We start from the raw sequence: 121,896 nt of genomic DNA, 5'->3' as shown, positions 1-121,896 counted from the left end.
CTATAATATTTATAACTATTTGAACTCGAATTATAATTCAGTCTGATGATGAAAGAAAGGAAGGAAGAAAGACAGAAAGAAAGAAAGAAAGAAAGAAAGGAAGAAAGAAAGAAAGAAAGAAAGGAAGAAAGAAAGAAAGAAAGAAAGAAAGAAAGAAAGAAAGAAAGAAAGAAAGAAAGAAAGAAAGAAAGAAAGAAAGAAAGAAAGAAAGAAGGGGAGAAAGAAAGAAAGAAAGAGAGAGAGATCTAGAAAGAAAGAGAGAAAGAAAGAAAGAAAGACATTTTAAAATATTATTAAAATAAAATTTTTGTCGTCCAAAGAGGTATTGTATCAAAACGGTATTAACTAAAAAGAAATTAAAACAACTAAAAATAGTAACGTTTTTACCTGTATGTCTGTATATCCTGCTGTTATTAGAGCGGAACACGAATATCAATAAAGGAAATGAGGAATAGTGATGCAGAGGGGATGTCTCGACATTATATTTTTAGGTTTTGCATTTTACATTCAAAGATACAATTCCTTAATTTTCCGGGTTCGCCGGGCTTAATTTTTTCCCCTTGTTGCTTTCTCTAATCAACACGCTTCATTAACCGGAAAAAATATTTTGTTGGAAAAAAGAATTCCTAGAGCGGATCAAGCGAAGCGCGAAAGTTTTGGACAATTTTAATAAGTGTAATATACCCTCTCCTCTGATTGGCCCATCCTTACACTGCTAGCTATAACGAGCTCCCTGATTGGCTGTAAGATTATAATATTTTGGTTGCTCAAGTTGACGTTGGTTTTGGTGCAGTCGCTAATAACTTGAACAAACTAAGGTCTTTTATCAAACTAAAATGGCTCAAAAATGCCATAAAACTTGCTTTTAAATTTGTACATATTGGACTGGCTATCTCTTTCCAATTGAACCGCGAAGTACCGATGTAATACCGTCAACAAAGTAAGTATAAATTGCCACAAAACCTCGAAAACAATCCATCTCTAAGTAACTGGACAAGAGTTTTGTTTGGATAATATGAGATGGAGTGTTTTCGTAATCACAAAAACCCTTGGAAAAATACTTTTTTTATAAGTCACTAATGCTTTTACCTAAGCCTTCATCAATCTATTCTTCCTTGTCTTTATCCTAATAATTCTGGCAAATATTACGTCTTTTATTCGTCGCTTGACGTTTTTCCAGCAGCAAAGTGATTTGAAGAGTTCGTGCAGCACAGAATATTTTATAACACACAGTATTTTTACTAACGTAAAAAACAGGCTGTCTTATTCCTTACTTTGAGGATTTTGAATAAATTTTCTTTTGTATTCCAAGCAGCTGCATATAAAAATAGAACGTAAACGTTATAGAAAATTTCTTAATGTTTATAGTTCATTGCGATGAGATTTCCGTTCACCGTCTCTGGTTTACGAGACAAATTAACGCATATAAGTTCACGTCGAGTAAAAGAAATCTTACTCTGTAAAAAACGTACTAACTCTTGAAGAATACTTTTTGTCTTCGTGTCGAAGTAAAACTGGGATGTTATGAATAGATATGGGTATTTCTGTCGGTGTTTATTCAAGGAGAATAAGAGTTACGATGATTGTTTGTAAGTAAGTAGAGGTGAAGCTTATTTTGATGATCAGTTGGCGGAGATGGAAGATCCTTTTGCCTCAACCGTTTAATCTTTACACGGACGCTGCTTGCTCAAGTTATAAGCCGCTTTAACCTACTGCTTTTCTGGTTCTGTAACCGTTAATACCTATAACTTATGGTTTGGTGGCGGTTTACGTGTTGCTAGCCAACCATTTTCTGATTTAATATTCTGTTGAAATATTTCAGTGTTCCGCATATTGCGTCGACCAGATACTAGTATTATGGCTGAATAAACATTACCTTGCTTCCTTAAAAAATGCCTGCTGAAGAGAAACGGTCCAGAGGAGAGGCAGAAACCGAAATCAGGTAGTGTATATATACCACAATTTATGTAGTTAGAGCAGTAAATAAGTACCTTATGCAAGGCTGAATAGACTTTTTCATAAAATAAATAAGCTTTTTATCGAAAAAAAAACTTACTATCATCACCATTTTTTCATAAACATCCCCTATTCCTCTTGTAAACAATAATTTTAGGCATTCAAAACCTCCCATTAATGATATGTTTTAAAGTAATGTTTAAAAATATTTTTTCGCGGTTAAAATTCGGTATTTTAATATCTGCCTTCAATGACCCTCGGTCGATCACGAAAAAAAATGATTTCTTTCAATAGGGCTTCGTTCCAAAATGCGGTTAACCGAAAACCAGTTTGATTTGTTTTCCAGACGATATGTCGCTGGGGATAAATCGTTCAAAACTTGGAGATTCGCCACGAATCCGATTATTCTGTGGTCAAATTGTTCGTTCATATTTTTTATTTGCCCGCGATGTTTATATCATGTAACGTGAGATCGGAACCCTTTGAGATCAATTGAGAAGCGATTGTCCCTACTTTAGACTCTACATAATTTCATGCTTTCCTTTGATGAATTTTTGATATTATCTAGTGCAAAAAAAGAAATATATAAATCAAGGTTTTTACTGCAATTAGGATTTCTGACAATTTTTATTTTTGTTAAATATGTCGAGAATAGTCGGCCATTGTTCGATCAATCGCAAGATGTAACTATATCTACTGTGTTTAATACCAAAAACAACTTAATCGCGTGCTACTTGGCACGAGTTTTTATTAAAAAATTTGCTCAAACCGGCGGACACGATACTTCCAAATTAAATACTATATTTAGGATACAACAGAGGCGACATCAGAAATTTGATTTCTTAATTAGTATATATATAAATTCGACCACTATTATGTAGACGTTAAAATATGGTTTTGCATAAAAGTTTGGTTGGGTAAATTAATATAACATAATAGGCATAATAAATAATTGATAATGATGTCGAAAATAGCTCTTTTTCTTTGAATGAATATGAACCGGTGTAATGAAAGTTTTTAGTAGCTCACTTGTTGCCATGGAAACACAGCTTGGGGACTTTAGATTTGTTGGCATAATTTTTTCTTTTCATAACAAGATGCAACTTAAAATTTAAGAGTAAACATTTGAAATTAAGTTTTCTTTTGTGGATTACTATAGTAATTGATACTATTTGTTGAATAAATACTTTGTATTGATTTTGTTTTGTCTAAGGTAATGTATAACATTCATTGAAACCTGCTTAGCTTTTTTGTTTTACTTCTGTAGAGGGATCATGCTGAGAATACTCTTCTGTGTTTTTGAATATACTCAGCCAGACAGTAACAATTAGATCGGTAAATCACAAATAAAAGGTTAATTTTTACTTGTCTTGAAGCTTGCATTTAATTACTGGAACACTGAAAGGACTTATCAAGAGTATTTAAACTGATATTGAAAAGATTCCATTTTCAATTAGTCCTCCAAATGAAGGGTTCATTTTTACTAATGTCTTGTAACTTGTATTAGATTAAAACTGGAACATTTAAATGGCTTATCATTTAGGGGTATTGAAACTGATAAGAAGAAAATTCCATTTTAAATTACCTTCAAATAAAGGGTTCCTGTTTACTTGTCTTGTAACTTGCATTTAATTATAATTGGAAACATTTGAATGGCTTATTAATTAAGAGTATTGAAACTGATAATGAAACAGGTTCCATATTCAATAATTACTCCAAATCAAAGGTTTATTTTTACTCTTTTTGATTTGATTGCTGGAACATTCAGATGACTTAATAAGAGTATTGAAACTGATAATAGAAAGGTTCCACCCATATTGCACGCATGTCTGCTGACACCAGGAAATTGTTGAGGGCATTTTTGACTGCTAATACCTCACATTTTCGAAGCATATAAGAATTTTGTCTTTGTATTGTGAATGAACTAGTTTTAATAAAATTTTTCAATAAGTTTTTGATAAATTTTTATTGCCTTTTTGTCCTATAGCAAGGGTCAAGAAGCGAAAGATTTATCAAGGCTTCTGGACCTGGTCAACACACCTGCCAGTAAACAACAACTGCCTTCTATCTCATGGGTTTCTGATGAAAATCAGAATCTCACTCAAGCAACAGTTGGCTGGAATAACCAGGGGAGCCCCCCTAAGGGAGGATCAGGAAGTGGACCTGCCTGTCATCACCAGTCTACTGAGTCATTGGCACTAGAACAATTCAGGTAATAGATTGTCTTTATTTTTTTTTTAAAGTGCTACTACGACGAAAATCACTCAAACTTGGATTCAGCTGAAACTTCCTAAGAATACTCTTTAAAGGTCCAATAATCACTGTATGAAGTGTTTTCTCGATATTCAGGACGAAAGTATGATATTTTTACGATTATTTTTTGGAGTCTGTGACGTCATACACTCAACATCAAACATTGCTACATATATTTCTTTGTATATAAATCCTTAATTTATTTTATTCCTATGAAGCCCAAAGGGTGGCTAATGTGCTTATTTCACATTACTTGTGACTATAATTTATATTTTGGGGTGTTTGGGTATTTCTTTCTCCCTTTACTACTGATATTTTGATCATAAACTACAAAGAAATGTATGCAGCGATGTTCGATGTTGAGTGTATGACGTCACAGACTCCAAAAAATAATCGTAAAAATATCATACTTTCGTCCTGAATATCGAGAAAACACTTCATACAGTGATTATTGGACCTTTAAAGAGTATTCTTAGGAAGTTTCAGCTGAATCCAAGTTTGAGCGATTTTCGTCGTAGTAGCACTTTAAGGAATGATGGTGATAGGAATCATACTTAAGGTCCTGTTACACGTTGAAACTTTTTTTTTGTGTGTAACAGCATTGCAAGACAAGTTTCAGAAGCAATTGCACCATGTAACACCCCAGCTTTGTGAAACTTTTGTCATTCTAAAGTTTCACAAAAAGTAGAACTGCTTCATACTTCGGCAACCGAAACTTGTGTCGCGAACAAGTTTCAGGACGAAATTGTGCCTTGTAACACCCCTGTGAAACTTGTCTCGCAATGCCAATGCACACAAGTTTCACCTAAAGTTTCAACGTGTAACAGGGCCTTTAGAACCAGAAGCTGGTGAATTTTGTTTCAGCCAATCACAGAGCATTTAGATGTTTTGCTGCAGGCCCTAATTTTCAGGCTACTGCAACCCAACTTTTGCATATTTTTCTATTTTCTTTTGATTAGAATATAATATAAGTGCCTACAAAAATATGGAAAGGAAAGCGAAAAAAATTTAACTTTACTGCCATGTTAATTTGCTTCATTCTTTCAAGCTCCAAGGACTGGACATTTTGTTTAACAGCACAGCTGGAAATATACATGATAATGCCTTATTTTTAATGTAATGATATATACTGTATTTCTAATTTTTAAATTTTTGCCTTCAGCTCAAGATACCAAAGTACAAGAAATTTCACATCTCATCCACACCACAGCTATTTCTTACAGGTATTTGTCCAAGCCTAGAGTAATTATACATGTATATTATAAATTGTCTTTCTATATACTTGATGATCACTTGTTAATAAAAATTTTTGATATTAAAACATTTAAAAAAATTCATCATAGGTGTTCACGTCCTTGGTTAAGCACAGAGTCTGCTGCTTGTGAGTACAGTGTAGTATCATTAAAATTATATAGTATTATAGAGAAATAATGACCCACAGAACAAACACACAAGAGAACATTTGTGTCTTTGTGTAATGAATGTTCTGGTTGAGTGATAGCAAAGATGAGTCACTAAATAGCTACTGTTTGTCAGTATCTACTTTGTCTTTATTTCATGGTTTTACTGTGCTCTTCATTGTTGCAATGTTACAACCTGAATTTGAATCATTAAAAATCTGATTCCGTTGTTTGTTTGTTTGTTCATGTCATCAGAGAATGGACACAGCGAGCACCACCAGAAAACATCCTTCGTGTTCTAATTTGCTTGAGGATGCTCATGAGGGACAAAGCATTCCAGGTTTGCCATTAATTTTTTTTTTGCATATATGTATTCACTTTTGCTGTATGTACAGCTATTTCAAAAAGAGTTTGGTGAAGGTTTTGTTGCATTCTGCATCTTCCATGCTGCATGTTGCATACTACATGTACTGGCAAGCTAGAAACGTATTATATTAATATGTGTGTAATTAATATCAGCACTGAAGTAATTACGCCAGAAAAGACATGTACTAGACAAAGTTTAGAATATATTCTATATCGATGTGACCTTTCACTGATTAAATTCACATCACCCATGCAGTTTGGACTTGTATCCAACATGTAACATGCAACAACTCTTACCAACCTGTTTTGAAATAACGTACTTTCTTAACAAATAATTTTTCCCCCATTTCAGGCATTATTTTTTGAACTTGGAGGAGTAAAACTCTTATCTGAGGTAAAATGTTGATGATATAATTTGTATAGGTAATATTCAGTAATATTGGGTGTTATTTTTCCAGCTTACACCACTTGTTATTTCTCAGAAAATTAAATTCACCACTTACATGTACAGACACTATAGTGTAACTTATGTTTTCTCTATTTTTTATTTCAGAGGTTGCAGCTTTTGACAGAGAATTACTTGGAAAATGGGGAGGAACAATTCACAGTTGACATCCTAAAAGAAATGACAAGTAAGCATGATATTTTAGCGAGTTAAATAAGCTAATCAGAATGTAGCTAAATGAAGGGTGTTGCTTAATTAGATGCATATGGTATCCAAGTTAAAAGGGGATTGCCATCATACCACAACTCCCATGCATCCTCCTCTAGAAAGTTTCTTTCCTTTTCTCAGGATATTTTCCAAAAACCTTAAAAATTCCAAAACATCTGGGGGGGAGGTGTTCTCTGGGTATTGTCTGGAACATTATGCTGGTAATTGGTATAATTGTCTTTACTAGAAATGGATTAATGATAAAGTTTCTATTCTTTTCCATATAGATATTTGTCAAAAACTATCTTCAGATGTGAAGCAGAGGGAATGGATGGTGGCTTGTGGGACTCACAAGGTACTGAAATCTCATACTAGCAGGGTAGTTTGTTCCCACTTATAATTACAGCTAACACCAAACACCAGAAATCATTTAGATAAGTATAATTTTCAAAGATTGTGATGGTCCAAAGTCCAATTACTTTAAAGCTATAAATGAAAAGCCCATGCATGGGCAGATGTAGGTAAGGGGTGCAGGGGGGAGAGCAGTGCCCCCCCCCCCCCCCCCCCCGCATACTACTGCGTTATGCATTATTGGTGCTGGAGTTTGAAAACATCCTGATAATAAATGGTGTTAACCCATTCCTAAAAATGTTCTGCATCTGCCCCTGAAAGCAGTAAATAAACAATTAACCCTAATCCATCGTGTTTTTTTAGGCCCTGATATTACTGTTATCAGCCAATGATGTCATGGTATTGCACTGTTCACTGTATGCCCTGATTGGATTAGCACAAAGGTAAATCTAACCACTTCCTAATATGGCTTATAGTAACTGTAAGTTAATAATTAACTGTTAATTCTTGGGGCGCAATACGACCACCTGACTCAAAATCCCTTAAGATATAAATAACAATGAAACAACTGCCATGTTGGTTGATCTAACAAGAGAAGCTAATGTTTTGTTATCATCAACCCACATAGCAGCTATGTACATGTAACTTGCCCCCCCACATATGCTTGTATATTTTTGCCATCCAGTTTACAATGTAAGTTAATTCTATTGTTCTTATAAGCTTTAAAAGATGTAAGGATACATTTTAAGAAAATGAACCATTTTTAAAATCATTTTTAAAATCATAATAAAATATAATTTTAAGACACAGTACTCAGCAGAAACAGCTTATCTACCTTTGGATTTAACAAATACTTTTTTTATTTCTGACCTTTTCCCTTCTTTCCATTTTCCATTACATTAAATCTTATAGCAACAACAACAACATTTTCCAAGAATGTTCCAGAAAATAATTGAAGATCTGTGCCCAGTTGTACAAAACCTGGATAGCGCTATCTGGCGGATAAATCCTTATCCAGTGGATAAGTCAATGCTGTTATCCAATAAATTTATCCACTGGATAAGATTTATCCGTCAGATAGCACTATTCAGGTTTGGTACAACTGGGCCCTGGAATAGAAAGCAATGGATCAGGCCCTTTTTGTTTGAACATTATTTGCCATCTTTATGGTCATCATCGCCTTTCTTCTTTTTTTCTCACTAGTGAAAAGCCATGTGCTCTTATTGGTGAGCTGAACTGCACAGAAACTATACTTAGGATTCTCCAAGATTATGATATGCTATCAAAAACGTAAGTTTGAATATATATATATATATGCCTCGGAAATTCCGTTGATACAGTTATTACGTTATTTTTTAAAGAAAAAATATATTACTCGATAAAATTGCAACTTTTTGTTGATATGCCATCTGATTATGTTAAAAAAATTTTCTCTCTGCTCAAACTGTTACTTGTAGGCAGTTATTTGAGTCATGACTGACAATGTTTTTTACTTCATTTGTGTCTGCAGGCTGTCAGCAAACCTTCTAAGAATATTATGCTCTGATAGCAACATCAGAGAACAAGTGAAAGTGTATGAAGGAATTCCAATATGTCTAAGGTATATGATCAGTGGGGACTTGACTGAACCTCCTAAATAAACTCTATCTAATTGTGCATATTGCATAGATTCCAAAGAGTCTAAATTTAAAACGTTTTTGAAGAAAATGCTCGTTGACCAAACTCAGTTCTTCGCCGCCTTCATTGCCACTCAATGTATCTGCCCTAGTCATTTACTTGTCATTTGTTCTGTGCGTACAGGTCTAAGGTGGTGGAGTAAAACCTAAGTCACGTGGTCCTTGGTTCCCCTTACAGTGCGACCCCGGGGGGGGGGGGGGGGGTACTCTTGCCCGTTTAGGGTAGGGATGTGCCGATGTGCCTACTGAACCCTGACCCTGTTCCAGAGTAAAATCGCTCTAAATTCATACCCTGTTCCAGAGCAAGATCGCTGAAAATCATACCCTGTTCCGGTATTGCAAAAATGGATACCCTGCTCCAGAGAGGAGAGAGCATGATTTCACATACCCTGTCCCAGAGCGAACGCGATTTTATATACCCTGTTCCAGAGTAAAATAGCTGAAAACCATACCCTGTTTGGCGGCACGTACTCGTATAGCGAATATAGGGGAGTACCCCCACCCCCCCCCCCTCCCCGGGAGTGTGACTATTCCAACCAAGGCCACTCAGACAAATTTTTATTCAAATATAAGGCAATCACGATTGAGCATTTAAACAATAGAATCCGACAAGTTTTCGCATTTTTAAAAGCAAATTTTTACGCGTGTGTATGCTATTCAGCATCTAAAGCGTGATCTGGGAATTTGATTTAAAATGGTGTCCTTGGTTGATGTGGTTGCACTGGAACAGCTATCAAACCTCAAATAATAGACTATAACTATAACCATGTAATTAGAAAATAGCTAGTAAAGTCCTCTGAAAGTCTTTTATTTTTAGTTAGGCCAACATTTATAACTCCTTTCCAAACTCCTGTAACCACTCCTGACTCTTGCATGACCATTGAATTTTTGATTGCAGTTTACTACACGAAGAAAACCTAAAATTCTTATGGAATGTGGTAAGTGCAACTCGGAATAACTAACCGGGAGAATTATTCAACTATTCATTTTATTGGGTTTATGAACTATGGTATGTATCATGTGATAAGCGAGACTGGATGAAAATTGAGCCACCTAATCCCTGGGTGGGATTACCTCACAATTGCATTTCAAGTCCCACTATCTCCTGGCTGATCCAGACCTAACAGTCTCTATAGAGCAGTTTTCGTATGACTGTGAAAGGTTCACGGCAAGAACACGGACGTGACACGGCAAGGGATACATCAGACCAATCATATGCTCGAGAATTTACTCTCCATTCAATCAAATAACTGGAACACGGCGAGGACACGGTCACGCCAAGGTCACGGCACTGTCAGACCAATTACATTGCGCGAGGAAAAATCAGCCAATTAAAATTCTAGAAAACATCACGGTCAAGGCGCGGCACGCTCACTTTCACAGTCTTTTCACAGTCATACGAAAACTGCTCAATATAGTAGTACCTAACTATGACTGGTGTATGTCTCTGTAGGTGTGGATTATTGTACAGCTAGCAGAGGATCCTGATTCTAGTAATGACATTCGACTACTGGGAGGAATTCCTCTTCTACTGGGCTTATTACAGTAAGTCAAGATACATAGGGACGATGAGAAAATACAAAGCTTTAGTCGGCTGTTAACGTATCTGTGTAACATACTCTCATATGTGTACCCCCTCCCCCTTAGAAAAAGTCGTACTTCCTCTCAAGAAGTGCGCGCCTTATTTCTTGTTTCAACAATCATGGTTGTTGTACATGTATATGAGTACAGTACTTATTTATATATTTTTTCTAGGGATCGTAGAGGACAGTCGGGAGAGATTGGTTATACAAACGGTGATGTAGCGAGAGCGTCAACTAGTAGTGAGGTAGGATGGATCCATTGATAGTGCCTCCGTTGAAACGTGGTGCCATCTCCGTCTCTGACAATATCCTTCCACCCTTCCAGTTTTGCTTTATATTTATTATTTTATTTCATTATTTTATTATACCCCATCCTCTCAATACGCAGTCTTTCGTTATAAGGGATTCATTGAAATTGTATACCTGTGTGTTTTCCATTTAGGCTGATAGTGATCCTCTAGAAGATCAACTCTCTCTTAAATCTGGTAGGTGTCATTTCATCCATTGGTACATTTTCTTTGACTGTGCACGAAGTTTCCGTAGTCGCAGTATTATTTTTTGTGTAGGAGAATATATATGAAGTATATACATTTGTACTGCGGTTGTAATGTATCAAATTGAGCTGATCCTCGCAGTATATCAAGCAATTTAAGCAGCTGCAAATTGAAAGACTCAGAAAAAATTCCGAGTCTTGGACGGGATTTGAACCCGTGCCCTGGCGATTCCGGTGCCATGCTCTAACCACTAGTATTATCTTGACAGAGACTGATATTGATACGTCTTCGCTTGGATACTAAATGGTTTAGTCCTAGTTATATTACGGCCTGGTATTATCAGTACTAGGTGTCGGAAGATATGGAAGATGGACGCTCAAGGAAATGAGCTTGAGACCCCAACCCTTTCGTTCCATCTTAGGGGGAGGGGGGGGGGGGCATGTATACCGGCAGACTAAACAGTATTCCATACAATATATAATCACTTTTTGTGAACTCTTTTTTACTTCAGCGGTTTGTGCAGCGTTGACTGAGCTGGTTCTCAACGATACGAATGGACAGCAAATCGTACAGGCAAATGGTGTCTATCTTTTGGGTCTGTTGATATTACCGCAAGAAACATCCACGAGCGAAGAAGCTGCGGCTGTTGAGAACATACAGGTATAATAGTGAATACTCGCACAAAATGTCTCCGCGGGGGGAGGGGGTAAAAATAACAAGGCAAAACAGAAGGAAAGCAAAGGAAGAGAGGGAGAGAAAAGAGAAGACAAGAGAAAATGTGAAAAAGGGAAGAAAAAAGCAAAATTCGTGCCATTATCTGTGATGGAATAGTAAATTTTGCAAATATTATTATTTATTAAAAATTTATTAATTTATTATTTATTTTATTAAAATTTGCAATATAATATTTATATTTGTAATATATTTTTCAATTCCTATTTTTCTTTACTTATAACAGAAAAGTGCCTTCAGAGCCTTAAGGTAAGAACTAAACCACAAGTCCATAACTACAATTATCAAGCTTCTGCGCAATTCTATTCTCTACTAACCATTTGTGTTTTTGAATTTAATTTTCAGATTTCTTTTCAGCATGGAAAGGAACAGACAATTATTTAAAAGGTGACTTTTATCAAGTAATGCATCGTTTCCTCGCGAGCATCCAGCTGATCTGAAATAGTGACGTAGAAATGACTTCACTGCAAAACTGAGTTGTCATAAAGCTTGCAAAAATTGACCGGCGAAAAACAAAAATCTGTCCACCAACAATAATAATATATATAACTTATTAGCTATTGTGTTATTGTTATCAACCTCTTATAAGCAAAGTTTCTTTATTTGGTGGTCTGGAAATCCATAATTTGAAGAGGAATAGTGACACCTCAGTTTTGCAAATTTTCTAGATTCTGATTGTTTGGCTAAAAACGTTTCTCAGATCACCTGCACATGTTTGATTCTAACCTTAGAATCCGTATTGCTACCGTAGGCTATTTCCTCCAAGTCTCTTTGAGAGCTTCATCGATGTTGGCCACTACGTACGGGACTTGAATGCTTACAAGAAACTTGTTGAAGAGCTTAATAGTGTATCGGTAAGAAGAACAATGATTTTATTACCATGTAACAGTTTTTTGTACTGTTTTGTCAAATGCTTTGAGATCTTTCGTGTTTTTCGCATATCATCCTGCCTTTTAATTTCTTGGACCATTAGGAGTTTGATTGATGAATGCTAAAACACCATAAAACATGCCTTCACTGGATAATTGAATGCGAAAAACGCGAAGAATTTCCACCGCCAGAACTAATCGTTATTAAAATGCTGCAGGGCAAATCATTTGTTTGTTTTGTCTGTTCTTCTGTCCGTCATTTGTTTATGCGTGCGTTCGCGCATGCATTCTTTAGTTTGTGCGTTAGTGATTTTACCCGTCTGTAGACCCCTTGCATGTGACGTCAAAACAGCTCAATTGGGAGGACAAAACAAAAGAATTTCAATCTCATGAGAATTGGAAAACCTATTGTTATGTCCTCCAAATTGAGCTGCAGTCCGACGTGCTGCAAGGGGTCTATTCTTTCGTGTACTATCACCATTCGTTTACTCGTTCACATATCAAAGATGCCATTCAAATGTCTTGTTAACATACATTGACAGGAAGAAGATATCAGCACCATACGTAACAACATCCTAGCCATCAATCAATACAAGGCGCCTATCAAAATCATTGGTTCATATGAAGTGTTAGAACTACTCGGTTCTGGTGCGTTTGGCAGTGTATTCAAGGTAATGTATAGCTTGTACGCGCTCTCTTACTTTATATCGTACACCATGCAACAATGAAAGAGAAACGAAGGGCTAATGTCGAAGAGAAATAAAAACGAAAACGCGTGCTCAAGGTATGTTGAGTTGTATATGATACGTACACGGGAAATTGTAAGAAGCCGAGAGAAGTACTAGGAAATTAAAAGCACGTGTCGTAGTATAGAGTGATTTAGAGTTTGTTTCCACACCGACTCCAATCATTTTCTTCCTTTTTTTTTTTTTTTTTATCCACGCGCGTGCTGGCGTCATTTCCTCACGATCTAAAAAAACTGACCATTCAGAGTGCGCGTTTTATTTGAATTATCTTATAATTCTTATTAGGTGAGAAAAAGGCACGGAGGACAGTCGATGCTTGCTATGAAAGAGGTAAGGTTTTAGCTCGTACTGAAGTATTTCCCAATTGATTGAGATTGTGGGAGGCACGAACTCATCACCGTTGTATAATGATCTCTGGTTTCTTGAAGCTATTAGTGTGTCACTACTTTAACCCTTTGAAAGGGATGCTGGTCTATTGTGGGTTAATGCCCCCTCCTTCAGTTTCTTGGAAGTAACCCAAAGTTTTTTTTAACTGGGTGGAGACTCGAGAGGGACTGTTAGGCAGTGAAAAATGGAAATTACACTTAGTTTTTGAAGCAAGGGTTAACTGATCTAAGTTATCCCTCAAGCTATTAGTAACGTTGTTTGCTTTCTAGATTTCAGTACACAGCCCCACACTGGGTAAGACAGCAAAGGAACGTGGTCAGAGTGTTGGAGAAATAGTGAATGAAACTATAATCATGAAAGAACAGGTAATAAATCGCGTGTTTAGTTCAGAGTATCTTATCTTTCTTAAGTCCAGCATATCAGGGTTAAGAGTAGGGGATGGATCCAGAGAATTCCGCCTGGCCAAGGTTAAAGCCAAGTCGACAGTCTTGACAAAATGATACTGTCATTGACCTACTGATGAGTTACAGTAGAGCAAAGGCAATTTCTTGAGAAGACCGAGAATCCCTCACAAAACGGGTCAAACTAATGAGGCTTTGAACAACTGACCCTTCTGCTAAGCTTTTTAAATTAATTTCCTTCCACAGTTGAGACATCCCAATATCGTTAGATATCATAAAGCATTTGAAGACAGTAAGTAGCTTGTGAATAAACAAATTTTGTGACACATAGCTATAGGTAGTAGTTAGAAAGTATTGTGCTACAAATGTTGTATTCTTAACGTGCAACCAAGACTTGGCCGCCATATTGGATGACATCAGGACAAAAGAAATCAACCAACATGGCAGCGATGAGGTCACATGCACCCCAAAATTAGGCTACGAAAAGTTTGCTCACTGAAAATCTCACACACACACAAAAACACGGTCAAACTGTACGACAGGAATACATTTTTATTATAGTTTGTAAATTCACGTAAATTTTTGCATATTGTTTTTCCAGAGGAAAAACTTTATATCGTAATGGAGCTTATAGAGGGCGCCCCAATGGGAGAACACTTTAACTCATTGATTGAGAAGCGTAGTAGATTTACTGAAGAAAGAATATGGCATATCTTCATCCAGGTATTTTAATATTCATAGCATACGAGATAATAGTCATTCATTCTCTTTGGAGTGGGACAATTAAGGGAATCGTATTCCTAAATGGACTTCCGCTTGGTTTCAGAATGAAATGAAGGCTTGTGGAAACCCAGAGTTGGCGGGTGCTTGTCTTTGCTATATTCATAATATTCATAGATTGTGTCTTTACTCACTGCAGATCGTATTAGGATTAAGGTACATTCATAAAGAGAAACACATCGTACACCGAGATCTTACGCCCAATAACATCATGTTGGGAGAAAACGATAAAGTTACTATCAGTAAGTTGGCTTCATGCTCTACCTGTTGTTTTGCTGGTTCGTTGGTTTACTTAATTCACCTGTTCTGATATTTTTCCACGATCATTGCCCATTTTTAGTACTCGCTCCATGAGTTATAGAACCAATAGAGATTTTGCACTATCACGTGACGGCAGGCATGTTAGATGGCAGGAACAATACAATCGTTTTACACGACAAAGAACTATAATTCAATTTCCAAGAGCAAATGAATTTTATTGCTCTGCCATCTAACCACAGGCAGCCCAAGCTATATTATGGACGTGGGTACTTGATGGTGCAAAACCTCTATAGTTCCGCACTGATTTATAGATTAAAGAAATAATTTGTCATTTCATCAGCCATTCCATAAGCCATATCCAAGAAAATGAACTGACCCCCGCCTCTTCAATAACGTCATACATTCCATAAACTATGTCACCTTCAGGTTTTACTCTAGAGCAGATCATATTAAAAAGCCTTCAAATTTTATCTACATATGACGCACCATTGTGATTGGATTAGAGCTAAGCTCTCGAACTGTGATTGGTTCAAAGGTTATAATTTCCTCACAATGAAGTTTTTACCCTCGCATGAAATTTACAGCCCAAATTATTCAGCTACATCGGTTGCGTATCACCTTTATTATAACATTATAACAGATAGTTTTTCTGTCCCTTATTTTGTGAAAATGGTCATACTAATCTGGTAATCCTTTTTTTTTTTCTGCAGCTGACTTCGGTCTTGCCAAGCAAAAGAACCCGGATGCAAGCAAGATGATGTCTGTCGTTGGAACGATACTCTACTCTTGGTAAGTGTAGGACAAATATCGTTAGATCATCCCCTGGAGATACTGCTTAGAATATATATTTCTAATATATTTTTTCATTTGTGCCACAGCCCTGAGGTAGTGCAAAGCCAACCATACGGTGAGAAGGCAGATGTCTGGGCCGCAGGGTGTATACTCTACCAGATGGCAACCCTAAAACCCCCTTTCTTTTCTTCCAATATGTTAGCATTAGCCACAAAGGTATCTGTCTATGTCTTGGATTTTTTTCCTCTCTGCTATCCAAAATATAGCCTAACACTGGTTTTGTATTGATTAGATTGTTGAGGCCAAGTATGACCCAATACCTTCGGGACAATATTCTGATAAAGTTACCGAAACAGTGAGAAGGTAAGGAACTAACCACCTAACAGTCTTATCCAACCCTGAAACAATCTTTAGTCTGATTGGTTAGGGTACCGCTATAATACTTAAGATCGAATTGGGATTATAATTATAACTTAGTACAATACTACCTGAGGAAAATCGGAGAACAGGCAACCCATAGAGCAAGAGAGACTGCTAGTAATATTTTTTATACCGAAAACATTACTGTTTCTTTTTTGTCTTTCAAGGTGTTTAACGGCAGATCCAAGCGAAAGGCCTGATATTGTGGAGGTTAGTCTAAAAGTATCGTGAAACAGAGCCGCTCTGTACCACACCCTACACCACACCCTACACAACATACACCACAGACAACATATACCACACAACGTCACATAATAAATCAGTGATTTCTCACAAACCACGATTTCACTGAACAACACCTCACATTACATACCCCACGGACAACATACACCACGCTGCATATCAAATCAGTGATATCAAGAGAATATTAAGTACTTCATATTCTCTTGGTGATATCAAATGACGAACCATTATACTCCTGACTGCAGCAAAACAAACAATACAGCATTATACGACACATTATACACAATTTAAATATTTCATCAAATTAATGCATTTTTCCCCTTTAAGGTTGGTTCAATCATCAGTGATGTGATGCTGGTATACATGGATAAACTGAGGGCTAACGAAATTAATCTTGAAAAGAAACTCGAACGAGAACGCAAGAGGACACAAAGGTAATTCAGCCAGCTGTCTTTCGTATTTCTTTCCTATACCATTCGATGGCACGAGAGAGAAGTAACTGCGCATGCTCGTACTCTGGTTTGGAAATTAGGTGGGAAATGTTCCTTTATTGGCGGAAAAAGCCTTTATCTTTATGTTCCTTTATTGGCGCGAAATTTGGGAAATTTTCCTTTTTTGGCGGGAAAAACCTTTATCTTTTTTGGCACTCGGATATATTACATCCAGTGCCGAGGGCAAGTGTTTGAATATTCTACCTTTAACGTTTTTACACTGGTGTCGATCGTTTTGCCACCAGGCGTACAACGTATATATCTATAACTATCCAATATTTTGTTTCAGGCATTACTTAGAAGCCACGCGGAACATGCAGAATTATCATCGCCTATTTTGGGCCTCTCAAGAACGTTACGATAAGCTTGTCAATCTATCAAGCAGCGGTGGAGCTGCTGGCCTTAAAGGAGTAAGGGACTCTGACACCGACATGGTCTTCGACAATGGCGACCAAGGCGAGCCTGGATCTACAGATGCGGGTATATTCATAAACACCGAATCCAGCTCAAACAATTCTGGATCTTCAGGAACAAGTAGTGATATCATCAATGAATCTAACATAAAGGCATTAAGCTCGTCCTCACCTAACTTATCTAGTACAAGACGCACTTCAAGAAAAGAACTGAACCCTCTAAAGACTCCCGGAGATAAAGGAATGAAAGGAACTCCAGAGAAAACTCCAATTGGTAGCAGATCTAAATACGATAAGTCCGGTGATAATTTCGCTATACCTAAGCCCCCAGGTCAACGCAAAGGGGCACGAAGACCGCTTAACCTAGAACTATTTCCTAGTAATAAAACTACGGGAACGATAAATGGAGGGAACAGTATAGCGATTTCTACTCCTAATTCACCCGTGGTGACTACGCCCAGCAGTGTTGACATTGCTGTTACGAGGAGAACGCAAAGCAGGTACGGCTGGATGTTTTGGCGCGAAACGCAATTCAAATTCCTGCAAGGCTAAAAAAGTTGACCACTTGTGACTTTCTGTTATTAAATCGCATAGATAGGACAGTTCACTCGTTTCCTCGATGAAATATGAGTGTTGTACTTACGGCAAGTCTATTTAGCAATTAGGCCTCATGGGCTATTGACTCATATGCCATGAGGGTGAGAGGACTAATTTAACTAGTCGGTCAAATATTTAGATGCAAACAAGTCTCGAATTAAAGTTAAATTCATTTTTTGGCTTTCAAAGCCGGCACTTTTCGCTACACTAGTAACTCATCCAATCAGAAAGCAGCATTGATGATAGATATCTAGTTGGATTTGCTATATATAGTCAATGATGCTGCATCTCGTTATTGTATAGAAAAGATTTCACGACTGTAGCATCGGCACTGCATGCTATATCTTTTTTCTTTCTTTTTTTAGTTCGTCACTTGAAGCATACAGGAGACAGACTTCTGGACAACTCAAATCCAGACCACGTTAGTACCATAAACTTACTGTTATAGATCTTTTTAGCTTCGTATGCAAATCGCAAATTTTCAGTTCACATGACATTACCTTTATCACGAGTATGTTGAAATATTTACACATCAACTTTCAAGAGTGGCATCACATGGTCTGAAATGTGCACTACAAACAGCGAAGCCAAAAGGTCTTTAGGTTACCAAAGGAATAAGAAAGTATACATATTGTTGATTCAATATTAATGTGCAAACTAAGCCACTTGCACTGGTGAGACGCATTGTTTAACCCCCTGAAACAAAGCAATACTCCATTAAGATTAGTAGGGTAAAATGTACTAGACAGCAAGCCCTTGCCTTCCAGTGCATTTTCCCCTACGAATCCTATTGATTATCTATATGATTATTTTAACTTTGGTTAAAACGGTCAGTTTTTTATTTTTTCGAAGTAATAAACTTTGTCGATAAATGATGCATTTTTACTTTCAGCCACTGCAGCTGCTACTCTTAGCATTTCACCAAGAAAAGTTCGACAAATCAACGATCCAATATCACAAATCTTAAATCAACTGCATAAAATCATATTTATTACACAGGTAAACCACCACGCAGATAACGGTCGTTTTTACTGCATTTTGCTGATACAGTAGCTTTTGTCCCTGTTGTTGTCATTGTTGGCGCTGGTGATGTTGCTGTTGTCGTTGTTGCTGCCATTGTCGCTGTTGCTGTTGGCGCTGATGATACTGTTTTTGGTGCTGGGGATGTCAGTGTTGGCGGTGGTGATGCTAGTGTTTTGTATGTCGTTGCTGTTGTTGGTGTTATTGCTGTTGTCGTTGTTGCTGCTGCTGTTGTCGCTGTTGTTGCTTTTGTTGCTGTTGCTGCTGTCGGCACTGGTGATGCTGGTGTTGGGGCTGGTGATGCTGTTGTTGCTGTTGGCGCTGGTGATGCTGTTGTCGCTGTTGCTGCTGTTGTTGCTGTTGCTTCTGTTGGCGCTGGTGATGCTGGTGTTTGGGTTGGTGATGTCAGTTCGGGGCTGGTTATGCTAGTGTTTTGTTTATGGTGGTGCTGGGTTATTTGATAGGTATTCAGCCGGTTATTTTGTTGTCTTTTTTCAGCTTCCTCCAACGTTATCGCCCAATCCACAAAGAAGAATAATAGAACGGTTCAAACGTGCACTTTTCGCGCCACAGAGCAGCTCATTCAACTTGAAAAGCGAAATTAAAAAGGTACATACTAACTCTATCAAAGGATAATTAACTAATAACATTATAACAATTATTCGTTAAACGTGAAGGGTATTTGTTCGTTTATTACGGTACATAATACACTATGTACAAGGTGTGCTGTACTTATTTCCACGCTCTAATGTTTATGTGTGAAAAAGAAAATAATGTACTCTGTGACGTGATTCAGTTACGTGGCTACCGAGATCAACTTTTGTCTATCATATACACTAGAGTTAACAACTAAATATCTCGCATCTTTAAGAGGTGCTAGTGTTCAAATACCGACCACCTGCTGCTCTCAGCCAGAAACCTGACAATCCTATTGAAAACTTGCGATTCAGCTGCACGAGACAGGAGATGACGTGGAATGAAAATCAAGCAATGTATTAACTTTGAAATGCATTCCGATTATTTTCGTTTTCGACATACGTCTGGAAAAATCGGCCCAATCACGAAAGTGACTTCCAGTGCTTACACCTTACTATTGCTCCCTATCGTTATAGTACGATTCATAAAGCGTAGTCATAAAATGTGGTATAGTTATACGTACTGCAGTATGGATATGTTTCCGAATTAATTAACACAGGCCACCCGAAGCAGGTCGTTTTATGTCTTGTGTCTTTGTTGTTCGTAGGTCATCGAAGGCTCACGCGAAGTTGTTGACCTTCACAGTTGGTTTGGCGATCCTTCATTCTTGGGTCACCAACAGGACTGTCCCACCGATAAACTAGGTACCTGACTTAATAACATGACGTCTAGTACTTGAATTAATGAACTGAACTTGAGCAGGTTCCCTAAGGGTGCCAGTTGTGATAATCAACTCAAGTATTTACATATTTTTTCAGCCAGCGGCACTGGATTAGAAAGTGTTGACAAGCAAGAGATTGGGATTACCTATGAAACAATACAGGTAGCTGTTTTCACGTTGTATAAGATTTATTATAAACATACCACACTAAGTCACGACAAGTCATATGACTGTAAAGAACTCAATGTACGGAATGCGGTGCCGTGATTTTGTCGGTGCTGTGTTCAAACATGTGTCTGAATGAGCTAGACTTGGTGAGCAGTGATTGGTTTAAAAGATGTCTTAGATTGCGTACCGTGACCGTGACGTTACTGTGTTCAAACATATCTCTGGATGAGCAGTGATATGGCGATCTGTGATTGGTTTAAAGGATTTGGGAAAGCTGCTGTATGTAGTCCACGAACATTGGCAATAAATACTTTATGAAATCAGGACTTTATGATGCAACAATACTAACATTGTTTACCCAACGGAAGCAATCTTAGAATAAATATGGAAAAAGATTTTCATGCTATTAATGATATTAATGTGATTTTTAGAATACCATTGAAAATGTACTGATGGAGAGCGGATATTACGATGTGTCACCAAGTGTACGGTAAGTATTACCTGCTATATATTGGAACCTGTATTATTACCTATTATTACCTGTATTATTCTGATAGACTGTAAGCTTCATCCTCTTAAACAGCACCATTGATCCACCTACGTATATTCATATTGTTAGAAGATAGGTGCAAGAGTGATTTTTACAATAACTTACGAATTTCTCGCGCGCTGATTGGTTATCATTTTTATCATCAAGAAGACAGACAGATAAAGGTGACGTCAATGAGCGCTCGCTCTTTCCGTTGGTTGTTTTGATCGCTAAAAATGAGAAGTTTTTATCGTTTTTGTTATTATTTTTTTATGTGTCTGTCCTCTTATTGACGATAAATTGCGTCATCACATTGTCAAGGTAGTGTGGATCCACGAGGCGTGAATTGCCAATGATAAATTTAGTATGTTCAAATTTTAAAAATTCAAACTTAGTCTTGGACACTAGTTTGGACTACAAGTTTTTCAGGCGGTATTTTAGAGACATTTATTCTCTTTCTGTCGCTTCTTGGCTTCTCCGCAGACTAACAAAAGATTTGTCCTGTTTCAGGAATAGATCAGCTCCACTGGGTCCAATAGGGTCATCGTCTAGTGCTCCTTCCAAGAGAGGATGTATATCATAGCACCAGGTCAAACCAAAATACCAATATAGAAAGTAATATATAGACAAATATATGTACATCGATCATCGTCACTCTATTAAGACGATCTTCTTTGTAGAATGAAGTTTCAGATGCACGGCGCATAGATGCAAACCATCTTTGTGGGCTGACTTGTAAAGGATTCATAATCTGCCCCATCATCTGCGCTGTCAGATCAGTTTTCGTCAAAAATGCAAACTCTTAGAAATTCCGACCTTTTTAATTATAATATTGAGCAATCAGAAATCAGATGTGGTCGGATTCTTCCAAAATCTTACGCTTCTTTTAGGAGACCCAATGAACATTTGCTCAAAATGAGGATGGTTCGGTGCAACGTTCGTAGCCTGTAGTGTAAAGAAGCGCAAGGAAACTAGACCGGGGAAAGTATTACCAGAAGAGAGGCGATAGGATAGAGCGCTTCTTTTAACTCTGTTACCCCTTTTGGAGTCCTTTCCCTCTGACAACTCCCTTCGCAACGTTAAGCTAGCTACGCTGACTCAAAACGCTTTCTTTCATGTCTCGACGGCAAAAAGATATTTTTGCAATCGAGACAACAAGAATACATAAATGATATTAATAGATAGTTATTAACACTAATATATTTTTATAGAAATCGCAAAGGCTTTCTTAGCAGGCAGTTGATATAACCGTACGTGTTCATATAGACAACGAATTACCAAACATAAATTAATAGATAACTAACAAGTCTAGAACGTCAAGGAATGAGAACGACGTGAAGACTCAAATATGAGTGTCACTCGATAAAGAAACAAAAGCACAAGTCAGTGACTATTTAGCTTAGATTTAGCAGTAAAATAACAATGAATGCTCTGTGAAGAGAGAATTCTTCGATTGCACATTACGTCATTGCGTCCTCTCGGGGCAGCCTTGGTGCCATTTAACAAACGATTTCTTATTAGCATCCATTGTTAACGGCAACACAATGGCCACCATGCTTTCGTCTCGTAGCTCTCTTGGGAATGCTTGGAACCCATATAGAGGTTTTGCAGCATCACGTGACAGCAGCCATGTAAAATGGCTGGAACAATACAATCGTTTTACATGAGAAAGAATTCAATTCCCAAGAGCAGAGGGATTTTATTATTCTGCCATCTAACCACAGGCAGCCCAAGATGTATTATGGGCGTGGACTTCGTGATGGTGCACATTTTTTCAAGAAGTTTTCAATACGGTACATAGCATTCCTTTTACCTGATTACATTCTTATTTATTGTTTTCTTCGATTCGTAAATCTTAATCTATTCTTACTGTACCTATAGCTAGATTTTATTGTACCGGCGCTGGCGCACGGTGTATCGCATTGGTCCTTGGCCGTTTTTTTCGTGATTATTTCCATTCTAAGTAATGAATGTAGCTTATATTCACCTAGGGCAGTCAGACCAAGGGTTGTTAGTGACTGAATTACTGTTTCCATAGAACCATTCTGTTTGAGTCATCTTTGTAAGTATAGAATATGCGCTCGGAAAAAAATAATTGTATATTACGTAGAATGCATGTTATTTTGGCGTTATGTTTATCCCCATTACAGACCACGTACCATTGGCAACAAGACAATGTTTCAAGGTTTTCTCTCCGGTTTTCCTCTAAATTCCGATTCGATCATGGAACAAGGGTCAAATGTTTGTTAACCACTGACTATTAATTGCTACCCTCGTGAAAACTAGGACGATTTGTTCGAATCTGTAACCACCAAACAATGATAAGAACTTTCATGGGAAAGATAACGGGTCTGAAATAGGAAAAAACCCTATTAATTTGTTCTAATTTCGAGCAGGATGGTTCGAGAGGAAACAGACATTCATGGTGACAGGAAAATGGTTAAAAACTGATTGTGGAAGATTGCAGGTTAAAATAATTAGATGAGTGTTGTGTAAGAATCAATGATTGTCAAACATTCCCCAAAGAGACACGGTGGCCATGTTGGTGGTATTTAATATCTCCAACATGGCTGCGATGATGTGACTTGATGGCGAATAATATGTGTACTGCTTTTTGGGGTTGGTCAGTGGACATTATACAGTAGGGATGTAACAGCGTGTGAAAAGATATTATTTTTAATATTATGAACTACAAGTTTTAAGTGTGTGAAATATTAAAATATAGATCTATAAGAGAATGATATGGCATTTAAAATATTCTTTAATCACGCTCCCGTCCTGTTGAATGACAATGTGACAAGAAGAATCCGCTGACAATGATGACGAAATTTCCGGGCGGCGCACTTTCCGGACTTTCTAAATTACCGACCTCACATTTTAAAAAAACTGATTTTAATAAACCAAAATTACAGATTCTTTTTAAAAACTGTTTTATAACTAAGCAAATAGCCCTAAAGGTTGTGGAAACACTAGACAATTTTCTTGCCTTCTTGTCCTACAGTATTATTGCGCGATTAAAAACAACACCTTTAACAACACTTTGCAGTTACATCAACAGGGTAGACCGCATGATGGCGTATTTGAGATATCTGCTGCAGAAGACGCAGGACAAAAAGAAAGTAAAGTTTATTTAATTTTTCGATTTTCTGTTCAGATAGATCAATGGATGTACCTTTAGGCCTTTTCTTAGTTCGATAAACAGGATGCATTGTGGTTTAGCTTCGGTACAAACAACAAGGCATGAGGAACAAAGGCAATTGTACCGAAGATATGGACCACAATGCACCATGTTCTCTATTTCAGAAAAGGTCTATAAATAAGACAGCCAATCTGAATTCACGTGTACGGTGTTGTTTCAAACACACGTGCACGTTGTAACAGGCAACACGTATATGTGACGTCATTTGTCGTCACATGTGACGTGTGTTATCAACGCGACGTCATAGCCGGCATTTTGGGTAAAGTTACAATAGAAACATTAACAGTGGGGACACTAAACGTTGCGCCATGTCTTGTCTATTTCATTTTTCTGCTTAGTCCTTTCCTATTGTATAGCCCTTGTGAGTTTTCTTAACCTAGAAAGGGGATCCATAAAAATGTTTGTAAACTTTAGACTAGATGTATGACATAAAAAACCTTACGGTATGGGCCCACGCTATGACCGCTGTGTTCGTGACGGCGACGGTGCTGCGTTCAACTCTTTTAACTCTTTTATTTAAATTGGATTCCGAAATAAATCAATTAAAGACCCATTGCCACTTACCGTGATGCATCACAATTTGTTTACATTTTGAATCGTGTCACCACCGAAAAAACAATTCCAACCTTTTGAATAAACTCTTGAAAGAATGTAAAAGAATCATTATTGTGCCTTAGTGCTATGTCGGAAAAGGATTTAATATGAAGTTATTATTCAATATATGAATCTTTGAATTTCATGGACCACGAAATTCATCTGTGACTGCGGTGCATCACGGTAAGTGGCAATGGGTCTTTAATCAAGACAACAAAATGAACACCATCCGATCAAAACACTTAATATATAAAGTCCCTATACCGTACTAAGGCTTCTCCAGTCATAATTAAGTTCCTCTAAAGACCTCCTCTCCCCACTAGTCCAGTTATAATAGCTTTACATCAATCTTTATTTATTTACAATGCAGGAGGACCAAACATGTCATCAGGGGTGGTCGGGACTACTTCCTTTTCGGGCGTTGGTGGGATCCGTTCTTTAGGGGGGCTTGGGTATCGTCTTACGGTTCTGGGAATCTGATCTGTTGGCTTTAGAGCTGGCTCTCTCCGCACAGGGCAGTTGCACGCTTCGACTAAAACAACGAAAGCATTTAGTTGGATAGTAGAAGTAGAAACAGAAACATGTATGAACCACTCTGATCTCTTATATATTTTTTTAAGAAATAACTGTTATAATTATGACGTAAGAAACATATTGGATGAAACTGGGCAAAATATCGATATTGGTCAGTGACCAGCTATCCGCTATGTGCCTGTATTATTCGTATTTCCTAGTTATTCCTTCAAAAATTTAATTCAATTATTTTATCCTCAGAACGATACAGGTCGCCATGTTCATAGCCATTCCGAGATCGAGAAAAAAACTGGGTCGAGTTGTAATCGCAGTGTATTTTGGGACATTTTAGGGAGCAAAATAGATGCCTTTTTTGAAATATGTCCACTAAAACAGCGCCACAGTGCACTGCAATGCCAACTTCGCCCAGTTTTTTATTCCTCAACTTCGGAATGGTTATAATGGGGAAGATAATGAGGCTTGACAAGATTCTAGGCTCAAAACCCCTTTCCCTATCGATCTGCTTCCTTCATGCGGTGATTGTGAAACTAGAGCGCTTGTTTTTTCATATTTCAGTGATTTCAACAACTCGGCAGGTTTTTGGATGTACGCAGGCCACTTACCTCTGTCTTCGAGTTCTTTCACTCTAAAAAGCAAAGCAGAAAACTCTTCCATAAGGTCTTTCATATCCATAGTCTAAAAAATGACCGAAACAGATTACTGAATAAAATCAAAACAAATGAATAGTCAAACAAAAAATCTTGAGTTCAAGCTAGCATATTCAATTATATCAATCAGCCTTTCGTATTTGAAACTGTTGTTCTATTGGCAACTACCTTGACAGTTTTTAGCGACTCAGCGGCGAAAACACTCATTTTGGCGTCTTGAAAATATTTTGCAATTTCGGAGGCCACTTGTCAAAGTCCCAAAGAAATTAAGGTTTTAGCACCAAAGGACCCTTCTCAAAATTATCTTGAATGCGAGGCTAATACGAAAATTAAAAAGGAATCACCCTTGTCCTGGATTGAATTTGTGGCTTTTGTTTTGTATTTTAATATCCGTTCAAACCTCTCGGCCAACCTCCCGTTAGCGACCACTTGGCAATTCTCCCAGAGGATGGCCATCAGCCAGCCGGCTTAATAGCGATAAAATATGCTGGTCCAAAGCCCAACTATAGACAAAGGTGCTACCACTAATATCGATTCTCTTCCAGTTGATGGGTGAACGCGGCGAACAAAGCATGAGTGGTAAAATGATCGGCCCTAAGCATTTTTGGAGCTTGGAAGAACGTAAGTAAACACGGCGATAAAGTGAAATAGTTTTTTTCTTCCTTTCCATATTTCTGCTTCTTGTTGACACGTTAATAGAACACAGAAAAATACGGGTTGGGTTACAGTAGCCTGGGAATGAGCGCCGGCGGCAAAACAGCTTAACGCGCTGTGATTGGCGGAAATATAGTTTACCGCTCAGCTGGTTAATGCAACATGTATTGTCTCTTACGGAAGTAGGATGTTCTCCGCCAGACACAACAGTTGGGGATCTTCTTCCAGGTATACCCGGTACACCCGGGAGTCCCGGGGGTCCTGGTTTTCCCTGGATGCCAGGTAGTCCTCGAGGTCCAGCGGGGCCAACGATCGATTCACCCGGACGGCCAGGAAGCCCTAAGGATCCTTTTGGGCCAGGTATTGATAGACCTACAAAATGAACACAACAGATTTGGACGACCGTGGTATACAGTCCTTTGACTAAACGTTGTCGTTGGTTGGATCATCCCTACGGGCCTAGACCGAAAAGGATAACGGGTAAATTAACACGAATAATTAATTGTTCTCTATCAGTCGGTGACACAATGCACAATGGAGGGCAAAATGCACAAAGGAAAGCAAGAGGCGTTTCACATCATATTCCATAAGGATGTTGTCCCAAATATCGACAACGTACAGGCGCTAAAAGATTATCTGCTTGAGCGCTGTTCAGACGAGTTATCGCCGGCTACAGATAGTAGCTTCGAATTAGGTTACTTTGGGGATAAGAGCCAAAACTTTAGTATTTCCAGTCCAGTACAACTTGCTTAAGACGTGTTAGATAACATATGCGGCAGCTAGTATCTGTGAATTAATTATCCTTATGATCCTTTTCGGTCTAGGCGCGTAGGGATGAAGCCGATCAAACGACGTTTAGGCAAAGGACTGTATAGCAAGACATACCACAAAAAAGCATGGTCAACTTTTAAGATTCACCAGCCACATATTAGCCATTCTGAAGTAAAGGAAAAATTCGGGTCGAGTTGGCATTACAGTAAGTTTTAGGACTGTTCTAGGGGACGAAATATATAGACGTCATCTTGGAAATTTGTCCCCCAAAACAGGTCCACAATGCATTGTAATGCAAACTTTTTCCCCTCAACCTTGGAATGGCATATAAAGAAACATGTTCATAGAAAGAAAGCATGTTAATTGCAAATCTAAATTTAAACGGTCTAGTACGAGGGAAAATAAGGCGTGAAAAGTACCTGGTGGTCCGGCGGAACCCTTGGGTCCTGGGGGTCCTGCGGAACCCTTGCGACCAGCAGGTCCATCGGCACCCTGGGGCCCAGCAGGTCCTTGGGGACCGGGTGGCCCGGCAGGTCCGCGGGGTCCTAATTGCCCAACTCCATTAGTTAAGTGTGGTTTGGGAGGAGAAGGTGATCCTTTCAGCAGCTAAAGAATAATGAAAACATTTCGTGAGGTAAGTTTGTGGTAATAACTTAGCAATGTGCTTAGAGCATCGCATCTGGACAATTGCTGCCCCATAACTGCATAAACTGGACCCGCCACAATCCTCTGAATAGTGGGTCTATTTTTGTTGGTGGGTCCATTTTTGGACTACACAATGGCTAGATTTCAATTAGATGACAAAAGTCTGTCCATCTCAATATTGCTACAAATCGTGTGTTCGACCCGAAAGAATTCTATTGAAGACTTGCATTTCCGCTGATGAACATTCCACGCGTGACTGGTGTTATGAATTAGCCCAGTAATGTGACCTGGAATCGATTTCCGATTGAACTCGACGTCTTGTGTGCATGGGTAGAGCTTGTCGGTTGTCCTATGCTTGGCAGAGTTCTTGCGTAATCTGTCACATCATTTGGAATTCACAGATTTCAGGGGCGTACGCATAGGGGTGGTTAGAGGGTGCGTGTAAAATTAAATATTATTTTTGCGAGGGAGTAAGGAATGGATAATGAAAATTAATTAATTAATTAATTAGTATATGTAAAAAATAATTGAAATAATTGGACGAGGAAAATTCCGAGGACTGACAAAATTGGATGAGGCCGTAGGCCGAGTCCAATTTGACAGAGGAATTTTTCGAGTTTAATTATTTCTTGATTGGGGAGCATGAAATCCCATTACCTATTAATTATATAGCTGCCAAATTAATCCCATATCAACAAGACCTGTCCAATTAAGAAAATAATTGGACAGTTACCAACATAGGATTAATGAGAAGCTGTATTATTAAGATACAAAGATGAGAGTATGTGGACCGCGTGGCACTAATGAAATAGTAGAAGATAATAATTAATTTTTAAATTAATTTTTCCGAATTTAATTCCAAGGGCTTTCGCCCGGAATAACCTCGTTCCCAAGCACTACAACTTACCTATATTATCTTCTACTATTTCATTAGTGCCACGCGGTCCACATACTCTCATCTTTGCATCATAATTACCGCGACCTAACATCTATTTCACCCCGGCCTGCTCTCAGTCTGACCTCTAGCTCAGCTGGTAGAGCATCGGTAGTACAATTCCGAAGGTCGTGGGTTCGAATCCCAGCGAGGTCGGAAATTAATTTTTCCGAATTTAATTCCAAGGGCTTTCGCCCGGAATAACCTCGTTCCCAAGCACTACAACTTACCTATATTATTAAGATAAGTAATTTTCCCCTCATTAATGGCCCTTTGGTCTATATAATGGACCCATAGCATATGAACTGTTTTGTATGGGTTTTTAAGCTAGGGCAAAAAGAAAAGATTCAACAAATTGACGTGGGGGTGTCTTTAGTCTTATCTTGCACATGTTTTATATTTATAGAATCAAATTAATAATAATCGCTGTTTCAAACTTCACAATAAGAGATGACCCCAGTGAATTGAAGACAAGCGCCTTACCGCTATGACTTCACCCCACTTAAGATCCTAAAGTAAGAAGATTTCTAATTAAACTAATATTGAAAGGGTTGTGACATTTGATTATGTTGATAATGTTACCCTTTCGACAGCTTGGAGTCTCTTCTGCCAACTATCGAACACAGTGCAGTTAAAACATGCTATGGAAACAAGAATTACATCGTGAGCGTTTAACTTCACCTCTAGCTCAGTGCATAAAGAGTACAAATATCATCATCATTCTTACTGACATTATATAAGAAGTGGTTTTCATGAGTAGGAAACAAACGGTATTGACTTACAACACTAACACGAAACGACCTGCCTGGAGCGTGCATAGGAAATATAGTGCTGACTTACAGCACGTACATGGTGCGACATGCCGTAACCTTGAAATGGCTTCCCGTTGTCTTTCAGTAATTCATCCAATATAACAACGTGTAGTTATGGACAAACCAACAATTAGAAAATGACCCAAAATTACAAAAGTAAGGGTTCTTTGAAAGGAATTTGGCTTTCAAGCCCCCCACCGTGTCAACAACTTTTGGCAGGGATTGAAGATCTTCCTTGTCGACCTCATATATACCGCCATACACACTTTTCCTGAAATGGTTCTGGATCCGCCTATGAGGGGAGACGTGTACAACGTTGTTCGATGTTTTAGTTGTGCCAACATATTTTGGCAGGGATAGTAGATCCTCATAGATACCGCCTAGCTAGTTTGAGTATGAGGTATGAGTAGGCAGCAATAGGTAATGTTCTGTCTTGAACTTACTTTTATCACACCTGGGTCCAGAGAATCCTGGACAACAACCTCGTACAGTGGTATAGACGGTCTTCATCTCGATTTTGTATTCGGGCAAATATACCCATCTGTATACGTAGATTAATACCATCACATATGAGTGAGCGCCAAAAGGTATTTACTGCCTACACTTCATACTAACCATCTCTCATGTTTGTAAATTGCATAAAGCAATCTGTCATTCACAACTCATGTAAAGCGCCTTTGATTATATCCGCATATTAAAGGGCGCTATATAAATCATAAATCATAAATCATAAATCATAAATCATAAATCATAAATCATAAATCATAAATCATAAATCATAAATCATACTGCTTAAAATACTTTTAAAAGGAGATACAAACACTCTGGTAGGGAAAAAAAGAATTTTGTATTTCATCCTTACATCGGATTCTTGTTTACGGCTTCTCTGGCATGAGGTGACTAGGCATATTATATACAATACACTATATAGTATTGCCTGAGTATCAGCCAATCAGATTACTCCCAGAAATCCCCTCTACACACGGCGACCGCGCGCCAAAAAAACCTGGAAGTTCCGGCATATGCCTCGCACAACTATACGTCATAGCTTTATGCGTGATTTATATAAAGGTACATTTGACACGTGACATTCCCCTACATGAGAATCATCTTCATGATGATGGTGGTGGTGGTGGGGATTTCATTTATGATGAACATTCAAAAATATTTATATAGATATATGAAAATGATAAACCTCCAAGAGTGGCATCACATGGTTTGTAATGGTACAACAAACAACGAAAGTAAAGAGGTCTGTCTATTAAGCCAAGAGTAATTATATTGTCCTTGGCGGGAACGACCGTGAAACTGGAAATGAATTTTCTCGCAAGGGGACTGCCAAAGTTTTTGGGTACACAAGAATGTGTTGCTATTTAGGGTTAAAGGGGAAAAAACCTCAAAATGTTTGTATCTCTTAAAGTATCTTTAGAATGAGAAGAAAAGGCGAAAATGAGGATCGGTCAAAACTCTGACTATAGGTAAAAGTTCCGGGTCACCCCGCATCCAGGTACTAACCATGCTAACCAAGGCTTTACTCAGTGTGGCGTCCACGGATTATTACTACTGTAATTAACATTCCACCACAATCTATCAGTCCTTCGTTAATCTACTGAGCCGGCTTATCCTGAGGGGTTTTTTCTTACCTCTGACCGGAGCAGAATTTCTGGAACAGGTTGCCACAGTAATAACGGTAATTCTGCTTAACCTTCTTGTTGACAGCCACGGGACAAGGTACTTGACGCGCAGTTTCAAACAAGCAAAATCTTCCTGAGCCACCATGACCAGTTACAGAACCTCCGTCTACCTGGATGGTCGGGTTCTGGTCGGAAGTGCTAGTGGTCGTGTAAGATAAGGGTTCTGCTGGAGGTCTGTTAACGGGTGGCTTAGAGTTGGCGCCTTTGTAAAGAGGCAAATAACCATAACCTTGACTGAAAGGTAATAGGGATATGTCGTGATTAAACTATGAATAGAGAATAAATAGAGAAAGAAAGAGTCGGTGGTGTAGTGGTAGTGTAGTCGTCTCTTACTTCTGGGGCCTCAGGTTCGATTCCTGAACTTGACATCACATGTGAGCAGAGTTTGTTAGGCCTCTCCCTTGATTCGCCGATTTTCTCCGAGTTCTCTGTGGTTTTCCTCCCTCGACCACATCTAACACACTAATTATATTCCCATTTGATCTGTGAGTTAGCCGTGACCCGACACATATCAGCTCATGATCAGAGATTGTTTCAGGGTTTGATCTGTGAGTTAGCCATGCCCTGACTTAGATAAGCCCAGAGATTGTTTCATCTAGGATTTGATCTGTGAGTTAGCCATGCCCTGACTTAGATAAGCCCAGAGGTTGTTACAGGGTTTGATCTGTGAGTTAGCCATGCCCTGAATTAGATCAGCCCAGAGATTGTTTCATCTAGGGTTTGATCTGTAAGTTAGCCATGCCCTGAATTAGATCAGCCCAGAGATTGTTTCATCTAGGGTTTGATCTGTGAGTTAGCCATGCCCTGACATAGATCAGCCCAGAGATTATTTCATCTAGGGTTTGATCTGTAAGTTAGCCATGCCCTGACATAGATCAGCCCAGAGGTTGTTTCATCTAGGATTGGATCATGTTTTCGCATTAGTATTAGCCATTCCGAGGTTGAGGAAGAAAGTGGGTCGAGTTGGCATTACAGTGCATTGTGGGGCTGCTTAGGGGGCAAAATAGAAACCATATTGGAAATAAGGAGGGAATTAGAGGACCTTTGAAGCCATTCTCTGCATCCTTGTGTAAAGATAATAGAACGTCTGTCACTTGCATATACAGGCATATGGTTAAAGTATGTCGCATTCCTGTGGTTTTCATCGACATTGTTATCGATTTTATTACAGGTTAAAGCCTGACCACTGATTTGATAGCGATAAGGCTATTCCTCTCTTGAAATTCAATGCTGGAGTCAAAAGATGCGGCTGATAACATGCATTATAGATAGAGATAAGAACCCCTTGACTGATTCAACTAAACCCCGGGTCATCATCTTCCTGAGTAATTCATGCAATCGCAAGCGTAGTTACAGTCACAGATAAGATTCGTTACGGTTACAACATGGTGATTTGCCATTCATACGAACCTCTCTAATGATACTCTAAGTATCTAAACTACCCATACATTAATAATTCATTAGTGACCGCATTTCCTGTTGTTGAATTCCATCACTATAGGACTGGATGGCTGGAGGGCGTATAATCAACCTTTGCTTCCGGATTCTGCAACAAGATTGCCATAATTTGCTTGTTGTAAATTCACTAAGGCATTCACATGTTCACATGACATTGATGCAATTGAAAACTTATGTTGGAAAAATTACTTTGTTAACTTAATTAGTTTTGTTTGCCAGAAGATTTTCCCCGAGCTAAAATTCCGAAGAAGTTGAAGCTGTCACAATTTCTTATTTTCCCACTGAAAAAAATCAAAAATTACAAAACATTGTTCATGTCCTTGCGTTTCGATCAGAGCTTAAACCATTTTTATTAATATGTCACCGAAAGATTTTATACTACACTAGTCACTACAATTTCATTTTAAACTACATTAAAATGTCGTAACTCCTAATTTTGAAAAATTCCACATCAATTTGTCTGCATTTTTTTTTTTTATATAGATAGAATGCTTGTATGTTTTTTTCTTTCTTTTGACTAGGTTTTTTTATGCGTATCTGACGGTGTGGTTGTGGGTTGAGAGTCGTGATAAACTTCTGCTGAGCAATCAGAAGTACTGCAAGAACAACACTGGTTCGTAGCAGCTGCAAAAATCATCGATGAAGCTTTGTAAACAAAGAACAAAAACGGTGTTGTTGTTTCATGCTACAGAAATGATCTCAAGTAATTAGCCAAGCACTTAAACCGTACTACGTAGATAAACTAAAACAAATGCAAAACGAACTGAATGATTTCAATCAGGCAGACTAAGATTTGATAAAACTAATTCAAAAATTCATTTGAAAATATTGAAGTTGATATGACTATATTATTTAATCCACCAAATGTTAACTGTCTTGTTTGTTTTTTAATTATATCTTTTGAGTAAATCCCTCAAATTCTTTTGCCGTAGCCAGCCGGCGAGCGGTCGAATAATCTCAATGGCTTAGCGAAAACATAAATCGCTTAAAACTGATTTTACTCTGTGACTTCTTTCGCGTCAAGAAATCGCCTTTTAATAACGGTAACTCCTCACGTTTCCATTCGTGAAGACCCACGAGTGTGTGAGTGTGATGAATATGTGCCGCGACTTCAACCGCCACTATAAAACTCACGATTACTAAACTAGAACACTTTGGTATTATTTTGACTATTTTTAAATCTTCCCACATTGATCACTGAATGAATGAAATTCAATGATGTAACTCTACGTACGGGAAAGCTAACTGACAATGTGCCAATATCTATCTAAGTGTCCGTATATAAAATAGATAGATTTGAAATGATTAACCTACCTTTGCTCAGGTCTGTTGTTCTGGCCATCTTTATAAAGATATAGGGACGTTCCTCCGTATTGATAAACTCCTGAGGAATAACAAACTAAACATACAGCAAGCAGCACACTTAAAACACTCACACGTTCCATTGCTATACAGTAGTTCTCCGCGACAAGACTGGCTGATTCCAGTAAGTTCGTTTGTATTATAAAGTTACTTATAAATTTTACTGTCTTGTTATTGAGATTGAATGAACACTTGGGTAAAGTATTTGCCAAGTCCCTTACTGTTGGTCTCTAAATTCTTTTGCAATGACAAACGATTGTATAGTTTCTGGGGAGAGATATAAATACGAGGCTCCAGGCGCGCGAATAAAGACTTTTTTCTGTTGGTTCAGACCCACAGTGCGAACTTGATACGATAACAAAGCGACTAAGTGACGATATCTCCTCTGACGACAGAGACTTAATTGGTATCAAGTGAAAGCGAATCTGTTTTGATTGACCTGTGAGTACTTTTAAGGGGCAGGGCAGTCAATTCCTTTTGGAAAACCAATCTTGAATAGTATTTCATTGAAAGTTTGACAGTGGGGTTTGTTTTGGCAAACCTAACACCATGCCAAAACATTCCTTCTGGTTCTTGAAAGATTCTTCCTTGAACCCTTAGACGGTTTCAGTCCCAGTTTCAGCAATACCTCCTCTGTCTCCCCGCTTTATTTTTCTCCTGGACATCGCCCATTCTATCAAATGCCACCCTTGGTAATAAGGAATAGGAACAGGAAGGAAAGAAAATTGGTCCCCGACGTGGAACTAGACTCGGTGGCTGGATCTGTCGTCTGTGGTGATCCGTGGAGTCGATATCCGAACTGAAAGACAAGATGGGAAAAGATCAGTAATTTGTTGATTCTAAGAATGGTAGAAAAAGCGCTGATCTCTTAACTCATAGCATGTTGACTAGCAGGGTTCAATAGTTCCTGATCCTCAAGTCGGATTGACTGCAAATGTAGATATATATGGATTTACTATATGGATTTATATATATGAGAGAAGCTTACATACCAGTTAGGTGGCCAGATGTCAGTAAAGGTCCTAGTATATTGAATGTCTGTGGGTCATCTTCGTAGACTAACGATAACAAGTACTGGATAAACAGTAAGAGGCCTTGATGAGAAAACTTCAAAGCGCTCTACTAATGGTATATTGAGTGTTTGATGGCGGTGCTTTCAGCGCTTGATCTGTAAACATTAGTTACGCACACAGCCCTCTTACTAGCCTCCTTTGTAGCCGTTCTTAGGGTCGTCACGCAACGTTGCGTGACGACCCTAAGAACGGCTGCAAAGGAGGCTACCCTCTTACATGGTCAAGGGAAACGATAATCTTGATTACCAGTAAAATAATAGCCAAATGTGTTTAATGCGGACACTTGGTGGAATCCATTCGTCATGACAGATATCCGAATTAATAAAACGATAAATGAGGAATATTATGTTTGAAGATTTATTGGAAAGTACTCTTACATGACTTCTTGCACTTGCGCGCGTCTTTCGGATTCTTTCGCGGTCGCGCGCTATCAATAAAACTCCGAGTTTCGTTTACATTTTACGTCAAATGCCCTACCTTTACTTGGCGATTTAATATTTGACATGCCGAAGTTCAGTGGCAAAAGATTTCTTGCAGGGAGATTAAGTTGAGTTGTTGGCGCGTGAGATATCAGAAGAGAGGTCAAAATGATTTAGTTGCAAAACAAGAGAACTACGATTTTCTCATACCGGTATAAAGCTCTAATCTTTCGTCTTCAGTTTCGGTGTGCTTTGTTATTCCATGCACAAAGACTATAAGGCCATGCAGTATTTAATGAAGCAGATGCCATTATAGATTAAATGCACTAGTTTATCCATCGGAATGACAGACTGGGGTGTGGATGGTATTTGTTCTTGTACCAAACACGTATGGAAGTCAGATGTGCGTCCTGGTTAATGGTACTAAGTGTAAAGGACGGATCCCGGACCATTGAAGGGAAGCACGGGTCGGCGTGCCCTGCTAATGCGCCGCCTCTCACCAATGCGACCCGAGTTCGAGCCCCGCCGTGCTCGGTTTCGTATGTGAGTAGAGTTGTTTGTTGGCTTTCTCCTGTGCTTCGAGGGTTTTCCAGGTTCTCCGGTTTTCCTTCCTCTGCAAAAATCAACTTCTAAATTCCAATTTGATCTTGGGCTTTCACCTAGCATGGATCTGAGGGTTCCGTTCGTGATTGTCCCACTCTGTGATTACAGACAAAACTGGTAGATTTTTTTTAGATAATTGCCCTATATCATAATGACGTCACGGTTTGTTTACATCGGCTAAAATGATAAAAATTCAGGCTAAATTTAAGCTTAATTCTCTTTTTTCGAGATATTTAGCGTAATATCTAGTTGTTCTTGCCTTCACAAGCTCATAAACCAAATTTCATTGTGAATTGTTGAGATTGAGATGTGTCGTTGTCATTCCATCCCCCTCCAGCGACCATGATCCCTAGCGTTAAAACGATAGTATGTTTGATGTGACGTCATTATGAAATAGGGCCGTTGAGCAATTGGCTTTCTACGCAAGTCCCCAAAAAAATATCGAGCAAGCACTTCACCTAGGTACAAAAATGTCCGGCAACCTTTCCTTCCAGTGAAGAAATATCTATCAAACGCAAAAATCAATAACGTGCAGCATAAATTCATGCAACCCCCTGTCCCTCAATTATCTAATGGTGCATCTCTAAGAAAGATGACCAAAACCTTCCTTCAGGCTCGCCAACTTTCAGGGTGGGAAGGAGCGTCCTCAAGGCCAGTTATCACTGGATATTATTTTTTTGCCATTGGGCTATTCGCCAATGTTTTCTTAAAAAGAGAACATAAGCATGGGATATTTTTTTGAATTTTGTTTTGAATTTTTTTGAAAGTATATCGACTGTTGGCTTTTTTACGGAGGAAGGAAAACCCAGGAGAAAAAAATGGCCTAGAGAAAACCCTCGCAGCACAGGAGAGAGCCAACAAGCAACAGCGCTCGATCTCACCACTAAACCCCCTCCATATACATACTCCAATGTATCTTGAGTGAGTTGCGCTGTAATCTGAGGAGTCGAGTTGGGACAGTTAGGCGCTAGAAACTGCACAAAATATGCTGTGTCGCTATTTTCATGTTAAAAGTCAACCCTGTGATTAAAGTCCTTGTTATTGGATCCGTAATCCATGTTAGTTCGCAATCACGAGTGCAACATTAAGTATTAGCATGCGCAGCTCAGTTAAGTAAGTGAAGCGGGGTAGATAGAATGGTACCATAACATTCGTCTCTCACCTCTGGGGACGGCTGCTTTGATTCAATCCTGCAGGACTTGGCATTTCAAGCGAGTAGGGATTGTTAGCACTCTCTCTTAATTTGAGGGTTTGTCATAGGTTTCCCAGTTTTTCTCTTTCCAAAATACCTAACACGCTATATTCTAATTCGATCAGTGTGACCTAGCCGTGATCCCAGAGGTTGTTTTAGGGTTCGATCTGTAAGTTCTGCCATGCCCTGACTTCGATCAGCCCAGAGGTTGTTCAAGGGTTTGATCTGTGAGTTCTGCGTTTCGCGCAACCACGAGTTAAAAAGGTGTAAACTTGGCCAAAAACTATCAAAACCATGGGTATAGTGCTTTTTGCCCCGTCAAACTCCTCTATTTAAAAAATTCCATAAATTAATTTTTAAGAACATCGGGTGAAAAAAACCAGGCCAAAATCGATCAAAATGATGAACTACACTTTCTTTCTAGACTTTCATCCTAGAATACAAATGTATAAGGACATATATTTCTAATCATTATAGGATAATGAGTAAACGAGGGAGAAAGAGAACAAATAAATGGAGTGACATAGGGAAAAGAGGAGTGAGGATGGAGAAGGCATGGGGAGGAAGAGAGAGGGGAAGGTATAGAAGGTGGGAAGGGAGAGGAGGTGGGAATGGATGAATAGGAGAACGAGAGAGAGATTGAGGTATACGAGAAAGGAAAGAAAAGCAGAGACAATGCTTTACCCCAGCTGTACCACACCCTACAGCCCATGCTTCCCAAACAAGTGTTGTTACTTTACTACAGACTCTATGATAGTTACATAGTTATACCATATATTCTCAGTGCCTACAATGCACAAACTTCCCAAAGAAGTGTCGTTACTTTACTACAGACTCTATGTTAGTTACATAGTTATACCATATATTCTCAGTGCCTACAATGCCAGACTTCTGACCCTGAATGATTTCGAAGCAAAACTTGTATCCCGAATTAGTGACTACTTCTAATATTATTTGTTTAAAAGTGTTAACGTTTGATCAAAAATAAATGAAATGTTACGTCTTGTGTCGAAAATCAATGTAGTCACACATACGTTTTTTAGTACATAGAACTGGAGGTACCTATTGCTAATGCTGTATAGTAATATTACGTAATTTAATCATCATTTTATAATAGTATATTAATAGACGTCTTGCACTAACAGGTCACGTGACCCCATCCCCCTTCAAAATAACGAGCAAATGAGTCAAAATGATCTCCATAAGTGAAAAGAGCACCTCAACTTTAGTGAGAGGGCGAAGTTTCAGCTCGAAATGTTGACTATAGGATAAATAACATTAAATATGAAATCAAACATTTTAAAAGGATTTGTATGTGAAAAATGTTGGCTGATAAGCTTTTGCCATGCAGCGTATTTCCCCATACGAACCCTCATAAAATTGCTGTTTGCTTCGGTTCGAAGAATAGAAGCAAAATATTGTTTTCACGGTTCGCCTAATATGGAGAGTGGTTGCCATGGAGATAATGACGCAACGAACGGCAAAAGGCGGGCTTTCGCAGGCGAAGGGTTTCATTCTAGCCTGACTGCAAGGTTAAGCACGGCACACTAATTTTGTCTTGCTTTTATTTGACGTTGTTTTTCGCTTTTCTCTTTTTCTTGACACAAGCTTTCATTCTATCATCGAGGTCTTTATTTTTCCAAGCATTATTTGACTGCAAGTATGGATACAAAACTACAAGAAGAGATAGAGAGACAACAGAACACATTGATGACTAAGCTTGTCGAAGTGATGGACACTAAGATGAACCATTTGAAGAGAGAGTTAGAGACTATTTCGGGCACCGCACACGAAGCCCAGATGAATGAAATCAAACGAATAAAGTTCACTGAGCCTCGTTCATTCAAGAAGAAAGGTCACGAGCACCAATTCAAGCATAACGAACAAGTAAAGCAGACTGTCGTCGAGGCCCGAGAGGCTGTTCAAGCAAGAAAACACGAGGCTTGCCTTACGAAGCTGGAAGAAGGTATTGCTTTAATCGACCAACGACAGAAGCTAATCCTTTTAGCTGACAAGTCAGAATACGGGTGGAAGACCGTAGGCGAATACGTAGAGAATGAACTCGCCGAGGATGACGATGATGCAAAAAAGATCAAAAAAGCTGAAAAAGAAGCTCAAAGAAAAGTAGTCGAAGCCCGCGCAACCAAAGCAGGCAGGAACCGCAATGCTTGGTTCAGAAGAGCTCCTAGAACCGCCCCTACAGCTACAGTTACCAACCCAACAGCCAACAGTTTTGTTTCTCAGGCAGCTTTACCCATCGTGGGTCCAGGTCGAGGATATTCACACTACCCTGGAGCTTATAATGCAAAGAGAAGCGGGTTGTGTTTCAGTTGTGGTAAACCGGGGCATTGGCGAGGTGAATGCCCACTGATAGTAACCGAAGGGTCTACTCCTCAAGCAGGAAACAAAAAGTTAAGTATGCCTGATTTTTCCTTGTTAGTTGATTCGGAGGGAATAAAAGATGGGCAAGAGTGTTTTCGCACAGGCTGGGAGAGCGAATTTAGTGACGATATTGTTATAGAGAACGATGAGCAAGCAATGGCAGATTTCCTAGAGTTTGATCAAACTCATGAGCAGGTGAGAGGAAATCTCAAACGACATGTCGCTGAATGGGAGGCGTTAGAAGTCACTCAACCGGTGTTAGAGATTGTTAAATCGGGTTACAAACTACCTTTAATAACTCTCCCTGAGCCTACAGTGCTAAGGAATAATAAGTCGGCTTTAGACAATCAGGTTTTTGTCACAGAAGCTATAACAGATTTACTAACTTGTGGTAGCATCGATAGGGTGGATTACCAACCAAAAGTTGTAAATGCCTTGTCCGTTTCCATTCGCGATGATGGAAAGAAGCGATTAGTTCTAGATTTAAGGCATGTTAACCCACACCTCTATAAATATAAGTTTCGGTGCGAAGACGTAGAAACAGCTAAACAGCTTTTTCAAAGGGGGTTCTTTCTCTATACTTTCGATATCAAGAGTGCTTACCATCACGTTGAAATTTTTGAACCTCATCGATCCTATTTAGGTTTTCGATGGTTCTATAAGGGTAAGTTACAGTATTTTATTTTCAATGTATTACCATTCGGTTTATCGACGGCTCCGTATTTGTTTACTAAAATGCTCAAACCAGTGGTGAGTTCATGGAGGGGTTCGGGTAAGGCCGTCTGTATGTTTTTAGACGATGGAATAGGAGGCCATCGCTCTTTGGAGTCTGCAACATCTGATGCTGCATCCGTTCGCGAGCATCTATCTCGACTAGGTTTTATCCTCAGTGACACTAAGTGCGACTGGGAACCTAAGTTAGTGCAAACCTGGTTGGGACACGTTTTTAACATGTCAGAAAATCGCCTGTATGTCACAGAAAAAAGGGTAAATAAGCTCAAAGATTCAGTAGCGCGCATCCTCACAGGTCCCAACACAATACAAGCCAAGCAGCTAGCGGGGGTTGTGGGTCAGATTATTTCCATGTCAAAAGCCATTGGGCCAAAGGTTTACCTGCACACTCGACATATGTATTATGCTTTAGAGACCAGGTGGTCCTGGAATTCCGTCGTCCACCTAACTTCGCGCGTTTTGGAGGAATTGTCCTTTTGGACCAATAACGTAAGCCAACTTAATGGTACAGAATTGTTTGAAGAACCTCGGAAATTCGATTCCGTGATTTATTCCGACGCTTCTGGGCGTGGTTATGGGGGGTTCGCTATATCAGCAGGAAATAAATTAGTTTGCCACGGGCTTTGGGATGGAGCTGAGAGAAACAAAAGCTCAACTTGGCGTGAAGCCAAAGCAATTGACAACATGATACAGTCCCTTGCAAACACGTTACAGGGGCACAATATACAATGGTACACCGACAATAAAAATGTCGTAAGCCTTATCCATAGGGGAAGCATGAACCCAGAGTTACAGGCAGTTGCTGAGCAAATCGCAGATGCTTGTTCGGTCAATAGTATATCAGTAAATCCAGTTTGGGTTCCAAGGCAACAGAATCAATTGGCTGATTATGTAAGTAAGCTTAATGACGTGGACGACTGGGGCATAAGCATGCCTATATATAAGTGGCTCAATAACATGTGGGGCCCGTTCACCATTGATCGATTTGCATCTTGGTATAATACCAAATGTACCAGATTTAATTCCAGGTTTTGGAATCCTGGTTGCGAGAACGTAGACGCATTCGCGCAAAATTGGGGCTCAGAGAACAACTGGGTTGTATCACCTCCAAGCCAGACCATCAGAGCCTGGAGACATTTTTACATCTGCAAAGCTAAGGGAGCTATGATTGTCCCCCTTTGGAAGGGAGCGGTTTTTTGGCCATGCCTATGCCCAGATGGCACTCATTTGTCAAAGCATATCACAGACTGGGTGGGAATCCCGGACTATCATGTCCCAGCAACTGTTCCCGGGCGTTGTTTCAACACATTGTTTAAGGGTACGAAACTGAGCTTCAGGCTCATAGCTGTATTTATAGATTACAGTCGCCCGATAACGAGAACGAATGACAGAGGCTTTTGCATGTCTTTTAATGGTATATGCGACAACTGCGTTCTGACTGGTTAGCACTTATTTGCGCAGGCTAATGACGCCGTCATGGCTTACTACAGGAGTAGTTCTAGCCCACAAGTGGCTTATTTCAGGAGTATTTTTAGCCCGCAGGTGGCTTACTACAGTAGTATTTTTAGCCCACAGGTGGTTTCCTTGTCTAAAATGCATCCTGTTCAACTCAGAAGTTTGTACAACAGTTTTGTACATTATAAAGTGCATGCTGTCAACTCACAGGTGGCTTTTTTACATACACTTACAATAATATGAAATAACATGATGGGCTACACTAGGCTAGGCGCGTTTATAACCCACAGGTTGTTGTAAGTCAGGATCGTTATCATCCTCAAACAGACGCAAGCGAATCTGACTAAGGTTCAGTTTAGGTTTAAAGAAGTTTTTATTTCTTTATTTTATTCCACAGGTATGAACATCTTTAATTTTGGGGAGTGGAAGGAACTACAAGATCGAGTAAGAGACGACCCAAGTTTGGTCCGATTGCATGACATTCTTAAGAAGTCTGCTATTTGCGCTAAAGCAGACGGGACTGTTCGTAATTACGTTTATTCGTTAAATCGCTGGGTAGTATTTGCAAAAAGGAAAAGTTTTACAGTTTTCCCAGCTTCGGCCGTAGATGTTGCCCTGTTTTTCGGATTTTTGTCAGATAATTTCGCCTCCGCATCAGTTATTGAAACCAGTTACTGTGCTTTGAAGTGGGTACACGATTTGGCTGGGGTACCTAACCCTGTAGTTAATCCCTTTGTTAAGAATGTGATCGAGGGGTCTAAAAGGCAGCACGCCAAACCTACAGTTAAGAAAACGCCGATTTTTTGTGACGCACTTCGTTTGTGCTGTTCTAAGTATCAGCTAGATAACACCTTAACTGTTCGTAGAGATATCGCTATGGCTCTACTGCTATACGCCGGTTTCTTTAGGTTTAGTGAACTAGCCTCCCTCAGAGTTAGAGATGTCACAATTTGTGATTCACACGTGACCATCCAGGTCACACAGAGTAAAACAGATCAGTATAGAAAGGGTCAGGAAGTAGTCATTAGTAGGACAGGCAATCCCACTTGTCCAGTTTACAATTTGGAAAAATATATTCAATTGGCAGGCATCACGGGGCTCGGTTCAAACCCAGATTATGTGTTTAAACCTATAGTTAAGACTAGCAGGGGTTTTATGCTTGTTCATAAAAGCAAGCCGTTAAGTTACACTAGAGCTAAGGAATCCATTATCGGTTTGGTTAAACAGTTTGCTGGAAATGATGCAAATCTTTCGTTACATTCGTTCAGGGCAGGTGGAGCTACGTCAGCTGCTAACGCCCGAGTTTCAGACCGTTGTTGGAAGCGACACGGTCGATGGAAGTCAGAGTCCGCTAAGGATGGGTATGTGGAGGATTCTATTGAGAATCGGTTACTTGTTTCAAAGTCTTTAGGCTTATAACTACCCCTATTCATTTTCATTTTGTCCCGTTCTTTGGTCAGTTTCTAATTGCATGCCAGCAGTCAGCTTCCAATGTATCAGAATAAAGTTGTTTGAGTGTTTGATGGTCCAGGGATACAGTAGGGAATAGGGAAAACTTGCTGTTTGCTTCGGTTCGAAGAATAGAAGCAAAATATTGTTTTCACGGTTCGCCTAATATGGAGAGTGGTTGCCATGGAGATAATGACGCAACGAACGGCAAAAGGCGGGCTTTCGCAGGCGAAGGGTTTCATTCTAGCCTGACTGCAAGGTTAAGCACGGCACACTAATTTTGTCTTGCTTTTATTACTTTTAAGAATCGTTGTAAACATCTTAGGACCTTTCTCCCTCAAGGTCTTTTTTCGCCTAACACTGCATTCGGGAGGGACCAGGTTTCCTCCTAAAAAGGGGGTTTTGCCTGGCGGGCAGTAGGCGAGCTTCTACCAAAGATAATCCCTCAAACGGGTCTTGTACACAACAACAAAATGATTTAATAAACGGAGCCTGCAGTATGCCTTTGTTGGCGGGGCAATATATCGGAACAATGTGTGCCGACTGTCCAGCTTTCTAATTGCATGCCAGCAGTCAGCTTCCAATGTATCAGAATAAAGTTGTTTGAGTGTTTGATGGTCCAGGGATACAGTAGGGAATAGGGAAAACCATTCAATTTCATATCTAATGCCATTTCGTCTGTTTCACTTGTTAAGAGCTGAAACTCCGTCTCCCAACTAATGCCGAGATGCTTTTAATTTTAATTTTGACAAAACTACTCGTTTCAAGGGAGGCAGGGTCACGTGACCTTCTAGTGCAAGTCGTCAGTTAAAGTTTCAATGATGAAAATTAATCTAATTACTACTACATACTCCACAGTGCAACCCCCCTCCCCGGCACACACACACATATTTATCCTATATACAGAAATAAGTAGTGCAGTTTTCGTATGACTGTGAAAAATTCACGGCGCGGACACGGTCACGCCAAGGTCAGGGCAATGCCAGACCAATCACATTGCGCATGAAAAAATCAGCCAATTAAAATTCCAGAAAGCATCACGGTCACGGCACCTCACGCTTACGTTACTGAGCTTTTCACAGTCATACGAAAACTGCACTAAATAGTGCACTGCGTTGTGATCAGGCTATTATTAGGGACTTTAAGATCTACAACGGCGACGTCAACCGGTAGTGTAAATAATATCTCTTTGGGGTTCTTTTCATTGAAGATTTCATTCAAATCATTGTCAGTATAAAGTCAACTCATCCACAGGGAAGACAGATCTTAAAGACTCGAAACGCAAAAGTGAAGTAATTTACACTTCCGGTTGACGTCGCCGTCGCAGATTTTGCGATTCTTAAAGTCCCTATGTTACTATGGCAAGACGTTGTTTCAGTCCAGCTTGAAGTTCACTGAGTCTATTTATTTTACAATGGGTGCGTTCGAGTTAGAGCATTTGTTTTTATTTGTTGCGTGAGAATAGATTTACAGCGCAACGCGGCGCAGTAGTATGACCAAATTTAATGACTTTTATACACGTGCTCTCGTACGTTAAACCGACAAATAAGGCGTGTAAAAGCTCGTTTGACAGCAAAAAACACGTGCATAGAAGCATGTGAATACATTAAATGTAGTCATACTTTTGCGAGTTGCGCTGTAATGTGTAATGTGTGGAGACGAGATGACTGTTCGTCTTTTTTTTTAATCGGTTGAGTAATGGAGTTTCCTTTCTACCAAAATGTTTCTTTGTCATTTTTCACTTCTGTGGTTTGCATTCATTCCCAAATGAACCAAGTAACCAAAGACATGGCAGCCAATGGTGCACAGAACTCTTTCTATAAACACAGGAACGTTGTTGGTAAATTACAACACAAAAATAAAACAAGCTCTTTCATTTTATTTCAAACATTGAATCCCGTTCGAATTCGAATGACGTTTAAAAAAGGGTTGTCAATGGATGCAGTGCGCATGTCTCCAGGCATCTCTCAAAGATAACAATTATAGGAGGTATGGTTAATTAGAAAGGAAGACACTAACCTTGCACACTACTTGTTGATCGCGTACTTCACTTCATCTTTTGTTTGATCCCATCCATAAGTTATTACAGCCTTGAAAACATCCACCACAAGTTGGGGGAAATACTCAAGGAACACGAAGTCCTCCAGTAACATTTGTCTGAATGGTCCTGGTCTTGTATCCGCAGAGACGTGTGAGTAGGCATTACGTATGAATCGCACTAGTTCTATTACAGAGGAAGTATCGTAAGTCCTTCGCCTTGTTGTAGTCATTTCTCTGTAAATAAATGGCATGTTTGCATACCTCGGGTCATTCCACGTCCCATATCTGATTATCGAACCGACGTTGTTTTGCAGGTCTGTCTCGACTGTAGTTAAAGGATGAGTTCTTCTAGCACGTGGGCATTCAAATTCTGGCTGATTACCAACAGCACAAAGAACATCTATCTTTTTCTCTTTCGACCAGAACAATGGATACTGTAGTGCGTCTTTTGCTGTTGGCCTGTCGATGATATTCACCTCGTCAGCGAGCATATTCTTCACGAGATCAGTGGCTTCAGGAGAAAGAGAGCTATCCCATCCTTCCATTTTTGCATTCACTACGTTAGACTTCGTTTCAAAAGCAACTTGAGATTCTGCTTTATCAGCATAATCCACTGGAGAAAATGGGTGCCTTTGAACTGACAAAATGTAATGAAGTAGTAATCCACAGGAAAACAAGTCCGATGACTTGGTGTGGTTTCCAGACTTGAGTACTTCTGGAGCAATCCAGCATCTTGTACCAGCATTCGTGCCATACACCGTAGTTTTACCCAGAATATCAATACATTGGCTTAGACCAAAATCGGCAATCTTCAAGCATAGTTTTGGGTATCTTTTGTAGAGAATATTGGTCGGCTTAAGATCGCGATGAATTATATTCTGCTCGTGCAAGAACTTCATTCCCGAAACTACATCTCTACAGAGTTCAACAGCTTTGTTGGCGCTAAAGAACTCTTTAAGGTAATTGTCAAGATTTCCTTCCATAAGTTCCAAAACTACGAAAGAAAAATGACTTTTCTCGTAGAAATGCAAATAACGAACTACTTGTTCGCAGTCTGCAAGTTTAGTGAGATTTGTAATTTCTCGTTTGTCTTCTGGTCCATTCATTCGCAAAGTCTCGACACGCTTAATCGCCACTTCTCTTCCGTCTTTTTCATTGATGCCTGCAAAAACGAGACCATAAGATCCACTCCCTATGTTGTCTTTGTGAAACCAAAACGAATCAATCACATCAATTTCTTGTCGTCTGGCAACCTTGGCTAGTCTATCCTCATACTTATTGGAAATCGAAGTCCAAGGAATGACTACCGCAATCGTATTGATATCTATAGGTTTTGTCAGGAGGTCTCTCAGTACAGTACACGTTTCTGCTATGTCCACACAAGACTTGCCTGATGCATCGACACTTCTAGGATCAGCTCCATAACAAAGTAGCAGGTGAGCGATTTCATAGTGGACAGAATCTTGGACTTCACTGGTCATAAACTGTTCTTCATTCATCACCAATTCATCGTCATCAAGACTTAGTCCAGTGCCCTGGGTATCTGCCGGAAATTCTGCAATCAAATTTATGCAGCAAAAGCGAAGTCCAGTACTTATTGTGGTGGTCGAAAAAGTTCTGGATTTCAAGAAGTCTTGCACAAGTACTGACTTCCAATGGTTTCTTGTTGAATCGTCTTTACAGATAGAATTCAGAAGAGAAACGAAGATGGTCTCAGATTGAGTGCAGTTTTCCTCACAGGCCACGTCAACTAATGCCTTAGAAAGAAGGTAGTCTCCAGACTGGACCAAACTGCTTAAAACAGAATCACCATGCTGGTCAACTGTCCACGGATCAAGTCTTTTTTCAATAGCTGTTTTCCAAAATAGTTTTGGATCTTCTGTGACGTCTGGATACAAACCATTTGGACTTATATATAGGTTTCTTTTGTTCGCTGCCACGAGAAGAGCTGAACGCCCTGATGAATCCACATCGTTTGGGTTTGCTCCAGCATCTAACAAGAGCTTGACAGCACTCCATGTTTGGCACAGATATAATGGGGTTTCCTCGTTTTCATTTCTAGGATTCAGTTTCACTCCACGTTTCACGAGGTTCTGTAGGATCTCTTTTAAAAGTGTCTCAAAAGTATAATTTGCAGCGATATTACTGGTGTAATCTTGAGGTGATCTTAATACAAGGGATGCCCAAAGGTGAACTGGTGAGTTAAGATTCCTATCAGGTTTGTTAACAATGTTTCCTTTTGTAGGAAAAACTTGCAAAAGTTTCATGGTTTCTTGAAGCATATCTCCTTTTTCTCTAGAATCTTTCTCTAGAATCTCCTTAAAAAGCTTCATCATCAGATGATAAAACGATTCTTCACTAATTCTTGACGTTTCTTCTGTACTGAAACCACGTTCCACAAGAAAGGTGCAGACTTGTACCAGCGTCTTGAACGGCGATAGATTTATACTTGAACTCGATAGAGCAATCACACCATACGAGCAAGGTGTCTGACCTTCTTGGTTTTTTATGTCAAATGATGCTCCTAACTCGAATAGTTTGTAGCACATATTCATTACAATATCTTGAGGTATGTCAAACAATGGCAAACGAGTGACATAGTGTAGCGCAGTATTTCCATGTAAATCGGCACTGCTTGGATCAGCACCAAGTTCAACTAACAACTGAAGAACTTTTAACGTATCTTGGTTTTTCCGGTCGCCCTCTAACATCATCACAATCTCTTTTAATTTCTTGCGAGAGCTACTATAGAAATCAAGAAGCTTTTCACACACAGATGCTAAACCTATGACTGTACTCAAAGTGGAGACAGTTGAATTAGACACGGGTACTAATGGCATTTTGCTAAACATTAAGTTTAACAATGTCTTTACAATCTCGTTCTTTTTTACTCCATTTTTGATAAGGAGGGCCAAGTGTTTAGACACAGCACCTACATTTACTAAAGAAAAATGTAACACGACATTTTCGATTATAAATGTAAAGATATTGACATTGAAATTGTCTTTCAAGTTCGAATATACATGATTCATTTTACGAAGAATATAACCAAATGTAGCTGGGTATTTCCAAGCATAAAACAGTGGAATCCTACCATCGCAGTCTCTGATGTTTACCAAAGCATTTCCATTCTCAATCAATGCACGAACCACCTTTTCGTTGTTACTTTGTTCGACGGCATAAAACAAAGCAGTTTTGCCAAGATTGTAGGTTTTATTGACATCAGTACCAGCATCAATCAATGCACAAACCACATTTTCGTTGTTGCTTTGCTGGACGGCATAAAACAAAGCAGTTTTGCCAAAATTGTCAGTTTTATTGACATCAGCACCGGCAGCAATCAATGCACGAACCACATTTTCGTTGTTGCTTTGTTCGACGGCATAAAGCAAAGCAGTTTTGCCAAAATTGGCAGTTTTATTGACATCAGCACCGGCATCAATCAATGCACGAACCACATTTTCGTTGTTGCTTTGCTGGACGGCATAAAACAAAGCAGTTTTGCCAAAATTGGCAGTTTTATTGACATCAGCACCGGCATCAATCAATGCACGAACCACATTTTCGTTGTTGCTTTGCTGGACGGCATAAAACATAGCAGTTTTGCCAAAATTGTCAGTTTTATTGACATCAGCACCGGCAGCAATCAATGCACGAACCACATTTTCGTTGTTGCTTTGTTCGACGGCATAAAACAAAGCAGTTTTGCCAAAATTGTCAGTTTTATTGACATCAGCACCGGCAGCAATCAATGCACGAACCACATTTTCGTTGTTGCTTTGCTGGACGGCATAAAACAAAGCAGTTTTGCCAAAATTGGCAGTTTTATTGACATCAGCACCGGCATCAATCAATGCACGAACCACATTTTCGTTGTTGCTTTGCTGGACGGCATAAAACAAAGCTGTTTGGCCAAGATCATCAGTTTTGTTGACATCAGCACCGGCATCAATCAATGCACGAACCACATTTTCGTTGTTGCTTTGCTGGACGGCATAAAACAAAGCAGTTTTGCCAAAATTGGCAGTTTTATTGACATCAGCACCGGCATCAATCAATGCACGAACCACATTTTCGTTGTTGCTTTGCTGGACGGCATAAAACAAAGCAGTTTGGCCAAAATTGTCAGTTTTATTGACATCAGCACGGGCATCAATCAATGCACGAACCACATTTTCGTTGTTGCTTTGCTGGACGGCAAGAAACAGAATAGTTCTGCCATGTCTATCAGCTTTATTGACGTCCTTACCAGCATCAATCAATGCACGAACTACATTTTCGTTGTTACTTCGTTGGACAGAAAACAGAATAGATTTGCCATAGTCTATTTGTTTCATTGACATTAGTACCTCTTTTAATTAATGAACAAACCTTATCTTTGTTGTGAGGTCTTTGGACGACAGAACTCCAATGTCTGGCCTTTTAATGCCTTAAATACTCTTGTTTTGATTGTGTTCCTCAAGCTAAAGTTCAAAACCCTTGTATCTTATCTTTTTAATTTTGGATTGTTTGCGATTCTGTAAAACTAAACTTTTCTGTTACTTTTTTCTTGACTCAGTTGATCATTTCCTATCCTTACACCACTTGTGGATATTTCTTTGTAATGTTGGCTTTCTTTTCTTCAGTTCCACAGTGAACTAGAATAACAATCGGATAGTAGCTCTCAGTAGTAAATTATGAAAATTCTTTTGCAAAAATCAAATTAAGAGAGCCCTTTTGGCACCAGAACTTGTTCACACTTAGTTCTTGAGCACGGTGCTCGAGACAATTCTACCTGGCACGCCAAAATCCGAGAACAGGCACTGTGTTCCGATGTATGGCAATTTGTAAACTAACCCAAAGGATTGAGTGCGCATTTGATTTTCTTCAGCTCCATATTAAACTAGAAAAACAATGAATATTAGTGGTCATTCCTCACAAAGCTCAGGGCCCGGTTGTACGAAGAGTGGATAGCGCTATCCGACGGATAAATCTTATTCAGTGGATAAATTTATTGGACAACCAGAGCATCGTCTTATCCAGTGGATAAGGATTTATACATCTGATAGCGCTATCCATATTGCATGGGCACTCATGGAGTTAAATCTGGCTGTGACACATGTTACTTTTCTGTTAATTATCTCCAAACACTTGCAACAGCCATTTTCTTAAGGACGTTTATCAGCAAACAATCCAAGCAGTTTTTTTTTTTTAAATTGCTTGATGGAAGTACACAATATAATATTATTATTTGAAATTTTGCCAGAGGCAGGTAATTAACAAAAGAACACTAAGTCCCCTAAAGTAAATCACCCAAATCACCCAAATGGAAAATGGGTTTCACCGAGGACTTTGTTTACCTGTCAGATTGCGTGGAAGTTCACCCTTTTTGTGGTAAAAATACGCTAGCCCAAACAAGGAAAGCTGCCAAAAACAAAAATTGCTAAGCTTAAAGTTGAAAATTAGAAATATGAAATGTTATTTGACTACTAGTGTGGACTGTAAACTTTGGTATTATAAAGGTTTTTACAAAAAAAATTAATGAAAGAGGAGTCAGTACTTTTTGATAAGTATTGAACTGTATCTTTTCTGTTTTCTTTTTCTTTACTTTTTTATGGAGTAACTAAATTATTTCAAGCTGCTCGCAACAGTAACAAGTGGACCGCTGCATAATGATGTTTGGTTTTCTACTATACTTTATCGCGGAATTTCCAATTTTTGTATAAAATGAAGTATTTTCTTATAATTGATAAATATATTTTACTAGCTAGTGACTTCTCTTTTTAAATTTCCTTTACTTTACTGTTTTATGAATCCAAAAATATATATGTTACAACTGGACTGAACTTTATACACTTATTTCAGTAAAGTTAGTCACCTGAAAAGCTACAAAGCTGAGACCGACAAGGATTATGGGTAGATACATTTTACATGTTTCAACCGCTTGATAACTGTTGATGGACTTGTTGAGGCTAATCCTCAACAAGGGTATTAGTTAGTAACTCCAGAGTTCCCGCGTTTCTATTCCACGTTTTCTGTATTAATGTCCCGCAATCCTTTGCGCGGTATATGTTTACCATTTGCCTAAAGCAGTCTGCCGTCTGTCATGATATTTAGTGGAGGCTTTGATTATGATTGCTTGCTTTAATGATGATTAATTCGGCATACTTATTCTGGTGCTTAACTTGATACAATGTGTGTAGAGAGAGGGGAGAGAGAGTCATATTACATTTGTTACATAATAGAGCCTAATGTTGCGTGACAAGTATATATTATTACATCCCCCTTTCCATTAAAGAAAAAAAAAAACTAATTTTATGAAACGCTAAAAATTATCTTAATAGAAAAAAAATATCATATGTAATAACAGTAATACTACTTGCTCATGCTTGCAAGTGTCAAATTTTTTTTTCTTTTCTTTTTTTTGTCTTTAAACGTATCTGTTGGGCGGTCTTACGATTCTTCCACTTCGGGTAACTGTGGTCCCAGGTGCGTGGCTTCCGTTGTTTTCCAGAGGTTCTGCATTGCCTCTGGTCTCTGTTAGTTCTTGATATTCACTGGTAGGTTGCTCTGCCGCTGGGGGTGCTTCTCTGATGTGACACCTGTTGCGTCGAAGCTCACTTCCAGTTTGTGACGTCACTAAGTATGAGCGTGGTGCTTCAAGCTTTTCCTTGACGACTGCAGGCTCCCACTTCTTGGTCGAGGGATTCTGAATGGTGATGTTGGTACCTCTTGCTAGCTCGGGTAGAGGTCTGACATTACGATCGTGGTAGAACCTTTGGATTTCTTGTTTCTCCCTTAACCGGTCGGTTATTTGATCACTGTTGGCACTCCTGTTGATGGTGCGGGGTAGGTTATCTTGTAGCTTTCTTCCGAAAAGTAACTCAGACGGCGATGGGAGTTTATTGTCAATGGGTGTGGTGCGTAGACAAAGCAGTGCCATACTGGGATCCTGTCGTTTCTCGAGTGTCTTCATGAGAACACCTTTGACTGTTTTAACTTGATTTTCTATGAATCCATTTCCTTGTGGGTAGTGTGGAGAACTGGTTACGTGGTGGAAACCATATTCGTTGGCAAATTCTTGGAATGCTACACTGTCGTACTGAGGGCCGTTATCTGAGCGGACTATTTTTGGGATTCCCTGCTCGCTGAAGATTTGCTTCATCGCATTAATGACAGTTCTGCTATTACTCTGCCCTTTGGGTATCTTCCTGACGAATGGGTATTTGGAGTAAAAGTCAGAGATCAGAAGGTATTCAGAGTCGTGTAAGTGGAACAGATCAGTTCCTATGGTGTGCCACGGCCGAGGAGGTATCTCAGTTGGCAGCAACGGTTGTCTGGCATTAGATGCCTGATGTTGTTGGCAAATGGGGCATGATTGGGTAATCTTATCAATATCGTTGTTAAGGTTCTTCCAGTACACAGAAGTTCTGGCTCTGAGCTTTGTCTTTTCAGCTCCTTGGTGTGCTGCGTGAAGCTTTTGTAGAATGTCATTTTGAAGCGTTACGGGAATGATGATTCTTTTACCTTTTGTTAGTATTCCGTCATCTATTCCTAATTCGTCTCTGAATGACCAGTAAGGCTTTAGGCTCTTTGAGATTTCTTTGATGGTTGATGGCCAGCCTTCGTAGATGACTTGCTTGAGGGTGGCTAATTCTTGGTCTGCGCTGGTGTTTTCACGAATCTTCTCAATCATGGTCTTGCTAAATTGAGGGTACACCTCATGTACTTGGACTTCCATGTTTCCAATGGGATGGTGATCTTCTGGTGATAGACGTGAGAGTGCATCTGCTATCAACATGTCTTTGCCGGGTATGTACTTGATTTTCAGGTCGTATGGCTGCAATCTTAGTAGCATTCTCTGTAATCTGGGTGGTGCAGATATCAGATGCTTGAGGTGAATACTTTCTAGAGGTTTGTGGTCGGTAAACACTGTGAATGGTCGCCCGAATAGATAAGTATGAAATCTCTCACAACCGTATACTACTGCTAGAAGTTCCCTTTCGATGTTAGCGTATCTTGCTTCGGTTTCAGTTAGCGACTTGCTTGCAAAAGCGACTGGTTTGCCATCTTGGAGTAAGGATGCTCCAAGACCCTTGGTCGAGGCATCAACTTGTAGGGTTACTTCCTTTCTATCGTCGAAATATGTTAGGGTGGTTGTATCAGTGATAGACTTCTTTACTTGCTTAAATGCTGCTTGGTAGTTGGCGTTCCAAGTGAAGACTTGGTTATCTTTGAGTAGACCTCTTAAAGGTGCTGTAAGTGTGCTTAAGTTGGGTATGAAAGGACTCATGTAGGTTGCTAGTCCTAGGAAGGTTTGAAGATCTCGGCGGTCTCCTGGCTGTTTCATCTGCTTCAGGGCGGACACCTTTGCAGGGTCGGGCTGTATTCCAGCTTCGCTACAGATGATGCCATAGAATTTGATCTTATCTTGCTTTATGTGACATTTGTCTGGATTGAGCTTTAACCCAGTCTTCTCACATCTTTGGATCATGCTGTGCAAGTTTTGGTCATGTTCTTCTTCTGTTTGGCCATAGACTACTATGTCGTCGACGATTCCAATGACTCCCTTACAGCCTTCGAAGGTCTGGTCGATTTTGGATTGGAATACGTCTTGTGACATACGGAGGCCGAATGGCATTCTCAGAAACCGATACCTGCCAAACGGGGAGTTGAAAGTTGTTAGGTAACTTGATTCTTTGTCGAGGACGACGTTCCAGTATCCGCTTTTGGCATCTAGAATTGAAAAATGCTTGGCTCCGCTGAGTTTGGGAAGAATTTCTTCTAGTGTTGGCGTAACGTGGTGGTCACGTTGAATGGCGGCATTAAGATCTTTAGGATCCAGACATATTCTTATTCTACCGTTGGGTTTGCGTCTATAGACTAGGCTGTTAACCCATGCGGTGGGTTCACCTTCTCGGACCTTTGTGATTATTCCTTGTTCCATCATCTCGTCTAGCTCTAGCTTGATATCATCCTTAAGGCTGATTGGTACTCTTCTTGGTGGGTGAATCACAGGGGCTATGTTGGGGTTTAGCGTGATATGGTATTCGCCTTGGAATTTTCCGATGCCGTCGAAGCAGGTGGGGTATTTGGATAATAGCTGTGCTTTACTTTCTATCTTCTGGCTCGTAGCGTGGTTTGTATGACTTTGGTCGTGTGGTTGTTTGGCATCATCCTGTGTTTCCACAGAACAGTTCAGTGTAATTAGCCTTAAATCTAGTGCTGTTGGCAAGCCTATGATTGCACGGCCTGGCGCGTTGGTGATGTAGAAAGGTGCTTTGGTTTGCAATTTATTGTGTGTGCATTCTATATCATATATACCTAGTTGACCGATTTCTGATCCGCCGTATGCTGTGAGCTTTGTTGCTGATGGCTTTAGGGCTTTAGGTAGAGGGTTTCCGTCTGGACCAATTTCCTCCGGAAACATCTGTTTGAAAAGTCGGATTGGTAGGATGTTGGCTTGTGCTCCTGTGTCTACCTTGGCCTTCAAGTTTGCAGCTTGTGCGTTTCGCATGTTGGCCAATTGAACGCCTAGTGTTGCGTATACTTCATCTCTGGGTTTAGTATTGACGTTATCGACACTTATTGATTCAAAATTCAATGAGTCAAACTGTTCATGTAAATCATTTGTGTTCATCATCTCATGGACGCGCTTGTTTTTGTGACGTGCGTCTTGTGTGCTGTCTTGATATGATGGTTTTTTGTCTTGTGTCGTATGTTGGTTTGTGGGCTGTTGTGTGGACCTGTTCTTTTGGCGGCACATTTTACTCCAGTGGTTAGCTCTTGAGCAGTAATTGCATGTAGAGCCATATGCGGGACATTTTCGGTATTCATGAGTGTTAGCAGCAGGTAGGGGGACTCGCGATCGATGCCAAAGATATACGGGTTTAACTCGCGGATTTACGAAGACGGGTACAGCAGATTTACCGCAAACGGAGGTTAAAATATCTTATAAATATACGATGCACGAATGTAAGAAGTTCGTTAACGACTTTTGCATAATTTGTCTAAGACCTAAAGTTATCGTACCTAAGCCAGAACCCTTTTGGTGTTGTGGTAAAAAAATGCAAATAGAAGATGACACGTCAGCACAGTGTTACGAGTGTGGTAAGAATATTCGTAATGCCGTACCAAATGCTACCAAAGAGCAATATTACGCCAATGGAGGTCGTACGAAAACGCCATATAAGAGAATAAAATACTTCAGGGACTGGATGAGTCATATCCAAGGTTTACATCCGGTATATTTAAACAACGAAGTAAGGAAGAAAATCATAGACCATTTAGAAGAGCCAACCCCGCAAAGTCTGCGGAAGACATTGAAAAAATTAAAGCTAGGGAAATATTACAAAGCTATTCCCTATCTTTTGTCTGAAATTACCGGTAAGTCTATTCCTGAGGTTTCTGATATGACAAAAGCCGAGTGGATGTTTTGTCGGCTGAATAAGGATATTCCTTATTACCCTGACGTAATTTACGAAATATTTTACAAAATAGACCCCAACCACCCCCTGTTAGGATGGATTCCGAGAAAATAAAAATGCAAAACTGGCGTTGCCAGAAACCCCACTGGGGAATGCATCGCGCAGAACACCAAGCTATCCCCAGTGGGGTTTTTTGCATTTTGGGCTTACGGGGCTTATTTCATCCCGCGCCAGAGGCCCTCTAGTACATACACATATATCTTTCTTACGACCCACCAGAGGGTGAACTCCGGACAGCGTCCCGAGACACCCCCTGACTTTTCCAACTTTTCCTCACGAAACCCCCCATCGCGGGGTTGAATCGCACTTTCTACCCCTCCCCCCACGGTTGCTGTGAGTGAAAAAAAAAGCCTCCCCACACTCACAGCAACCGTGGGGGGAGGGGTAGAAAGTGCGATTCAACCCCGCGATGGGGGGTTTCGTGAGGAAAAGTTGGAAAAGTCAGGCTTTTTTTTTCACTCACAGCAACCGGTCCAAATGCGTCTACAGCGAGGCTCGAACTCGGGACTTTAGGCCTCCCCAGCTCCAAAGTCCCACGATCACGAGCGAACGCCAGACACATCTGGACGCTTATGTATGTGAAAAATACTATATTTAATCTGCATAATTTCTAGACTGACGTTCGATATGTAAATAGAATCCCGTCACGCTCTTTTCGAAGCAGATGTTTACTGAGCAAGCTTTCTTTGAAGCTCTTCTTTCGCTTCTTGATAGATCTTTTTGCGAGATTCCTCGGAAAGATCTTTTACGACTGTTTTTTTATTCCTTATGTCCGTCTTTAGTTTCTCGTATTTGTCTTCTTCGGCCAGAATAAGCGAGAATTCTACGTCGTCTATCTTTCTGTCACGCAAAGCCTTTGAGACAAGATCGGTAATAGTATTTACTTTAGCCCTAGATAGAGCTATTGTCGTGTCATGCTTGGATATTTTCGTGGATAGCTTTTTCATAATACCCGTAGCAACAGCAGAAATAATACCACAGGTTGCCCCAACGCCGGCCAAAGGAACTCCAACGATTATTCCCGGCCCAGTAAGCGAAGTAGCAACGCCAGAGCCCGTTAACACAACAGATATGGACCCTGAAGTTATCGCAATCTTATGTAGCGTAGTCCGGGCTCTAACGTATTTCTTCCTAACTTTTTCATAGTGTTTTGTCTGCCCTTCCAAGTAAGCCAGGATTAAGTTCGCTTTATTAAGCCTGAAATTCTCCGCGTTTAATTCGTTAGGACCTGTATCCTTAGTGGTAGCGTGATAATTGGGAACATCTGGGTACAACTGAGGTGCTGATGGTATAACATCCATTATATATACTAATGTACGACGCTTTTGGGAATGATATTGAGGAGCAGCCACATCATGACAACAGGGATTACTGGAATTGGAGAGCATTTAGGAAGATGTTTCCACATGCAGACCCTAGTAAGTTCGAAAGAAGACCCGATGGGATTTACTTTAACGGCTCCAGGATGTACAGCAATGCAGACTTGGAACATTCAAAGCTGGAGCAAGTAGGTGATCAGGTGCAGCGATTGACGATTGTACACCCCGTTCATAAAGAAAGGCCACCAAAACCCGAGCATAAAGCACCTAATTTTCCTAGAAACTTATTGTTAACCACGGAAGATTACCCATTTTACGATGCTGAAGGTGGTGTAAACAACTTCGAAAAGCTGGTAACGCACCTGAAGATTTCAGTGGGTAAACAATCATTTAACGTAATACTAAGAAATATCTATAAGAATACGATGTTGAAGCATACGTCGGGTAAAGAGGCCAGGGAATGGTTAGCAGGGCCTAATATGCGGTATTGGCCGCAGCAGTTAGACTTTGCTATTTGGGCTGCCACTAAAGGTTGTGGTGTTGCCGCGGACATGTTTCACATTCCAATTATGCAGTTTCACGTTGCCTTTACGGTAAGGAGGTTGTTGAAGGAGCTTAACGCACCCCTACCAGGAGATGGAGCATTTAATCCAATGAATAACCGATATGACGCCGCAGCCCTGGAAAGGTTAATTAATGAGTTCAAACCACAGCAAAAAGACTTTCGTTATAAGGAGGGTAAGACGCATGGGCTGGGTATAGTTTACGTTTGGGGTGCCAATGGTGAGAAGCCGGCTGACTACGGACATCAGGAATACCCAAGTAATGAGTTAGAGTTCAGTGATATGGGTGGTAATAAGGGTAATAATTCATTAATTACTAGAATTCAAACGAACTACCCCGGCACTTGGGATCCATTTGTGTTAATGAAAGGAAAAGGTTTAAGGGACCTAGCCAGGATTAACCGTAGCATTGAAGCATTCGTGTACTGCATCCTGGGAGCGCAGGTAAATACCCGCAACCCCATTGTTGGATCCCAAGGCGCTTCACAGGAAACGCAACAAGAATTCCTAACTTTATTTGAGTCTGCAATAATAGAAAATGACATATCTAAATCGGTGCAGAGATATCAATTAGCGGTGCAGCAGTCTAAAGTGCGACTGGATTACGCTTTGTCGCCTGGTTGTTGGTTAATGCCAAGTAATTTGGTTATTAACACCAATTCCGTTGTGGGTTATAACAACAAGCTGCAGCGAGCTACTAAGGATATGAAGTTTGGGGTGAATGACGTGAACTCTGACATGACCAAGGGCATTACTCACTTCGTCGAGAAACCAAAAAAAGAGGTAGAAAAACCATCGAAGAAGGCGCATGTAGGAAAACCCGAACCAAAGAAACCAGTAAAGAAGGTTACCGAGGAATATGACCATGACTTACTAAAAGCCGGCTTAGCAGCTGCAAGCATTGGTCTGAGTTATTATATATGGCGATGAACAACCCCTACGTAGCTGGAGTAGATTGTGTTTATACGACTTACACAGGCGAGAAAAAATACACCCAAGCATCTTGGGTTGATGTCACGGGCATGTCCGTGAATTTGAACTACTCAGGAAAGAAGTTAATCCTTTGTAGTATTTGCATTGGCACGAGCAGCCATGCCAATGTGGGCTTTCGCTTTTGTGATGCAAACGGCGTACTGCAGCCTATGCGCGTGAAGGATAATAACAGGGAACCTGCGCATTTTTCCGTAGAACCCACCCCCCAGAGCGCTGAGAATCTATCGGTTTGGACTTTGCATATGGTTGCTGATTGCCATGGGTCCGTAAAGCTGCAAATGCGCGTAGATGACACCGGGAGCGTTTGCATAAATAGCATAGAAAATCAAAGAGATACCACGTATAACCACGCAACCATTAGCACTTTAACGGTAATGAGTCTCTAACCCTGTAATATATGAACCCACATGTAAAAGAAGATTGGGTTTTTTATTACCTAGAGGAAAAGAAATACATAGGGGATGAGTGGTTTGATACCGATCTATGGGTAAAGGTTGATGGTTTAGGATTGGTTATGTGTACCATTAATCTTACCGGGTGGTATGGCTGCAATGTTGGGTTTAGGATTGTCGATGAAAATGATAATCCATTACCACCTTTCAGAAAAAAAGAAAATAATAGACACCCAACTCATTTTTCATTCGAACCCAACTCTTATAGTATGGAAGACTTAGAGCCCGTAACTTTTCATATGATAGCTAATTGTCGATATGCAAAGCTTCAAGTACGCGCTAGCGACATTTCTGGTAATCAAGGGTATTTCGTAATCAATACTGCTTGGTATACCTCATCGGTGAACGCTATTTGGAATCATAAGCCCATTTCTACTATGACTGCTATACCCTTAATTCCGCATTATCAAGGCGGCGCGAATACTATCTTTACTTATCCGCAGTCGAGGACGCCCAGGAGGACTGACGACGATAAGCCGCCAGTAAAATACTCGGACAAGATCAACCCTTCATCTTCTTCAGGAGTACCACCCCAATAGCGACGACTAATATCCAAATGTTATTCCCCACGAACTTCAACAGTTCTCCGCCGGCCCTAAGTGCCAAGGAAACAACCGAACCCAGCAGCCCAGGAAGACCGGCTGCCATCTTTTTTCCCAAGTCCGTCAGTCCCTTACCTAATTTCTTTACGCCCGCGCCCGTAGCCTTAAGCGCGTTAAGGATTACCCCTACTACGCTCGAAATAGCGACCGCGAATGCCAGCGGAACGCCATACTTCAAAAGGGCTCTTTTTACCTTTTCCTTGGTGGTAAGCCCCAGCTCTTTTTCCAGGTTTTCCTTTTGCGCCCGCAATTCCGCAAGGCGTATTTCGAGCGTATCTACTTCCTTTTGAGCTGCTTCCCTTTCCTCTTCGGTACGAGTTTGGTCCTCGATTACTTCTTGCCTTTCAGATATGTTCTTTTCAAGGTCTTCGATGGCCTGTTCCCTTTGTAGGATTTGCTCTTCTTTGGCATTGATTTCAGCAACCAACTGCCGCCGTTCCTCTAAAGAGTTAGCTAAGTTACTTTTTAAGTTCCCAGCTTCTTCCTTGCTCATGTCCAACTCTGCTAAGGTGCGCCCAAGGTTTTCCTCGATTTGGTTTCTTTGACGCCTAATGTGACTTAATTCATTTTCTAATTCGCGCATTTGATCGTCTTTACCTCCAAGTTCTATTTCGTGTATGTCGGCGAGTACTTGAACTTTCCTATCGTATTCTGCTTTTGCTTCTTCTAACTCCCTTTGCAGCTCCTCGGCGCGCCTTTCCAGGTTGGTCCTTTCGGTTAAGTTGTGCAGCCTTTCTAACAGGCTTCTAGTAGCACGCTGAAAGCCTCTTAATCTCAAGACGTCACCCCTAACGTTGCCCTCCTCATCAAAGAGGTTTTGCGGTTTTGTCCAGCGGTCTTTGTCGGGAAATCTTAAGTCTTGGACGCTTATGAGGACTTTGTTTCCCTTTTCCGTGAGCTTTACGTCGTCAGCATCAAAGTTGTCGTAGCGCAGCTCTAGCTCCCGCGTCGCCCACTCTATGGTTTCCCGTGCGGCTGCTTCCGGCTCGCCCATGTTTTGAAGCTCTATGTGCTCACGCGGAAACGTGTACTCGCGTGCTTTGGGATGTCTTAGGGCCTTTGCAATCCTATCCCTTAGGGAATCGTCGACTTGTTGGGTGGGAAGCAGCGGTTCTTCGTCACCGTCGTTGATATCAGCCTGACCTTCCTCAGTGGTGGGATCGAAGTCGGGGTCTGTTCCTTCTACTTCCATTATATATGATAAGCTCAAAGTTAAATCCCAACGTATTACCTAAGCAGGTTGGCGGACTGAAAGCAGAACGCACCTTTCACCGGGTCACCTTTACCCCCAGCAGCGCTAAGCCAGGGGAAACCCTGTACGTAGGCGTACCCCGCCTAACAGATAACTTAGTCTTAGTTCCTGGCACCTTGGCTTTGAGGTTTGACCTAGCGGTGCAGTCAAGCCCCACAGATGAAAGGATTATCGTTAACAACGTGGGTAGGAACCTCGTTTCTAAGATGAGAATCAAGTTTGCTGGGGAATCCTTGCTGGACTTAAATAGGTACGATCTGTATACCACCTATAAGGATCTATGGTTAACGGCATTTGACCGCGCGCAAAGGATAGAACAAGGAATTGGTAGTGTCATTCTACGTAAGGTCCGCACACCTACGAAAACGCAACCTACTGACGGCAGCGGAGAAACCGCAGTGGCAGACGCAAAGCGAATAAAGACCGCCTATGGTAGTAAGTATGTCATACCACTGGACTTTGAAGTAATCACGAATCACGGTGTGTATTACCCAAGACAGTTATCCGAGCTACAGTTTGAAGTAACTTTAGCAGATGCTAATAACATCATTGGTGGGCTAAGCACTGCACTTACCACAACAACCCCATACTCTATCACCAACTTAGAGCTACAGTACGAAACGGTGTACAGCGAAGAGCTGGCCCGTAGCGCTGGCATGGAGTACAGCTCTGGCAAGGCATTCCTTTACGACCACGTAGTGATGTATAAGACATTTAGCTTCTTGGATAAGACGGATGAGGTTATTAACCAAAGCATTAACCTCCCCCGAAGAAGTCTCACGGGGCTGATGTTGGTGTTTGCTAAACCCTACGAGGCCGGTAAGCGCGACAGCGAGGCCTTTCATAACCCCAACATTACCAACGTTGGCGTGAATATCAACGGCGTTCCAAACAAGGTTTACTCCCAGGGAATAAAGCCCGCAGACGTGTACAGGGAAGCAATGCGCAAGTTTGGCGACCAAATTAGCCCCGCAGAATTCTTTAATGATAAATATGCGCTGTGGATTGACATGCGCACCATTAACGACGAAGACCTACATGGCCAGGGTTTACGTCTAGTAAATACGCAGGACGGCATAACATTGGAGATCAAACGCACCAAGAACGCCAGTGCGGGCGACGGTGATAGGATAAACTGCTACGTCTTCGTCGTGTCTGACGCGCAACTGAGCGTAGAAATGAATCAGCTAAAGAGCGTTGCCTATTGATCCACTCGCTCATCCTTTTGATTAAAAAATATCGTTGGTATATAATGCTTCGCGTATTCGAAAACAACGAAACCAAACTGCAATGCATAGTGCAAGGCGAAACTTTGTACTTCAAAGCAAAGGAGGTGGCTTTGGCGTTGGGCTATGAGCGCCCTAGAGATGCAATTAGAGCACACGTATCTGAGAAATACCAGAAAAAATGGGTTGATCTACAAGGGGCTGCGAATCACCGCTCCTTTACTACGCAACCAAATGCCGTGTTTATATCCGAACCTGGTTTGTACGAACTGATATTTAGCTCCAAACTACCCAAAGCTGTGGAGTTTCGTGATTGGGTCTTTGAGGAAGTCCTACCCGCGCTAAGGAAAACGGGTAAATATGCAATAGAAAGGCGGTTTGGCGGCCCAAACAAGTTAGTATTCAAGATCGAAAATGAAGCCGACCTACACGCGAAGGTCGTCGACTACACACGTAGGTTTTACCCCGATTTCATCATAGCGCCGGGTCTTGGCGAACTTCAAGATTCAGACAGCAAGCGAATAACCTGCTGGCGAAAAGGCTACCAAGCCGGTCAACCCGACCTTTTAATCCTAAATGCGCATAAGAAATACCGCGGGTTGTGTATTGAGTTGAAAACCCCAAAAGGAAACGGCGTCTTATCCGCGAAGCAATCTAAGAAAATCTCACAGCTTGACGTAAATGGTTACCTAACGATGGTTAGCAACGATTACGACATTATCTGCCGTGCCCTGATGGATTACGCGGATGGCATTCGTATTCCCTGTAAGGGCTGTGTAAAGCGGTTTAAGTCCTACGCCACTTTGAAAACGCACCTAAAGATATTCCATAGGTATAATGAAGCTCAGCTTGACTCACTGGCGTGATCTTGTCCACGGTAAAGCATACGAAATAAAAAATTACGTCGTCTTCGAAGACATCGACCGTTTACGGTTAGTCCTCAAAGACTTAGAAGGCAAGGAATATTCCCTTTGGGCGCCGGATTGCGTGCGGTACGTAATTCAGGGCGAGGAATTCACCCACTTACGCAGCTATGGTAAGGTAAATGGCCGATGGAAGTTTGACATTGAAAGAAGAGTCACTCCATCTCCTCTTTGTAGTTAAGCGCGTCTGCTAAAGTCCGCTGCGCTTTAGGATCCGCGGAGCACCAATGCCCCACAAAGGATCCTTCGGAGAATACCCTGTCGCAATGAAGGCAGGTGTATTTTTTACGCGGCGGCTTACAAGGGGTAATGCAGTCGGCAGGTAGTTCGCAAGTAATACAGTCCATATATTGAAAGGGCGATTAGGAATCCTCCCAGAAAGGCAGCTGCGTAGGCTAGCATATACCTTTAAAAGGGGTCCTTATTTTTATTGTTGTTTTGTTAAATGTTGATGATACTTAACAAACAACAATAAAAATAAGAATGGGATTTGAGACTCTTTGCACAAACCCTATCTTACTATTTTAGTTCCCTTCCTAACTTCTACGGGCTTTCCTTGCCACCTCGTTACTGGCATGCCAAGCTTCGAAGCGATCTAAGTACTCTTTAAAGCCGCCTTGACCCTCATACAAACACTGCCAAATATGTTGACCGCTCCTTTGACAGCCGCAGCGCTCACAGTTGGCCTCCCAGTACTCTCTATTTTCCCACCTTACACCTTCTACGAGGTCAAACTCCGCAAACGTTTCGTCTATTTCTTTCTTCCTTTGCGTTAACTCTTTCGTGGTGTCAACCGGACAACATCGGGCGGCAACGTCACCGTGCTCCTCACATGCTACGCCCAGCAGATCGTAATTACCAAGGCATCTATGTCGGTGCCAGGCGTCGGTAACGTCCTCGTCGCAGCGCACGCATACGTTCTTTAAACAAACCCTTCTGCTACGATGGTACTCCAACGCCTGCGCGCTGCTAAACTGCTTATCACAGTCCTTGCAAACGGTAACGTTGTTTACTTCCTTACTGCATACCCGTCTTTCGACGTGATATTGCAATCTTTGCTTGCTGCTGAACTCCCTTTCACATTGCTTGCACTTCATTATAACTAAGTGTTATTTAAGCCTTATAAGGGATACTTAATAAAGTCCTGCACGCTTTCTTTCGCCCAACCGGCCATCGTCAAAAGCGCACCAAACCGTTCTGCGCGCTTCAGACCGCACATTTCATCGTACAATTCCTGCACGCGCTCCTTTAACCGATCGATCTCCTCCCTTTGCATTTCTATGGTGTCTCTTTTATCTTTTGCGTCGGTGGCAATCCTTCTTACTGCGTCCACTGGGTCCATCGTATATATAATGGATCCGAACCATATTCCCTGCAATGCTCTGATAGTAGGACCCACCGGCTGCGGCAAAACGCAGTTCGTCGTGGAGCAGCTATTAGGACCCTTTAGATACCGCTTCGACTATATCGTGCTATTATGCCCCACCTACGTGAATAACCGCACCTGGACGGGCATAGGAGTGAAAGATGACGACTTCTTCGTAGATATCTTAGACCCTAACGAGTTATCCAGCCATTTGAAGTTCTGGCATAAGCAATTCCCTAAAGATACGCAGACGCTCCTCATATTGGATGACATTGCCTGTGGGGACGACGTAAAAAGACGCACTTCCGAGCTCGTTAAACTCGCCTTCAGCGGTAGGCATGACAATATCAGCGTTTGGTTGCTTTCCCAGCAGCTTACCAGTGTCTCTAAGCCCTTCAGGGAAAGCATAGGCTCTCTCGTAGTATTTTATACTCCAAGTAAGTCTGACCTGGAAACCATCTTAAGCGACTACGGCGGTGAGATATCCAAGGAACAGTTGCATGAATACATGCGGCACCTAAAAACGCACCAACATTCCAAGATGATCTTCTCTTTGAGGTTTCCCTACACGGTTGGAATCTATGATTCCTAATGTATATGGACATTGAGCAGCTCTTAGATGAAGTCCCCACGCAGTTAGATGAAAGTAACCTCAAGGAACAACGTAACATCCTTGTGTCTTCTGGGAAGTGTAAAGAAATGATAGGTAAGGAACTTACCCATGAGCAGGTTAATAAGCTGTCCGACGAGGAAGTTAAGAAGTTCCATAAGAGGTACGAGGCCGCCCTTGCAAGTAAGACCACCGACGCCGTAGCAGACTCCGCTATCCGACTTGCCACTAAATTGCTTGGACTTGCGCTGCCCATAGACGACGTGGAGCAACTACGGAAGGACATAAGCGAGGACTACGTTATTGCTCAAGAACTTAAGATAACCTGCGGGTGGTTGTCTTTGAAGTGCGGTAAGTTAATGGCAGTCGCCTCTGCGGCACTTCACGTAGCTCAGCACGTCGACTTGAAGGAGGTACTAGGTTCCTTCGGAACATCTTGGAAGGACTTCAAGAAGGACAGAGAAGTCGAAAAGGTCTTCCAGGCGGCACTTGCTGAGGTACCTGATCAAGTCGCCTCAAGTACTTAGTCAAGTCGTTGTCAAGTCACCTCAAGTACTTAGTCAAGTCGTTGTCAAGTCACCTCAAGTACTTAGTCAAGTCATTGTCAAGTCGTCATCAAGTTACTTATCAAGTCCTTCAAGTCCTTAGATATAAATGAGTGAACCAGAGTCGAAGGCAGAGCAACCTCAGGAGGAGCAGAAGATTACCAAGGCTAAATCTCCAGGCAGAGTTGCCGCGGGGAAGAAGCTCGCGGAGATGAACAAGAAGAACAAAGCCAAAAAAGAAGAAAAGGTGGAGGACGAAAGCGAATCCTTTATTAATCCTGGGTACGTCATTGGCGCGATAGGAGTTGCTATAGCAGCAGGTAGCCTTTACTTACAATGGAAGGCAACGAAAAAGGTAGGACCACCAACATATCACGCGCCCGTGCACGCACCTGTGGAGCCGGCTGTTAGAAAAAGTAAGATCCCTGAAATGGAGTAAATTTATCACCACGTGCCGTGGCGACCTAGATTTTCCTTCTCGCTTTGTAATATAATGTCAACCGCGTTATTGAAAACTGTTGAAGAGGCAGCCATTATTACTTCCATCGTTGCGGGTATTGGTTGGGTAGGTAAGAAAGTGCTCAAAGAAGACTTTACTGAAGACCCAAGCAAGAGCTTCGCTAATTTTGTTAAAATGACCGCTGCCGTAGGCGGGGCTATCATGGTAAAGGATTACCTACGGAAGGAAAAGTACATTCCTAATGTATAAATGGCTAGCGTGGTCGTAGGTGGAGTCATTGCAGCTTTAGCATTCACTGGAGCTAATTATGGTGGTCAATATTTGGATAGATTAGTCAGGGGTGATCGCAGCGGAGATTTAGCCGCCGAAAGGAAAAGGCATGATTTAGCGCTGGAGAAATATCAGCGAGACGTGGCAGCTTGGAATGAAAAAAGACAAGCTTACAGGGATTGGTTGGACAAGAACTACCAAGACAAAATGCAGGCGGATAAGAACTTCGAAAATACAGACTACGCCTTTAAGCTCTATGCGCAAGCACACCCCGACTTTAGAATGAGAAAGCCCCAGTTTAAGAATTACTACCAGCCTTCTAAGAAACAAAAAGATAGTGAGTTGGTCTTCGTAGGAGTCGCAGGGCTGGCGGGAGGCGTAGCTTTGGCGTATCTAATATAATGATCGTCTTTTTGGAAAGCGACAAGAATGACTTTACCACTTACTTGAATCCCCCCATCAAAGCCTGTAAGGTTCGGTTGGTTAGTTGCTCTTTGTACAATTCTTGGTATAATTTGATTAATGGCTTTGTCATCGGAACTTCCGGCACCAAACCAAAAATACCAGATTCCCATTACACCCCTATAACACTGGCTAAGGAGCTAGCAAAGCATGGATATACTCTTACCACAGGATTACCCCATGAAATGAAATTCAAGAAAAATAGTGGGAGCGCTAATTTGAAGGACAGTTCATTGGTAGAACTCCTGGGTCTTACTAATACCACGATAAATAGCGGCAGTACATATGATGTGAAATGGAAAGTCGCATCCTCTTACGAAGTCTATTGCGACTTGGTCAATAGTTACAACAATGGGGAAAAGTCTTCTCTTATGTCCAAGTTTCTACCCAAAGGTAATCCATTTGACCCAGTAGAATACACTCCCATTTCTTTGAGCTATGACTTGTCTCATTTGGTAGAAAGCATAAACGCCACCATTAAGGTGGACGGAAAGACGCTGGATTTCAACGGACGCAATATCAATCTCGTCCTGGAATTCATATAATGGGTCGAACAGAGGACAAACTTAAAAGGATTTACTATGGGCCTGAAGGCTATTGGAAAGGAGCGTCGGCCATCAAGAAACTTGCGACCGCGGCCAGGGTATCAGAAGAAACGGCTAAGAACTGGTTGAAAAAACAAACCATCTGGCAGGTTTATCTTCCCGTGCCCAAGTACATTCCCAGGCCCAGCTTCACCGTAAATACCCCCAACGAGGTTCATCAGGCGGATTTGCTTTTCTTACCGCACGACAAGGTGAGAAAGAAGACCTATAGATACGCTTTGACCGTAGTTGATATCGCAAGCAGATACAAGGACGCCGAACCCATAACCAGCAAGGATTCTGGGGAAGTCGCAGAAGCCCTAGGTAGGATTTATAAGCGCGTTTTGAAATGGCCTAAGCTGCTGCAAGTGGATGCGGGGACGGAGTTCATGGGCGTGGTTACTAAGACCTTGAAAGACCACGACACTAAGATTAGGAGAGCTGAAGCTGAGTACCACAGGGGTCAGAGCATCGTCGAAAGATTCAATAAGACCTTGGCCGAGCGTCTCTTTGGGTACCAGTATTGGAAAGAGCTGGAAGATCCCTCCAAACGCAACAGGGAATGGACTCAGAGGCTCCCCCAGGTCATCGTGGCTTTAAATAACGAGGCGGCCAGGGCTACGGGAATGAAACCCAAGGATGCCATAAGAAAGAAACACGTGGAACACAAGTCCTACGTCAGAAGTTCGAGGGCGGTCGGACTGAAGGAAAAAAAGCTCCCCCGCAACATAGTGGTCAGATACCTCTATCAGCCGGGGGAACTCGAAGGTGGCAGTAAGAGAGCCACGGATCCTAACTGGTCTTTGGAAACGTATGAGATTTCGAAGTCCGTCACCAAGGAAGGGCAGCCCGTGTTGTATTACCTAAATGGCCCAAGTCGTGGATTTGTCAAGGAAGAACTGCTCATAGTCCCCAAAGACTCAGAGTAATGCTGCTCCACGCGCCCGATTACACTCTAGGCATGTCAGCCTTACGTTGCCTCTGCAATGCCCGCGTTTATTATTTATGCGATCCACGGAGAACTGCTGATCGTCATTTGGGTCAAACCTCCATAGTAGAGGTATGTTACACTTGGCACACCGCGCCCCTTTCTTATAGACGTCGTCCACGCATAGGTCAAACTTTATCCCCGCATAGCGGGGATCTTTGCTCTTTTCTTCGTCGTGCCGCTTGTAGCGAAGGAGTTTCTTGGCGATATTCTCCTTAGCTACGTCTTCTGGGGTGCGGTCGTAACGCAATTGCGGACCCCAGGCTCTTTTTAACTGTTTGGCATACTCCACACGGCTTACGGCGGTGTAGATAAGGTTGCTCCAACACAGCCGCTGGTCTATGATCCACAGCGTTTCTTTTATGGTAAGCCCTTGCGCGCTGTGGACTGTCATGCAATAACCTAAGCGCCAGTCTGGATGGGAGGTTATTTTTTCCACCTTTTCTATGGGTACCCAGGCTTTATCATGCGTTACCGCATTTTGCAGTTGGATGTCGGTACCAGGTACCCAGACGTCTCTTTTTTGCATGCGGGTGTCGTGGGGTTTGTAGCAAACAGGTACGGGATGCGTAGGGAAGCGCTCTCGGTGTATATTTAGCAAATCCTTTTGTATGCGAGACTGTGCTGCGCGTTTGCTGCTCAGCACCAGATCCTTTGGATGCCATGTGTAAAGGAAGTCCTCGTAGGACTTCGCTCGTACGCGTTTGCGCAGTGTTTTGCATTGCTCAGCGTCACTGAGGCCCCGAAGTTCTGCTTTCAGGTTTCTTATTTGATCCTTACTGCGGTAGTCGGTGTTAATTTCCTCCGCATGGTCTACGAAATCTTTCAGCCATTTATGGGGCATCTCTCCGGTTATTGGAGGAGGCTGGCAAGGATCTCCGGCGAATATCACTTGACACTTTCCACGGAGGAATTCTACAAATTCCTGCAGGATTTCTAAAGGAACGGTGCAAATCTCATCCCAAAGTATCACCGGGGGTATGTCGTGGATGGCTTCTGGTACCCACTTTTGACCATTCCAGCGGAAGAAGCTGTGGTAGGTCTGCGCGTCGTACCCCATCTCCGTTAATTCTCTTTCCAGACGGTGCGTTGGCGTTAACACCTTTATCTTTGGAAAGAGTTCCAAAACCCTGGTAGTTTTACCACTGCCTCCCGTTCCGTAAAGGTAAGAGAAGCGTTGGTAAGAGATTGGGTCCGCAACCGACGGTAGAGGCTCCCCGGTTGGTTCCACGCTACCGTAAAGATGTTCTCCGTGATATTCTACACGGCCTCTCCATGCTTTTATCTCCTCATCTTTGACGCGCCATTGACCACTTTCTGCAAGTTCATCGGCAGTGTAGAACTCCTGCATCTTCTCTAACACTTCTGGCTTTACATACAAGGAATCCGTGGCTACGCGTGGGATGTCCTCTTTGTCAAACCGTAGCAGCATTGCTAAGAGATTGATGTGCGCATATGCTAGCATGCTGGCACGCAGATGGTAATACTGTGGTCGATGGTCTTGGTAATAACACAGCGCATTCCATTTCTGTTCTTTTTGACCTTCTATGAAGTAGTCCCATTTCTCTACGGATACCATTGTTCCTTGGTCATGTGCACGTTTTATGAGGAAGCTTAGCTCACCGGCGTCTGTTATTAAGCGTCGCTGCATGTGTTTTTCGCCTTCTTTTGCGCCCTGTGTGAATTTACCTATGACCACACGCGCTGTGGGGTTGTGCTCTGGAAGCCATCGTGTAAAGGCGCTATGGCAGAGTATGGCTTCATGCGCTGTGTATTTTAAAAGCTTGCGCTCTTCGAGGAACTTCAGTAGGGGTATGGGTATCCATTCTTTCTCCTGCAGGTGCTTCCCATACCACGCGTAAATTATGGGATGTAAGTCTTTTGCTAACTCCCAGGTGGTCAGTCTGATGAACCCCGTTGCTGGGGCGTCGTAGTAACCCGGTAGTGACACCTTAAAGAATTGGGAGTCTGGATGTCCGTAACGGTCATAATACTCCTTACAATCCCCAAGGCCTTTGAAACTGGCGGGGTAACAGTGTTTCATATCCAACGACACGTACTCGTCTTCGTTGTACTCCATATTCCAAAGACCGCCGTGACCGTGTTCTACGCAAGCTTTGGAGATATCTTTGAACTCTTTTGGGGTAGGTTTCCAGCCGTTCCTTTTCTTCGCGGCTAAGAAGTCCAAGCTGCGAGAGCTGAGCACTTCGTCTGAAAAGTCCTCACCAAGGGTTTCGCAGGCGCTTTTAATGCGTCGATGTTCCACTTCTGGTCGGTATAAAGTACCATCTTGCGTCATGAATTGACATCCTTCTGAATCCATTAACCAAATAGAATTCTCATGAACTAATTCTGTCAATGGGGAATTTTTATAGACCTTTGTCTCCTTCTTTCTTGGGAACCTCAACTCCCTCCACGCGTGCGCGTTGTGTTGGTAAATGACTATGGGAGCACCTTTGCCTTCGTATTTATGCGTTCCTGGGTAAATAAAGCCGTCGGTGATATCTTTCACATGGATTCGCCTTCCTAACGTGGTTTCCAACTTCTTGATGTTTTCGATGGTTCCTCCAGTTTTACGAGTAGAATGCTCCCATTTCCTGATGGCTTCTCTTCTTTTTGGCGTAAGCTTACCACCCCGAGAGGAATCCTCGAAAAACTCCCTAACCAGCTTCCCAACGCAGTTACCAGGATGTCGCATTGGTTTAAGCTTCTTAACGTCCGGCTTCTTAATTTCGTATGCACCGTAGATGACCACGGTAACCGGGTAAGCGACCTCGTAGAAGAGCATGTCTATTCCCTCAAGTGCTCCCGGTCGTGTGTGCTTATTCAAAACGAACAGGTTCTGCTTACCAGACGCTCTGATAGGATTACGACCCTTTTCTATTATCCACTCACCGTCTAAGTACTTTACGAATGTCAACTCCAAACGGTAATCGCCGGCTGGCATTCTGTTGATTATCTTTTCAGCCATTTTGTAATTCATGGTTTTGTCTGTCTTTCCCTCCATAAATGTAGCGAAGACAAAGTCAGCGTCTGAGTTATCCATCACCTGATTTCCGAGCCTGCGCACAGTTTTGTTTTGAATGTCGTTGATGGTGGCCATGTATATCTAAGGAATATTTTAACCTCCGTTTGCGGTAAATCTGCTGTACCCGTCTTCGTAAATCCGCGAGTTAAACCCGTATATCTTTGGCATCGATCGCGAGTCCCCCTACCTGCTGCTGTGTTTCCGCAGTTTCCACATTTTCTCATGTTCCCGGTTCCGGATTTTCCTATGGCGTGCACGCTTTGGTTGTCAAGCGGTTTGTTGGATAGCTGTGCTACATGCGCCATCGTTGCTTCGTAAGTTCTGGCGTATTCGATTGCTTTGTCAAGCGTTAAGTCGTTTCCGTGCTCTAGTATTCGCTCTTGAGCTTTAACATGCTTAGTGCCTATAATCAATTGTTCAATCAGGCGTTCTTCTAACTCCTGTTGATCTCTAAACTTGCATTTATTTGCATGATTCCTGCACCTAGTCATGAAATCATCAGTGCTCTCATCGTTATTTTGTTTTAGATGTTGTAGCTGATATCTTTCTAATCTAAAGTTAGTTTTAGGTGCAAGATGCTTTTCGAATTTGGACCAAATAAAGTCGGGCTTTGTTTTGTCATCGTCGTCGGCCCACGTGAAACTGTTGTATATATCTACGCCTTGACGGCCTATCCAAAGTAATATATATGAGGATTTTTCTACATCTGATTTCTTTGAGAACGGACCGGTGAATATTAATTGGCAATATTGTTTAAATCTAGCAAATTCGTCGGTGATATCGGCTCCAGCTTGCCAGTTCATAACAGGGGGCGTGAACCCTGTCGCCATGCTTGATGTGTTTCTTGCCGAAAAAACGCTTATTTCTTAATATTACTGACCTTCCAGTGTCTTGTGTGTTTAGTGCTTTACTTCTGACACCATGTCATGATATTTAGTGGAGGCTTTGATTATGATTGCTTGCTTTAATGATGATTAATTCGGCATACTTATTCTGGTGCTTAACTTGATACAATGTGTGTAGAGAGAGGGGAGAGAGAGTCATATTACATTTGTTACATAATAGAGCCTAATGTTGCGTGACAAGTATATATTATTACACCGTCCTTGAATCCCATGGTGTCAATTCGGTGAGTTTTTTGTATGATGACCGCTATGATGGAGAATGGACGTGTTTCACAGAGCTCTCTCCAATCTCAACCCAAAACTCATAGAAAAGTTGACAAATATCTCGATTACATCGCAAATGGCAACAGGCTAATCAGAATGGTAGTGTGACTGAACTGGAGAAATTTCTTAGTGAAATAGACCAGTTTCGAATTCCAAATTACCGCTGTATTCCTTGATTACAGACTCATTTGCACAGGGTTAGCCTCGCATCAGTGTTTAAATATTCACAAATACCAACGGGAAAGTAAAGAATGCACAACTTCAACAATACGAACACTTTGAAACTCGGCGGACCTTGACTGGAACACGTGAATATTCTGCACAAACTCGAGGCTAACCCTGTGCAAATGAGTCTGTAATCAATAAAAAACAGCGGTAATTTGGAATTCGAAAGGGGTTTATTCTGGTCACCGAAACGAATGAGGTTGGTAGCACGCTTAAACTGACTGTCAATACTACTGCTAAGTGTACCGTTTTCAAAACGTTGTATGCTACAGTTAACTTTTATCCATCAACCAAAACCCTACAAGTTCAGTCCGGGGGGGGGGGGGGGGGGGGTACTACCACCCCAACTTGGGTAGGGGTGTGCCGCCAGGACCTCAAAATATGCAACCAATTCTGCCTGTTATGCAGAACTAGGTCGACTCCGTCTGCATGTAGCTGTAAGCTTAAGATGCATAAAATACTGGCTCAATCTAGTTACACCTACATCGAGCCATAAAATTACATTTTTAGCATATAAAGAAATGATAAGCTCCAGCCGTAAAATTTGCTGGAGCCAAAAAGTAAAAGAGTCATTATTAAAAAAATGGGCTGGGTGATATATAGCTAGAAGTAAATTCCAATACCTCTCGCCAGCCAAACGTCTTTGTTACTATCAAAACGAGATTTGAAGACATAGAGAAACAAAACTGGCTCGGGGAGATCTTTAATGATAAAAGCGACACCCCTGGCCAAAAAGAACAAATTAAGAACGTATCGCCTCTTCAAAGTTAGTTATATGTTAGAAGGTTACCTAATAAATGTAAAAAATTTCAATCACAGAAGAGCCTTAACTAAGCTAAGAATAAGTAACCATGACCTAGAAATTGAAAGAGGCAGATACTCTAGTTACAAGAAGGTAGAGGAAAGGAAGTGCTTTCATTGTACTGATATAATAGAAGATGAAAGACACAATTAAATGTCCTCTATACTCCAAACTTAGAGAAGAATTTCTTATGCAAAATAACATAAATAACTCCCTTACGGAGGACCAATTGTTCCTAAAGTTGATAGATCCTCCCCATATTTTACAATCAGCTGCAGCAAAATACGTTTACAATTGTTTTGCTCTGCGTAGTGAAAAAAAGCAACAACAACAAAACAAATAAAAATCAATACTTGTATAATATTGCATAAAGATGATTAGGATTAGTAACGCATTTTATCGAAATAATTATATGAACATTTATATATACAGAATATATATGTACGTATGATGTGTATGTGTGGAATATGTGAATATAGATATTATGCATAAACATACGTATATATTCGTAACTTATTTGGAACTAAGTTGATGTGCAACTTTGTACAAAACGCCAAATAAAATATGTCTGTCTGTCTGTCTGTCTGTCCTCAAAACCCTGACCAATATCCCAGACCTAAAATTTTGATTTTACATACCCTACCCCAGACTAAAACTAAGAATTGTACACCCTATCCCAGACTAAAAGACGGAAAATACGGTTTTACAATCGATTGCAATCAATATTTACTAACATTTTTAATGTTTTTGTGTCGGCAGAAAGCGTAGCCTATTCGCCATACAAAAACGACCAAATCGTTGACCCTATACCAGACCAAAATGATACCCTATCCCAGACAAAATGTCCAAAAATGATACCCTACCCGACCCAAAAGCCAAAAAACCATACCCTATAGGGCGGCACATACCCGTATAGCATATATAGGGAAGTACCCCCCCCCCCCCCCCCCCCCCCGGGAAGTTCAGGGGAAGTCAGGCAATGATTTAAGGAAAAAATTGATTGAGCTTCAGGCCCTCAACAATGAACTTAATGATGCTGATTATCCTGAGTTTCCTACGCCTAACTTTGAGGAGTTTATAGCCGTGGTCAATGATGTTCCACAACAAGACCTTAGGCCCCGTCCACACGTATCCGGAAATTTTTATATCCGCAAATTATTTTTTGCGGATACGAAAATGTTTTCACCGTCCACACGTATCCGTTTTCGCAACCCGTGTCCGTTAAAAAAAATTTGCGGGCACAAAAATTTCCGGATACGTGTGGACGGGGCTTTATTAGAGATTGGAAAATTTTATTGATTCTGCTGAAGAAGCAAGCAAGGATAACTCAAAATCTGTATTCGATATGGGTTATAGAGATGAAATTAGTGAAATATGGAAAGCGATTAATTTAATTAATTCAAAACTTGAAGATACTGTTAAAGAAAAATGTGAATCTTCATGCACGAAATCTACCAAAAGCCCTGGGGAATTGCGTTCCATAGAAAACCTATCAAACGAAAATGATTTATTGAAAAGAAAACTCAGTGATATGGAAAAAGAGCTCCAACAAACCAAGGATGTAAATCAAAGCCTGATTACAGCCTTAAGATTGCTTAGTGTAAACTCGTCAAAACATTCAAAATTAGCTGATGATAAGAAGTCAAGCTCCTTAAATTGGGACGTTGCCTTTGAAGAAATACAGACTACACCTAAAACCAACCCATTAGTAAATAGGAAACGGTTTGAGATTTTACTTAACCACGATATCGCAGAGAATAGTAGTGATGGTGAGCCCCCCCCAAAATCTTTGAGTGTACTAATTGAAGCCACAGATCTAGCCAAAAGAAAAGATATGAAGTGAATCATGGAAAGTCAGAAAGCACAAATGAAATCAAGGCAATCAATGACAATGAGGATGCAGTTCAGATTGATGATTATAGATCGAAGCAAAAAGATAAGTCAACCTCAAGGAACAGGCAAAATGATGAAATGGTCAAAAGCATACAAAAGAAATTATCGCAGACCATTGATCTTACGAGTGATACGAGTAACATCTGTAATCCTCAGAAACCAACTAATCTGCCGACTCAAAAAAAGAAAACAAAAGATCCAAAAACTACACTGATGAACGAAAAAGACGAAATTTGGATCATTGGTGTCTCCATAATTAGGCCATAAAATGTCATCGCACTCAATGAGCATTAAAGTTTCTACGCATCCGGGTTGCACAACTAGAGACATGATGGACCATATTAAACCTGTCCTGAGGCGCAACCCTAAGAAGGTGGCCATCCATGTTGGTACTAATAGCCTTCGTTCTACTCAATCATCAGAGTCCTGTACTGATGAGATCGCTAAACTAGCCGCCATGGTAAATTCTAATAAGACTACCAAAGTGGTCGTCTCAAACATTACTACAAGAACTGATGATGTCAGCTTAGGTAAGAAAGCCATTGCTGTGAATACTATTCTTAATGAGATTTGTGAGAAGAACAAATGGGATTTCATAGACCATTCAAACATCAATGCAAGCCATCTTAATGCTAGTAAGCTTCACCTAAATAAAAAGGGCACTGCGGTGCTGGCTAGTAATTTCATAACTTTTTTAAAAGTTAAATAGGTTACAAAGGCCGGGGAGTCTATACTCATATCTAATAGTTCAAAGACTAATGAGGAATCGTCTTGTAAGACTAATGTATTTGGTCGTGGTTTGGTGATGGCATGTTTAAATATCAATAGTTTACTGGCTCATATTGATGAACTTCGTGTTTTTCTTTCAACTGCCAAAATTGATATTTGAGCAATTAATGAAACTAAACTAAATTCTACTATATCTAACGAAGAAATCTATATACCACAGTTTGATATAGCTAGTTTCTATATAAGAAATAACCTAAATTACGAAATTCGTAGTGATCTTGATGACGAATTACTTGAAGTCTTGACCATTGAAATCACTAAACCTCGATCCAAACCTCATCTAGTTAGTACATGGTACAGACCTCCTAGCTCACCAGAAAGACCGTTGGTTGGAAAGATAAGTGAACACTATTTAGTATCCATTTAGAAACAAAGATATATCAATTCAATTAGAAATCTACAAATAACTGAAACAATCGCACATATTTAAAACCAAATCCGTCTGTCCTGGCGCCCTTGGATCTTCTAAGCAGTATTGATGTGAACAAAGCAGTGAATCTTGATAGAATTCCCAATAACTTGTTAAAATTAGCAGCCGAAATCGTTGGACCATCCCTAGCTGAAATTTTTGGTCAATCTATCATGACGGGCACTCATTTCCGCGCGAGTGGAAATTAGCCAGAGTAGCACCTATCTTTAAAAAAGGAGACAAAAATGATGTAAATAATTACAGGCCAATTTCAGTAGTGTCCACTATATCTAAAATTTTCGAAAAAATTGTATTTGACCAACTCTATACTTACTTAAATACAAATGAATTGTTAGCGACTTGCCAATCAGGCTTCCGTACACTGCACAGTACTCTAACTGCCTTAATAGAAGCAGGGGCTTGTTTAATGGTGCTATCTTCATTGATTTACAAAAAGCTTTTGGTACTATTGGTCATGAGATTTTGCTAACTAAACTAGTAAACTATGGTGTCGACCAACTGTCAGTTTCCTGGTTTAGGTCTTATCTAACTAATCGATTACAGAGAGCATGTGTAAACGGAAGCCTGTCTGGCCAAAGTGCAGTAAGATTTGGTGTGCCCCAAGGCAGTAATCTTGGGCCATTACTTTTTCTAATTTTTATCAACCATCTTCCTAACTGCTTGGATTCAGCCTCAGCACGGATGTTTGCTGATGACACTAACATCACTGTTCATGGTAACAACATTCCAGATCTTGAGCCTGTACTCAATGCAGAAATTAGAAACATCCATAAATGGCCGGTTACTTAGCAATAAGCTAAGTTTAAATGTTACCAAAACTGAATTTATGGATGATTATTAGCTCTCGCCAAAAATTTACTGAACATGACGATTTTCCAATAAAAGTAACGATTGGCGATAACGAAATTAAAAAACGCCGATCATACGAAGTCGCTCGCCGTTACAAAAGACAGAAATTTGAATTGGTCTATACACATTCAAAATGTTATCAAGAAAGTCTCCTCTTGCATAGGAGCCTTAAAACGCGTGCGTCCTTTTATCTCGATCAGTACTGCCATTCAAATTTATAAAACGCATATGTATCCAGCCCCACTTCGACTATTGTAGTACGGTGTGGAGTGGCTTAAGTCAACAGCTAAGTGATCGACTTCAAAAACTTCAAAATCGCGCGGCAAGAGTTATTACAAAAACTAACTATGAGACTCGATCTAGCCAATTACTTGTCGACCTCAATTCGGACGCCCTTGCAATTCGTCGAGATAAGCAAAAAGCAACACTAATGTATAAGACAATGAATAAGCGCGTGCCAACGTACATCCAAAATCTCTTTGAGCTGAAAAAACTTAATTACAACTTACGTAATCAGGAAAATACATTTTCAGTTCCTAAGCCACATACTGAGTATCTTAAGAATTCTTTTTGTTATAGTGGCTCTTCACTGTTGAATAGCCTTCCCCAATCAGTGAGAGAGGCAAAAATCTCACAATTCAAGAAAACTGCGTTGAAAATGTGTTTTCTTAATGTAAAGACTCCCACGGCCTACATGTAAAGCAGTATCTAAACCATGTATATTATATATATATCTGTATTCAGTTAGCATTTATATTATATATATTTAGCTGTAATTGACTGATGTATTTTACCGTGGTTAAATAAAGATTCAGATTCAGATTCAGACTGTTTTCCTTTTTATTTCCCTTTATACATGTTAGCCTTGGATTATTTTAGGTTTCGCCGGGCCTTTTCCCTAGCCTGTTTGTGACTGGTTTGTCTGACACAATAAAGTTTTACTTTAGCCTTACTCAACTATGCCCGCGTAGAGCCAAATCGACACAATTCTTTCGAACGAAACACGCTATTTCAGGACTTGAGATCTTCTTCCAGTTAAAAGTTAACCTCCTCTGAGCATCCTCAACTGCTGCAGTTTGTGTCAAAAGCTTTACTTGTTGGATATAAAACATTTTCCCATGATTCTAGGTTTTTGGTGACTAACTTTATTGAAATAAGTATATACGTCTATAGCTTCGTTCAGAGACCAATATGTAGCCTAATAATGAAGAGGTCAACATAGCCTGCGTGGCGCGGCTCTAGGGGATTGGGGACGAGGGAAAAGGGAAAGAAAGGGAGGGGGAAAGGAGAAGTTGGCGATACACGAAAACCAAGGGGACCAGTGCAAGCTACTTTCTCCCTTCCCCCTTCCTCCTCCCCCTCCCCCCTTCCCTTTTCCAAGGCTAAGGTCAACAGAGGTCCTTCACGCTCAATGGAGATAAGCAGACAAAAAAGGAATGTGTCAACAAGAATAATCATCCGAAATATGGCATTGAAGTTCATGTATAGTGTATGTATATTATATTCAAAATTTAAAAATCGTTATATAAAGTTATCTTCATTGATCAGTATTTTTTCTGTCTTCTTAATATCGAGGTTCATTCATGCGGGTATTTTCAAGAACTTTGTGAGCAATATTTGCATATTTTGAAATTTCATGAACCGTAAACCGTAAATTGAAATGTTCGTTTGTTTATTCATGAGAAAATTTTATTTCGCATTTCAATCTTCTCTGCGAATGCGCTTTTCCAATTAAACCTTTAAGAAGCCTTAGACGGATATAATATATCAGGATAAACTATATCCATGTCCATGCAGCTAAGCTTTCATGAAGCTTCATCAAAGAATAGTGTTATGTTTTTTTAACTGAAAAGCTATGAATTAAATGCTATCAAGAATAGGAGATATGAAAGAGTTAATTACCTAGAACGGTGGCAATAAGCCATATACATCCCGAGGGCCGCAGACCCGAGGGGTGTATAGGCTTATTGCCGACGTTCGAGGTAATTAAGTATTTAATTTATCAATCAGTTTTCTATCAAATGTTGCTCATTATAAATGCGAAGTCTATATATAGTTATTAACCGGTTAATAACTGACTATATATTGACCTCGCATTTATAATGAAGGTTATAACAAAAATAAAGCCTTGTGAATAACAAAGAAAACCGTGTCAATAGAGAAATAATTACTAGTAAGTTTGAGCAAATGTTCGTACTTTTAAGCGGTTCCAGATATGAATGGACCCTTCCCAAAAGCATCAAAAGAAAACTCAAAAAAAATCATAGTTCTTGATGGAATTTGTGGCATATATTTTGTATTTGTATGTTTGCGTTCAAAGTTCCATCGAAACGTGAATACAGCAAGCTGGAAAAATCAACCTACTCAAAAAATATTACAAAGTGCAAAATTTCTTTCTAGTCCTTGCATTCTCTAATGCATTCTTGCAACAGTTCCAGCTCCAGCATAATCTGTTTGTTAAAATCTGCTGATTTAAACGTAGATTCAACTTACCACAAGGAAGAATCCATCACGCCCATAGACTGAGCAGTGCCAAGAACTACATAGTCTGTCTATAAACATCGAAAGAGTTTCTCTCTTAGTTATTACGTTCACAACTAACTGTACTTCTTGCAAAACGGTGCTCAAGACTTGATTGCCATTACTGTATCGATAATATCGTCAGTTGAACAGAAACAGAGAAGTTTAGATCACTTTTAAGATGACTCTAAAGTATCGAAGCGGAAGCAAAAGTGCTTACTTGCACTAATGAACACTTACCTCGTGATCTAGCTGAGCAAGATATGCTATGACCCGCTCTTTAATAAGCAATATGGTCTCCATCCTCTGTTTTTCTCTTTCAGTCCTGTAAGAAGAAAAAAAGAGGTTTTTTTATTGCTAAATCTACGATGTTCATTACTTAATATTTATAAAATGCAGACTGATACCACACTTTGTACGTGGCGGGGGGGGGGGGGGGGGGGGGGGGGGGGGGGGGTGGGGGAGTTCTGGTCCCGAATCACGCGCTATTTTTTTCTTGATATCCCGCGTGCTGCTGCAATTGTAGCGACGAACAAATTCAAAATATTCAAAAGCGTATGAATATTTACTTTGTTTAATTATTTTTTCACGTTTTTCCCGATAATCAGAAATCGAAATCCCACATCCCGGACATTGAATAGACCTTATTCGTGGTGTGACAGTGTTTTCGCAGTTCAGCGTGAAAAACCTCTGGGGGAATGAAGAGCTATTGTTTTCGGTAACTCGTCGGGATATCATCGTTAGTCCTTTCGTATCCTTTGGGATACTCATGAATTTTTCGAAGGGTAAAAATAAAAGAAAATGAATCCCCTGGAGGTTCGTCACGCTGAATTGGGAAAACATTGTCACTCCACAAATAAGGTCTATTCGGCAATTCCCGAGTCACGACCGATGCCAATCATCCCGAATGACGTAGCATTTTTTTTTAGTTTCCGCTGATCTCGCGCTACATTTTATTCGTTTCCCGGCTACGGCGAATACCCTTCCAGACCCTGTTAAATTGAGTACTAACAAGAGAATAATAAGTACTTCATATTCTCTTGGTACTAATGATCGGGCTGCGAAGTAGACTACCAATGCCTAACATTTGTTTTTATTGTATGTAAAAATCTTCCAATACTGGTACTTTTTCTTCTTCTGAAAACCTTGACCAATTTCAGTTACCGTTGCTAGTAGGATTCGAGGAAGCGAGATTTTTCGGCGGCCTGTTTATTTTTTTTGGACATTTTGACGCACGCGGCGAGTAGGTTTCCAGCCCTGTCCTTTATGCCATATATGGTGTTGTTCGTACCAAAGCTTAGAGACCAGTCATAGTTATCAGTATTTTGAATTTCCTTTATTCAAACATCTTTATATTAGCAGTCGGAAGTCTCTTAGAGATAGTGGTTTAGATATGATAGTAAGGATACAGCATGCCCGATTTTAACGATACAAAACTGATGAAACAGGTCAACATACGGATGGCTCACGGTAACCAAGCGAAACAAATCTAGCTTTCAATCAACCCTCAAACAACCTCTGAGCTGATCTAAGTCAGAAATAGCATGGAGGAAAACCTAAAAACCAAGAGAAAAATTATCAAACTTATAAATGGGTATATTAAATGTTTTCTTTTTTCTATAAATTATTAATTTAGACGAATGTAAGATAACTGAAATGATAAAGACACTGGGTGGTTATTTTGGTTGTTGGGGGAAAATTCGTTGACATTTCCTTGGCGGGAAAAAGTAATATGAAAACAAGCAATGTTAAGATGAACATGACTGATATGGCAGAAGATCATATAAAAAGACTTAAACGTAAAAAGATTTCGGAAAGCGAGGATAAAGTTGGATTAAGTCGAGTATGCGAATGCTTTGATCATTTCAAAAAAAGCTAAAAGTGAGAACTTCTAGAAATCTTTAAAAACCTTACCAAATTTACAACTTACTTAGTTGTACTCTCACTAATAATTCAATCAATCATTATATATCGAAATAGAGAAATAAGAGAAAAATATCATATGCCCTTGGCATATGATACTACTTTACTATATATATCGAAATGTTTTTTTTATCAAAGAAATAAATTGATTCCAGCTAGCCAAGGAAATAATCGACCATAACGACTGAGATACTTAGTACTATGCATCAGGGTACTAGGGAGTGAAAATCTCGTGAATTAACGCCGATGATTTTGGTTTGAATCAAAAACATATCAGGTTTCGGCACTATTTCCGTGCAGCTGTAGTAATGACGTTTTTATCGAGTATTAGTGCAGTGCGTGACTGGATGCCACGAAGCCAGGTGAAGTTCAACTTGAGTCATCCGAACTTGAGAAGATAGCTTATTTCCTGACATTATTCGCTATGTATCCATATTGACATGGTCGGCAGAATGGATACCAAATTTTTCTTCGATGAGACGGATAACAGCAAACTTGCTTTTATTTTCTTGCAGTAGTGCTTTTAAAACTTTATTGGGGTTCCTATGTTATTTTTCGTAGGAGCTAGACTGGCGACAATAACAACATCTCTTCCTCTCTCCAGTCCTTCTCCGGTTCATACTTATTAGTTGCATGATACTGCCCCCATAGTATTCAGTATAACGAGTTGTCTACAAAGGGCCAAGACCATCTCGTTTATTACTAAGTACAACATCAGAAGCAGAAGAGGTTTGTGGTTAAATATCCGAGATATTATTGTTTGGTCACTGTGAACGCGGTATATTCTCAGCGTGGTGTTAGCGTTACTCGCGACCAACTCGGTTGTCATCGCAGATGGTAGCTTCATAGTCGGTACACAAATTCATCGTTCAATACTCCCTTCTGTGTGGCCGAAGAGCTTTTGAATTATGAGCAGAAGAACAGTTCTTATTCCGGTAGATGGTAGTGAACACAGCGAGAAGGCTTTCGATTGTAAGTATTTTATTCATATTCCACTCCAACACCCACATCATGTAAATTGCGTTATGTGAGAATATTCATATCCATAGTTGTGTGTCACAAACAGAAGCGGGCTCGAAGCAGTACACTAAACAGACACCTTCATGGTAATCATTTACGAGCCTATATGCCATAAAAGAGTTTACTTAGGGATTTCCTATACCTTAATGAATGAAAATCTTACAAGAATATCGACAAATTAAGTATCTATGGAACAGATTTTAAGGTTAAACTATCGGTAAACAGCCGTCACTAGGGGCTGGGTACACGAGAGGGTTAAAACAGCGTGGAGAACTCCCTTCTATTTGTCTCGGGAAAACAGGTGGGCATTTCTCGAAGGAAAGCAGTTGATACATCTTGAACAGCTTAAAGGGAAGCTTAAAAGGTGTTTTTGACCGATACTGTTTCTGTTTTTTCTCTCCAGTCTTTCCTTTCTTCTTTTCCCATCAAACTTATTTTCTATTTCTCCCAGTATAAAATGTCAGACAAGTACTTTGACTGTTTTTGAGGCTATTGAAGGCAGTTTGGTTATACGGGAAGTGAGAACTGATATTACAATTGTTAATCACTCGGGCATATCTAGACTTCAGCCCAGACTTCAACCTAGTGTTACAACTGGAAAGCTTTCTCTCGCTTGAACGACGACGATCAGTTATCGATGAGCGGAAATAACATCGATGATTTTGGATTAAAACAGGAAAAGTTCGAATCACACTTCATTCTTCCTGGATTAAGGTAGATAAGACTGAAAAATAGGTATTCAAGCAGTCTGAATGAGTCTTAGTGTTTTGAAGAGACGTAATGCAGTATAAATTTTCTTCAAGCACATAAGCCAACAGCACCTGCCCGGACTATTGTGTTCCATATTTATGAGGCAATTCAATCAGCAATGCTGTTTTCAGTTTCAACGCTGGTGAATTCTGTTGCCACCAGTAGTTCACAAGTCTTCCTTTTGAAAGTACCTCGAATTAAAAACATAAATAGCTTTCTTCGTTATGGTTGCGTGGCTGTCGTGAGCTTTAAAAATGGAATGTGTGCAACCTCCCGTCTGAAATCGATTATCTCTTCTTATTCTAGTCCCTTCCAATTTTTCTAATATAAAAGGGAAATACGAAATTTGAATGAAATTCTGAATGCAACAGTAATGATATCTCTAACAACAAGGATGGCAGATGAGTGAATAGGTTATCCCTGCATTGAACATTACATGTAACATTATTCGGCCAAACCAAAAATTGTTTAGGATTTCAAGCCAAATAATAATTATAACTAACCGCTAGCTGTTATTCCTTTAGTGTGAATAAAATCTCGGTTCAAACTCTGAAATTCCCATTGATTTTAATTTATATAAATGTGTTTTAATATTCTAGTTCGCCAGCTATGTCAATACTCTCAATCTGATAATAGCTGTTGGACGCTTTCTTTTAGCAATATAGTTTAGGAGATAGGAAATAGCTTCTTGCTTCTTCTATATGGAACTTGGCGAGAGAGAATAAGGAGATAAATCGAGCTACATATCATTGCACATAGTCAGGGAATTCAAGAGAAAACCGAAGCTAGGGAGACGGGAAGTACTGAGTGGAAACTTCCAATCCAAAAAGAAAGACGAAATCTAGAGAGAGGGCGACGAAGAGTAAATACAGCATTATTTTCGTTGGTTCATTCGTCCAAATGGTTCTGGATGCCATAGAATCGCTCTTTATTTTTTGCAGTATTCATCATCTTAAAAAACGTTCCCGCTTCAACTGTCACGTTCAACAAATCATCATGCATTATAGCACCAAATGAATCTTCAATCAATATTCAGACTGAAACTATTAAGATAAGTGGTAATTGCGACTGAGCACTACAGTGTTTGCTGTACTTGTAGACTATGCATTATTTATTACATATTACTAATGTCAATACGATTGTACAGTCGAGATAAATGTATTAGTATAAGTAGTAAAATGCGTTAATTTGTCTTGTCTGGTTGGAATTGTTTGATCGATGTCATGTAATATGAAATTATGGTCAATAATCCATAGTATTATATTACAAGTATGAATATTAGTAGTAAGTGAAGAGTCAGATCATGCTATATTGATACTTAAATTATCGATTGAGACCTTATTTGATGCACGTCATGCACACGTTAAGATGTTTCAACTATTAGTCTAAAAAAGAAGGTTCCCAAACTGCTGAAAAACCTTAGCAAATAGTTATATATCCTTTATGAATAATAAGCAAAAAGGATTCGGAAAACCGAGGCGTGAAATTTCTTATCTAGAAATAGCACTCGAAATGTTCATGTCGTCAACGCAGAATACAATATTCATGAATTAATAGGTGTTTTCTATTTCCTTTGAACAAAATATTCAAAGTCTTGCGACTTCCAGAAACTGTAGTGCAGAAGCTAAACAAGTTAAGAATACTCTTCTTGAAATTGAGCTTATAATACGCTACTTCGGTAATGCAAATTTTCTCTCGTTCCAGTTTACTCAGGGGGCAAAATCAGATCGAAACCTGTCGAATTAATGAGTGAGACAAAATGTACCATTTTGCTCCCGAGTGCGGAGCACAGATAGACAAAACTGTAAAGATACATGAAGAGAAGGCGGGAAGGAACTCGACAGTATTTTGTTTTGTTTTGATAGATAAGATTCAGTGCGTATCAGGAAACATATACTAACATTAGAAAAACATGCACGAGATTAGAACATCGCGGAAAACTGACTCCCAAAAACCTCCTTAGAAAAAACAATGGTTCCAGGGCCGTAGCCACAAAAAAGTCTGATTGGTCCGGTTTTCGATGGTTTTCGGTTTTTCTAATATTTTTTTTCCTTTTTCCTCCCCAAAAGTACCGCGGTGGCTACGATCCTGGGTTCAAATAAAGTACTTGGAGAGGAAAGTGTCTAAAGCAGAAGTTCTGTTGTCAGCGTTGAAAGAATGCTAATGCGGTGCAAGCGTCAGTAGGTGGCTGTTTAGTTAGTTTATACAGTAACCAAACACCTTGTTTAGTATCTACTAGAACTCAGTAAGGACCATTAAAACGAATTGCAACTCAAATAAATGTAGTATATTCAGAGTTTGGCGCCATCTAGACAGCCCTAGATTGATTTTGGAAATAAAAAAACTCCCCTGCTGATTTCTTATATAAACAGTTCATCGAAGTCAAGTTTATTAAGCCGGTAGTTTGGAGACCAATTTATTTGGTTTTAGAATGAATGAATAACAAACAAGAAATCCTGAACCAACTTTCCACGGAAATGATTAATTTTAGCTAACAAACACGGAAAGATAATTGATCCTGGTAAACAATTATACAAAACGATTGAAATATAATGATGAAAAAAAGGAATCGGGCAAAGGCGGCGCGAGTTTGTTTGACATTAAACGACTGATGTGCACTATTGAGGTTTGGACGTTAAATTATTTGTAGTTTAATTAAGATTTTTTCATATTGATGTATACTTTTAATAAAATATCCAAGGAATATTCATATTTAGGCCTTTCACTGATAAATATATCGATAATGAAGCACCTGGTTCGTCCAATAAAGAAAAGTGAAAAAAATGGAAAGAATTTCGTATTAAAGGTTCTAGCGTTCCCGGAAAAACGAAAATTTGTCATAGGAAAAATATGTCTACTCTTATCTACTCTTTAGCAGCTGTTTTTTCTGCCAGCAGACGAGCTAAGACCGATGAATTTTTCGCTTCTTCGGAAAGGCACTCGGAAAAGCTCGAACTTCCGTTAGCAACGACAGTGATATTTATTATGTCGCGCTCTTTATTCGAGATGAAGCTCTTTTTGACATGAAAAGTAAATATCTCAGTTGAAATAAATATTTTTCTCCAGCTCGCACTGAACCTGCCTGTTTTCGTACAACAAAAGGAAGATAATATAATTAACGACAGTGTAATGACGTCATGGTTGAAAAAGACTGGGGAGAAATTTGTTTTCTGGCGGAATATTTAAAAAATTTAAAAAAAATTAAAGTAAATTAACTAATTGCGTTTTTATGTGAACGGCTTTAAACTGTAAATACCGTCGTTAAAGACATTTTACTTGTACAGACATGTGCAGTACATTAGACATATAAGGTCCGATTCAATCTCGTACCCAGAGCCCTTATTTCTTACTGCGCATGCTCAACGATGCGTACAAGAGATTGGTCCGACGTCCAGTCGTAGTCGTATTCGTCGTCGACGTTTGCCGGCTTTCGTCGATGATATAATTGTCTTTTGTGTATTTACAGGGTACTGTGATCATTTATGCAAAGATGAAGATATGTTATTAGTGGTTCACTGCATTGAAATGCCTCCAATGCCTGAAAAACGCTTTCCTTGTAAGTATTTACAGTATTTACAGCGACTCGGCGAATGTGACAATTGAACGCCAATTTCATTTAAGCAAGGCAACTTCAGGGCACGGCTAACTCGCATATCGAATGGGGATTTAGGGTGTTAAATTTTGTAGAGGAAGAAAAATCGGAGAACGCGGAGAAAAACCCTCGAATCAAGGGAGATGAGGGGACCGTCCCCTTTATTTAACTATGGAGAAACTAACATATGACCCTACTCACATGTGATGCCGGGTCCAGGAATCGAAACCAAGACCCCAGATCTACATGCATCCAACGAAAAGGCAGCCATATTGGTGTACCAGGCAATAGAAACTTTTTGCATAATTTTTGGAGAAAAATGGAGGTCAAATCTTGAGGATAGAACATGTATTGTTTTGGTTCACCAACTTGACAGCTGTGACGTCACATGACAACGCTCTAAAAATAGCACTTTGGTTTAGCTTGAAAAGTTTTTTTAATATCTAGGTACGTTTTTACTAATCTCTATGGATTGTATATCCTGCTACACAAACCATTCACTATTTAATTTCCCGTTGATATTCTAGCATGCGCAAGACGTTTTCCTCTCTCCAGTCTCAGACCCTGCGCGTCTCCTGTTCAGCTGACAATAATAAAATAAAATTAACCGATGCTTTCCAACTTTAAGCTTAACTTATTTTAATATCCTTCAAAACCGGTTGTTTTGTGAGACAACATGTTTACCCGCTGTTGCACTGGAAAAACGTCTGCAAAAAGGTGACTGGTTCGCTATAGAGTTGTGACGTATTTCCGGGTCAGCTGCTCAGAAAAACCGCTAAATTGAGCGGGAAAATGTTCACAACTGAATTTAAACCTCCACTTGAAACAATCATATATTGAAAAGTGGACAACAAACCTTCTCATGGAAAAAGGTTCTTCATTTTAGAACTGTTTTTTTTTTGTGGAAGTCGTTTTTTCTACGGATTGACGTCACACTTAAAGAGTCCTAGTCAACCACGATGCCCTGCTTAAATAGAGGTTTTGCAGCATCACGTGCCGCAAACATAATACAGCTTGGACTGCCTGTGGTAAAATTACAGAATAATAAAGTCCCTTTACTCTCGGGAATTAAATTCTTTCTCATGTAAAATGATTTTATTGTTCCAGCCATCTAACAAAACCTCTATAGCGATGGTCACAAAACCGTCTAGCAGGAATAACAAGACCGTTGGAGCTGGATTCTCGATCAAATTCCATCTACAAAACCGTCATTTTGCCTGGCTGAAAAATAACGAATTGTTAATTGCATGTTTCCGGCGCGCAGTGCAGTTGACTACAATTATTTCAAAGCTCTTTTGTTCTGAGTTGGAACCATGAAATAACTTCCATTCAGGTTTGCGTGTTTTTAATTTCGTAGATGCGTACGATTATTACGGAGAATGGAGAGCAGAGGCAGACAAACAACGTACGAAAGGAAAAGTACTGCTTCATCATTTTGGAGCCACTTGCAAACAAAAAGGAGTAAGAAAACTATACTATGAGATCGAATATTAACTGATCACTTTTATATTGATGTTACTTTCACGGCGAGACATGTTTACTTGAAAAAAAAGCATTTTTTGGGACTTCGATCTTCATGAAGAAATCCTTTTTGCAATTTAATACATTTTTAATGCACGTTTCCTCTCTAACACTTTCTCCAGGTTCTGTCTTTTGTATTTCTATTTTTCTTAAGATTAATTTGAATCGGTATTGAAATAACATTTCGTTTGGTATTGATGTGCTTTCACATTTGCAACCATGTTGAAGGGTACCGGTAGCCGGGAACAATGCAGATTTTGAGAAGGAAAATTATAATCTATCGTTTTGCCCGGTAGCTGCCGTGATGAAACCACACAATTCCTAACAACTCTATATTTCTTAAATACATCAATGTTAGAAATAACATGAGTGGTCTTATGGTCTTATCTAATGCTTTTTTTAGATCGAACATCGTTTGATACTGAAAGATGAGAGACCGGACCACACCATAATCAACGTAGCGAACGAAGAAAAGGCTGATCTGATCGTCATTGGTGCACGTGGCCTTGGAACACTTCGTCGGACCGTTTTAGGCAGCGTTAGTGATTTTGTTGTTCATCATTCGCCAGTTGCAGTAACTGTTGTCCCTCCTGAGGCCTGGCGCCATCATTATCCTCATCAGCACACTGGTTCGTTGGAGGAATTAGAAAAAAGAGAACGTACCAAAACCTGTTAAGCTGCGAATTTTCTGGTTTGGCGCATACGAGACATTACGTGTAAATCTTGATAATTTTTAACTGGACTTAACCAACCATGCTACTTGTTCCAAAGACCAGTTGTGCGTGTAGTACGAAAATGATAAATGTTCCTTATATTTTATTGCTGCGACGCAAGTTTTAAAAGGAGAAAGTTTGAAAATTCGAGGGAGACTGCAGCGACTTTTACATGTAATATTTTATCAATCACAGTTTAAAAAACAATTTTAATTGTCTAAAAACCCATTTATTAGAGTAGTTTTACTTTAGTGCTCCGACTGGCTGAGTTATTACAACGGGTCAAATTAGGTGCAAATACTGGCCCAGATTAAATGCCATGTGAATACTGTGCACTGATGTATAATGACAATCTAACTAACCTGAAATAGCCACTGTCTCAGGTTGTTGACAACTAACTAAAGCCTTCTGATGAGTTGACTCCCCCAGTGGTATCTGCGGAGCCGTTTTTTATTTAGTAGTTAATGCCCGGTTAGTGCACATGTTTTTCAGTATTGTATATGTGCAAATTGTCTTAAAGGCAGCAAAACCTTTCCACACTTCAGTTCAGTTTTTCAGGAATTACTCAGATTTCATAGATTCAGATACCTGTATAGCAATTGTCTTAAATTGAACCAAAGACGTACTTTTTAACAACTCATTTCATTCGCCCTTCTAAGTTTTGAAGTAAGTCTGATGATCGTTTCGTACCGTCATGACGTATGTTTATGGTTAATAAATGCATGTTATAAGACCAAGCACGAGAGAGCCGCTCGATCAGCCGCGAAATTCCTTATCGGTGTTGGCGACAGCGCGCAAAGGCGACATGGAGCAATTCTTGTGTCCGCGTTCAAGACTCTTTTCAATTTGCTATCGAGTATACGACAACCTTACGACAACGTATTTTATTGGCTAGGAATTCAAAATCAATACATTATGATAATAATAATAAACGATTGATTTCAGCAACCACCGCCCGCTGTAATAATTGTCTTTTTTTCAAAGATTTTAAAGCATTCACAAACGAATTTTCCAGCTAGACTTTTTTGGATTTATCATAAGAATTTTTTTCGTTTTTTTTAAATTTTTATTAATATTCAAAATTGACTTTGACTTATGAAGTTGACATGTGGTTATCAGAGTTCGCAATCATCGATCCACTCCCAGATCTCGACTATTAATTACACGTGTGTTTCACGCGCGCGTGTTTATCCATCACTTGATCAAGGTCACTCGGACTACGTAAAGCATTCAATTTTGCAGTTCAACTAAGCTAAAATGTCGCTTATTTTTGGGTCAAACCCGACCAAATACACGCTTGTTTTCTAAATTGTTATGAAATATGACGTCATAAATTACGTGGGAATGACGACATCATCACCCATATTAGAAAACGACCCATTTCCTAAATTGGTTTTAAGCCGCATGAGCGTAAAACTAAGATGGCCCATTAGGGATATGCAGCAAGTTAGAAGAAGTGATGCGCATGCTGAGACGAGTTGCTGCAAATAATTAAGAAACCAGTCGTTGCAAATAAGAAATGAGTTCTGTTGCTGCATGTTATAGCCAAGTTGCCCAAAATAAAAAAAACAGTTGTTGCTGGCTTGTTTATCGTGGCCCACTAATGACATGCAGCAAGCTAGTTTTCATCAAATAAGAAAATGGTTGCTGCTTGTTAGATGGACAAGTTGTGTATGTCAAACGATAAGTACATAGTTTGCCGATTGGGACTGAGTTCTAGACAAGGATGACCTACAGACTTCCGGTCATGGATTACATGCGCGGCAGTTAGTTTTTAATCTTTGACGATTTTTATAATAAAACTGATTTTAATCAAGTTACGAAAAAAAAATTGAAACTTTTTTGAGTAGACACAAGTTTCAGGTCACCCATCCAGGTACTAACTTCGCTCAACCGGACTTTAGTCAGTGTCATGAAAGCCCAAGTCTTTTTCCACTGGACCACGTTTCCAGGTGAATCAGCATAACAATAGCCGTGAAAACAATGAACCAGATAGACTAGACTTTTTAACATCAAATTTCCAACCGATTCCGTGCGTGGCAGAGATGCAAGGGATTAGCCGATATGGTCTGGGGGCCGGCTGGTCTCTCCCCTGATGCTTTGGCTAGAACATTTTCTTGCGTAATTCGTACACCCAAGGGCAGAAGGATTTAATCGCCGTCAGGTCCGAAGTCCATACGCCGCCTCAGCTCTGCGGATGTCTCGGGGGTATGGCACAGTGGAATCGATTATTATTATTTTTCTTTTTTTCTTTTCTTTTTTTCTTTTCTTTTTTTCTTTTCTTTTTTTCTTTTCTTTTTTTTTCTTCTTCTTTTTTTTTTCTTTTTTTTCTTTTTTTTTTTTTTTGACATCTATTTCTGCCAGTGGGTTTTAACCCCATTGCATCCAGTTAACTTTTTTTCTAATATTTTTCAAAATGCATCATATCATTATCAATTTGCAGATACAATTTTAGGAAGAGTAACTACCCAATACAGTGATCTCGCATTCATTGTTCTACACAAAAAGCTAAAATGTGTTTTTGATATACATTAAAAACTGGCAAGCATTGAATGTACGAAATCGGTTGAAAATTTGATGATGTAAAAAAGACTGGGAGCTCCCTCCTTTATCATACAGGGATCCCAAGTGCCAGAGAAAGGTAAATAAGAAAGTTGCCTGTCGAGGAGACTATATCCAATAAATAAAATTCCCCTAATCGATGGTTCGTAGAATTTCCTCGAATAGACGATCGACTTGCACTAAAAGGTCACGTGACCCTTCCTTCCTTAAAACGAGCAGTTGTGTGAAAACAAACTTTAGAAACGAAAAGAGCAGCTCAACATTAGTAAGAGGGCGAATTTTCAGCTCATAAAGTTGAGTATAGGTAATAGTCTAGAAGCTAAACCCAGAATTTTTCAAGTTGGCTGCGCCCCATGGGTGGCCAAGGTTTCTTGGTATCATTTTAAAGCTTGAAGCCTGTAGATTACGAATCTGCTTGTCGCCACTTGAAAAAAGTGTCCAAACAGCTTGGCGACCTGGCCTAAAGTACATACTTTCTATTTCACAATATTTTCGTTATTCTTCATTTTCTTGACGTTTTTCACGTTTCACACACAAATTTTCGATAAAAACTGCTTTGATGTGTTTATTATATGCTAAGCTAATGCACACATATGAAAAAACGAGGACATTTTCAGGAAATGTGGAATTATTAGCATATTTGGGCCATTAATCACGATTTTCGATTCATTGAGTGGCAAAAGTTTTTTTTAAATAATCTTAAACGTCGCTAAAAACGCATTTTTCTTATAAAGACCTTAGTTTGACCTTATCTGATTAGTTTTCAGAGAGAAATGACAAATATTTTTAATATTAGCTATAGAAAAGACAATTTCCGTACTATTCGTCAAACCGGAAGTTGATAGCTAAACTACTTCCGGTTTACGTTTTTTAAGATTTCTTGAATAAAATCGGAAAATAACTCATTGCAGACTCTGGTAGTCTTTTATTTATAACAAATTAACACTCTTATAGATGTTTACTACTTGTGTGTACTCTTTTCAAGTAGTAAATAGGTAAGAATAGAACATATTTATGGAAGGAGAAGTACTAACTGTCTGTGTATAAAGAGGAGCTGAGATTTATAAATTTATGCTTGAAATCACTGTAAATCATTATATATATCTTATAAATAAAATAATGCAAAATTAAAGAATCAAATGAAAAATAAAATCTCAAGTGCTGCAGATGTTGTTTTGATTGGTCTTCCTGTGTCTAAATGAGCCTTCAGTTCCAGCATGGCGTGGATTTAATGCAGTGGCACGCATGAACGAAATCCCACCGAAGAGTGTAGTTGGCCACTGTCAGCTCATTGATGCATCGCCCTCAGATCTATCAACAGTATATACCTTACTCAAGAAATCCGTCGAAATGGCGGCACAACTTGGACTTCACGATACTGTCGTCGTTGTAGACCAAGCCATATATGCGAAAGCTTTAGAAGTTATATGGAAGCAGAAAGAAGAGTTCCGGAGCGTTGTGTTACGCATGGGAAGTTTTCATATCATTTGCACGTTCCTTGCTGTATTGGGAAAGCGATTTGGAGAGAGTGGCCTGCAGGATCTGCTGATCGAGTCTAGATTGGTAGGCAGTGGCTCTGTGAATGGAGTTCTCCAAGGAAAACATTATAATAGGGCACTGCGAACACATAAGGTAGGTGCTTAGTTTTTTCTAGCTGCTTGTTCTCTCTTTGTATATTCACTCGTTACAATTCTTGTTTTCAGATTGTTATGGAAGCTTTGTTGCGTCTGAATTGGCAATCGTTTGTTGACACTATGAAAGATGACCAAGAAGTAAAGTCATTCAAAGCAGCAGTAAGGGGGACTCGCGATCGATGCCGTATATTTGCGGGTTTTACAGGCGTTATTCCGAACGCGGGTACAGCAGATTTACGGGATTTCCCGCGGTGTGTCCTTACTGCTGCTGTGTTGGGTACCGCAAACGGAGGTTAAAATATTTGTCGGATATACGATGCATGAATGTAAAAAGTTCACCAATTAGTAGAGTGTACAGAATCCCATTTTCCCGGCAACCACTTTCGGCTACCTTTTTTTTGTGTTCCAAAAGATGCAGATCCAAAAGATGTCTGTGTCGTGGTTTGCGACGCTTCCCAAAATAGAAGAGTGTCCGCGCCTCGACACGACTACCTTTTCTCGCGTCCCAAAAGGTGTCGATCCGGATATCCCCCGTAGAATGTCGACAATAAGGTTAAATCTTTGTTAAGTATGTGTGGAAACTATTTCAAAGAGTGTCTTAGAATGTCGACAATAAGGTTAAATCTTTGTTAAGAGTGTATCGTTTGTCCGCGCCTCGACACGACTATCTTTTTTTGTGTTCCAAAAGATGTGCATTGCTGTCCCAAAAGATGTCTGTGTCGTGGTTTGCGACGCTTCCCAAAATAGAAGAGTGTCAGTGCCTCGACACGACTACCTTTTTTTGGTGTCCCCAAAAGAGTGTCTTTGCGTGTTCCAAAAGATGCGTATGTGTGTCCCCAAAAGATGTAGATCCATGTTCCAAAAGATGCGTATGTGTGTTCCAAAAGAGTGTCTCAGAATGTTAACAATTAAGGTTAAATCTTTGTTAAGTATATATGGAAACTATTTCAAAGAGTGTCTTAACAAAGATTTAACCTTAATTGTTAACATTCTGAGACACTCTTTGGAATAGTTTCCATATATACTTAACAAAGATTTAACCTTATTGTCGACATTCTAAGACACTCTTTGGAATAGTTTCCAGGTATCCTTAACAAAGATTTAACCTTATTGTCGACATTCTAAGACACTCTTTGGAATAGTTTGCCCGAAGAGAATGGAGGCCCCTTCTACCTTCTTTGTAGGGCCACGCGCAATGGTGCAGCTACGTAGCCCGGAATTCGAATGTTGCCTATTGTCTCCTGCGCTCTGTACAAGCCACCTACCACATCCAAAAGGATTTCTATCGTGCGCTGTTTTCCTAGCATGTATCCAGCTATGCCTATGGCTATGTACAGATACATGCTATATCTGTGGACAAACAGGTATCTACCATATGGATCCATAGGGTATTCCATGGACAAACATAGGGTATGTTCCGTATCTACCTACATATATGGCCACACCCAAGATACTATCCAAAGAGGAGATCGCAGACCTTTTGGAAGACAGGAAGAATGGAATGGGGCTACAAAAGGTAGCCAAGAAGTATGGTGTGGGTATTCCCAAAATACGCAGGATAGAGCAGGAAAACAATGCGACGCCTGCAATTCCAGAAACGCCACCTACGACAGATTTGCAGAAGCATTTTCTAGAGGTGCAGGATTCTTTTGCCATTGTTTTGGACGACCTAGGAAAAGCAAAGGAGGAATTGCTGGCCGAACTTGCAACCACAAAAAAAGAATTGCTAGACCGCGTGGACGATCTAGAAAAGCTTCGTGCGGAGCTGTCGTCCAAGATACAACCACCTGGTAGCGACGAGGATGGCTACTACAGCGAGGAAAACCTAGAGGACGAAGTGGAGGAAATATCCACGAAGATAGACTGGCAAATAGCCGGGAATATAGTATTTGCCATCTTTGGCATTGGAGCATTGCTTTGGGCGCGCATGCAGCAACCAGTGGAAAAGGTTGTCTACTACGAACGGCCACAGAGGCCTTCTAAGATTCCGGAGATGGAGTAGAAAGGGCGTCTACCAGATCGACACCCTTTGCGGAGACGTGCACTATTCTGTCTTTCTTCTTTGCTTTGGTAGTCTTTTCTCTGCCTATTTTGCAATACAAAGGCGCTGGAGATGTCCAGTCTATCTTTTGCTCGTCCAAGAAGTGTCCCCAGACCGGAGTGGTTGCATGTTCTACCGTGCAGCCCTCCAATACGCACTACGAACATAGCTCGGAAAGGAACAGTATTGTCCTTTCTTTTTTTCTGTATGTGGCTTTTGCGTAGCGCCAGCATTGGTATTCGCCCGGCTGCATGCGCAAAGCCTGCGTACATTCTTTGTTCGGTGGCGCTGGAACTTCCAGTAGCTTTCCTGGATTCTGCGGCATTTTGTGGTCTATTTTTCTGGCCAACTCGTGGTATGTGTCCAAGCCTGGTCCTTCCGGTACGAAGACAGTTGCTATGCCATTTTTCCACTCTAGCAATATTTCTTCTCCTGGTATGGCAGTGCGTATGTTGCCGTTTGCTTCGAACTTTCCAGCTGCAAATGCCTCCAATAGGGCTTCCGTGGCCCATGCCACAGACGTTTCTCTATTCCTCCGCAATACTACTCGGTGCCCCCTTGCCGACCAGCCAGCATCCAAGTCTCTGGGGATCGCATATCCTAGTATTTTGTAGTCTCCTGCGGGTATTTGGTCCATCCTATGCACTTTGGCTCTGGGCGTCTCTGGACCAAACGAGCTTTCTTTTCCAAAGAACAATCTACGCAGATTGTCTGTTCTTTTGGAAATCCTATCCAACAGCTTTTCGTACTTTTCCAACTCTTCTTCTATCTTTCGCCTGTCTTCTTCTTTTTGCCGCAGGGTGTTTTGCTTTTGTTCCGACAGCTCTGCGTGGTATCTCTGCGTGGCTTCTACCCACTCGTCGCCTTCCAAATCGTCCCGTATGTCTTCCAATCTTTGTTGTCGTTTTCTTTTGGATAGGAAGGAGATCCTGCGGTCCGTAGGTACTTCCAGTATTCCGAAGAGACTCTTTTCTACTCCTATTCTTTGCGCCTTCTTCGTACGCCATATCCACTCTACGTGTTCCGTCGGAGGCAGCATTGTGGCAATGGCAGGGGCATTTGTATGCACTCGGGTGGGGAATTTGGACTCCGCCAATACCGTAGGCAAGTTTTTTGTGTAGCAGCGCAGCGGAGCTATTTCCACAGGTTCCATACCAAGCACATCTATGCGAAATATGGGGCATTTGCGCAGGCCAAACTCTGCTATGGTCCAAAGTACACATTGTTCCCATTTGTCGTTGCCACGAACTCGCACTCCGGCTATGCGTCTGGTTTCCAAATTACAGTACCAAGCTAGGAATATTTCTTTCGTCTCCTCGCAGCAAATGCACAAGCACCTGTCCAAATGTTCCGCAAGTGCCAACCACAAATTCTTTGGCGGCTGTACTACGAATATGTCCTGCAAAGGTTCTATGGTCTCCGCTATAGCATTGGTGTGGGATTTGGAGAAGTCTTTGCCGTAGATGGATATTTCCACTCTGGTGCATCCTCTTTTTTGCACGTCTGGGCGTAGGAATGTTCTACGCAAATGGTCGTTGGGGCAATCCACGTACTCTGCCAACTTTGCTCCTACTGGGTTTTGCACTTCTCCGGCTTCGAAGTTCGACACTATCTTGTTGTATATTTTGGTTCTCTTTCCGTCTTCCATCCAAGTACAAACATGGTTCCCGACGGCATGCGTATTGTCCAAAATGGTACCTTCGCGCCAACCAACTTCTCCTTGTTCTTTGTAGCCCATTTGCCGCAGTCTGCGCACCAATGCAGCTCTGTCCAAAGTACCGGAGAAATCCTGTGTGTAGTCCACGGAGTAGATGCCATATCCTTGCCCATACAAAGCCATGGAGAATTTGCGTACGTTTTCCCCGACATCTTCTATTTGCAGCTCCGAAGTGTCTACTTTGGCCACGAAGTATCCAGCAGGATCTGTGTTGTGTATTCCATACCATTTGCCTTTGGCATTGGAGCGCTCTTCTATCTTTGCGATGTTTTCTACGATCTTTCCCTGCTTGCAGGTATGTACGATACTCGTGGGCAGAAACCCACCAAATGCCACTGTTGCTGCCGTAGATATCTGCGCAACTATTGTCTTTGCATTTCTGCAGAGCAGCTTCTTGCCATACAAATTCTCTTCCGCAACGAAACCATATACGAATATGTCGTCTACGAATGGCGGCAATCCTTCCAGCGGCTGCAAACTGGTAGTACCTTCGTTGTTGCGTAGGTAGTCGCATTTGGATATGTCCGGCAGCAAGTTCCCGTCGCATGCATTGTCCAGCAGCAAATGCGCCAACACTCTGCTCTTTGCACGTATGCCCATTTCTTGCAATGTAACCGAAATACTCTTTTGGGAGTCCATGTCTATATCTAGGAGTAGAAGGTTTTTTGGCTACTACTATGGGGGGTGTCGCGCTCTTTTTGGGTGCAAGTTGGAAGGGCGGTGAATCGCCTCCCTTCTATAGACATCTTTTGGGGTAGCAATACACATCTTTTGGGACACGCATACACTCTTTTGGGACAGCAATGCACATCTTTTGGAACACAAAAAAAGATAGTCGTGTCGAGGCGCGGACAAACGATACACTCTTAACAAAGATTTAACCTTATTGTCGACATTCTAAGACACTCTTTGAAATAGTTTCCACACATACTTAACAAAGATTTAACCTTATTGTCGACATTCTACGGGGGATATCCGGATCGACACCTTTTGGGACGCGAGAAAAGGTAGTCGTGTCGAGGCGCGGACACTCTTCTATTTTGGGAAGCGTCGCAAACCACGACACAGACATCTTTTGGATCTGCATCTTTTGGAACACAAAAAAAAGGTAGCCGAAAGTGGTTGCCGGGAAAATGGGATTCTGTACACTCTACTAAATATACCGGATGTAAACCTTGGATATGACTCATCCAGTCCCTGAAATATTTTATTCTTTTGTATGGGGTTTTCTTACGACCTCCATTGGCGTAATACTGCTCTCTGGTAGCATTTGGTACGGCATTACGAATATTCTTACCACATTCGTAACACTGCGCTGACGTGTCGTCTTCTATTTGCATTTTCTTACCACAACACCAGAAACCCTTGGGCTTGGGTATATTAACTTTGAATCTTAGACAAATCACACAGAAGTCATTGGTGAACTTTTTACATTCATGCATCGTATATCCGACAAATATTTTAACCTCCGTTTGCGGTACCCAACACAGCAGCAGTAAGGACACACCGCGGGAAATCCCGTAAATCTGCTGTACCCGCGTTCGGAATAACGCCTGTAAAACCCGCAAATATACGGCATCGATCGCGAGTCCCCCTTACTGCTGCTTTCAAGCAAACTGTGACCACAGCTACGATGAGCGTCCAAAGAGAATTATCAAGCTCCACGATCCAGAGGTGAAAAAACAAATTTAGTAGTTCCACATCCCATGTTTTAGTAATAGCATTTATTGTATTACATTGTATTATATCGTAGGCTGTACGAGACAACGGACCTTGAGAAGCTCCACGCAAAGTTTAAAGATTTCAACAAATCACCAGCTACTACAAAAATGGCCAAATTCTGGTTTTCATACATCGAAATGGTCAGTCTTCTCTTAAACTTTATCCGCTCAATAAGAGAGGGTGATTGGAAATTGTATCTCACCTGCATCCGTGATATGATACCGTGGATGTTTGCATATGACCGGGTCAACTATTCTCGATATCTATCCGTTTACCTCCTGGATATGCAGTCATTAGAAGAAAATCATCCAGCGGTTCTGAGCGCGTTTCAAGCTGGCGAGTTCGTCGTCCAAAGAAGCAGTGGAAGCCCATTCAGTCAAGTACCTGTGGACCAGACGATCGAACAGACTGTCAATCGAGACACAAAGACCAAGGGCGGCATCATAGGATTCAGTGTCAATAAGGGTGCTGTACAACGATGGCTCCTTACATCCCACGAACGCGCAGCTATCACCCAAGCTTGTCGAGAGATGGCAGGACTACAACAAACTGATGGAGATGCTGCAAAGAAGGAGATGGGTAAGAGCAGAATGACAGCCGACGAGAAAGACGTTCAGAAAGTACTGGCGACCATCAACAACTGGGTGAACCCATTCGAACCAACAGATGAAGTAGAGCTGTATCACCTGGCATCTGGATCGACAGCGACTACACAGATTGAGAATGACCTGCTAACTGCACATCAACAAGGCGAAGAAGCCATGGAATCCTTCTTTAGGACGAGGTTGCTGACTAATGAAGTACCTTTCCATGGTCCACTAAAGAAGTTGAAGCTTGCCAACTTTTCTTCGTCAAAGTTATCTAAAGTAAAGATCGCTGGCAAGGACACCATGATCAAAGCAGACAGAGATCTTTTTGCTCGGCTTCTGGTAATCGCCCAGAGAAGATCCATGGATCTTTCTGATGTTTTTCAATACTCTCTTGGTCCTCTGCCCTGGTCCCTTGCTTCCGCTGATGGCTCACTCGCCAAAACTGGCAAGTCAAAGCTGCTTGAAATTCTGACTAAGGACATTCAGCCAGTTGAAGACGTCCCACCGACCTCGGCAATGATTATTGACGGGATGGCTATTCTTCAGTCTCTGAAACCCATTCCTGACACATTTGAAGAGCTTGCCCTTAAAGTGTTTCATCTTGCTGTCCCTCATACAAGTCTAGCAAGACGAGTAGATTTTGTAACGGACAGATATCCCGAAGTCTCTATAAAAAACCCCGAAAGAGAAAAGCGAGCAAATGAAGGCGTGGTTAAGATTAAGATCTCAGGAAGTGGTCAGAAATGTCCAAAGCAATGGAGAAAATATCTGAGCAGCGGCGAGAACAAAATTGAATTGGTGCAATTCATCTTGAAGTAATGGTCTCAAGACAGGTACAAGCGTTTGATTGGCAACCGCCACCTATTCTTTGCTGTTGAGCTGAAGTGCTTCCGTCTTTCTGTATAGCTGATGATAAAGTTTTGTGTGAGGAAATTCCAACATTATGCAGCAACCACGAAGAAGCTGACACGAAGCTGCCTCTACATGCCAAGCATGCTGCAGACAGTGGAGAAAACACCGTCATAATCAAGTCGCAAGATACAGATGTGGCAATCCTTGCTTATCATTTCAGTAACCAAATCCCTGCACGCCTTCTAGTTATGAAAAAAGAGAAGACCAGAGTGGTATATCTCGATGTCTCTGCCATATCAGAAGAAGCTGGCCCTTTGCTTTGCAATGCTCTACCTGGTTTACACGCATTTACCGGCTGTGACTCCGTTAGCTCTTTCTCAGGCAAAGGAAAGAAGGCGCCACTGAAGCAATGCAGAATCAATGAAGCAGACTGTCAAACCATGTCAATGCTTGGGAGATCGTTTGAAGCCGATGATGCTCTTTTTTCTCACTGTGAAAGATTTGTTTGTCACATGTATGGTTACCCAGAACTTCCCAGAGTTAATAGTTGTCGTTACCAAATGTTTGCAAGCAAACAATCACAGTCACATTTTCTACCACCTTGTCAAGATGCGTTGAAGCACCATACGATGCGGGCAAACTACCAAGCTGCTGTTTGGCGACGGGCATTAGTTGCAAATCCCAATGTCCCATCACCTGAGAACCACGGATGGATCATTCAAGAAGAAAGCCTCGCATTAAAGTGGATGTCACTTCCTCCTGCACCAGCAGCACTTCTTGATTTGATAATCTGTGGATGCACTGGAAAATGTTCAACTGGCCACTGTACTTGTCAGAGAAATGGCATATCGTGCACAGATGTATGTATGTGTGCTGATCAATGTGAGAATCCCCACAATGCATGGGAAAATCCTGATGAGGATGATGAAGAAGACAACAGCGGCCAAGATGATGATGATGACGACTAACGTTTGTCAATTAAGATGATTTAAAATCAATCATCGTTGAAACAAAACTTTTATTTTTCTCTAATTGAATTGATTCTTACCTATTTACTACTTGAAAAGAGTACACACAAGTAGTAAACATCTATAAGAGTGTTAATTTGTTATAAATAAAAGACTACCAGAGTCTGCAATGAGTTATTTTCCGATTTTATTCAAGAAATCTTGAAAAACGTAAACCGGAAGTAGTTTAGCTATCAACTTCCGGTTTGACGAATAGTACGGAAATTGTCTTTTCTATAGCTAATATTAAAAATATTTGTCATTTCTCTCTGAAAACTAATCAGATAAGGTCAAACTAAGGTCTTTATAAGAAAAATGCGTTTTTAGCGACGTTTAAGATTATTTAAAAAAAATTTTTGCCACTCAATGAATCGAAAATCGTGATTAATGGCCCAAATATGCTAATAATTCCACATTTCCTAAAAATGTCCTCGTTTTTTCATATGTGTGCATTAGCTTAGCATATAATAAACACATCAAAGCAGTTTTTATCGAAAATTTGTGTGTGAAACGTGAAAAACGTCAAGAAAATGAAGAATAACGAAAATATTGTGAAATAGAAAGTATGTACTTTAGGCCAGGTCGCCAAGCTGTTTGGACACTTTTTTCAAGTGGCGACAAGCAGATTCGTAATCTACAGGCTTCAAGCTTTAAAATGATACCAAGAAACCTTGGCCACCCATGGGGTGCAGCCAACTTGAAAAATAAGCCTCTTTTCAGACTTAGCTTCTAGACTATAAGTGGTATATAAAATCGAACATTTTCCCATACAAATCCTTATAAAATATTCGATTTTATTATTTAATGCCATTATAAGCTAAAACTCTGCCACCCACTAATATCGAGGTGCTCTTTTCATTTCTGATTTTCGTTTTGACACAGGTGCTTGTTTTCAGGGAGGTAGGGTCACGTGATCTGTTAGCGCAAGTCGTCATTTACGGTTTATATCTTTATGATATTCTAGCCGAAAAAGTTTCAGCAATGTATGTCCTTTTGTGATTTAAAAAGTCTGATCTTGACTTGTTAGTCGAATTTTCGTGTTAAAGTCTTTTAGATGCAGGTTTCATTTCACATAGAAGTAGTGTCGTCACGGGCAGGCGGTACGCGCGTGACTGACCTCACTAGCCTTCCCACTGACCAAGTATTGTTATATCGCAGGCGTGTTATATCGCGTGACATAAATACGTGCACTAATTCATTTCTTGGACGTTCTTTTGTTCCTTCACTAGTGAATAAAAGTACCCTGAAAAAAATATGGCTGAGATAAAGTCCAGTGGTAGAACTGTGCTTATTCCGGTAGATGGCAGTGAAAATGCAAGCACAGCCTTCCAATGTAAGTGAAAATTGTCGTGGATTTTGATGACGATCTTGCCAAAGTAGAGACGAACGTGCCTTGATAGGCGAACCGTTGCATGGCAGATTATATCGAAGCTAAAAACAAAAGTTAATTCAGTCTCTAGAAGAGTCATTTTTGAAGGTTTTTAGATTTTAAAAGGAATATGAGTTAGCAGAAAAAGAGGTTTTACGAAACGCAGTTGTTGTTATTTTTAATTTCACAGCTGAAATTCACACAAAAGGGCTTGATGAGTGCATGACTATAGTGGTTAGTCTTGTAGGGATGTCGTTACTTGGCGCTTATTAAAAAACTATAGAGTCATCTTAAAGTCAGGAAAGGAGAGACAATGCTTGCTATTTGGCTAAAGGATTGATATATGTTAGCTTAGCTATCACTTTTAGTTTCAATTCTGACAAAAATGATTGCAAAATATATAATCATAAGCTTACTATTTTTGTCATTTTTTGTTTCATTTTTCGTTGAAAATAAATAAAATGTGGAACATAAACATCACAGTATGTAAATAAGTGATTTGCTTGTCATGGTTCTGAAAGTAAAACCATCGCAGTAAGTTTTCATTTTTATTTCATCTTTGCAACCTAAAGCTATAGTAGTCAATCTTTAGGCATAAATCATGGCTGACAATGTGATAATGCTATTATTTTTCCAGTTTATATTGATGCTGTCCACCAACCTGAAGACCGGTTAATTGTCTTACATGCTTTTGAGCTTCCTCCCCTGCCATATTCATCAGGACCTTGTAAGTAGATGATTCTATCTCTAAGCAGCATACTTTGTACATGTAACTCAAGTGGTAAGTAGAAGCTTGGCCAAGATTGTGAAGAACTACCAAAATTGGAGGTCTTGGTATTTTTCAGTGCAATTACTATAACCGGGGCCACCTAGATGCCCGGGGGGGGGGGGGGGGGGGGGGGGTACTCTGCCAGGATTTGGGTAGGGGTGTTCCGCTGGGATTCTGAAAGGGGTACCCTGTTTATATTAACAAAAAACTCAAATTTGTAGACCCTGTTTATGACAATATGATATAATTAGTTGCATTGAGTTCCTGTTTCAATTATCATGTCAGCTCGCGTACTGTTTTTTTACAACCATAATAACCAGTTTCGGTCAATACAAAAGTAGATACCCTGAATATGACAGGAAATGCAGGTAGAACTTGGAACTTGAGTGAAATTGCATAGTACCCTGTTTATGACAAGAAGCTTGAAAAACCATACCCTGTTCGGTGGATCATTCCCGTATAGTCCCATATAGTCCGTATAATCCCGGGCCTAGATGGTGAGAACCAATCAAGTTGTAGAATGAAAACAAATTAATAGTGAAACACAAACAAGGAACTGACCTAGACGTTTGATAAGTAATATACAGTATGCGTGTCCGTGTGTTGTATCCGATTATATCTGATACAACATGGCCACTCATACTGTATATATATTACGAAGAATTGTATGCATAAGACTGAAAGTAGAAGGAGGTAAACGATATGCCTCTATGGAATAATTGGACGAAGGAAATTCCAAGGAATCAGACCAATCTTATGAATAATGAGTCTGAAGTGTTAATGTTTTAATGCCATCCAGTTGTAATATATATCAAACTCTCAGCTAAAACCCCTAGGAGGGAGGGTGGGAGGATTTCAGGATAGGAGTATCAGTAAGTTATGCTCATCGGAAATGTTTCAAAATACCCCTAAAATATACTCTTTGAAATAATTTTTAACCCCTAAGAAATAGCAACAAAGATAATATAAAAAATATATAATGACTGAGTTTGAAGAAACACCTAAACCTAAATCTAACGCCTAAAGCTAGGCTTGCCAAAATACTTGACTCATAAAAATACACAGCCATATTAGATGCTTAGCTGATTGATAACCTTAATATAACCTGATATACTTTTACCCTGGAGTCCTTTGCCTTATCCCCTTTCCCCTGGCTTTGCCCTCCCCTCTTCCCTCCCCGCTAAAATCCTGTTCCTGTTCCTGCATTTGCTTTTGCTCATTGATGCCCCATGTTTTAAACTCATCTTCAAAGATCATCTGACAACACATAATTTACATGTACATACTATGTATAATAGTTTATCTAAGTAAGTCTTTGAAATGAGTCTTTGAAGTGAGTCAATTAAAAGATTTTGTAGAAATAAAACTTTCATCCTAAACCTTTTTGCAGTCAAAGATAAAATATATGACAGGAATTCTTTTAATATTCATAGATTCTAAAGTTTTTAGATTTATATTAGTTGCTTAAAAATACTTTTTTTATTATTAATTTTTTTTGAAGTGTTTTGAAATTTTAAAAGCAATGTTTTCCCATTGGCCATTTTTTTGAAGTTTGATTGATCAGTCATTGGCTGTTCATCTTATTTGTAGGCTGTAGAGCTCAAACTATGCAGAAAGACGATGGAGGAATTAATGAACATGGTTAGCGCAAATATAAATCTAGCTCCTCTTGACATACATGTAGTTGTATTTTCCTTTCTGCTTTCCTGATTGACTCAGTTTTGATGGGATTATTAGGCCAATAAGTTCTAACGTTTTACAGATCCCCCTGGATCTGCCCTTGCAATGGGTTGATGGTAGCCAAAATGGCAGATGTCTGGAGTCTGTTAGGTCACAGAAACATAATCAAGCAGGCTGTAAAGTAATATTTTAATATTAATATTAATAAATATTATTATATACTTAATAATTTGAATCTTAGCCCTGCTAATACAGTAATTCTTGACTTCCAATACGCTAATGATGTGATGTCAGTTTATTTGTTATCATTTGTAATTGGAGCACTGAGTATTATGAGCCAACAAATTTGCAATAAACTTTCTCACATTATGCTCATTAACATATTGGAAGCATAAACCCTGATATTATCTCCAAGATGCATCACTCAAATCACATGAAAATAATGTGACATTCTTGAAAATAATCAGTTCATGTAGAATCAGAACTGAAAATATTGAGTTAGAAAATTATAAGCTGAAGGCTGTTGTGAGCAAACTGCACTGTAAAAGCATTATCCATAAGTGCTCAGGCGTTTGACTTACTGTCAACTCAACTGTCAGCTTATATGGACTACATAATATAATGCAAGCTTGTGAGCTACTTTATATGGTGCTTAATGCTCATTGATATTCAAATGGGAAAACACCTTGGCCAAATAGTAGCATGGTCTACTGTCAGTTTTTACTAACATAATTGATAAGATCTTGTTGTTACGAAGTAGATTAGGTGTCAATCAAACTGAAACACTCCCTATAAGATTTTTCAGGGCACATTTTCAAAATAGTTTGTTATTTAAAATTTGCAGTTGTCTTTGCATATTATGAAGAATGGAGTCAAATGGTGAAGGAGACCAGAGAGGGACAGGAAGCCATGTTAAAAAGCTATGAAGATCAGTGTAAAGAGAAGAACGTAAGTGGGTTTAACCTTTTCTTCATGTGCTCCTAGCTAGAGACTCTTTTAAAAATGGGCATGCAGGTGCCGCATCTCCAGAATACTATCTTTTTAGTTACTTTCCACATAGTGGAAGAGGAATGGATTGATCAATAGGCTAGGCTTCTGCTCTTCACACTTGCCTTCAAAGTCTGTAAAGGTGGCATCTGTTGCTACAGCACAGTCCCTCACTGCTGGGGTCACTCTTTTGATGCTTGACTGAAACCATGTGAGTTTAGTTTTTTGGTATCTCTCACCCAGGGGCGTCGGAGATGGGGGGCTAGAAGGGCTATAGCCCCCCACCTTTTCTATACAAAACTTGCACATCTCCTTGTACATTTTATATCACATATATATATAATCTGAATATTGTAGCCTCCCCTGTTAAAAATAATGCTCCAACGTCCCTATCACAGCTCTCATCAAAATCAACATTAACTCGGTAAACTCTTCTTTACAAGTTAGGAACTTCAAAGATGGTCATGAATCTTCCCCATTGATTGAAAAATACACGGCTATCATGAATCCATGGGTCTATCATGAATAAAGCTATAGACTGATGTGATTTTCTCTGTTCCACAGGTTCACTATCAAGTCCTGATGGTAGTGGGAAAACCTGCTGGTGAAGTCATCTGTAAAGTGAGTGAAGACGAGAAGGCTGATTTGATCATTATGGGGACCAGAGGTCAAGGCTTATTGAGAAGAACCCTTATAGGAAGTGTTAGTGATTATGTGGTTCATCATGCTCATATACCAGTAGGGGTAGTCCCAGGGCCTCAGAAACTTAAACAAGAAACATAGATTGTACTTCTTCTCAGTTGTCATTCATTCTCAGAGCATGCGCACAATCAACAAATGACTTTTAAATCAATAGGAACAAAAAAAGTGACAAAATTTTGAAAATAAAGAATTAGTGTTACTTCACTAGGGGCGTTACTATCAATGGGCATTACTCACGTGACAGCCATGTTCATTCTCAATAAAATAAAATAAAATAAAATAAAAACATAAAGTTATTTTTGAGCACTTGAATGCAATGCTACAAGTTGGAAAATCTATCCATTTAACATGGCTGCCAGGTGAGTAAGGTCCTTGGAAGTGAACTCAGATTTTTTCATTAAAATTTGGTGCACTGGAATGAATATTTGTCATTATGAAGATAGACGGGCCACTGTAGGGTAAGCATGCGCCAAAGCCTTAGTTTTCCTCAGGACGAGACAATACATTGATCAGCATGTTCATGTAAGCATTTGGGGGAACCAATAAAATGAAATTGTAATTATTTGAGAATTGTATCATTACTCTACACCTTAATATTTAACAAAAAGCACGTGGTGCTAAGGAAGGAGTATTATATCTGGGCTTTATTCAAAAAGATTGACAGTCTTGAGGCATGTTAAAAAATTCTTTGAACTAACATGCAACTGTTGCATGCATGGAATGTTGAGATCCAACCGACTTAGGAAACAGTGTTGCTCTAGTTGGACTATTAAATGGGGTGGCGCACACTATTAACTATACTGCAGACAACAAATTTCAAAGTGTACACTGTAAAATACCAGCCAACCAGCAGCCGGCCTAAAAAAGATACGACTTTTCTTGTACTGCTGGTCAAATTGGGTAACGTTCAATTTATAGTTTTGTCCTGGAAAAAGCTGCTTGTGACAGCCCTCGAAACTATCACGTTAAACGCAGCCAAACCTCTACCTTGGGCGTATTTTTTCCCCATTTTAGAGCACGACTCATTCTCTTGAGAATAAGATTCTTTGTTTGAGTTGTATCCATATTCATGTACCTTCTCATTGGAAAACAATTAGCAAAGAAATGATGCTCTTGGGAATGACACGTGGTCTGAAATGGGAAAACATATGGGAACACATTTCACTGTGAAATGCCAACCATGTATGGCAAGTGACGTAAAGTGTGTCATGTTAGCTAGTAACTCGGCATATTAATCAAACAAGGATCCCCAAGCGTTAGACAAAGAATATGTACCCTATTAAAGAGGAAAGTATGATGGAATCCAAAAAAAAAATTGAAACGGCGGAATTTCTTGTGGACAAATACAAACATGGTTTTGATAAAGTGTTCTTATCAGAGGGTTTGATGTTCATGTATGAGTTATATATTGTTGTATTTGCAACGCTCTATTCCTATATTATTTATGGTCACACTTGGCTGAATAATCACGTTTTTATTTTAATTTGTCAGTTGAATTTGTTACATGTCAATTACGAAAGCGATACATGGCTATAACATAACTAGTTCTCTTTAATGTACCAAAAATTATTAGTAATCAGCATTTTTTCTTTTAAATATCTGTGCTTGATTTTGCAGTGTCAAATAATATAATTTTTTATAATTTTTAATTATAATTCAGAATATTTTCCATGGGATCATCAATACGAGTGCACACAATAAATTGGACTAACTAATTAGTATCAGCTTAAACTACTAATGGTCTATCACAAATCCTGCACTCTGATTGGCTGAGCTATTAGTGATAGACCACTAGTAGCGAAAACTGCCGATTTTGACAACCAAAATATTGAAAATAACTCTAATTTTAATTTTTTTGTATTCATTTATTTGACCGATTTGTAGGTTGATATAAAACACTAAGACTTATCGCCCTCATGGTCTATAAGTCAATTTTTATAAGATAAAGAAAACAAAAAACGAAAATAATTTCCTAAACAGACAAGCCCAAATTAACAGGACGAACAAAAAAATCTCGCAACCTGTGGCTTGTTGCTTCATGAAATACTACATAATAAAAAAGGAGCCAGGATTATGTTTATTATGATCACGAGTGCTGAACGCACATGCCAAATCATAAGAATGGTATGGGATCCAGGTAACTCGTCTCGAAGAGCACAAAGGATTATTAGTCAAATCGAACAGTTCCTAATACCCAGTCTCCTATTTCATAATATCTCACGCTATTATAAATCAAAATGGCGGCTGGTGACTAATTAGGAAAAACCCGATTTTGCTTACTTTTATTGCATTTATTTTGTTTTTATTAATTTTAATTGCTGATAGGGCAAGAAATCTTTTCCGGTACATGTGACATATAATTTTTTAATGTAAAGTTATATTTCAGGATGTATTTAAAAAAAGTTAACTTGAAATACGACTTCATTTTGAAATTCATCATGGAAGTTTTGGTAATGCAACAAAAATGCTTCTGATTAGTTAATAGTAACCGGAAAAGCGTGCGCGGGGGTTGAAACGTGTGAAACTAGGACCTCATTCGGGAATATTCAGATATGCAAATTAGGAATGTTGATAACATATTTGGAATTATGAGTTTGCTTTCAAGATGGCCGCTTCTCTCATATATCAAAATTCTCGCTGAATTTCTTGACTTTCAGAAGAGGTTAACTGAATCTCTCAACCAAACAATTGAGATATCTGTCTTTAATTCAGTTTGGGAGTTTTTGAAGTAAGAGGATGTGATTTACTGGAAAGAAATTTGTGAGGATAAAAAAGTTGAATATTCCAGAGCATCGTGCAAAAGAAATGTATGTCTGTTACGCATTTCAACCCCATTACGAGTTTTTGATAAGCATTTTTATAAAAAATATTGAAAAACCTTGCAGTCTGTAGACTAAAAATACTTTACTATAGGAAGATCAAGATATTATCATTAACCATCCATATCGTAGGCTTTGGACGAGAAGTGGATGGGATTGTCGAATTGGTGATGTTTGAAGATAGACTGTGAACAGCGTCTTTTCTTCAAGTAGTACCAGGCAGCTCCAGCTCCTGCAGCTATGGCCAAGATTACAAAGACAACAGCAATGGCGGCTTTTCCTCCTGATGACAAACCACTTGAACGACCTGTAAAGGTATTTAGAAAGGACCAGTTTAGGTGTCGAATGATTTAGGAAACAAATGAATAAGAAAAAATATCGTCTTCTGGGATCTAAGGCGCATGCGCTGGTGAGTGACAAACGAAGGCTCACAACTCCGAATAGTCATGGAACAAATAGTCAGGATATCAAAAATCAACGAGAGGGAGATAACTAATGATAATACAAATGACTATATTGGTTAGATACAAAAACACTCGTAAGCTCCATGACGTTTCATTAGGTTCGGCTTATGTGAAGTTCGACGTTTAGAACAGCGCAATAGCCGCGGTGAAATGATATATTTTTTAAAATCTGTGTAACCAGAGTAACTGACGAATGTTTATTATTATCATTATTATTATTATTATTATTATTATTATTATTATTATTATATCAACTTCAGACATTTTTGCTACATGAATACAGAATATTGCGGGCATGAATAGTCTAAGCAAATATCTGCATGACTGATTTTACAAAGATGTATACAAATTTAACAATTGTACAGTTGTTATTATTGTTGTAATTATTATTATTATTATTATTATAATTATCATCATCATCATCATCATTATGGATTAATACATTACCTCCGCTTTGCGGTTTGGCGTTCCCTCCGTCTGAAGACAATGACAAAGAAAAGAAGATGGTTAATTAGTCATCAAGGTTAATTAAACATATATATCAAACTATGTTGTACACTCACCTATCTTAGTGATGTTAAAACTATTAGGATCAACCTCTAGATCACCAACTCGACCTGATTTTACAGCTTGCTTAAGTTTATCTGTAACTCCTGATGTCTGAGTAGCATCACCAATAAAAACGAGACGGAAGTCCACAATAACACTGCCACGCCTACGATAATAAATATATACTGATTACTAAAATGAGCATTTAACAGTCATATGAAAAATGCACTAACAATTGTAGCAATTGGTCAATTGCAGGTATAGTGCTTACGCTTATAATCTAATATCTAAACTAAGAAAAGGGAACCCCAAACAAAACTTTTAGATCTTGTTTGGTGAAGGGAGGGGTGGGGGGCAACAAGTATACAGGTAAGATATCACCCTTTTAGAGGAAAATGAAAACGAAGTTGAGAAGTAGCGTGACAAGGCTACAAAATGTTTGTTACTTGTATTAGCCAATCCGAGGTCAAGGGAAAACTGGGTTGAGTTGACAGTGCATTGCATTGTTTTAGGGTCCATATTTCGAAGATAGTGTCTATTTCGTCGCCTAAAACAGTCCCATAATGCACTGCAATGCAAACTCGACCCAGTCTTTTGCTCAACCTCGGGATGACATATAGTAGATAGACATACCTGAATCCAGTAACCATTGCTTTACTAAATGATTTAGTTCCTGTGTATATACTTCTAACCTGTCGAGTGAAAAACGCAAGCTTGTATCTGTATGACTCACATCAAGGGCGGATTCAGGGGGAGGGTCGGGGGGGGGTCGCGACCCCCCTGTCATTCCTGAGTTCAAATGGGTTTCCTGTGGTAAGAATGCGACTGCGATTCCTTTGCCCACAAAATTTACCCCTAAGACCCCCCCTTCAAAAAACCCTGGATCCGCCCTTGCACATGCTACAGTGATGAATAAGTTACCATTTACATCAGTATGGTGTTCGCAGGGATTGAAACAGCAACCAAACAAGCTAAATTCCAATTCGATCTGGGATTGAGGCGTGTGATGACATCGATCAGCAAAGATGTTGTTTCAGTGTAACGATAAGACTTGAAGGCAAACTTCAAATTTTATCAAATTCTGAAACAGCCTCTGGGCTGATTAAAGTCAGGGCATGGCTTATTCACAGATCAAACCTTGGAACAGCCTCTGGGCTGATCTAAGTCAGGGCACGACTAACTAAAAGATCGAACCGCCTGAAGCAACCTCTGGGCTGATCTATGTCAGGGCACGGCTAAATCACAGATCAAACTTTGAAACAGCCTCTGGGCTGATCTATGTAAGGGCACAACTGACTCACAGATCAAGCATTGAAACAGCCTCTGGGCTGATCTAAGTCAGGGCACGACTAACTCACAGATCAAACTTTAAATATGCCACTGGTCTGATCTAAGTCAGGGCACGACTAACTCACAGATCGAACCGCCTGAAACAACCTCTGGGCTGATCTATGTCAGGGCAGGGCTATCTCACAGATCGAATCATGAAACAACCTCTGGGTTTATACATAAGTGAGAGCACGATTCAATCACAGGTAAAATTTGAATTTAGTTTGTTAAGGTTTGCGGTGAGAGGGGAAATAAACGAAAAACCTGGAGAAAAACCTTGGAATAAAAGGAGGTACCTAACAATCCCTGATCACAAGTGATGCCTTGTCCAACTGAGAATAGACACCGAGACCTCAGAAGTGAGACCCCCTAACCCCACCCTTGGGATTCACGGATCCACTTGAAGGCATTTCTAGTAAAGGTTCTATCATTCTTTGAATTTCCATAAACATTCTTCTCGCTCCAACAATCTGCCTCCTTTTTTTTCTCCGCAAACAAACAACGAAGGACTTATGGACAAAAACAAAACCAAAACAAGATAACAAATAATTAAAAAAATTAAAACAAAAGGGGGTGGGGAGGGGGAGGGGAATTATAAATAAATCGGTTGGTTCCGGTTTCTTGAATCAAGTGTGGATTCGACCTGAGTCCTTCGTTTGAGTGGACGGAGAAGGAAAAGAAACGCGTCTTTTGGAAAGGAAAATGCATTAACACTGATCCATACCTCAGTGACGACTCGGGTAGATAATGCTTTATATTCTGTAGTGTTTTTGTTGGTGTAATCATCTCTCCATTCTACATTAGTGAGTCTCATCGAGACTTTGAACACGATTTCTACAGCTATAGAAGATAAGACAATTAAACCCACTTGCTTGTTTAGCATGAGTTCTAGTGTGAGTGCTTTTTTTTAAATCTTGCTTTCGTTGTGTTTTCATTTTGCGCATGACATCCTCGGCGCCATCTTGGATAAGCACAAAAATAGCATAGCGCACTTTCGATAAATCAGGGAAAATAGCGCGCTTGTATCAAAAGCATGGACGATTAGTGCAAGTGCAAAGGCTGGTATCAAAAACCCAAAGCTAGTGATCATCTAGATACACCTAAGTAAAAGAACGTTATCATTTAAAAATAAAAAATAACAAAATAATAAGAATAAATGAGAAGCATTATTTTAAATTTTGATCCTACAGCTCCCTAGATTGATGAGAATAGCTGTTATAACATCAAAAATGGCAGTCTTTTACCTTCAAAACAGTTAATAATTACATCAGTTTTGCTTAAAAATAATTAATTCCTTTTTATTATTTTGTTATTTTTATATGATAGCGCTTCTGTTTATCTTATCGTATCAATACCTGGTGCGTTCGTTGGTGAAACTGAAAGAATAAAAATAAGAGTGTTTGAGTTGCACTGATTTTTCGATTAGAAGGAGTTTGCATAAATATCGAGTAATGGTTGGGAAATATCGAGAGTTGAAAAATAGTGTTTGGACATACCTGATGGAGTAGGACGGATATCTGTTATGAAATTTGGGAATACGAATAGAAGAGAAAAATTAACATCTGTGTTTTCGTCAAAAATAGACCTCGGCTCGGGCGTACTGTTTTCCCATTTCAAACCACGTGGCATTCCCTATAGTGTTATTTCTTTGTTTAACGGTTGCACATGAGAAGACACATGAATATGGATACAACTCAAACAAAGAATCTTATTCTCAAGGGAATGACACGTGGTCTGAAATGGGAAAACAGTACGTCCAAGCAGAGGAGGTCTATCATATTAAGTATATTGTTTCTAATTCGACAGCTAGAGTATGTATATTATTCACTTACATGGTACGCATCCATAGAGCTCCACTCGTAAACATATTTTATTGAACCATTTCTTGGGGTTAATTCTAAAGTAACGAGCAAATACTATCTTTGGAAATGTTGTTGATACGATACTGGTTGCATCTGTGTTGCCGGGGAATACCTATAATTTGAGTAAAATATTAGCTAACGGCCTCTCATGCAATTTGAAAGTGTGCACGCTTGCTTTGTGCTCATAATACACGTGCTCCCAACCAATCAGAACGCGAGATTTATAACAGTTATTTTATAATAGCCTGTAGGGCACCTGGTGCAGGGGAAGGTAATAAAATGTAAAGACTGAAGAAAAATGAAATAACAATAAAAAAAACCAACGCCTTGGTACGGGTTTCCTCCATAATATAGATACGGTACGCTAGGTTACCGTACGGTAGGGTAGGATACAGTAGGGTACGGTAGGGTAGATTACGGTAAGGTAGGGTACGTTACGGTAGGGTACGTTACGGTAGGGTACGTTACGGTAGAGTACGTTACGGTAGGGTACGTTACGGTAGGGTACGTGTTACGGTAGGGTACGTTAGGATGCGGTAGGATAGGATTACAGTGCGTTAGGGTATGGTACGGCAGGGTACGTTTTGGTACTGTATGCTTAATAAATTATTATTATTTATTATTATGGTACGGTACTATACGGTAGGGTAAGGTACGCTAGGCTACGGTACCGTACGGTAGGGTAAAGTACGGTAAATACAGAGGCTATATTTTATTCCCGCAATTTCTTGGCCTATAAGAAAACCGGGCTCAAAGTAGGTATCTATGGATGCGCACTTACCAACATAGCCACCCTCGCATTTTTTAAAGCAAGGATTCTCAAAAAAAAAAAAAAAACTCCAGGCGAATATAAAATCGAAAACGACAATCCCAACATAGAAGGATTACTTACCGCTATAGCACCGTTGAACATGAGATTTTTCCGTTTCATACCCGCATTACGTGAAAAGCTGGCGGTAAACGATGTGACATATCCTTCAGCAGATCCCTGGGTAGAAATACGTCTTACTCGCATGAGTTGACTTAGATCAATCTAAAAGAGTGAATAACGCACGTCAATAGAAGGCCTTTGTCTGAATGTTAGGACTTTTCTCAGTCGCATCATATATAATAAGTATCTCTAGTGTACACCTGTTTGTAAGGAAAATAAACCTTCGTACGTACATACCTCTAAATATTCCTTGATAGTATTACTGGCTGCACACCAGCCCCGTGGGGCGTTAAGACGAGCCATTTCAGGTGTATGAGAAGTGTCAAGGGATGAAGACGCTGATAACCAGGAATCCTCTATGGTACCTTTCTCTAGCCCAAGAGGGTCTAGGCAACCTGAATATTTATTAGTTGTCTCTTAGTTCAAACCAGCTGAGTTGACAGCGATTATGATTTATGATATTTTGTTATATAGTTAGGATAGTACGTGCGCGCTGATTGATCGAAAACTATGCTTTATTAGTGAACGGAACACAGTGTTGACGCCATCCGCGCGCGTTAAGTGCTACTAAATCTTGAAACCGTCCTTCTTAAATTCAATACCGAAATAAAATTAGTAACTATATAATGAAACGAATCAATAAAACAGCTTTTTCCTTGCTCCGTTCACAGTAATAAAGCACTTAGGAAGCGCCCACGGCTCGCGCTTTTCCTTACACTTCTTTCACTTTTACGTCACTTCCTGCGTGCTTTATTACTGAACGGAGTACGGAAAAAGCTGTTTTATTAGTTAAATATAGAGCTTTTTTTCCATATGGATATTATTAAAGGCGCTTTTTCCTCGAAATGAATTATGAGTGTAAGCATTTTCCTAGTACAGTGTAGATTTCTGTTGTAGATGGAAGTGGGATACCGCATGCATGACCTCGAAATTTTTCGATTAAAGTGGACTTTACATTTAACGGTGAAAACAAGCGATCTAAAACGCTGACGTTTCGATGTCATGAAAGACATCAATATCAAAGCAAAAAAAAAAAAGGGAAAAATTCAGAAAAAGGTTCATATAAGATGGTAAGGTCCCAAGAGAGCGCGTTTGTGAACAAACTTTGGCTAGTAAAGAGTCCGATTGGATGTTGAGTGTTGGTCTAAATTTACGGATATAAATCATTTCGTAAATTAGACAGTCAATCTTATTTACAATATTTTTAATTAGCCAGTCAGGCTGAGTTCGTCCTGAAGTTCAACTTAGCTGGATGTTTGGAATCTTAAAAATGTGATAAAAAATGAAGGAAAATATAATGGAATTAGAGACCCATAAATGGTTACCTACCATTTTCGCAGCCGTAGATTTCAAAACGCATACACATGCCTCCAGTACCACCAGCCAGCGGTTTAATGCGGAAGAACTGGGTGATGATTGGCTCTCCCAGAATGTGATTCATTGGACTGTTAAGATCATTGTTACCCCTGAAAACCTATAAAGAAAAAGTAAATACTTTTATGGCATTGGATTTAATTGGTTGAGTCTAACACAGAAAACGACCGTCGAGTGGTCGAGTATTGTACTGACTCGGGGCGGCTGTAATTAACTTGAGTTTCACTCTACATTACTTCTTTTCTCGCATTTTCTCTGTTCATTACTTACCCTGACTATGCCCTTTTCTGTATAATCTACCCACGTGTCTCCATCGTCACTATAAGAAAGCTTGTATTTCGTGACGTAACCAGAACCTCCTACACCCGCTCCCCATGTCGAGATTTGGCTGATTTTTTTCTGGATTGCAGGAAAGATGACCTGTATCCAAGGACTTTTGTCCGTCGCCTACACAGAAAAAAAGAAAAATAAGGAAAAAGGCTTATTAGACACAGCCTTCCCAATGCAACAAATCCACTTGGGCGTAAGGTTTTCCCATTTCAGATCACGTGCAAGCATACTTTTGAGAATAAAATTATTTGTTTGAGTTGCATCCATATTCACGTGTCTTCTCATGCACAACTGTTAAACAAAGAAATGATACTCTAGAGAATGACAAAGTGGATTTGGTCCGCTTAATTGATCACAACATACTGGTGGCATACTTACAACAGGGCACCACGCCTTATCGGTAGGTCTAGCTTCTGCGGCTTCATGACCATCAGTTGATGAAGATACCTTAAGTTGAGGGACTTTGATTCGTCCTTTCTCCATACCTAATGGTGTTTGACATTCTAAGAAAAAAAAATGCATATGCTTTTTAATATAGGCAAAAGTTTCAATCCTGAAACTGTATACCGTGCACATCTTCCCCTTCACGCTCAATGGCGCGTTTTTATGAATATTTTTAAAACGAAACTAAATTATCAAAAGCCTATATGAGGGAATAATAAATCAGAGTACACTGGTAAACGAGCAAAACCTGATGTTTTTATCCCATTTTAAAACACAAATCGTGCTAAAAAATATTACATATCAAGAAACTGACTCATATAACCTTGATAAACTTACCAAATGCACATCCATAGAACTCTAATTTGGCGCAAATATTATTAACCCATGACTTTGGGTTTAGACGGATAAAACGAGCATCGATTGGTGGATCAAGAGCAACAGACACTACTGAGTTGGCATCGATATTAGCTGAAATTATCTATAGAGAGTAAAAGCAAAAGCAAAATCACATGGAACGCCTCACACACATACCCGATGGCAGAGGCTACAGTTGCATAACCCGCCCCCTTTCATCACACTGCAATAGCTCTCAACCTCCCTCAATATGTGATACCCTCCCCCCCCCCCCCCAACCACTTTCTAAAAATAATGTAAAATCCCTACAGTTTTGCCTACCCCCTCCCCCCGACTAGCTTTTAACAAGCAAATGGAAAGACGAGTATACGTAAAAATAATATGCTAATGCTATATGCACGTGGTTACGATTACGAAACACTATGCGCAATGCTGGATGGTATTTGAAGAGGAGATGTCTTGGTCTGTACAGCGGCTGCCAGAGGCGCCTTCACATGCTTTCAGTTCGACCCTGTTGAGCTGCATCACTGCTGTACTTCACGGTGGTGATTAGAGATGACTATTGTTTCAGCATAGTACTAACCTTAGGCTGGTTACCAGTCATGTAGTTAATCCATCGATTCTGATAGCTGCCATATGTTAGTGTAAATGTTTGAATGTAAGATGCTAGAGGAACGTTTTTGCTGCCTCCCTTGCCTCCTTTGATAGATATCTTCGACACACGGGTTTTGCTAAGAAAATCGACCTGAGGATATGAAAAATACGCGATTATGATTCAGTCAGACATTTTTTTCCAGCTAAGGATCTGGTCGTTCACTCAAAGTGAAGTGACCCTACCACTAGTGCTCGAACCTGGGGAAAAAACGTTTTAAGTTGATTCCAATAGCAGGTACTATAGATGCATGCAAATGAGATGCAAATGCGACAAAAGTATTGTATCGACCCAACGGCCTTACTTATGTATGATTCTTAAAACAAAAGAAAATCTCATTGCGAGCTCATCTGTAATAATAGCTATTGTAGCATCTGTAAAAATTCTTTATCCAAAGATGATTTTATGCAGTGCACGGGAAGTGACCATACCGCTAGGGCTCGAACATGAAAAATAAAAAAATAAACGAGTGCTAATAGTCTCTCCTTTGAGTTTTTCTTCGTATTATCCGTCGTCTCCCCCCTCCCCCCCCCCCCCCCCCCCCCCCCAAACAAATATCAACTCCTAGATTCCATTAGGGCAACAGGTTTGTAGCCCTCTGAAAACAAGGACGATTTCAATTCAGTGATTCAACTAAGTCGAATGTAAATAAATTTCTTCATAGTCGAACTTTGGTGGATATTCAACTATCCTACCTGTATATAATTGTTAGGGATAGAAGCATTAGCGCACCAAGCACTACTGCCGTTTAGTCGAGCCGCAGTTGGACCATGATCAGCGTCAAGCGTCGATGAAGCTGTCAGCTGTGAATCAGTGATGTTACCTCCACTCATGCCCAGGGGAAGAGAACATTCTGATGAAGAAGAGAAGCCCTGATAAATCAAGTGGCACTTAAGTGGCTATCAAGCCTTCAGGATCTCTTCCTGATTTCAAAGCCTTTATAAAATAACTGAGAATATATAACCAACATAAGATTCAGTCATTTTGAGCTAATTCTCACAAAGATATTCTCTATTTGATGAGTTGACTTTTTACGAGGATTCTGGGTTGACGTCATCATTTCGTCATTTTTATATTGAATATCTCGACAACGAAAAGAGACATCAAAAAGAAAGGGCTTTCAAATCAGGAAGAGATCCTGTAGGCTTGATAGGTACTATGACGTAAGGTAGAGTGTATCAAAACAGCCTTACCTAGTTTGCTCTTACATATATAGCCTCTTCTTTGTGAGCAGATATGATCATTAAGCAATCCTGTTCGTGGGTAGATCTCAACGCAGTTTTCCACACCAGATCGATCGTTTGGTTCGCCATTATCCCAAGGAACGTATGAGGTAGGACTTCCATCACTCCACTGGTAACCTCCCTCAAGGCCACGGTCGTTTAGACCTGCAGGAAGAAAATAGATATCTTTGTCGTAAATGGCTTTCGTATTGATTAAAAACTAGTTTACCAGCTGAGTCGACCTTCAGAATTAACTCAAGGTCAACCAAACAAAATTTTGATTATTATTTTGATTAGCATTTTGCTTGATAATTCTGCGCGTCACTCACTGACAAGACAATTATAAAGAAAAACGGCGGACGAATCTTTGTCTCGTGGTATAGAAGTAACGAAGAATTACGAGCCATTATAGAATTTTTATTCCTTCAAAATTGCTATGTAAAAGCTAACAAAAATAAATGACCCATAATTATTTTCGGGGGACACGATTAACTCAGCTGGGGTACCGAAGGAAAGGGGGGTGGGGGAGCTGGTGGTTTTCATGGGAACGTACCCTTCCTCTCAAAATATTGTGCAAACTTTTACCCCCTCTCCCCCCCCCCCCCCCCCACCATGTTTCTTAAAAATTTGTACCCCCATTTTTATTCGTCGAAAATAAGGTTTACCCCTTATTACGCTTTTTTCTTAAAAAATATCACCCCATCCCATTAAAACCACCAACCCCCTGCGACGTTATATAAACGAACAGACCCTTAATTTACAGTTTACCAATCCATAGGTTTGAAGTTGTAGTAGCGTCCTTGAGTTGATAGATAATAAAATCTTGCTCTTGTCGATTAAGGATGCTGACCAAATCTCCACCCTGACGCATACATCTTAGACGAGCCTGGGGCCAGGGTTGGTAGTCATTGGGTCTCATTAGGTAACAGTGTTTCTCATATTTCGTCCAGCCTGGCTGACATTGCCCCAGCACTTGAATGAAAAAAGCCATATATTGCATTACTCACATAAGAGGTAAGTAGGTAAAAAAGATAAAAATGAAAGGTTGATATTGATACTTACAAGAGGGAGTGACGCTTGGTTCACCTGGTAATCAGAAATATCAGTATTTTTAGGGACTTGAGATTTGAAAAAATCTACGACGGCGACGTCAACCGGAAGTGTGAATAATTTCTCTTTGGGGTTCTGTTCATCGGAGATTTTATTCAAAACATTGTCATTAAAGTCAACTCATCCAGAGGGAAGAGATGTGAGACCCCACAGTGAAGTTTATCAGTTACATTTAAGCTTGACGTTGGCGTCGTAGATTTCGAAAATCTTAAAGGTGACACGTATCAACACGTATTAGGGACAAGTATTAACATTAGTTAACCCTACGTACTTCAATTCAAAGGTTACCTTTACACCCGTGGGATCTACAGTACACTGACAGTGGTGATACAATGCAGTGAACAAGGGCGGTGTTGAGGGCACCGAATCTCACCCCTTGGATCACTGCCTTGACTGAGATTTTATTGAACGTGGTATGTGAGTAGAGTTACTTGGGTTTCGCCCTTGATTCGTGAGTTTCAATCCGGGTTCTCCGGTTTTCCGGAGTTGATTACAGTCATTTGTTTGTAAGCGTTTTTTGTTGGAGGTTTTGCTCCTGTCAGCAATAGCGAGGGGTAATATCGGGGTGTCCACAAGGCGAGAGTTGACTGTACATTGGATCATTAACAAGATTTTTGTGATTTCTTTGAGGGAAGGACACCGGAAAACCTATTGAAAATCTTCGAAGCACAGGAGAGAGACAACAAACAACTCTATTCGCGTGTGACAAAAAGTCCGAGTATCGAACCCACGACCTGCCACAGCGGTGCATAAGAGCAAGGGCATAGCCAGGGGGCCCATGGGCGCCAGCCTATTCGTGGCAACAAAAAAGTTGGCTTTTAAGATTTTATACGGCAAAAGAAAGTGTAATGTAATTTTTATAAAACGCAAAACTTAAGGAAGGCGTTTTTCTTTTCTTTCAGGGGCGCAAACAGAATGGCGGATTTTTTATA

General features: G+C 40.1%; 7 protein-coding genes and 1 pseudogene across 10 annotated transcripts in view; 5 read left to right on the top strand and 3 right to left on the bottom strand.

Moving 5' to 3' along the window:
* The first annotated feature begins 241 nt into the window (after positions 1–241).
* Positions 242–23,675, top strand: LOC148906975 (serine/threonine-protein kinase Nek10-like). Its single transcript, XM_089036751.1, has 39 exons — positions 242–940; positions 1,823–1,942; positions 3,944–4,168; positions 5,372–5,432; positions 5,553–5,590; positions 5,865–5,949; positions 6,328–6,369; positions 6,529–6,607; positions 6,915–6,982; positions 7,342–7,421; positions 8,182–8,268; positions 8,489–8,578; positions 9,553–9,592; positions 10,108–10,199; positions 10,410–10,482; positions 10,680–10,722; positions 11,243–11,391; positions 11,690–11,712; positions 11,809–11,850; positions 12,215–12,317; positions 12,875–13,003; positions 13,364–13,408; positions 13,735–13,830; positions 14,113–14,158; positions 14,468–14,589; positions 14,786–14,888; positions 15,618–15,696; positions 15,786–15,915; positions 15,992–16,062; positions 16,287–16,329; positions 16,690–16,796; positions 17,143–17,766; positions 18,229–18,284; positions 18,756–18,862; positions 19,382–19,492; positions 20,127–20,223; positions 20,338–20,402; positions 20,840–20,898; positions 21,448–23,675. Exons 2-39 carry the CDS (start codon positions 1,893–1,895, stop codon positions 21,518–21,520), a joined length of 3,633 nt encoding a protein of 1,210 aa, XP_088892877.1. The 5' UTR covers positions 242–940; positions 1,823–1,892; the 3' UTR covers positions 21,521–23,675.
* Positions 23,676–24,047: 372 nt separating this feature from the next.
* On the bottom strand, positions 24,048–36,161 carry LOC116296945 (uncharacterized). Its single transcript, XM_031705068.2, has 10 exons — positions 35,944–36,161; positions 35,234–35,315; positions 34,194–35,040; positions 31,371–31,655; positions 30,171–30,268; positions 29,498–29,556; positions 27,756–27,942; positions 26,744–26,937; positions 25,867–25,939; positions 24,048–25,262 (listed from the first exon to the last, which is right to left on the bottom strand). Exons 3-10 carry the CDS (start codon positions 34,322–34,324, stop codon positions 25,090–25,092), a joined length of 1,200 nt encoding a protein of 399 aa, XP_031560928.1. The 5' UTR covers positions 34,325–35,040; positions 35,234–35,315; positions 35,944–36,161; the 3' UTR covers positions 24,048–25,089.
* A 2,754-nt stretch (positions 36,162–38,915) lies between these two features.
* On the top strand, positions 38,916–44,079 carry LOC148906974 (uncharacterized). Its single transcript, XM_089036752.1, has 2 exons — positions 38,916–40,799; positions 42,495–44,079. The coding sequence occupies exons 1-2, from the start codon at positions 39,191–39,193 to the stop codon at positions 43,514–43,516; spliced, it is 2,631 nt and encodes an 876-aa protein (XP_088892878.1). The 5' UTR covers positions 38,916–39,190; the 3' UTR covers positions 43,517–44,079.
* On the bottom strand, positions 43,822–80,747 carry LOC116296842 (uncharacterized). 2 transcript variants are annotated; one of them, XM_089036750.1, is made up of 4 exons: positions 80,613–80,747; positions 80,346–80,404; positions 45,566–50,223; positions 43,822–45,363 (listed from the first exon to the last, which is right to left on the bottom strand). In XM_089036750.1, the coding sequence occupies exon 3, from the start codon at positions 49,927–49,929 to the stop codon at positions 45,574–45,576; it is 4,356 nt and encodes a 1,451-aa protein (XP_088892876.1). In that variant the 5' UTR covers positions 49,930–50,223; positions 80,346–80,404; positions 80,613–80,747; the 3' UTR covers positions 43,822–45,363; positions 45,566–45,573. The 2 variants fall into 2 exon arrangements, with proteins under 2 accessions (XP_088892876.1, XP_088892875.1); XM_089036749.1 differs by lacking the exon at positions 80,613–80,747 and having other exon boundaries at positions 80,346–80,588.
* A 2,163-nt stretch (positions 80,748–82,910) lies between these two features.
* On the top strand, positions 82,911–90,842 carry LOC116296727 (uncharacterized). 2 transcript variants are annotated; one of them, XM_031704796.2, is made up of 4 exons: positions 82,914–83,267; positions 87,532–87,621; positions 89,015–89,118; positions 89,582–90,842. In XM_031704796.2, the coding sequence occupies exons 1-4, from the start codon at positions 83,204–83,206 to the stop codon at positions 89,852–89,854; spliced, it is 531 nt and encodes a 176-aa protein (XP_031560656.1). In that variant the 5' UTR covers positions 82,914–83,203; the 3' UTR covers positions 89,855–90,842. The 2 variants fall into 2 exon arrangements, with proteins under 2 accessions (XP_031560657.1, XP_031560656.1); XM_031704797.2 differs by lacking the exon at positions 87,532–87,621 and having other exon boundaries at positions 82,911–83,267.
* Positions 90,843–99,674: 8,832 nt separating this feature from the next.
* On the top strand, positions 99,675–102,010 carry LOC148906973 (uncharacterized; annotated as a pseudogene).
* A 1,177-nt stretch (positions 102,011–103,187) lies between these two features.
* LOC116296726 (uncharacterized) lies at positions 103,188–108,085 on the top strand. Of its 2 annotated transcripts, XM_031704793.2 has the most exons (5): positions 103,188–103,349; positions 104,023–104,112; positions 105,745–105,795; positions 106,679–106,782; positions 107,386–108,085. In XM_031704793.2, the coding sequence occupies exons 1-5, from the start codon at positions 103,271–103,273 to the stop codon at positions 107,602–107,604; spliced, it is 543 nt and encodes a 180-aa protein (XP_031560653.1). In that variant the 5' UTR covers positions 103,188–103,270; the 3' UTR covers positions 107,605–108,085. The 2 variants fall into 2 exon arrangements, with proteins under 2 accessions (XP_031560653.1, XP_031560655.1); XM_031704795.2 differs by lacking the exon at positions 105,745–105,795.
* An 897-nt stretch (positions 108,086–108,982) lies between these two features.
* Positions 108,983–121,896, bottom strand: part of LOC116296723 (uncharacterized) — a 66,019-nt gene continuing 53,105 nt past the window's right edge. The window contains exons 35-53 of the mRNA XM_031704789.2: positions 120,917–120,940; positions 120,623–120,826; positions 119,825–120,019; positions 119,327–119,484; positions 118,563–118,724; positions 117,962–118,103; positions 117,560–117,684; positions 117,122–117,298; positions 116,807–116,951; positions 115,715–115,872; positions 115,439–115,579; positions 114,517–114,658; positions 114,181–114,201; positions 114,040–114,060; positions 113,409–113,524; positions 111,989–112,047; positions 111,370–111,521; positions 111,254–111,283; positions 108,983–110,649 (exon numbers count right to left, since the gene is read on the bottom strand). Coding sequence (XP_031560649.2) covers positions 110,456–110,649; positions 111,254–111,283; positions 111,370–111,521; positions 111,989–112,047; positions 113,409–113,524; positions 114,040–114,060; positions 114,181–114,201; positions 114,517–114,658; positions 115,439–115,579; positions 115,715–115,872; positions 116,807–116,951; positions 117,122–117,298; positions 117,560–117,684; positions 117,962–118,103; positions 118,563–118,724; positions 119,327–119,484; positions 119,825–120,019; positions 120,623–120,826; positions 120,917–120,940 — 2,366 coding nt within the window. The 3' untranslated portion in view covers positions 108,983–110,455. The remainder of the gene's footprint in view (positions 110,650–111,253; positions 111,284–111,369; positions 111,522–111,988; positions 112,048–113,408; positions 113,525–114,039; positions 114,061–114,180; positions 114,202–114,516; positions 114,659–115,438; positions 115,580–115,714; positions 115,873–116,806; positions 116,952–117,121; positions 117,299–117,559; positions 117,685–117,961; positions 118,104–118,562; positions 118,725–119,326; positions 119,485–119,824; positions 120,020–120,622; positions 120,827–120,916; positions 120,941–121,896) is intronic.

Source organism: Actinia tenebrosa, unplaced genomic scaffold (genome assembly GCF_029948245.1).
Source record: "Actinia tenebrosa isolate PJP-AT-01 unplaced genomic scaffold, QUT_ActTen_1.0 PGA_scaffold4__44_contigs__length_22323623, whole genome shotgun sequence".
NCBI classification, from domain to species: Eukaryota; Metazoa; Cnidaria; class Anthozoa; order Actiniaria; family Actiniidae; genus Actinia; species Actinia tenebrosa.
Note: the sequence above shows the minus strand (reverse complement) of the source record. Positions and strands in the feature narration are given on the sequence as shown.

Coding starts and splice junctions, on each gene's coding strand:
- LOC148906975 (XM_089036751.1), top strand. CDS start 1,893: ATGCCTGCTGAAGAGAAACGGTCCAGAGGAGAGGCAGAAACCGAAATC. Junction 13,831..14,112: donor CTATAATCATGAAAGAACAG/GTAATAAATCGC, acceptor TTCCTTCCACAG/TTGAGACATCCCAATATCGT. Junction 16,330..16,689: donor AAAGGCCTGATATTGTGGAG/GTTAGTCTAAAA, acceptor TTCCCCTTTAAG/GTTGGTTCAATCATCAGTGA.
- LOC116296945 (XM_031705068.2), bottom strand. CDS start 34,324: ATGGAACGTGTGAGTGTTTTAAGTGTGCTGCTTGCTGTATGTTTAGTT. Junction 30,269..31,370: donor AAATTCTGCTCCGGTCAGAG/GTAAGAAAAAAC, acceptor CTACGTATACAG/ATGGGTATATTTGCCCGAAT. Junction 25,263..25,866: donor GAAAGAACTCGAAGACAGAG/GTAAGTGGCCTG, acceptor TCGTTGTTTTAG/TCGAAGCGTGCAACTGCCCT.
- LOC148906974 (XM_089036752.1), top strand. CDS start 39,191: ATGGATACAAAACTACAAGAAGAGATAGAGAGACAACAGAACACATTG. Junction 40,800..42,494: donor TCGACTAGGTTTTATCCTCA/GTGACACTAAGT, acceptor TTTATTCCACAG/GTATGAACATCTTTAATTTT.
- LOC116296842 (XM_089036750.1), bottom strand. CDS start 49,929: ATGTCAATGAAACAAATAGACTATGGCAAATCTATTCTGTTTTCTGTC.
- LOC116296727 (XM_031704796.2), top strand. CDS start 83,204: ATGAGCAGAAGAACAGTTCTTATTCCGGTAGATGGTAGTGAACACAGC. Junction 83,268..87,531: donor CAGCGAGAAGGCTTTCGATT/GTAAGTATTTTA, acceptor GTGTATTTACAG/GGTACTGTGATCATTTATGC. Junction 89,119..89,581: donor CCACTTGCAAACAAAAAGGA/GTAAGAAAACTA, acceptor TGCTTTTTTTAG/ATCGAACATCGTTTGATACT.
- LOC116296726 (XM_031704793.2), top strand. CDS start 103,271: ATGGCTGAGATAAAGTCCAGTGGTAGAACTGTGCTTATTCCGGTAGAT. Junction 103,350..104,022: donor TGCAAGCACAGCCTTCCAAT/GTAAGTGAAAAT, acceptor TTATTTTTCCAG/TTTATATTGATGCTGTCCAC. Junction 105,796..106,678: donor TGGAGGAATTAATGAACATG/GTTAGCGCAAAT, acceptor TAAAATTTGCAG/TTGTCTTTGCATATTATGAA.